The sequence below is a fragment of the Limanda limanda genome, chromosome 20, assembly GCF_963576545.1.
Source record: "Limanda limanda chromosome 20, fLimLim1.1, whole genome shotgun sequence".
Taxonomy (NCBI): Eukaryota; Metazoa; Chordata; class Actinopteri; order Pleuronectiformes; family Pleuronectidae; genus Limanda; species Limanda limanda.
Genome location: NC_083655.1, coordinates 19,489,393 through 19,633,571, shown reverse-complemented (window position 1 = coordinate 19,633,571; position 144,179 = coordinate 19,489,393). Strand labels below are relative to the sequence as shown.

Sequence of the window (144,179 nt, the reverse complement as noted above, 5' to 3'; positions counted from 1 at the left end):
GATTGAACCATCGAACTTCCAATTAGTGGGTGACCTGCTCTACCTCCTGTGCCACAGGCGCCACAAGTAGGAAAAAAGGCTGTAGGTTCTGACTCACACTGTGAAGCATATTTAAATTTTTGCAAAAGAAAGCAATAAATCTGAAGTTCAATATCATCCCATTTACAGGTGGTATTGACAAGACTTTCTAAGGAAAAACACAGAACACACTGCAATTGCAAAAGTTCTCTGTCTTGCAGGGTAATTGTTTAAGTTAATGAAGTTCTGCCTTTATTAAAGGCGGCAGAACCAGCGTGAGGTGTCTGGGGTTGATGGTGGTCCCAGAAGAAAATTAATTAAGTCTATATCCGAGTTAATTAGGTTTAGGCAACAAATGCAATTTGGCTAAAAGTGGGCATTATGTATTCGGTTTCACAATTGGAAGTTTTGGATATTTAAGGCCGTGGTCATATTACTTTGAGTTATGGGTTAAATCACAAAGTGTTAAATGACAAGTCACGAAACATAAGCATTGCTAAGTTATGATTGATGGTATCTACTTGCTTCTTTAATGCTTGTATTTTCCTGCTACCTGTAGACTTTGCCTCATGCTCAGTCTGATGATACATTAAGGCTCATGTTGTCAACAAGCTCTAAATAATGCATTTTAAAGTAGCTTTTTACAGCTGGGAACTGAATGGGCATTGATATAAAAGCACTATTCAAAACAATATGTTTAACTGTGGCTCATCCTGGAGACTGAGTGGATGTGAAATCTAAAACAAATTAACAGATATTTGACGCTGCAATTATCTTTAATTGTGTTCCTGTGGTATCAACCTTCTGTTTTGCCTAATTTCCAACCTGCCGCATGTATCTGGCAATATCAACACAGTCAATCATAGTTAAACACACACCACTCGCACAGACAGAAATGCAACACACTCATCCATTTATTGGATTATTTACAGCTGCCATAGATGAAGTCATGCAGTGTTTTGAAACTGGACTCAAACTTGGCATTATCTGTGGTAAGTGTCGGGCTAAATGGCTTCAAGATACACGCCACAGTCGGGAGACGAAGGACAGAAACATATTACAGCGCTATTCAGCCGGCGCTATTCAGCCTGTCCTCCATTCCGCAGCATGACATCCATTACAATACCAGACAATGAGAATCACCGAACGGCAATGAAAGGTTCTCTCAATGTCAGCCCTCCTATCTGCGAAATGAAGTCAATGATTAAAAGGAATAAAGACGGGGAGCAAAAAGGCAATACCCGTGGTGACAGACAGGCAGCCAGAAAGTAAGAGGGACTTCTTCAAGAAGCCATTTGCGGCGCGGCCACAGAATGACAGCCTCAATTATATCCTAACGGCCTGTGTGTGCGGAGGCAGCTGAGCAAAGCAGGAGAAAAATGAACCCCGCTCACTCTCTTCTAATTAACTATTACAAACAAATTAGAAGATCTCGAGTGGCTCTCACGTGAGTTACTTAAGGCTTCTATTAAAGCAGATTCTCATCAGCGTTCAAATTACGATGGTGACACAGTCCTCGTGTCCACTTGATCGAATCCTCTTTTTTCCACAGAGGCATCATCGGAATCCGCCAACATGCTGATATGTATTCTAACAAATAATAATGACTTTGATTTACTTCAAATTAATTCATTGAGGCAAAATATGTTTTGAATGGTTTATAATTCTGCGTAGGATCACTGTCATGCAAAAGACATAGGATGAGGGTTTCTATGACACTGTGTGTGTGTGTTTGTGTGTGTGTGTGTGTGTGTTTGTGTGTGTGTGTGTGTGTATGTGCGTGTGTGTACGTGTACTCAAGACAACGGCAACTCAAACTGAGCAGATCATGTTTGACTTGGAGCTAAAAAATGTTGCATACCAGCTTTACTACTTACTGCAGTACAGAGAAGAGAAAGGATTTTTCCAGGAGATGATGTGGTCGACACTGAACTGACCGGAGAGCAAAGGTTCCACTTTTGCAAACCCACAACTGTTTCTTAATTGGCAACATGCCTAGCTTGTGGCTATCAAAAGTTTATAATATGGCAATTTTTACAAGCAGCAAAGCCTTTTGAGAACATATTCTCCACTGGCTATTTTTGGCTTGGTAGTGTCTGTCTTAGGCTTTGACGATAAAACTAATTGTCTGACTGTGATTAACGATAGGCTGATTAATATGTTAAAATACTAGACAATCCTTTTTTGTTTCTGATTTATCCAGTTTTAGATGTTTTTGCCGGTGAGCTTACCCATGTTAGCTCAGGAAACCGTTCATATAGATCAAGTCCTAATCAGACTAATTATTAATTCCCCAAAAAATTCCTCAATGAGCAAACACTTTCGATGACAGTGTGGGAAAGAAAAACTCCCTTTTAACACGAACAAACCTCGTGCAGAACCAGATGAATCCCTTGTTGACCCACGATGAGAGTAGGACGTTTCCTTTGTTTTGTTGGTTCTGAGTTTTTGTAGCCAACTATATCAAGACTTACACCGTAGGAAAAAAGTGCCACAGTCCTTACCTGTGCATCAACTATGGGTACGGTTTTAGATGATGTTGAATGATCTGACCATCTCAAGGTATACTGTGGCCTTAAGGTATCATCATCAACGCAAACAAACATCGATGAGCAGAGCCAGCAGGAGACTGGAGTCAAAACATAGAGCTCTGTGAACAAGCTACTGGATATTAGCAACTGGTGATCATCCACATCATCTTGCTTTGATACAATTAATCCAGCATCCTTGAATTCTAATACACCATTGAAATCATTATCATAATAATCAGTTTTTCATGGTTATTTTATTGTGCCAAAGAAATCAGAACTACGCACGGAGTAGTCCACATCTGCCAGGATCAGAAATGAACAGTGCTTAACACAATTCAAGGTGTGAGGGTGATAAGAGCGAAATACAAATTTGCTTTACAATATATTTAATTAAAATTTTGAGTAGAAAACAAAATACGTTAGTTTGTTTATGAATGCCCATGTTGCTCATTATAGAAGAGAATAATCTGGCCAGTGACCCCATGTAATTAGAGTTTAAGACCTAAACTATTTATGTATTTCCACTGTTGAGAAATACTTAACCTGTTCTCTTCAGAAAACTTAATTGGGCATTCTTAATTCTAATACACCATTGACATCATTAGATTTATTATCAACCCCTTTCAAGGTAATTTCATACTGCCAAAGAAATGATTGCTAAGAACATCTGTCAGATTCAGAACTGTAATTAACAGTAGTCAATATATGAGGAAGATGAGAGGGAAATGCACATTTTCTTTTAAAGACATTTAATTAAATTCTTTTGGGAGAAACATTTATTTAATTTATGAGTGTCCATGTTGCCCTAATTCATTAGATAATAATCTGGCCAGTGGTCACACGTTATTCGAGTTTGAAAACCTAAACTATTTACGTATTATCACTGAAGGGAAATAGCTAGCTCGTTCTCTTTCTGTCTTATTATTTTCTTCTCTAGGCTCCTTTCCTCATATCTTGAAAGCACTTTCTTCAGACTATTCTCACCTTTCATTACCATGAGCAAAGTACATCTATCCATACTAAGTGAGGCTGACACAGACAGACGAGGTCAAAACATGTCCGGGTCATTTAGCTAAATTGAGGAAATGTCAAAAACCACTAGTTTCAATGGAAAGTACCTGAAGCTTTCTGCAAATGTTGCTCAGTGTAGCAAGAAAAAAAAAAACTCTCATTAACATAACCATGCATTGTATTGGCATGCATACAGTATTTGAATACAGTCAAACAGTCACGACAACTGTTCTCATTTACATGTCTTTGCAGTGCTGTTGTCAGGCAACCAAACCAGTATGAAACAGTGACTGAACAGTGACACTTCACACCGGTGTTGCAGTGAATCTGGGCACAGCTTTGACTTTGCTGTGGGTAAATAAGAGCATCCTAAGGGGGATTTTCTTTTATTGAACACTTCCACCCTGTCATTGGAAATCTGTTGATTGGATCCTGCAGCGGATCTGACACATCAGGCTGCATTGAAACTGCAGCACAACAACACACTGTAGCTCAAACCGCCAGTTAACAAACATCAGCACCAGCCCAGATGTAATCATTCCAACCGTTTTGTTTTCTTCTTCCTCCAATTAAAATTATGGGATCCGTGCAAAATGCAGGTGCGAACTAAGGAACCATGAAATCCCCTTTTCTACGCTTTTCCGATGTCGTAAAAGCTTCATTCACAGTCTTGTCTCTATTCTTATTAAAGTGCACCGTGGCTCACAGTCAGTCAGGTGCGGGAGGAGAATCTGAAGAATTAATATCTGCCGTGGGCTGAGCTTTTGAGTTTCATTTCATTTTGGGCAATTTTTGTTTCAACTGTGTATCATAATACAATCTCACCTGTATAATAAACTAATTACCCTGCGGACAATATTTAGAACTTCTATTTGTTATCTGTGCTCAGGGCTCAGTTTATGCTGATTTTTCTGTCAATAATATGCTCTCCTATAGCTCATTAAAAAATACATATATAGACTTATATTTCTATACGAGTAACAATCTTTTGTTAATGGATTATAATTATTATTATTATTATCTCAGCCTACAGCAATAAGCTGCACCGACACAGTCAATAACAATTTACTGTGCTTGAATTGGATGCACTTTATGTTGATGAATATTGGCTGAATTGTGGTTTTATCGATATTAAAATGTTCTGAAACACACACACTGTTCAGAAAATGAATGATAAGGCAGTTGCACTACGTTACTTTAGGCCCCCTTTGCAGGTGATCCAGCTGTGCACTATTGTCAGCAAGGGACACACACACACACACACACACACGCACACACATATATTACATTACATAACATTACATATAATTTAGATGACGCTTTTATCCAAAGCAACTTACAGTAAGCGCATTCAACCATAAGGGTACAAACCCAGAACAGCATGGATCATGTACAGCCATGCACATTTTCAAGTAGTGTGCGGACATCCACTGAGAGATATCAGTCAGACAAGCAGCAGAAAGGTCTATCTATCTATCTATCTATCTATCTATCATATATCTATCATATATCTATCTATATGTCTATCTCTTTCATTCTATCGTCTTATATATAGTTGGAACGGTCAATTCAAAATTAATTTGATCAGTTTTCTATTCCAGATAATATTCCAGAATTGCAGATAACACCTGTGTTTTTTTCCCTCCCAAAATGACATGAGTATGCCTTTAATTGAGAAATATCTGGTGAAAATTTGTCACATTGAGTATAAGCTATTGAAAGCTGCAGTCGTGTCAGTGTAATGTATGATTTGGGGTCACTATAGGCAACAACACAGTGCAAAGGTAAGGAACCTGTCTCGGGCTTACACATTCATGTCATTGGTTTGTTTTCTGTATCTGGAATGCACCACAACAACCTTGAATTGAACTGACAGGAGGGCGCCACTCTCATATCCTCCAGTGGCTGGAGTTTGTTTCCTTCACTCAGGCCCCCGTGGCAACATGAGGACGTGCAGGAGATAGCAGGATTAGGCTCGAAGGGTCTTCCATATTGCGTGGCACTTTGATTTACATGCTGCATAAAGAGATGCAATAATGTTCGGTCCAGGCCGACACACACAAACGCACACACACACACACACACACACACACACACACACACACACACACACACACACATTACATGCCTCTCCCTGGTTATATTGTTTAATGAGGCAGGCTTCACATTCTGTCAACACACATTCAACACTCAATACTCTTGGGCTTTCTTTTTTAATCAACACACCCACTCACTTATAGCAGTGCAGCACATTCCCCTAACTGCCTTCTTACTGCCTCATCCGTCTCTCCTGTTGGGTTAAACTCACAGCTTTTATTCACACACTTTGAGGAGACACGGCCGCTGTCGTCGCATTCGTAAGTCATAAACACCCATCCTAATCTCGCCACAATATATCCTCGGCCGATAAGCCAATTTGATTTTCTTGCAAATGCTTCTGGGGTTTCGTAAAACCCCAAAGTATTGAGGCATGCTTAGCATTGATGGGTCCACACAAACCCATTCCCATTCCTTTGGGCATTTTGTGGGACAAAACAATCAAGCAGGGTGAGAAAGTCACACGGTACATTACAGTGACGGATTCCTGAAAGCTCAATAAAGACCCCTACATCAATGCCAGTTTCAATTGATTACTTTTAATGACTGCAAATAAATAATGCAGGACCATTCATGGACACACTCTCTTTCTCTCTTAGATACACACACACACACACACACACACACACACACACACACACACACACCCTCACTGGAAAGCAACAGAAACTTTAGTAAAGTTTAATGCCCTTCAATTCCTTTTCCTTTGTAAAAATGTCTTTGAGCAGAATTGCTTGTTAGCACTTTGCCAACAAACAGATCCCAATGGCACCAATGAGATGATGTCAGAGGACCCTTCATCCTCTTAAGTCAGGGGTACCCGTCAGCATTTGTGAAAGCATGTGGAAGATTTGTGCTCACCTCTGGGTTTTATCCAAATGATTCCAAATGCTACATCTGTTTTAGCCTTGGCTGAGGGCAGGACATCTATTATGTTTAACCAACTTGTTTGTTCTTACTCCTATATCTTAATGTGGGAAAAATGCCACATAAACACAATCACGCCAGGTGGCTGACCCCATGTACTGGTGTACTGCATGGTCTGGTATACCATGACACAATATGCTGCTGATGCTGCAGCTTCTTCCAACTCCCCAGTATTCCTCATATGTGCTAAACCGTTGGTGGTTTGTCGCGTTTGTCATTTGGCTCAGATCTGGTGAGAGGCAAATTAATGGAACGATTTTTTTTCTGAGAATTTGTCGTAAATGTTAGTTAGCTTGTCACGGATATTGATGCTTCCCCAGGAGATGAACTGATTTGTGAAAAATGACAGCTTAATTAGTTTGTTCAGATTTTTACAACAACAACGTGTGACAAGGACTTGTTGTGACCATGTGAATAATGACTGCTGTCTACCACAGGGAAAGGCAGGGCAGGGTGACATTGTTGTGCTACCATAAAACCTTGTTGGGAGGAGATTCACATGACCGGACTGACCAAGCAGGCGCCTGATTTCCTTGGGGCCTTAAATGCCAGGTTAACTGTTTGTTAATTGGTTGGTAGTAATTTGGCCAATATTTGTAACAAATAACATGATAATGGCTTAAAGATTGGTGCTGCTGCACTACCTGATCTTTAAAAAGGGCTGTGTCAAAATCTACTTGAAGAGCTTCATTATTCCTGTTGACGCTGTTTACATTAAGCGTCAATATCTATACTGCTTATCTGCTCACCCCCAGATGACAGTGGGCAAAAAGCAGGTTACATCCTGGACAGGTCGCCAGCATAATACGGGGCCAACCCTTTAAAACTCACATTCACTCCAATTCACCTAACCCCAGTCTGCATGTCTTGACTGTGGGACGAAGCCAGAGTACCCAGGGATACAAGGAGGACAGATCCCATGGGGATTTCAACCATAAATTATCTTGGTGTGAGGTGACACAAGTGCACCACCGGGCCACCTGTTTGACTACATTACCATCCAGCAATAAGGTCATGTAGCACACCACCTAAGGACATTATCTATGGGGGAGCTGCTATCTGCTCATGGCACTGACAAGCAATGAATATATATATATTTAAACAGATGATGGAAATGGTATTTGCTGTTCACAATATGGAAATATGAAGAACTTTACATGGAAAGCAACCTGAACAAGCTTGTCAGTAAGTACAAAAAGCCATCTGTGAGGCTTTGGACATTTAGGTAGATCAATTTGAGGCCTTCTCGCAGAGTTGCGCAGGGAGATAACAGCATGTCTTGTTTCCTTGTTTTTTCTGGCCCAGATACTTCCAGTCAAATCCTCTTCTCTAACCTTTGGGCCACTGAATTCCCGCTGTGCCGTTATGGTTAGATCTTTACCCATTTTATCTGATACACAATGTCATCCTTGCGGCGCCAGGAAGCAGTTGAGGGTACAAACACGTAGAGGGTACAAACACATTGCCGTACACATGCAGTGTTACCAGTGGGGTGCTTTGCATTAAGGCTGGAACCACAGCGGCTCTCTTGCTCAGCATGGATCCTGTCGCTACAATGTATGTATGCATATTTCATGAGCATGTGAAAAAAATCCTAACCTCGCTTAGCTAACTGTGTTTTGTGTCTTTGTCTTTAACTAGGTAGGAAGCACACAATAGGACGAACAGATCTTGAGATTCATCAATCTGAGATTCCACAACAACGTATTTCAATTTGTAAAAAGTTTGTGGCCACACGATAATAACCACATCCCCTATTTTTCTGTGCAGCAGAAGGATCCGTGCCCTGATTAGAGTGCCAGAGGCAGGCTGGTAGTTGGCTCTGTCTTCACCTCCACATAAATAACTGTCACTGCTTGCTGAATTAACAAACACGGACCGAGGGTTAATTTTGCATTGTTGCTCGTCTATCTTTTCTGCCTTCCCTCTCTTTTGCGACTGTGCCTGCTTTGCATTCTGAATTCACTGATTAAGTAAACCTGATTAGTTGAGCTGCCACTGCCAAATTCACTCCTCGGCTCCAAAGAGGATCTTTTCTTCCCCTCCCCTCTCTCCCCCTCTCTCTTCTCATTTTCCATTCCTCTATCTTGTCTTTCAAACAGATGAATGGATGATGGGATTTGACGGGCCCATTTTTACCCACAGAGAGGTTGTTTCCTGTGTCCGAGGTCTACGCTGATGGAGGCTGACTGCCAACTGCCAGCCTTCAGGAAGACCAATTTGCAGTATCACCTGCAAACTGCTGCTCTTTTTCGCCTCAACTTGCACATAACGAGAACCATTTGTGAGGGGACTGCATTTCATTTTGTTCGGGAAACTATCAAAGTCTCAAGTACAGTGTGGTTATTTTTTCCGTGGGTACCCTCAGTGCCCTCTTTCCATGTTGATCTCTGGTTTGAAACCACCACGTTTGCAGTTTCTATATTGATAAATGTACAATTCTACGTAGTGCCAAGCTATTTTTAAATCAAATGCAGTTATTTGTGCATTTAATGATGAAACATTTTTTGCAATATAATCTCCATAGACATTCATGCTTTGTATTGCATAGTGATGATCTATAAAATATTTCATTATGATGGCTTTTTAAGTTACTTGAATTATGTTGTGCATTAAAGTCCATGGGGGCCCACTCAGTATTATTGCATTAATACCAGCGCAACGGTGCACACTACAAATATGATATTTGTAAACAATATCTATTGCTGATTAACTGTGTATGTAATGGCATTATGATGACATTAACAGTTATGAAATATTGAATGCATTAAAATCTGTAAAGGCCCACACAGCCTCATGGCATTTATAATATAGCCGAGCATACGATACAACCAACAACTAAATTTTGAAATGCAGAGTCATTATGCCAACCTGTACTGATTGAATTGCATAAGCATTATGTATTAAAAGCTATTGCTGAAGTGTTTTAACCCTTTGATACACAACATGGGTCAAAAGTGACCCGATGGAGTTTTAATTGTAAATATCTTTGCAATAAATGTATTTCATCATTCAGAATTCCAGGAATTCCTCAATTAACTTGTTTTTGATCATTACACATTCTTATTTGTATTTGTCCTTAGTTGCTTTTTTAATAAAAAACATTTTTGTATCACTTCCCTTCTAAGGCACAACATGGGTCAAAAATGACCCGTATTCATTTCACATATTATTTCATGCATGGCTGTGCTTCTTTGCTATATCTTTTCAAATCTATTTATTTAATCATTTAATATTACAAAGTATTAATTAAAATGTCTTGTTTTTGATTACCACAAATCATTATTTTCATTTTCTCTGTCTTAATTTTTTAACTAAAATGTTTTTTGTATTACTACATCAAGCAAGTGTGAATTTGATAGGAACCTTTGATTTGTAAATGTTTGTAGTTAGGAACATGTTTACTGTGGACAACTTTTCACATTCCACACTTGTCAGAACTACTTGTCAGAACTAAACGGGCTGCTTTTGCACATCTGATTCATGTAAGTCTTATTTTACAATTGTTTTACCTAAGAAAATATTTGATATCTTGTGAAAAGATAACTGCACATAACATTTGAACATTATTTCCCTCTACTGGTGGGAAAGATAAATATGTCCAATATTATTAGCTAGCTGTTAACATCTCTTTTAGCTTGCTAATGTTAGCTTATGTAAGCTAGGTAAATTCTAGCTAACGATAGATAAAGTAGTTTTGACAAGTGTTGCATGTGAAAAGTTGTCCACAGTAAACATGTTCCTAACTACAAACATTTACAAATTAAAGGTTCCTATCAAATTCACACTTGCATACATGGGTCATTTTTGACCCATGTGTGTAAACGTGATGAGGTAATACAAAAACTATTTTAGTTCAAAAATTAAGACAGAGAAAATGAAAATAATGATTTGTGGTAATCAAAAACAAGATATTTTAATGAATACTTTGAAATATTAAATGATTAAATGAATATATTTTAAAAGATATAGCAAAGAAGCACAGCCATGCATGAAATAACGTGAAATGAATACGGGTCATTTTTGACCCATGGAAGGGTAGTGATACAAAAATGTTTTTTATTAAAAAAGTAGAAAAGGACAAATGAAAATAAGAATTTGTGATGATCAAAAACAAGTTAATTGAGGAATTCCTGAAATTCTGAATGATGAAATAAATTTATTGCAAAGATATTTACAATTTAAACTCCATCGGGTCATTTTTGACCCATGTGTGTAAACTTGATTTAAAAATACAAAAACTATTTTAGTTCATAAATTATGAAAGATAAAATGAAAATAATGATTTGTGGTAATCAAAAACAAGATATTTAATGAATACTTTGAATATTGAATGATGAAATAATTCGATTTCCAAAAATATAGCAAAGAAACACTCAGCCGTGCATGAAATAACATTGTAAGTCAATACGGGTCATTTTTGACCCATGTTGTGCCTTAGAGGGGGTTTGCATAGCTTGTGTATCAAAGGGTTAAAGCTTTCATTCCGTCGCGTTGCACTGTAACTCAGTCAATGCATAAGGTTCAGGGTCTTTCCTTTCATGCTCAGTCGCTGACGTGCCTGGACTTTGTGTGCTGGGCAGTGTTGGCCGCTCGAGTCCGTGGAGCGTGGGGACCTCTGTGGAGTCTTGTGGTTCACTTCTGTGGTCCTTCGCCACCTTTTGCGCTGGTCGGAGGCCTGAATCCAGAAAGAACCGGATGTCCCTTTTTTTTCCCTTAGCAGTTGCTTATCTTTTCTTTTTTTTATCGGATGTGTTTGTATGTGTGTTTGTACAATTTGTTTGTATTTATTTCTTTTTTGAGGATTTTTTATTTTATTGATTAGATACAAGAAAGTAAGGTTGGTTAGGTCCAGGAAATGCTTTTTCTAGTTTAATCTTACTGTAATATCCTCTGGGTGGTTTGGTGTAAATGATGGGCCGGCTGATTTATATTGTGATTGGCTGAACTATCAAAAAGAAAGTGATTAAGCTCACACAAAAGTAACTTTCCTCCGAGTTGGAAACTGGGCTGGTATTTGGCACCATCAGCACTCTCCCTCGTTCACACGCTTACGGAGCTCAGTATGTTATTAACCAAACAGATGGACCCCTTTATTGTTTGAATTTCATCTGTGAAAATGATTTATTTAAATATTATTCTGATATTGTCATTATAATACAAACTGTTGCAATGTTCCAGTACAGAAGCCTCACACAATACCAAAGAAGAAAAGAATTATAATTCATCAGGATTTTTCGACAGCTCAACAAACAGACAGAACCGCATTGAAATGAAACACATTAGAAGAAACAAATACATCTAGAGTGGATGAGGAGCGCGGCATATAAAACAGAACAGAAAATGGTTGTGTGATGTTTCTGAAATAACATCCCTGGATGAAGGAGCTGCTGCTTTAGCCATCGTCGTGAACTGTTCTCCTCTTTGGTAACAGAGGCATCGTTGCCCGTAGGCTCCTCTGCCTCCATCGATACCCAAACTTCTCGTTCTTTTTTAACAAAGCATCATTTAGCTTCTCTCTGATCACAATATCAAATCAATCATCACTCCGATATTTCACTCATTGTTATTCAATATGTTGCAGTGACTCACAGAGAAGGAGTCCTCTAGATTAGGATGAAAGCTTTATAAAGGAGATGTTTCTAATATATATAGATATATATTTTTTTTTCTCAAATACATTTTACCCAAGTTCATTTTGAAGAGATGAAGACCCACTTTGGACTTGTTAACACTTCAATATGAGTACATGACACCATTGTTACGAGTACAGAACATCACTGGCCTCTGCCTTTTTAAATTGACTTCTTTAAAAAAAAAAAAAAAAGAATCTTAACATGCTGATTAATTCATTTACAAGTTGTACAGATCTGTTACTTTTTACATGAGGGCTGGACAAATTCAACATGTCCACTCGAACTGTGCACATTCTCTCCAAAGTGCTCAGGCACATTTCCAATAGACTCGACATCCACATCCCGTCCCAGTACCTCAAAATAAGCTCTACCTTTTTTTTTTCTTCTTTTTTTTATCCCTGCAAACTTGAACATTCTGAATCATATTACACAACATGTCTCATTTCAAAATGTAGCAATCTATTTCCAGTCACAGCAGAGTGGCATACATATGAAAGTGATGCAAGATTAACTGTCCAAATAAACCCTGAAGCCATTTGGAGCTCGGGGGATTAGACAGGGTTGCCCGCTATTGCTCACACATCTTGTACTGAGGCTGAAGGCTGCTGATCAGGAGACGTCTGTGGTCTGATCCGAAAGCATGACAAGCTCCGCCAGCCTCTGAACTCCCGATGCTGAATCAACAAGTTTCCCACCACAGTTCTTTGGGAATTACAGTACAACTATACATTTTTGCTTTGTCTGCAAAGCGGAATAAAAGCACAAAGTGAGGCGAGTATTTTGCTTTCTGAGAGCACACAGCACAGTAATTATTGGCAATTACACCTTTATGTTATGTATGAATGTTAGATTATACCATACAACACATGAGGAACTAGATAATCATGCTTCATGTTTGAACACCTTAAACTCAGGTGGAGGTTCCGGGCATCAACTGAGCAAAACAAAAGTGTGTGCTTAGGGGACAACATCGACCAAAATAAAATATTGATCTCATTGCGGGGGGCAACTGCTGCACCGGCAGCTTACACTCATGGTGGATAACATTCACTTACAGCATGATTCTGGAGACATAAATCAACTACTCTATTATTTATAAACATTTCAGTTTGAATCAGAACGTCTGCATTTCTAAAGGATCGTGTACAATTTCCTTTTTCAGCTCAAAAGTTAACAACAAAAGAGGTTCAATCCTGGATGTGACACTGTACCTGGGTGATAATCTGAATATAGGATTTGTTGGAGGAATGTTGTACTGGGAAACCAAACAACACATCTGCCTGGGTTTGAGTCAGATTGTCAAAGCGTTTTGCTTATAAATGCTCTGAGTGGATAAAAATCGCAATCATATATCATCTGGAAAATAAAGGTAAAAAATATATTATTGTGAGATAACTTATTTCTCCCAAACATGGGTCTGTTGTGTGTTGCACTGCATCTCATGTCAACATCCAGCCACTAACAACATCTGCCTGCAAATGTGAGGATATGTGTGTTTGTGTGCCGGCGATATCGTCACGGACCTAGCTACTACTTATGATCAAAAGTGGGTTAATAGGCATCCACCCTCTGTCATAATGAGACATAACAGGGTTGTGCACAGCAACCGCAAGCATGCCTTTTAGAAATGCTGCGGGTCAATTAAAATTAATCATCCAATGGTCACATATCAGGATTTTAAATGACTCGTAAATCGTGACATCCTTTTTATTCCTACTGAGGATGCAATACAAATTTAAATGACAGGGGACAATTTTTGTATTCACATCAAACGTAGCATTCAAAATAAAAATTAGTTCTAAATACTTAAGCGCTTAACTCCAAGGGTAGTTCTAATAACATATGCTCTTCCCTTTTAAGCCTCCTGACCAAAAAGCATGCACTTCTGTCACTAACAAGATGTTGAATTATGCACATTTGATCATCTGGATGGACACAGCTGGAAAAGAAAACAAACAGATATAGGAATTTAACCTCTTTTAACATGTATTGGACGATATTTTGTTTATTTGAAAGGGCCAGAGTGGCTTTTCAAAACGAAGTTCCATGGCCTATCACGTGTGTCAGCTACGTATACAGCACATACAGTTAATTCTAGGTGTTTCAACTAAAACAGATATATTTATCTGGAATCATATTTATTACACAGATATATATTCCCCTTTTTTCTTGTTCACTTTTGAGCAATGAACACATGAGCTGGAACTTTGAAACCATAACAGAGTCATTCTTCCATTGAGAGCTATCCAGTATGATACAGAGTCCGTTTTCACACCAGAGCGCTGCACCTCAGATGGTGTCGGGTCGACATCTGTACAAAAAGGTAATCCAACTGGCTTAAAGGTGACTGGTGTTTACACTGGCTAATAACAATGTGCTGGGTGCAAGAGCAGTGGTGGCCGGGAAATGAGGATTCGACTGTGCTGTCCGCATGGTGGGGGAGGGAAAGTAAAACAGGCAATTTTTTCTTGTTCACTTTGGGAGCAAACAGAGAGAGAGAGAGAGAGAGAGAGAGAGAGAGAGAGAGAGAGAGAGAGAGAGAGAGAGAGAGAGAGAGAGAGAGAGAGAGAGAGAGAGAGAGAGAGAGAGAGAGAGAGAGAGAGAGAGAGAGAGAGAGAGAGAGAGAGAGAGAGAGAGAGAGAGAGAGAGAGAGAGAGAGAGAGAGAGAGAGAGAGAGAGAGAGAGAGAGAGAGAGCGAGCTAGCTCTGGGAGCAAATCATGTCAGTCCTCAAATTATAACAAGGCACCCCTCACCACACCGCACGCCAGGAGGAGGACAGTCAGTCCACAGCTGGATAATATTCTTGTACCTGCAACGAGAAGTAGCAGGGGATTAAAAACACACAATGAATATTACATGATATGCAAACATGCTTGTTAAGGGGGTTGAGGTCGGAAATATGATAATGTACAATAGCGAAAAACAAAGAAATCAGTCAATTGTATTGCTTCTACTACAGTGTTATATTGTAGATCTACAACACATACACCTGCATATTAATAGTGTATTGTTTATAGAAATAATATTTACATGTCAGCCATAAAAAACAAAGAAATCTTTGTTTTCCCAGCTCTTTATTGTTACATTTGCAACATCTGTTGTTAAGACCTTGAGATGCTAATGGCAGTGGCCTCAGGTCAAATCTGCTTTTCCACTGGACAGACCCATTTTAATTCATAAAGTCCCATTTTTATTCTAATTTTAGCTTTGCAAATAACGCTACAAAAAAAAATTCTTTCAGCAGGTACATTTGTGTGATGTATAATTGTGACCGGATTATGTTTTTTATTAACAAACGGATTGAATATGCAAAATGCAAATGATTATAATTACATTAATTAATAGCTCTGGGCATCTTGCCTCCTGAAATATAAATACATATTATATATATATAACATTTATTTGGTAGGCAATTTATATATTTAGTATTTCACAAACATTTCAACAGTAAAATGTTCATTTACTGCAAATATATTTTGTTTGCAATAGTTTTAGGATTATTCATAATTATTTGCAATAATATCTGCTTATGGCTAACTTTTCAAATGTATATATGATTACAAAATAAGAGGCACAGTATCATCCATTGTATCTGACTTGCCTTTGCCTCCCTGTGGTTCAGCTTGTTCTATATTTCACATGTTACGGCATATCAACAGCCTTTGAACTGGTATGGAAAGGATTTATACGGGCAGCTACCTCCGTCTTGGCCCTGACAAAGTGCTATCATCACTGCAGGCTGCTTTGACTGTTTACTGAGCATCCGACATGCCTAACAACTGCAAACTAGTACACAGCCTCCTGAGCCTATATTTGATCCGCCTGCATCTCAGGGACAGTGAACCTGAAATGATGAGAGGTAAGCAACAAATGACAACTGTGCAATCCTATGTAGAAGAGTTGCAATCCGCTCAGGAACTGCCTAGATAGGGACAGAAAGGGCTCGGGAGTGACAGAGTGAAAGAAGGCAGGAGTGAGAAACAAGAGAAGTTGTAAACCTGTGAAAACACAGCGGTACTTGGGTAATAGAAAGTGAAATATTCACTAAATCATATTGACATTTACTGGATCCCTGTGCCAAACCAGAAGATGGTTCTAGGACAGAAATCATCCAGGGGAACACTTTGTTTCTCGTGGCCCAGCTCTGGATTGTCTGCGCTGTGGGGGATATGGGGATATAGGAAGGAATTGTAAAAAGGAGAGAAGGATGGGGAGACACTGAGGGCACTGACCCTTTATTCCATCCCCACCACATCTCATTTAGCTTGAGGTGATCTACAGAACAGGAGGGCCACAGAGGAGCCGCAATCACTCTGGGCCAAACATCCTTCACATAGAGAATCATTAATCAGCCTCCAGCAAAAAAGTCAGAGCCAAGCAGATGTGGAGACAGAGCATCAGAGTGTTAACAGTGAACATCCAGTAATATCAAGCTATTTTTCAATATTCTACTCAGTAGTGGTAAAACCAAAGCCAAAGATGTATCATATCATTTTTAAAATAGAAAACTTAATTATGTCAGGGATGGAGGATGTGTCTCTTTCCTGGATAGAGAAACAATACACCAGCCTGGTTTTCCTGCCCCCCAGGAAAGACTCTAAGCTGTTGCCAAGCAATCATATACCATTTGGAACACCCTGTTCTATTTTGTCATGAAGTCCCATAGTGCATCTCCATGCGGAAAGGTTGCAATGCATAACCACCATCTGTGTTCTGTTTTCAGGAAATCATGTTGATTGTCAATTTTTTCATGTCTAAATTGTTTCTACTTTCTATTTTCAGCAGCAACAATCTATTCCAAACGTCCAAGAGGAAATTTGCAGCATTATTCCCATCGCACTCATGCCTGTTCTTTGGCCGTCTGTCCACAGCATCTCCACTGGTTTAAGTGTCTGTCAACCAAGCCCCATATCAGGCAATCTTCTCCACTGTACCTCACCTCGGGACAATGTTCTACAACCACTGGAGGGACTGCCAATGAATGTGGTACACACATTCAATCCTACTTCTGAATAATATATATAACCAAATAATAATTTTGGTCTATTACCAAAATTAGCAAATACTATCATGCTAAAGCACTGAAGTAAGATGGTGTCCAACAGTGTATCTGTCGACTGCTTAAAGTCAGCATACTAGCATTGTCATTTTAAGCTTAAACCTCAAAGCAAATTAGCATGGCTACAGACTCTTGTTGGCTTAAAGTCAACTTGTTTATATTTTGGCTAAATAGGAATAATTTAAGAAATGCTTGCTGGTTTGGCTATAGCCATAGGTCACTTACTTTCACCTAACGATTGTAGCCAATGGTGGAAATCAAGCATTAAAACTAATATATATCTGGTTTAGATCACATTATCCTTTAATGTCAGAATATGTTATTTTTTTACTAACCCACAATGTACAACCAGTTGATGAAGTAGTACTGGTGTAATAATTACAGTGTAGTTTTACCACCTCCCATGTTTTTTGGAATTTTGCAGCGCTGGCTCACTGTGCTCAGTTATACTGTGTATTGTTGAGACACCTGCTCCTGAGCCATACAGATCGGTGAGCTTAAAAAGTGAAATTCCATCAGTGGTGCATCAACAGCACTGTCCTTACCAGTTATGGTCACAGTCACATTGGTGGAAATGGTACATGAATTATTAATTTTCAAAAATAATGATAGTATACATAAAATCCACAAATCAGTGCATGCTTGTCGAGGTTTGGTTACAACATTTGTTATGCACATTATGTGAGCGCTGACTGCACTTCAGCTATGTTAATTCACTTAATGCATGGATCAGTGCCTTAGTAAATTGCATCAGGGAAGCTTTATCATGAACTGGAAGCAAAAATCTTCCACCAGACGGCATTGCTTCAGAATCATCAAATAATAGGTTTGCTTAACTGCAGTAAATGTTTTCTTTTTGTTGTTAAATGCAATATAACATTTTATTCCAACGAGTTATATCATTCATGCTCATCTATTGAGGGAGCTCAGGGGCACAGTGTGTTCAGGTTGACTGCTATAACACACTGTTAGCCATAGGGTGAAATCCCAGAGCTTGCATGTTCACTGAAAAACATTACCATACCTGCACAGATGGGCTGGTAGAATGGCTCATGTTAAATTGATGCTAGCACATTCACTATTCCCACTCGTAATGTACTGTAAGATTGCTTTGTTTCAAAGGCCACTGTACTGGTTTCATGTGTTAAAACCTACAAAAATTATTCGATATCATAAATTATGTATACTCCCTTCTGTTGTCCAAACACTATTAAATACACACTGAAACACTGGCATTCTGTTTGATGTGTTCCTTCAATTTCTATAGCACATATTCACTCAGTAGTTCATAGTCCAAATATTAACCACAGAACCAAATGTGGATTAATGTAACCCTGTAAATAGTCCCCAGTAAATGCGCTACATTATCCTGTTGGTAAATTATCCTTTATTACTCATCATAATTACCTAATTTACAACCCTTTTGTAAGAAATACTATATATTTGGGACATATTTACTTTAAAAAGATTTATGTCTTCAATGAGAAACAATGGGCGTAAAGCTGTGTGCCAGACAGGGAAAAGTCCTGAAATTATGATAATCTGTACTTTGCATACTGACATTAAGCTAAACTTGATTTGAATTTAAACTTATTTGTATGACTAATTCTATTTTATGCCAAACGATTTCAGTAGTACTGAAAGCCAGCACACATACAGTATGTTGGAATGGAACAAATGGGGACTGCTAAAATACACTTGAGGTGTTCCCTGACATACACTGACGTCTGAGTAATATCCATAAATTATGCTGAGGGGCTGTATGGGAGAACGAACATGTTTTGAGTCAGTTGCTGTGAACATTCTCCAGAGTTTATCCTGCCGGCTCCCTCGTAAAAACACAGGTTATTGTTCGAATGAGCCAATGTGAGAATACAGCAGGAGATAATCTGGAGGATTCGCTGTGAGCGGGTGGGTGTGTTGAGGACGTCTCCGATATGCGACAGATGCAAAACTGAAGAGAAAAAAAAAGAACACAAATTAATCAGGATGAAAAAGAGGAGCCAAGCATGCAGGAGACAGTGAAGCAGATGAAGATGTTAAATTGACATGACACAAACATACGATCTCCACAGTGTAATGTATTTATTTCCTTCCTACTGATGCTGGGCCACACCTCACCTGAATGATGCAGATAGTTTTCTGTTGTTTTGAACATTAACAACCATTAAATCTCCTGCTGCTGTCATCATATGTGAAAGGTAAATTGTGAGGATATCTTTGGGGCTTCATGTCTGAAGACAGCTTTAAAGAGGCAGGCAGGTGAACCAGCTCCACATACACCTGGCCCAATAACAGCAAAGCTAATGGTGTAGTTTGTATTATGGAATTGTAAATAGACATTTCCTGAAACCGTTTTAAATTGACATGACCTTGAGGGAACTTAAGAAAAGAAGAAATCTGTCACTAATCTTTTGAATCAAGCCCAAATATGGCTACTAGTCCTCTGGATTTATAGCAAACACAACTACAGAACATGAGTTTTTATGTATTTTATTCATAGATTATATATCTGCTGTTGTGTTTTTACTGTTTTATATGGTATCTGCATGGAATTTTTTCAGCTTGATGTGAGAAAACATGTAATAGAAAGTGCATGTAGATATAATTGTATCAGGTAAAGAAATGAAAAAAGATATGTGGGCTCACAGCCGAAACACAACTCATCTCCAACCCTTAACCTCAACCAGGACCCCAGGAATAATGTCTGGCCTCATTAGGACTGGGCTTTGAGGTATCCTGGTCCTGACAAGGTCCACTAGTAGTAATACACCTACTTCAGTCACCTTAAGAACAAATTAATATCAAAGGACTAATATTTCAACAGGATGTGGACTACAGGCAGGTGCTGGTGATTCAGATAGAAAGACACATGTTCAATTGTCAAATCTTCAACTATCAACTTTTTCAGTCGGCTTTAAGTGCTGAATGCTTTAGGGTCCTCATTTCTGATCTGCAGCTACATTATAAACCTCTCAGATCTGGGACAGGTCTTTTTCCCTGTCCCCAGAGTTTGCATTAAATATAGAGCAGCAGCATTCAGGTTGTATGCTTCACATGTCTGAACAAACTCCCAGGAAACTGGAAGTCTGCTCCTACTCTCAGCACTCAAGGTTTAAGCATTTTCAGTTGGGTGGTGCCTTTTATTCCATCAAATCTAAGACCATTTCTTCATATCTTCTTCAGCATAATTTCCTGACATATGTCACTTTTTCTATGTCATCTTAACAATAACTGACAAGTTTGTGTAAAATTTTTATTCAATGACATCACCATGTCACCAGAAATAATTTATAATTCTGCTACAGCAGTGATTTTCTCTCTTTGCATTGCCAGTTCACTGTAATAAAGTATAATATAACATAAAATACTTTTGCACCAGCTTCTACCTATTAGCATGCATCGTGTGTGAATGTTTCCATTTGTTCCATCCCTGAAACAGACATCACATAAGCCAGCCACAAACAGGTAGAAGGCAACACAATGTCTAAAGCTATTACTCCCATATATAAATCACAAACATTCTTTTAAAGCAATTTTTGTGTGTGTGTGCTGTTTTTCCCTTGAAAAATAACCTGTACCGGTAGTAAAGATAAATGTACCCTCTGTGCTCCCATGCTATTTTTAGACAACAAAGGGGGAACAATTGTGACTTTTTGTTGTTCACTGCCATGCATTTTAATCGCTGAGCAAAAAGAAAAATAAAGTCCAGCAATTCAGCTCTATTCTTAAAAAAACTACCATTTATGTGGGCAGTGATTGGAGTATTTCACATATCCAAGAGAGTTTGAATGAAGCTCAATTCCTGCAAGACTATTCAGCTACAGAGGTGGAACATGAAGGGGAAGTGAAAGCTTGGTGAAAAAGGTTTTCATTGCAAATTTAAATTGAAGACGTACTTTATGATGTCTCAGGACTTTGAACTGTGCACTGCGCCACTTTTTTCGGTTTGTTTGCCTTTTGTCCACCCAGGCCACAGTGAGACCTATGCAGGCTTTCTTGGTACATGCAGGGATAGAATGAACCCACACAGAATACTCTTCATTTTGTCCTACTTAACCTTACAAAAACGCTCTACAATTTGCCAAAATGTTTTTGGCTCGGTGAAATGGTGATGTGAAATATCGATTCCAGGCCAGCGAGGCAGTCAGGTTCAGTGAGGCTAGGATGTGAATCACCACAGCACCTCCACAGGGAGCTCAAACTGGCTTAGTGCCAGTTCCATCTATTCCTGCTGATCCCTGGCCGGCTGACTGGCTAGCTGACTGTCTCTTTGACTCGCTTCCTCACTTGCCTGGTGGCTCTGCTATAAAACCTGCCGTCTGATTCGCTTTGTTGACTGATATCCTACACCCTCTGTCGGACTGTCTGCCTGCGTGAGCCGTGACTGGAATTTTTTTGCTGACTGGCTGGTTAAATACAAATGGATGTTATTACCTTGCAGCTTGACTGTTCAGCTGTGGGCCCGGCGAAATGTGATCACACAGTTTGGTATTTAAACTCCAAAATTACCACCCACCTCATTTGAAAGGATCACACAAGCAGTTTTGTGTGACATTACTGCACACACTTTCCGAAGCACCTAGCCATAACTGATATGAGGAACATGCAGCTGATTAGGGCTTAAAGTGTGGGCCAACCGTCTGCTGTAATATTACTTCTCATTTCATCTTTTTTCAATTTAAGTTTCTTTCTCAAACAAAAAGCCAGTTTTTAACCTTTCAATAAATCTACAAGTACAAATTCTAGGTAATTGAAATTGTCTAATCAGATTAAAATATTGGAGTCTACTTCTCAGTCCACCATTGTTGTTTGATAGCTTAACATACTAGTAGATTGACAAATAAAGTTTTTTTTGTATTCATCTTAAAAGCTTATAAATGCAGATGGTTTATATAACTTATATTAAACTGCAACTAAACTGACAGTAAATGCAAGAAAAAAAATGTGTTTTTGATAAAATCCCTACCCGAATGAACAAAATACTAACTACACACTATTTCCTAAAAAATACATAAAAATACATATATACAGTAAAATACACAGTCAGGATTGCTAAAACAACATTCTATATACAGCAACAATATAAAAAGTCTAACCTATGCAATTACAAATGTATTGAATGCAATAATCTAGTAACAGTAATAGTGAGGTTTGTTTATAAATAAAAACTACAACTATTGAACATCTAACATAAAGTTAGCTTGCTGCTAACTCCACCATTCATAAACTGGAGTAATCCTAACAATGTGTAACATTTGTTCAGACTACAGTATATTTGTGGGTGGACATATTAGTATTAATCAGATGAGGCCCGTGAATAGATCCCTAAGCAACCCCACATTTTATTGAAATATGTGTGTTTCACCTAATATTGAAACAATAATATATACTGCAATTTTTTTTTAAAGGGCTCTACACATGAACAATTATACAACCGAGTTGTATGTGTCAGTTGGATCTTTTTATCTATCGTGTAATGATTATTAGACTATTAGATGTGTTACTATTGGCAGGTCAGTTATTAGTAACGTGGATTACTTCTGCAAACATTGTTCACTGTTCCAGAGTACTTTCACATGGAGTCATGTAGCCAAACCCTTCATGAGACTTAAGTGTTGCTCAGAACTGGACATTTTACCGAATGTGCACTTGGGTGTTGGGCAGATTTGCATGCATTCACAAGACATTTGTTTGAAAAAGGCTAGAACAATGGACTTATCCACATGAAACTGAAGTGACACATATGAATTGCGTGCAACTGCTCAAGCAACATGAATGCAACCATGAACAACAGTCCTGCTGTTCCCAACCACCTCGTGGAGTGATGACTCACTGGGGTTCTTTCTTTAGACATACACAGTCGAGGCAGTTTAAAAAAATATGTCCTAAAAACAAGGTCACTGATTTTTTTTTGTTTGGATGAATGCTTATGCAATCAAGCTGAGTTCATATTTGTTTTTTCTTTCATGCGGGAACCAGGCTGGCCTCAGGAGTAGGAGGACAAGTCTGGCTTAGGGGACATTTTTCTTTCCTCTTTTTTCTCGTTCAGCTCCGGTCACCTCTGAGCTTTGAGAAAACAACACTGCCAGGAACGATGGAGGCTGAGCTGTGATCTAACAACAGCTGACACACTGGTGGGGAGTAGCTGTGAACAACCACTATGCCTCTGTCGCTGATGCTGATGCTGAAGCTGATGCTGATGCTGCTGCGGCGGCGGCTGCTGCTTTGGGTGCAGCCGCTCCGCCAGCCGCAGCCACGTCCGCCGCCCCCCCCTCCCCCATCCGGAAAGTGCCTCATAGTTTACAGATGCAGCAATGCGGAAAAGGAAAATATCTGCACTCTCCCAGGTTTAATTTCATCTCATTCCATTTACCTATTGTTGCTCATCTGTCTCCAACCTGAGCACAGGAGTAATAGAACTCTGTCGCCCTCAGCTCAACACCTCTCTGCTGCTCATAGAAGGTGGCTAAGGCTGTCTGAGCAGCTACGGAGAGGCATTTATCAGTGTCAGACACACCGCACAGAGGACTCACTGCAACACAGTTGTCAGCATAATTTGGCTGGCTCATAATCTCCGACTCTGCAGCCCCGGGGATTATTCAACTTTTTACCTCTATTCAGTGGCAAGTAATATCTTTCTGTGTTTTGCTTCAGGGTGCAGGGGGCTATCTGAGCCCAGAGCAGGTTCTGACTTTGTGTTTGAACTGTCTGGCCAGAGAGGAAATGACTGGAATTCATAGATGAGAAGGAGCAGTACAATTATAATGTAGTTTGATATGAGAATTATATTGCCAAAAGTTAATGGTTAGCAAATTTACAATGAAACACCTGAGGGTAATCTGTGCGCTGCAAAACAGGGACTGATAATGTATAACTGCTGATGTTTAACTGGACTAATTTCCTCATCAACTATGCTGATGTCCATAAAATGAGAGGAGAATATATAACTGCAGTCTGTAACATGTCCTCCCAGCCATCAATTATACTTTCTTAGTAAGGAGTCTACGTTTATAAATGTGTTTGTTTATTTGACAAAGCTCTTAGTTCAGTTGCTTAGGTCAGTCTAAAAATATTTTTTTCTCAGCGCAAGTTCTTTGTTTTATTTGGTATTAATTGTGGTTTAAGGCTATTCAGAAAGCAATATGGCACTGATGTTTTATTAACAATCACATTTTCTGACAACCATTCTATTGTGTTGGTGCAATAATGACTGCCCTTTCCATGTAATGTCCCAGGAGATGTTTCCAACCTTGCGATCATACTTTCAAATCCCGGGTTTATTTTAAATCCTAGGAGTCATGGACAGACATCTGGTTATTATCATAGTTGTCTTAGCAACAACCTTATTGGGGGTAATGTTTAGACTTTGACATTGGACTCTATGTTATTAAATTATTATCACAAATATTTGCCAAACAAGTACATTTTGATCCATTATTTAACTTGACTGCAGATCAGAAAATGCTCAATATGGGTTGTCTTAAAGAACAGTGAAAACAATTGTCTATATTTCTCTCATACCAAATTAAAAATAATGTTTATGTCTTATCATTAAATGTGAATTTTGTATTAATGGCTTAAAACCAAAATAAAGTTTTAGTAGTAAATATATATGAGAGTCATTTAACAGCAGGAGGAAAAACAATTCTCTCAGGTTAAAATTGCAGCCTGCTGTCAGGGTTAAGTGTGTAGTTAGAAGTGTGGTTTGTTATCTCAATAACCACTTTAAATTAAAGGTCAATGTGATGACTCTGCTGTTCTTCTGTTTAATACTTAATGCACAATTTTTTCATGTAATGAAGTGTCTGAATAAAACATTTTTTAATTTATCATAATTTGCACTGAGGTGACAGCATGTACACATATACTTAGAGGTTGGTATTCAATAATAATTGGGACTGAGGTTTGAACATTATATATTGCACATTCGATCATTGATTAAAACAAGATTACAGTGAGTAGCTAATCCACTGATCCGGATTTTCTTCACATGTGTTGAAGAAAATTACTTGGAACTCTCCTGACCTCAAAATCAAGGAGATGGTTAAAATATCCTCCACAAGCTGTTAGCACATGCACATTTTCCGTTTCTCGCATGGGCAGAGCATGTTTGCACTCGCTGAGACAACTCAGTTGGCATGAGCCCGCACACGTCTTTGAAATTATTCCCTGTACTTCATGAAGGACAAAGGTAACATTAATATTCTCTGCAATCGGCTGAATGCAATTACAGTCCTGATCTTAGAAGGGGCCGACAGTTAAAGATGTGCTGGGGCTTCAATGATACAGATACACTGCAGTGAATCTCATGAATTACATTTGTTCAAGTCCAATAGGAATAATAATAACTTTGAGCCAGTATGTGTGATGTATTTTCTGTGATTTAAGCATCTTTCAAATTCTTTATTTTTTCCCTGTAGAACAATGGTTCCACCCCTGTTTGTTGTAGAGTAAGCAGATGAGGCCTGCCTGCCTGAGGACGTCAGCAGCCACTCCTGGGACATGGATATTTCTGAAATTAGGCTGGTAGCCTAACCATGCAGTGCTTTAAACATTAACAGTAAAGTAGTCAAATTGATTTAGAGAGTCACAGGCTAGATTCTCGTCGTCTTAGTGGAAAGGCTTGAAGCAACACTTTGGGAAAGCTTGAGGCAGAAGCTTGACTCTCTGATCCCAGAATAAAGATTCCAGTCCAGCAAGATGAAATAAAATCAAAGACTTCTTCGGTATCTGTGGTGGCAGTAAAGAAATGACTTTGTTGAATGGCTCTTTTAATGGTTTATATATTAACCACGGATGCATGTGTGAGACTGTGTGTGCTTTCCATAAGAGCTATCACATATAGTCAGACCACGTGGTCAAATTCCCTTTACATCATCTCTTAAACACATTATATTCAAATTAAACCCTTAACTAAATACTCCCTATACTTTTCCTGTCTTGCTTTGAAATATGCAGCCAGTGGACTGTCAAAAAATCCATGAAGTTTTCCATTGTGTGACTCATTCAGGGTGTTGACGTGTGAGGCATGCATGTTCTGGCCAATCACAACCCAGAGGACCGAAAGGTCTGTCAGATTCAACTTTGACATTGTCTGTCATGGTGTTTTAAATTTGCAATCACTCAACTGACATCCTACAGTGACCTGAGAAACTGAAATGTACACCACCACCTTAAAGCCACAGTCTTGGCAGGAAGACCTTAGAATGGCAGAATGTCAATAGTCCGACTTGGCCAAAAAGCAGTTATTAAACAGAGATGTATTCCTGCTACTTGGCTCAAGTTGTGAAGTAAACTTAAGCTACACTTTTCTTCTCAGCAAGGCAGATGGTTGATCAATACCAAATGCCTCATTCATTACTCGGTCAGCTTCTTTGCATTGTGGCTTTCAAATCACATTAAAACGCTTTAACTTCTTTTCTGCACAACACGCGATCTGTCTAAGTAGTTCTGTGAGAACAGAGACTCTTTAGCTGTCCAGCATCACCAGACACCGAAGATGGCCTCCTCTTCACCCGGGATCGATCACAAAAAAGCGTGAAGGTAATTCTGAGCGATGCAGGTGCATTGATCTCAATCAGTTTGCCAGTTACCTTTTTTATATTAGAGGTGGGTTTTCTGAAGTCACCATCTTACACTTTTTCTGGATCTCAACCCAACAACTAGTTTTGCTGAGTACTTGGCAAGTACCTCACAAATGTGTCAAAGAAGTCAGTAGGTATGTGGACCAGACTCTGTGGTGGAAATAAAATATCTGGCTCTACGGGGGTTTATGCTCTAAGGCGCCCTCATTATATAACCCTCCCCTGGGGCTTTACCTGAGCCGGGGTTCTGTTGAGCTGTATTGGAGGATGTGTGAGAGGTGGAGGTGGAGGACACCCGCTGGTCTGGGCTCATGCTGTCCTGCGATGAGCTGGACTTTCTTGGCTTCTTGTCAGTCAGGTGCAGTGGCGAGCTCTTTTTGGGAGGTGTCAGTGGTCGCCGTGGTCTGGCCGTGGCGTTGACCTTCAGCCAGGCTTGGACCTTGTACTCCACAATCTCCCCGTAGTTAGCTCGCGTCACCCGGCACTCGTACAGCCCTTCGTCACTCTTGCTCACTCTGGACATCTGCAGCTTGTGTGAGATGTCATTGCCCTGGACCTTCACTGTCTGTTAGAGTAATTAAAAGAGACCACAGTGTCATAACATTGAACAGCACGATATAATTCCAGAAGGTTCCATGACAAGGCACACTTCTTTATTCTACAAAATGGTCTGGGATTCTCATCCTGTCACATTTGGATACTTACACATTAAAAAGCACAGTGGATTATGTATTGTAACCCAGACAGATATGGTAATGACTATTGGGGTGAAAAATACATTTCCAGAGTACCGTTTCTTGGCTCGCGGCAGAAGGTTCTCATCTGTCTGCAGTTCTCATCTGCAGCTTTCCCCTACATCTTGAGGGGCATGAGGGCTCTGAACTAACATTTTTAAACTGGTGGCATTGGAGCCAAAATCTTTCACTTACTGGCATTCAGCATTCAATCTAAAGGTGTCCCGGGGATACAAAGTGAAAATCCATCCGAGTGCATTATTGTGATTCTACAAAACATCATTATTCTGTAAAAAAAAAAAGTCATTCGAAAAAAGTGTCTGATCCAGATAGTTGCAGGACTGTCTCCTTGGGATCATTTTTGGCAGAGTCAAATGAAAGTACTTCAGACGGACTCCTTTGAGATCAAACTGAATGGACATGATTGTTTCATCAATATAATGACAACATTGAAATACTGTCTGCAATAAAATAATAGAAGCAGAATTTCAAAGTGTAGCTGCCTTGGTGCAAATATAACATCAGTGACAAACTTCTATTGGCTCACGATAAAGAAAATCATATCACCCAGGGTTAACATGTGTGCATTCTATCTATGTATTGCTAGTGCACATTTCAAAATAAAATAAAATACTTTTGACATTTAAACTTAATTATGATGATTCTAAAGGGGCCTGTTTTAGTTATATCCATTATTCTATTAAGTTATTATGATGTTGTAATTATGTTTACTCAATTTAATTGCTGAGATATGAGACAATGATCTGTGCAAAACAAGCATCTAAAAATAGATATGATGTCAAACTGGTCACTTGATGTATGGCTGTATGTAAACTCCAGTTATGTCATCCCAAAGAAGACTGTGTAGTTTGATGGGCGGTAAAGATGAATGCGCCTCTGTGCGCAGCTTTGCATTTAAAGCGGCGGGGAAGAAAAGGGGCGAACCAGTTTCCCGGCCATGAATGCAGGACGAGAACCACTGTGACAGTAATAATACACTGCCACTGATTTCAATGATTAGCTCCTTTCTACTGCTGAAGGTGTGTTATTAGGGGAAATCAGTTGCTGTTGTGTTTGCTTGCAATGAGGCAACTGCCAACTTAGGTCCTGGTTACACGTGTGAAAGGCACTGGGCAACGACCGTAAGGGCTGCAATTAGGGTGGAAAAGGTTTTGAGCTCGTAACACGCTGTTCACAATAAATCTGTATGAGAGAAAAGTTTGTAAATGTAAAATATATGTCAATGTAAAAAACTAAAAAATGTAGATGTGATTGGACAATGACAATGGCATCATTGCCTCATTTCTGCCACTGGTTCTGAAAGGCTTTTTTATGACCCAATTGGGTTTGTATACATTCACAGCACATAAATATTTTTTCCATTATTTTCTACAGAATCATCAAACATAATTCCAGCTAGCACCATGACAATCTGCTCCACATTTCAAGACCTTCCATGGAGATGACAGTGACAGAGCTGTCTCTTCGATTAAACTGGATTCTGCTACAGGATTGGACTGTCGGTGTCCAATCAGATTCAAGTGTTTAATGCACATTGTTCTGCTTTTCATATGTACACAGATGTTGGCAAAACCACTTTGGCAGTGTCTTTGTGTAATCCCCACAGATATCAGTGATATGATTTGATCATGTTACACATACAGATTTATTTAATAGCTTTACCTTTTGGTTGTAGCTGCAATCTTTGAAAATCATTTCTCTCACAATCACTTTGACCCTATGATGAGCCCAGAACAGGATTACACAACGCTTTCCTCTACTTACGCTTATTTTTGTCCCCTCATCATCAGGATCAGGTTCTGGTATCATCTCCATCTGGAACACAGAAACAGAACACAAGAGAAAGAGAGCATTAGCAGAGTGATATTATCCTGCCGAGTGCAGCGGCTCTCAAACAGACACTCTGAGGATACAATCAAAGACGTATTTTGTGCAGGTTCGGAGACGATATCCCTAAAACCAACTACGAGATAACTATGACCACATTGAGAAAAGGCATCATCAATCCAATTAGGGTTATCAATCTTTCATTCGTACACCGGCACGTAGTTTACAGGCTGAGTGACTGCGTTGCTGCTGCTCTGCCTTAAAAAATAAATGCACAAAGATGTCCCTCCTGCTGGGGTTTTTGATTTATTTTTAGATTCTTTAAGTGGTTCTGTGGAGAAATTAAACAGGGCCTCCAAATGCTACGGCAAATTCGGAGGAAACAACTGCTTCAAACCAGCGTGATGTGTTACAAACTAAGAGCTTCCTGAGAGAAATTATGCCTCAAAACCTTCATCAGTTGCCGCAGTAAAAGTAATATTACTCATAAAACTTATGACAAATAATAAAATGTCAGGAGGTCAGGAATAGCTTTTCACAAAAAAAATTTAAAGGAGAGAATACCATTCCTCCTCGGCCCACAAAATGCCCCTTCTTGAGCCCTAGTGGTGTAATTCTAGCACGGTGGCAAGCACTAAGCCTACAGCCTACATTATGGACCGAGCATTGATTTTAGAGGCTATAATTTATTTATCCCACATCGGATGCCAAATGGATGTGTGCCTGGAAAAAAAGTCTGCTGACTACAAAGCTGAAGAAGACCAAGAGTGGGGCTGCAGAAATATGGCTTGAGAGAGGGAGGAGGAGGAGGAGGAGGAGGAGGAGGAGGCGGAGGAGGAGGAGGAGGAGGAGGAGGAGGAGGAGGAGGAGGAGGAGGAGGAGGAGGAGGAGGAGGAGGAGGAGGAGGAGGAGGAGGAGGAGGAAGTTTCTCCAGAGGACATGGACGGCTCCACAGCTGACACAAAAAAAAGGAAGGGCAGGGGAGGAATAAGATGGCTACTTATGAGCATTTGCTGGGGAGAGCATTATTTCAAGCACTGTAATTACCTCGGAGGAACCAAGCGCTTTCCTCTGGAGGATGTTCAACAGACAGGTGATTAATGAGCAGAATTAGGAGCCGTAACTTTCCCTGCCTGCATGTATGCATGACTCCTACATCGTGACTCCACAGATCGACCTGGCATTCTCTATTGTATCAAAGAGACGTCCTTAACGGCGAGGCAGGATTAATTGTCGTCAGACTGTTTCAAGCCATCAAGTTCAGCCTTGCCTTCTATGAACTTCTCAGCGGGGCGTGGGTGTGCAGTCTGCATGCAGTGTGTCACTTGAGGGAAACAGAGGCTCTTCTGCTCATGCACGTGGTGGCTGTTGCACTTCGCTCACAGTGAACATTAACAGCCTCTTGCACATTTCATCATGGAAAATCGCATGGGATTATTAAAATGGTTTTTCATCACGGCAAGACTGTTTTTTATTACTATCCTGCTTCCAGCACATATTGAATAGTGCATTTTTCAACACAAGTTGAATGGTTTTAATTTCTCTCATTATTTTAATTTCTTCACTGATTACTCTAAATGCAGTAGCTCCTTTGATTAGGTAATACAAGTAGGTAGCTTTGCTAGACAATCACGCTGGAATGTGGTACAATACAACAAGAAGGTCAGTTAAGGGGAATAAGAGTGTATTAATACATAAAAGTTTGTGTAAACATGATAGTCAGTTAAAGCAGGTGCACAATGCCTGCTGTGTCTCTACTGCAGAGGGTGACTCCAAGTATCCAACATGACCTGAGCTTCGTGAGGTTTGAGAAAATACTGCAACATGCATGATGTTATTAGGGTTGTCTTGGCTTGTGCTTAGAGAGTAACTTTTTGAAGGCAAGCTACGTAAACGGCAGCAAGGGTATACCTCATATCATGAAGTATGCAACCTCCAATGTGTGGGATTTAAAAGAAATATATATATATTGCATTATCTGTGTTTCATTAGTGTATCATCACTTAAAACTAAGAATTGTTTTTGGTAGCTTAAAATGTGCCCTTTAAAGCTAGCTGCATAGCGATTAGTATCCGCCCTATTGGATTGCCATGTTTCTCCAATAGCCAAGAACAGACCAACCAAACACCAACCAAGCCCTCCCTAGGTGTCCCCCCCACCCCCTAATTGGAAGGGGAGAGTAAGGCGAAGGGGTATTCAGTTGGTTGCCATCTTCAACGATGCCATTAAATCCCTCAACGCAAACTTTTAAGATGAAATAAAAGGTACTGTCACAAAGTGCAAAAGGAACTACAGAAAAATACTTGAATATCAATTGTTAAATAATCAATTCCACTCTTAAAAAGTGGAATAAATAGTGAAAACAAGTTTTATGCTAAGGATGAATGCCATACTCCAAACACATTAGCTGCTATTTCAACAACTCCTGGGTTCTTCATTAACAGCACTTTTGCTAACATTTACCATTTCAAATTCTCCCCTCACAGCACTTATCCTTCTTTAGGTCGTCGAATGTAAACAGTGCGCAAGTAGGTTTTAAAAATGAAACGCAAAACTCCATGAAACTCACCCTCTGATGTTGTAAACACTATGTTCCTACAGTCCATTAGCTCCACCGTCATCGCTCTGGGCAACACACTATTTAGTAAGTGCCTGAAAGCCCAGGGTCTGCTATAGTGTAAAATTAAACACACCACTCCAGAAAACACTAACTATGGATTTCAAGATTCGTCAACAAAACAATCTCTGTATAAGCTGTATGAGCTGTGATATTCCAATAATGTATGGGTTGAGAGACATGCACCTTTGATACAAGCAGCTTCAGTCTAGTAAGAGTTGCTATTTTGTTTATAAGAATCTATTTAATTGTACATTTCTCAGTAATAAGTGAATCGTTTTTTATGTCTAATTTGCACTAATTTTGACTGAAACAAGTAACATTTTGCTTTAGGTGAGAGACAAACTGAGACACCTAAGATTAAATGTGGCCCCAGACTGATTACTGAGTCAATTTATAGACTTATTCAAGGGAGTCGTATTCTGTTGGCTCATAGGAGCTTTTGACGTCCATGTAGCTGAATATGATGCTTTAAACGGATTTCAACTGAATTTACCCCTGTTGAGCTCTGTTACCTTTTTTTTGGGTTTGTTTGTTTTGTTTGAATCTTTCTTACACGTGCAATATGGGTTACACTGAATACATCAAATTGTTTTAGTCTCGGTAAATGTCTCTTGAGTCGGCCTCCCAACACATACCTTACCTTAAAAAGAAAAACAAGATGTATAATTTTTTGTTTTCATGGCAGCATCTCCCCTCTGAGGTCAGAAGACTGCACCTGCCTTGTCCATATACTGAGAATAAACCCACGGCTGGGTTCACCTCTATCTGCGAAACGTTTTACAATATTTTATTCTAACACACTCATTGAATTTATGGGCACTAAAACAAAAAAATAGCTGGTATTTTACGAGTGTGAAGCCATTAGTCACCCAGCACTGTACAAGAGCAATTAACATTATAGTGACATAATGGATGTCCAATATCAATTAGGAATCCAGACATTTATCAACTGATGTAAAAGGCATTTATCTGCTACAAAGAGATAGCTTTGTGTCTTCTAAATAAGAATGGATAAAAATGGGAGCGTGCTAAACCTTTTATAGAGCATAATCACTCCGGTTGAATTTAACAGTTTCAACTCTTCAACGACTTTTTCTTATCTAAATGTGCGCCTGACAAATGTTTCTGTAAGCAAGTTAGGAGCCTGTGACAGCAGTGTGAGCTCCAATGACACTGTAAGACCTACACCTCCATTATTTTCCCATTTATAACCCATTTCTATTAGATGAGTGGTTTCAGAGCCAAAGCCGCGGCCGCACAAAAGTATCTCAATTTCAATCGCTTGATGCTTTATTCCAAATCACGTCCGCCATGACACGTTGCTATTCCTCATGCAAATCTCAAACTGACGTCTTTTAAAATAGGCTCCACAATTATTGTGCATCAAAAAAAGACAGTGTCAGAGATTTGCTGCGACTATGAAGCAACCTCTACTGGCATGGCCAATGAAAACACATTAAAATGAGACAATGTTTCCAATAAAGTTGTCCTGAAGTCGCTGGATTTCACAAACACAAACACAAAGAGGAGGATGAACTGTGGACATGGACTTCATATGACATTTTAAACTCTGTAAACTCAAGCTGTATGGATGGAGGAGATTATTCTGTGCTCACTGCAGTGGGAAGCTTATCGTCAGACAGTTTGCATTACATGATGACAGCTGAGTAGTGGTATTAAAGTACACTTTAAAAAAAGCCTCTAGATTATCCTATTGATATGAAATAAAATGATGGTATTCATGACAAATGCCTACGGGATGCTATTTGATATGTTATATTAAATATATATTTTTGTTTTTGTAGAAAGGATGATGCAGAATTAAACATTTCAAATAACTTCAGAAATGTAATTTGTTGGTAATCAGTGGAGTGTTTATATATATATATATAAGGTCCAGTAAGGAAACACGACTCACACCCAGACGTTTCATTTGATGTTTGACTGACTGTCATTAGGCTGATTAGTTCTAAGTGAAGGCGACTGGGGCCGACCTAAGATTATGCAGTGTTTGTCTTCTACTTTAGAAATATCATGCATACATTATTAAGGGTTTGATGCTGTCTTCGATATGTTAAATAAATGTTTTAGCTACATGTAATGTAATTCAACCTCCATTAACGACTTATCATTGTATTTATGCAACTTGTTATGAAATACATCCATTTCAGTTTCTAAGATTATAAAATGGCAGCGATTCATCACAACTTCTGCATTTGTAATGGAGGTTTGGATGATTTTGCAGATTTTGTTTCTTTTTTTAAACAATTTATGTTTCTTTGACACGTGGTTACTGAAATGCAGCTGTTTCATCATGAGAGCACTTTACCACTGACAATCGTCAAAAACATCTTGCTGGCTATTTCCTATTTCTTTAAGATAAAAAGGCTTCTCTCCCTGCGAGTCCATTTTTCGATTTCCAAGGAGGCCTTCATGGAGAAGACAGTCGGAATGAAGAATAGTTTTGCACAACAGGGATATCATTACTGCAGATTAATCTAGCATGCAACTCGGCTTTCAAAACACTCCACACAAAGAGTGCTAAAAAACTAAATAAATTATCTGTTGCATCTGTCGTCCTTTGAATTTTTTTTAATCCTTCTTCTTGCACCCTTTTCCTTGGGGCAACAAGTGCTGCAGTCGTCTTGCACAGTGCAATTATACCAGATATAACATTATTCATCAGCAATGTCATGAATTTTGCATCCACAATAGATCTCAATAGATCACATGCGAACGCTGTCCCTCTGATGATCAGTGAACACAGAATCATAAGACACAAGAATGATTGCGTATACTCCGTAGCTTGCATTTCAGTGATGCTCACCTTCAGTTTCTGTAGCATTGAAAACGTCACCCAACCATAACAAACTACTCAAACTGCATGAGGCTGTTTTTTTCAGTATACTCTTTTTGTTGATTTCAATAAACAGTGAAAAGGTATTTTTTTGTTGAAGATCAATCAGAGGAATGTCCTATCTAGCTCCAGAGACTCCTGGATACGTGTACATATATCAGAACATCACTATCACTCTTTCCAGTTTTCGTGCTAAGCTATGCTGGCCATAGCCTTTTTCATTTAATTTGTGGTAATGAGAGTTGAGAGTACTCTCTCTCAACTCGCTTTCTCCTTGAAACATGGGCAGGAAAGGAAATCGAGGTTTATGGCACATTGTTTGAAGTGTAATTATGAGTAGGCAAGTATGATTAAATGAATTTAAATAAATCAAACCTATTAAATCTTCCACTTGGTCAAATGAACTTAACATATTCACTTGACACTTGACTTGTGACAAATCAAACATTTTTTAGGGAATTCCCTCCAAATGACAGTTTCATCAAAATAAAACATAAGAATTACCAGCAATGAAATACATTTAGCTTATTTTAGAGAAGGTGTGTGCAGTTTTATGTTATAATGAACTGTACATGAAAATGTATAGGCTAACTAAACAAAGGTACAGACTTTAGAGGGTGGCCTGATCTCTGTCATGGAAACAACATTCATAGAATAATTTCCTATTTAGAAATTTGTCTTCAAACTAAAAGCACAATGTTCATCTTGTTGCTGAACTGCTTTATATTGAGCTAAATTACACGTTGTGAAGTTTGGTCTGAACATTGAGTTGATTTCCTTAACACACCTCTGAAACAGCGGGCATGCAATGTATGAAAAAAAAAACAGCAATTCAGACAATAAAAGCTTCACTTTAGATGAACCAGGTTGGATGAACAACTAAAGGCCAATTTATGCCTCTCCGTTTTTTCTATTACGGACAGATAAGACCGCCCTATCCGTCGTGAAACGCCCTCTCCGAGTGCTTCGGACAGCTTTTCGTACACGTCTGATTTTTCTAACTATCCGTCTTCATGTTGGAGACCCGACGGACCGCTCTTGGCTGTGATTGGTCCGCGAACGACATCATTTCCGTATGATGTCATTTCCGTATTTCCGGACCTCAAACTTCCTGTTTACTTGTAGCAACAAACACGAACACAACTATGATTCTACGATTAATGTGACGTGTGTGTTAAGCCAGCGGAGTTGTCCGGCTGACAGTGGCTCGTTAGAGCACTGAGGGCATGTGTGCACGGTCACATACGGTTATAACGAGCTTTCAAAACGGCGCTAGCAGGCTAGGCTAGCGACCATGCTAACTGCGGTGGTAACAGTGCAAGAACCCGCCGTCACGACTTTAATTCCACTTCTATCATGACACTGTTTCTATAATACCGTCAGGTTAGAAGCAAACACTGGGTAGTGGTTAGTGTCGGGAGTCCCTGCTGACTGTGTGTGGAAGCTGGGGGGGAGCTAGCTCCGGGTAGCTTCTAGCTACATGTAGCCTCAAGCAGATTCAAGCTGTGGAATCAGCAACACAGTTCGGAAACAAGACCGGGGAACCGCTGCGCTAAGAAACGATTACATCAGCATCTTGACCCGCTGGGTGTCACTTTATTTAGTTCTGTTAGTTGCCATGGTTCAGTGTGTGGGAGGCACTGCCTCCCACACACTGAACACACACTGCCACTCCGAGGCAGGCTAACATGTAAACAGAGACACGTGGACTTCTTCTTCCCAAATGGGGTAGGCTTCTCTGAGCTCGTCTTCCGTTGCGCCACCTATGGGTTTGGCGATGATTTTTTTCCGACGGACTGTGTCGGAGAAGTAAAAATCAAAAAGACTCTTTGCCCCCCGCTGAGACCTCTCCGAGAAACGGACACGTAGTAGTATATAAGAGCCTTAACAACTTCTAACTCCACTCTGCACCATATACGGGTTATAAAAAGTTCTGCAGCCAAACAATAAACAGGACGATCTATCTGAGGAGGACTCAAAGAATGATAACAAGGAATAATTCTGAAGTAGCTCTTGAGCATTAACACAGGACAAGCAAACTGCCTATTCCAAAATAGGTTTAGAACGGGCACTGCACTCACATAATGTGAGAACATTTCAACTGCAGCACTGATGGGGTTTGATAACAGAAAATGTCTTTAAGTTCCAAAAGACCATGTCTTTGTGTCGGTCTCTCAAAATCAAAGAGCAAGGCTTTCTTTGTAGAGCGGCCATTTCCACTTATGCACAATAATGATTTCTTCTTTAAAGAGAATTCCAGCATGGAAGAGGCTAAGATAACCGTTTCTCCGCCCTCAGCAGCAGGAAATACACCAGCATCTGGTGCAGCAATATGATAACATGTTCTCCATAAGACAAATGACCCGCAAGTGAATGTTCCCACACTGCAGCTAATTTCATGCCTGTACAGCCACTTTTACTGACACAAATGAGTTCATGGCCTTTCTCTGAGGGAGGCTGATGAGGAATGAAGGACATCATGAGCTGAAGTCAAGGTAGATGAGGTAACCTCTGAGGCATCAAAGCAGAAATTGATGATGTTTAACAATGTAAGATTATCTGTGGGGATTTTTTTTCTTGCTTCAGCTGAAATAATTACATCTGCCAGAGAATGAGAAAGATTCTTTGATTTGAGCAATATCATAAAAAGACAGCTGCCATACATGAGGAGAAACAGTGGTACTTTCTCTCTTAGGGTTGTCTGACAGAGGAGGAGCAGGCTATTAAAAAATTAAACAAGTATTGACATGGATCTTACATCATCTTTAAAAATATACTAGTTCAAACTTGAAAAAGGAGAAACATCATCATCTTAAAAGAGACTGCTTGACTGCCTCGCTGTCTGAAAGCAGAACTGATCAAGACTGTAAAAAGCAATCCCAATAGACCCTGGCCTAGATGTATTTAAACTCACCCAGTGAAAATCAATGCAAATAGTTCTTATTTATATCACTATATTTTGTATTTCTTTTGGGCAAAAGAAGCTGCCCACTGAAGCTTATGATCCTCCGCCAAATAGGCAAATAGTGTCTTATTTAGAGGAAAGTTCATTAGTGTAAAACCCAACAAATATAGTTTACATATAAAAAATGACAAATGCTCATAAATACTATTATTAAGGAGGAGCAGCAACGGTAAATATGCGTCTGAAATTGTTACTCTTACAAGCATTATATTATGCTTTATTATATATTATTATTTTACATTAAATACAATCCTCTAACAGTTGCCAGACTTAAGAATGTGATAACATGTGGACACTGCACCAAACGCCTGAAAACTGAAGGGCTTGAATTTCCCTGGGTTTAATGTACGTCTGCTGCTGGAGACGGCCCTATCAGGAGTTAAACATGGCATGATGTCTCAGTAAAATTGTCGAGGAACCACTTAAGACCGACTGGAAATCCCATCCAGTCGTCTCTTTCTGTTGCCTGTATGTAATGAGAAGGATGGAGAGTTGTTAAGTCGTATTGAAGAACATCTAACTGGACCAAAGTGAGATTTCCAGGAACGTTTACATGCTGTGTAATGTGCTGCAGCTGAGCAGCTAATCGGCTTTCTAGCCTGCAGACTGACGTTGGCTGGGCACTTGTCCTCACTGATTGCTTGTTTGGTCATTTATTCAATAAGACAAGGTGCAGGACAGAATGTGTGGTCCTGTCTGCGAGTTAGCAGCGAAGCTAACGTTGCTGCTGTCTGGCTCGGTGTGGCTGTCGGCTCTGCCTTTGATTCTAGGCTGACGTTACAGCTTTGTTCTAAACAAAACTGGGCTGATGACGTTTCTTACTCGAGACCGATGCAAAATTTAAAAAAAAAACAATGTGGAGCTATACAAGTACAGCACATAGAAGACCGTTTTTGAAGATATGGGTCGATGTTCTTATCATGTAAACAAATTAACGTGATCACCGCACCAGAATGAACGCCCAGTTCACACCGGCTGTGGTTGCACAGCGCAATGAAAGATAATCTTCTCTGTCTATTCTGCTGTGAGCCACTGAGAAAGAAGTGAGACGTCAAATCTCTACAAGAGCAGTGCGGCTTCTGTGGCTGAACCGCAGCCAGTGTGGCAGCTCTAATCTGTTAACATGGGCGCAGAAATTAATAGCAAGTCATTCCGCAGTTGTTCCACGGTGCAACTGCTGCCAGTGTGGCCCGGTCGAATACGTTTTTTCCTGCCTCCCTCACCTGAATCCTCCGTGTTAGTTGCTGTCCTGAACGGGTCTTAATGGAGAAAGTCTGGATACAATTCTCTGGACTTCTTCAGCACTTCTGCTGCTAAATCTGGAAAGCTTTAGGTTTGTTACATTTTCTGCCATAGAGAACCTGAACCTCTCTTACACTCTGTACATTTTGGGGAAATATTCCACATAAAATCCTACAATCTACATATATCCTGGAATCCTGCCCAAGCATCAAGGTCACTAGTTTGTTCACTAAGTTTAAGTTTAGCCCATTCATCATGTAAAATACATATGAAGAAAGCTCCAAAGGGAAAGCAATATAAGAGAAACCACTACATGTGAACAAATTGACAGTGTATTGATTAGCAATGACAGGTCTCCAGCTATGATTGATGTGTTTGGTGTTTGGTGCCATCAAGATCCATTACAGGCCGGACATCTTAATCATATCCGATAATGAGTTGTGAATGCTGTGTGTATTTTGAATCCAATCTCTCCTCCCAGCTGTGGCTCCTCTGTGGCCGAGCAGTCCACCCCCCCTTTAGAACAAAGTAAGGTCGTAGTGGGTGTAAAGTTAGTGTACATAAAGCACAAAGTGCTTCGTAATTACAATGCTCACTGACTCCTGCTAGAAGATGTTTGGGGTCTAAGCTTGGTTGTTAACCCTAATTACATTCCACAGCTGACAGGGGTCCCATTCACATGCAAACACTAATCCCCTTCACAGCCCATTGGTTTATGACAAGAGCTATGTTAATTGCATGTAAAGCCTGCAATTGTGCGTGTAGAAAACATGAAAGTACTTGAATTGTGTACAATTACTCCATTACTTTATCCAGTGAGGGGGAAATGGTCCTTTGACAAGCCAATGTTACAGGAATTAAAGACCAAAAGAGAGCTCTGATTGAAATATGAGTCGGTCTCAATGTAAGGCTGGAGAAAAGAGGTAAAAGATGATTCCATGGGCCAACTCCGAAAAGTACCTAAAGATGAGGGCACATAAGTCCCAGTGTTACGATGGTGTCAAAAACGAAAGGTGTTTTTTCAGGCTCTGTTTTCAGAACCAGCCATGCAGACATTATCAGACATTCACCAGACTTGCTTTGTGTCGAAGCATCAAAACCCTGCAGTGATGGCTCCAACGAATAACAATTAGTCCTGAGAGCTGTTTGGGCGGTTTTAGCTCTCCCATTACCTGTTCACCAATATTGCCGCATTCATTTATCAGAGTGTGAGTTAATAACATGTCATTAAATGAAAAAAGAAAGTCTTAAAAAAGTGTTACAAAGATCATTGTTTTCAATTGATATTTCATAAAGTGATGAACTTTGGAAAAATTATTATTATTTCTTCAGATTAAATTGTAATTATTTCAAACAATTTTAGTTAAAGACTGCCTTGGAACAATAAAAAGTGCACAAGATGGCATCTTTAATTGTAATCTTAGAAAACACACAATAACACCATATTTGTTTCTTTCTGTAGGATTTTCCTACACTTGAGCCTTAGTTACGGCAATTAATGAATGAATTAACTATTTAGGCCGCATTTATATAAAAAATGCGGGAAATTTGCACCACTTGTGGTCAGGTACAATGCAAAATCTGGTTCTATTTGTTTTCAACTCTTTAATCTCCCCACTTGAACTGTTTCAATTTGGTATCAAGTGTTGGATCTGAAGGGTACTTGATGGGCGCATACCTCCGCCAAGGCTCACTGTCCACTGTATCGCCAGATACCATATTGGTATCAGATACATACTGTATATCATGTACACTGCAATGTTCTGCAAACTGCTCATTTTAAAAGGAGAATAAATATCCCTTCTCTGATTTAGCCTAAAGGATTTGTAACCAAACAGTATCTGAATATAGATCATCCCTCGTTAAAATATACTCTTTGATTCACAAATCCAATTGATCTTGATGCACACCAAATGTCCCCTGTAAATGAAGATTAGCATTCCTCACATTTTTTCATAAAGATCTCCGCATTATTTCTTGAGAATTTCACATAAATCTGTAAACCGTGAATGGAGCCTGAACTCCCTGATCCAATTCCCCACCAAAAATAAAAAAAATAAACTCCCTAAAGAAACTCATCCATCAGCAGAAATCTGTTGTGGTGTTGTTTGCGTAATCTTTATTAATAACAAACATTAAAACCCCAAAAAAGTACAGGGGTGAAAACATAACCTCCTTGGCCGAGGTAATAAAAGCAAACGTAAGTAATGCATAAATAATACAATAATGAAGCCCATAGGAGTTGGCAATCATAAATCTGTCATGAGGAGAGAAATAATAAATCAGACAGGAGTGCAAAACAACACTCGCACAGTAAATCCTCCAAACTGAATGACCACATCCTGTTTCTCATTGCCTCCATAAATGATACATAAGATACATATGTTGCCAAATGTGAGGTCGATATCAGCAGCATGCCATCATCCAAAATCTCAGCTGTAGTGGGGCGGTGGCTCAGGCGTTAGCGCGGTCATCCTCTTTCCGGCAGGTCGGTAGTTCGATCCCAGTCTTCCCCATTCTGAATGCCGAAGTGTCCCTGGGTAAGATACTGAATCCCAAATTGACCCTTCTGATAGAGAAAAGTGCTGTACATAGAGTGTGTGTCAATGGGTGACCGTAAAACTGAATTCAGTGGTCCACAAGACTAGAGAAGCGCAAAAATAAATACAGACCATCTAAGTCAAACCCAAAGATATAGACTGTCGGTAATGAAACTAACTTATGTAGTTAAATGTAAAAGAGTGCTCAGATGGTCCCAGCCCATAATTTCTTCCGGCCTCGCCTGATACCGCATGTCTTCAGTGTCATAGGATCTGAGGCAGGGTCTGGTTCAGGTGATAAGTGTGAACACTCACTGGTAAATGTGCCAGACCGTAATTTCACTTCACACAATCAGTCAGGCTTGTTTCCCATCTAAATTGAAAGGTAAAGTTATGTTAAGCAAATAAAGTACTGAACCCTGCACGAGAATATGTGATCAATTATTTTCTTAAACGTACACCCCCAGTCTTATTCAACTAGTGAGAACAATAAATACACCACATCCACTGTAATCAGGCCATTCATGTGGACAGCTCATCTAACCGCAATGGCCTATGTCACTAAGTCAAAATAGAGATTATTGTATAATATAATATATTATAACCCTGAAGCCCAAGCCTTGATTTCTTCCCCACTGACGTAATAGTAACAGTTGGATGATTTATAACAGTGCTTATAACTGTCTCCTGCAAGTTACGTTAGTGACAACCATTTGTGTACAAGGCCCACCCATCAAAATATTCCTGGATATACTGGTGCAGTAAACACATCTCAAGCACCGACTCTGTCAGAAATGCAACAAAAGAGCAGCTGGATATGTATCTGTTTCCAGCACAGACAAAGAAAACGTGGGCTGACTGTTAACCGGTGACTGTTTGCAAATTTCAGTGACTATCATTCATCAGTTGTCAAGGCATTTTACTTTAGGCAAAAAACGTCAATCTGCTCATAGTGAGAGAGAAAAAAAACTCGGAGGATCAACAAAGCCGGTTGACTTCATTCAATTTCACGGCAATCAATGCGATTGCTGTTGAGATATTTCAGTCTGGATCAAAGTGGGGACTGACTGATTGACAGTATCAGCCCTAGGCTAATATGACTAAACATTTTGAAGTTTGCAACATTAATGTTTGGATAATTTGAGGCACTAAAACTTTGTTGAGGTTGGGAGAGATTATTTTGAATGTCAAATGAAATTAACACTGACTGTCCTGGGAAACAATAAGGCTTCAACATCTGAGGCAAGCAGTTTGTTGAGTTATGTACCTGCTTATCCTTAAGTATTAGAAATGAAGATGTAATACTGTTTTTGACTGAGAATAGAGGCATTTTCTATTTATTAGTTCACTAGTTACAGCAAAACAGCAAAATGTTGAATTTAACTTTACATAGCTTAACTAGGGAATTCAAGTGGTCTTTCTTAACCCTGAATTAAGATCACATCTTCATATTCAGCATCTCAGCTTCTTCTAAATGTCAACAATTGTAGGTTGGCACATTGCAGAAGTTCAACCAGTAACCCAAGTTTGGAAACACACAGTAAATGCCTGTGAAAAAGCACGATGAACAAGCATGGAAATGAGTCTGCACCTTTGACGAGTCCTAATTGATTTGGCAGTTTAATTTTTGTCCGCGCCGGATAATCCAATTCCAGGGAGACAAAAAGGTGAAATGGCATGGCTGGAGATGAGGGGACCGCGGCAAAGGCTGCCTCAGAAGAATGCTGAATGAAATGAGAGGCGCTGAGTGAAATGTCAATTCAAGTTGACGGCTAGCAGGATGACGAAGTACCGACTGCCCGCCACGCGAATGCCTAATGAGAGCCGAGAGGTGACATTTGAGTATGCCTGGTTGTGACATCTTTAGTCGAGTTTTTTAAGCTCAACTAGGCTATTCAGTGTGCTGTCAGCTTCAACTGACGACTGAAAAAACCTGAACTGAAACCACTCAAAGATGACATCAGCCGGTGTTCTGTCCAACATTACCCGGACTGTGCATCGCTCACTGCACTTTAGGAGACACCATTAGGGACGTTTAGATTTTTCACTCTCCGTGGACGGGCTTTTCCATCAGTGACAACACAGAGAATAGAATCTAATTTGGACAAAAGGCAGAAACTACAGCCGCTCAATTAATGGAAGGGCCTTTTCTTTCCCAATCCCTTCGTGATTTAGGCAGGGCACACTTACATCAGCGTTTAGCCCATTACAGCTTAAAGTTAAGCCTTTGAACTTGCAAATGAACTGCGCTCTTTCTTTGGCAAATCCATCCTTTTCTCTAGATATATTCAAATATGTCAGGATGTGTGGTGGCATAAAAAGACAGTATTTTTGATCTACTTACTGATGATCTTAGCACAATATGGTTGAAACATATTGAGGTGTACAGAATAGATCCCCAAAGAGTTTAAAAAGTAACTAAATAAAAAGATTTCAAGCATACCCCACAAGAGTTTGGGGGAACAAGAGTGTACGTTCAAAGCACTACGCATGGATGTCGTCTGCTTACAGTAGTGATGAGAGCCTGATAAAAAAAATTGCCACAGGGGGAGTGCAATAACGGGAGCACCACATGAAAAAGGTCTTTGAAATAACTGGATCGCAGTTACAAATGCAGCAACACAAGCGAGTCGAATCCAGTTGAATGATAATTAGTTTATTTTGTCACCAGAGAGGAAGCATTAGAAGAGGATTGGTAGCCACAGAATATGGAATATGGTTAATATTCTTTAAAGCCACATGAAGAAGATAATTTTCCATGGATGTAGGCATGCTAGGTTTGAAATGGCTATCAAGAGGTCAAGAGCACTAATTTCACTAAAAGAATACATGAAGATGGACAGTGGAGGGATGGAGTTTGAAGAACTAAAATCAACGGCAATTATCCTTCCCATATGTGATTTCAGTTTACACAGGTTTCTGTTAAGAAAAAAAAGCCTTCACCTCACCATGTGTGAAACAACTGAACATATGTGGTTCTGGATTTGCCTGTTTGTCGTCATGTAGCCAGAAGAATGAGAGCGGGAGCACAACTGTCTCTAATAGTGCCCCTGTGTTCTACCCATCCATTCATTATCTTCACCGCTTGTCCTTTAAGGGTTGCTCGCAGCACTGGAGCCTTGACACTTTATATTCACACAAAAAAGGGATATGTTTTGCTATCATTAACCAAAAATAGGAGGTTAAAAAAGAGTATGACTACAGTTACATTCAATTAACCAGACAGGTTGATAGCACAGCTTTGTGTCAGATTGAGACTACATGCAATTCAGTTCAAATTCGAAACATTTGTGTCTCTTTAACTTAGGCAAGTAGCTGGGTACTGTCGCATTAGCACAATCCCTGATATACGTACGCTGGGGAAAAGAGAGGATGAATGCCTGTTGTCTTTTTATCAGAGGATTTTTGTCTCCAAGCCTTTCACCACACACTTTCATGGCGTATCCCCTTACATCTTAACTTCAGCCACAAGATGCATTTTCCACCGCTAAAAGTGGTAAGTATTTAACTATTGATCACTTTAAACTGCTCCGCAATGCACACAGCTATCTCATGTTTACCAACCAGACTGATGAGTGCTGCTTCATAGCAAGAGAATACCAAGGGGAAAAGGGTAGGCAGAGCATCTATCATTTCCCCAAAAAAATTGAAAATATCCACCTCTGAGGTAGGATCATACGTAGAGGTATTTTTATTTATTTTGTTACTGTTCTGCTCATGAATTGTGTTCTTCTCAGGCACCAGGACATCTTTAGCTATGGTTATCTTTATTGCCTTTGCAGCGGATTCACATAAGGTAACAGAGCATGGATGGTTATCCACTGAAATATGCACGGTATTTTAATCAAATTTATTATAATTTCTCAATAGATCACTGTCCTCCTGGAGAAAGTGGTTTTATTTAATTCTCAGACAGTTGGATGGCAACCAGAGTTTTTTTTTTCGAGGTTTTTAATCTTCGAGAGGTTTTCAAAAGTCCACTCGACCCTAAACCTGAGTATGTCCTGGGGTCTCTTTTTCGTTCAGGTGGATTTTATGTTACACGGCTCCTTTTCAAATTTGGTTTAAAACTTTTTACCTAATTTCCAAGTCTTTGAAGACAAATACTTAGACTCTCAGGGGTTTCAAAGGCCCAATATTCAATGCGTTTAATTGCCTGATACATATTACTCAATAGATTATTGTTTAATCAAATTACATAAAACAGGAGGTCTTTATAGGATCTAAGGTCTTGGAGCCCTAAGATAATTAGGTTATATAGCTTTTATACATAGCTTTCCATCCATGCTTCATCTTATGTTTCAGCATCTTATTCCTTATGCAGAATGATTTAAAGTGGCTTTGACTCAATGGCACTGATGTCTATGTTCTTTTCCTTGAAACTGGTTTGCTTTATTTGTTCCTAACTCCATTCCAAGTCAGCTTATTTGGCTCAAATTGTGGAACCTTGAGAGTTTTTTTGTGCATATTCTTGATCAAAATTGTGGTCGAGTTACCGTTTGAGCTTCTACCAATCTACAATATAAACATTTCAATTGCAGCATTTCCAGTTAATAATTTATGATGGAAACCAACTAGTTTTGTGTTGGACTAATTAGTGAACTGGGAAGCTGCAGACTTTTCAATTCCCTGTACCATCAACAACCAAGTACGTGTTGGGGATGTTAAATAAAACATGATTCAGCAACTGCGTGGCATATTTCTGGATCCAAATGTATTCAGACTAAGAATCTTTTCCAAATTGAATATCTGATGCAAATACGGAGCAGTGAGTAATGAACCAGTCGCGCCTGGAAATGGTTTATGTGTGAATAACAAAGACAGCTGTCAATCATTCCGTGTTTGACAGCTTATTGAAGGCATTCTCATGAAGATATTTCCACAGCATCATTGGACTACACAGAGAAGCAACATGGCTATGCTTTTTCAGACTAGTATTGGATGATATGGTAAGTAGTATCCAATATTTGATGGCGTAAATTACACTTGTTTTGTGTAATTTTAAAAGACACCACATGAACAGTGATTGCTTACTGTTGTAAAAGAGGTGCACAGTATACTGTTCCAAAGCAAAGTGTGAATTTTGATGTGAGCTAATGTGTTGTGGTAAGAGACACAATATGAACTGTCACATAAAAAAAAAGATACACAAAATCAAACCGAGACGAAAAAACTAAAACGAGTAATGAGTAATCTATTCTTTAAAATTACAAAATGCTCCATGGTGTAGCGATGCTTTATGTCTTGAAATACCGAGGATATCCGACCCTTATAAGTTTTGACATTTAACCCTGACATGACCTCCTGTCAGGGCCGTCAGCCCCCAACTGAGTTTTGATCAGTCAATCAGAAGATGTGAAGCGACAGAGAGCAGAAGGCCCTGTCTCTCAGATTTGTGTTTCCTTGGCAAACATAGCGAATTGTAAAAAAATAAAAATAAAAACATCAGTGTGCTGTATGTCTGTGACCATGAGGTGGGGAAATAGGAATGTTGTGTTCTAATTCTGTCTGTTTGAAATTCTATGACATCTGCATCAGTCACTTTGGGGTCTTGTGGCCATTAGGGCATTTTGTCACATCTATGTTGAATAATTGCCGTGCAATAGTTATTAGTTATGCAGGGTATAACAACATGTAATATATTATCTTATTTGAAGGGAAATTAATTGGCACATCGGTCAAATGTTCTTATATTGGGACACTATATTCAATCAGAGGTTTAATTATGATTCAAAATGGGGCAAATTGTATCACAAGATTTAGGCGTCAGATTAATGTCTCAACGAGGTTTGAGTTATGGGTAAAGAGATGTTGTGTCTGAGGTGTAGGAAAACAGTTCTGGGAAGAAATAATAATTCCAGAGGTGCTTGAAATCAGTGTTATTTAACAATTGCTTTGGGGGTTTGGAGTCGAACCTTTTCACTCTTTTCTCCTGTGAGCCACAGCCAGGGAAGGTGTGCGTGCTGCATTATTGAGAGGCTGTGCTCCAGCACTGCTTTGATTCCATAAGCAATAGACCTCTTTAAGGAGATAAAAAAGTTTGCCAGAGAGAGGCTGAGAGAGACAGAGAGGGAGAGAGAGAAAGAGAGAGAGAGCGAGTGTGTGTCTCCTCTGAATACTTTGCCATGAATCCATATCAGCTTTGAAGTTCAGATGCCTGACTTCAGAAGGTAATAAAATAATTATCACAAAATTTCCAAAAGTTAAAAGGGAGAAGTGGAGGCAAGGAAGGGGAGAAATTGCACTTAGATGTCACATTCCTTTAAAGAGACTGTGAAAAAGCTAAAATGGGGCTTGATTTCTCATGCAAGAATCAGCTCCCTGGAAAAAGTACAGCAGTCTTGTTTTCCATCATTAAAACATTTTTTGTAAAAACGGCTTCAAACATCAGAGCACGCACTCATATGTTGCTGCTATTAAAGCTTTCAGTCGGGCCCAATCGGCATTAATATCTGTGGCTAGTGATCCAATCACAAGTTGACAGCTTTAGGTTCAGGTGTATCCCAGACACACAGACGACAAGTTTGAGATCTGTTCACTTAAACCACATTCGTATGTCAGATTCCCCTTTTTCCAACTGGTCCAAAACAAACAAGAAAGTGTAAATAAAGCCCAATTTCTAGCTGGATATGGTGAATCATTGAGCAGTGTCAGGTTCGGTTTATGCTGGTGTTGATCTATCACTAAGATGTCCTCTACATCTGCAGAGCTACCACTTTTCTGCAAAGCATCACATACTTTGATGTTCTGTACTGAGTCAGTTTTTTCCTCTTTAACCCGACACTGCTCAACATTTCTCTGGAATCCACTCCATTTTCACGCTAATTATTTTGGAATTCCTCTGTGTTCTTGTGCACCTTCTCTAGTAACTGTGATTATTTCTCCTTAGCCAAAATATCCATGAGGTATCTCACTTTGTCCTGAGTCCACGTTTGTCCCCTGCCAGTTGACATTTTGGTCGCAAAAGGTGTGGTCACTCACCGGTCATCAAAACAGGAAGAAAAAAACAATGGTATGACAGATATACTGGTACACCTCCTGTCATTGGTTAAAAGGGTGTTGACACCCTCAAGAGTTCAGTTGACATCAGTCGGACGCCATTTCTTCAAGGCGGACCGGAGTGCGGTTGTTTGGTCCGCACCCGATTTTGAATCCAGTGTTCACACCATCCAAAGGAACCGCAACACGGCGTAAACGCTCCATGGTTCGATTCAACCAGACTAAACTAGTCTGGTTAAAACTTCCACGAGCTGTACTCTGCACTTTGATCTGCTCAGCCGCTCCTGGTTCCTCTGTCTCCCTGTTGACACACTCACACATTGACGAAGGACACGTCTGTAAACACAGACTGGCCACAGACAACATGATTTGGTCCTCGTGAGCAGAAACAACGTACGTGTCTATTTGCATATAGAGCGGGGAAGTGAGATCCAATCACAAGTGGACACTTGAGACACACGAGGAGACGCATTCAATCAGGTGTGAAGTGACGCACTTGGAGCCGTCCTTTTGTGATCCAATCAGCCCAAGACGCATGTTAATGCCAGGTGGGCACTGAGGCATGTAGCGTGGGCCTCGCTTTGGCTGCACAGTCACAGACCCACAAATCCTGCACGTCATCCTAACAGATCGTCATTTTATCCGTAAAGTTTAATTGCGTGTCGCTCTCGGATAACGGATAGTGTTTCAATCTGAGAAGCAACCTCGGACAACTCCTTCAACTCGGCAGGCATTAGTGTCTTAATCAATTTTATGAGGTAAACAATCACAGCAGCCAGACGTCAGAGGTGTTTGTGTGTGTGTGTGTGGGAGGGGGGGCAGATGGCAAGACATAAATTGTGGGAAAAAAATTTACTTTACTGCAGATGTTTGCAATTATGACAGTGAATGTTTGAATTTAATGATGTGATGTGGAGCGTATTGATTAATTCTAGTGTTACACTGGGGAAGTCATGGTGGGTTTCTTGGAATTTGAAAGAAATACATTTTCACCGGTGAATCGGCTCGCCTGTAGAGAAACACGTCTCAACAACTGGTGATGAGTCTGCTGGGGAAGCTGTTGTGATATCTTTATGGTTCCCAGAGGAAGTCCGAATAACTCTAGTGATTCCCTTGACCTGTTTTGTGGCAGAGCGATTAGGGGAAGATTTTCCTCTTGACAACACTTTGGTCTTTGACATGGTTGCTCCAAGGTCTGTGGATGTTCATGGCCCCCAAGTGATCAGTCTTACTTTTTCAATGACATGCTAAATGCAGACACTCCCATGAGCCTGTAGGATCGTGAGAGGCAGACATGAGCCTGCAACTTTGAGTTCATAACACATCTAGGACAGTTTTATGACATTAAATGTTCGTATATATTTATTTGTTTTGTGTTTATTTTCTGTGCAGTCGATCTGATGCTAACATTTAGAATGTGTTGTTAGGTAGAACATGTTTTTTGTAGTGTAAAATGTGGTTGCAGGCCATTCAAATTAAACAATCTAATGTTGTGCTGCAGGACGTCATTTGGAGGTTTTTTCAGCACCCCCAACCCATGGGAATATATCGTTGCAATTAATTTGCCTTGAAATTTATTATCTTCCTGGTGTGTGTTGATTTGGTTTTGTCTATTTTTTTGGCCTTTGCCCCAACTGAAAGCTGTGCATAATGCCAAACACCTTTTTAAATAAACACAAACATTGTTAAAATTCAGCAACCTGTCAGGAAAAAAACATCCTGTTAGTTATTTATTTTTATCCCATGTGACCTTCCCTTTTCTTTTTTGAAAAAGCTAAATAACCAAAGGAGAACAAACAGCAACCAAAGTGATTTGACAAATGTGTTCTACGAATTGGATTTTCTTTTTTGTTAAAGACGACAAAAGCTGTGCTGAACTGCAGTGTGGTCTTTGTTGCTGTTGTTCTGCTTCCCATCGTCCTTGGAACCGACGCAGTGATGCTGTCAGCAGCCATCAGATGCTCTGCCCTTATCTCAACAAAACTGAACCTTAATCTCCCAGCTGCCCCTCACAAGGAAACTGTCTTATTCACTTCAACTGAATAAAAAACCTTCGCTGCAGCTTTGTAACGCCCAGCTCGTCTCTCTTGTTCAGGTCAGTAAATGTTCTTGTAACATTTGTAGTCAGATTTTTTTTCCCGGAAATTTCTGAATGAACTTTGAATGTGATGCTGTGCAGTGCCCCCTTCTTTTTACGTCACTGACTGTCTTCCTAGGAGAAGTCTATTGCTGAGTCTGAAAGTCATAGACACAAATAGAACTCATCAATTTCAACGTCTTTGGTCACTTGATGAAATAAACTGAAAAAAGAGTGTTTGATGGAGCCTGATGGTGACAAAGCGATGAGATGCTTTCGTTGTGCTGGGATATGAAGATACAACAACTTTCCTGTTTATATAAACCATTTTATTGGACTATTGAAGCATATACATACATGATCATGCATTTGATGGCAAGCTCTCCGGTGGTGTTTAAAGGCAGCGTCAGTTCGTTGCTCATGTGTTGAACAATTGTAGGAATTGTTGAAAATATTGAGATAATATGATATTTTGTGAGAGCTATTCGATGTATTTTTGTGCTCATGAGCACATGTACCACAAAGGTTTAATTAAACACGACCTAAGGTAAACATATTGAGTGGTTTTAATAAGATTTTTATCAGGGTGAATTTATCAATGCTCTTCATACTGTGCAACCTCTTATTCCTTTTTTAAGAATTAATTATTAAAATTTAAAAGAAAAATTGCAGTGACTACAAAGTGCCTTTTGTCATCACTGAGAAACAGGTCCACCATGCACATTAACCCGTTAACCTTTATGACCATAACATGATATTTGAATAGCAGCTGGAGACCCCCTCCATCATTATATACAGAATAAAACAGAGGAAACAGGGACAGAAGTGTTGGAAAAGTGTGTGTCACTTTAATACTGAATGCATCACAATGTAGTCAAGTAGCCCCCTATTCTAGAGGATGTTAAGATAAAATCAAATCATATGCATGCATTAAGCAAAAGTAGCCTGAAAAACTCTGGTATTCAGGCTGTAGTCAATCGGCGTCACTGACTGCGTGCATGGACCGGGCGAGTGAGTGAGAGAGAGAGTAACCAGTCCTCAGATTGGGACTCATGTCATTGCATTCCCAGTTTAAACCCCGCTGCACTCTGGGTGATTGATACCTCCATCTTCAAGCAGATGTCAGTGATTCCCTTTGATTGACAGTTTGAAATGACTTTCTTTACTCACGCAGAGTGCTTTCTCTGTCTGCTTCCACCTGAGGATATTGAATCCCTCCCTCCCCCTACACACACACACACAGACACACACACACACACACACACACACACACACACACACACACACACACAAACACGTATTGTAAATACTTTTTATTTTTCTGTCCTGAGAATTGTGCTGGTCTTCACACTGCCACTGGCCTGATAGAGCCCTGTCAATAGAATGCTGCAGTTTAAGTGTATTTAATTATTATACACCAGCCGTTATTCATTCACAGCAACAGTGGTTTTGCATAATCAAGGTCTAGTGAACATTAGGGTTTTATCTCATTTGACTGAGTTGAATTGTTCCTCCAATTTTCTCTTCAAAGACACAAAGAGCGATGTCATTGGGGTTTGTGTAATTCACAGTCACATTCCCCACCGCCGTGGCACCATGGCAGCAAACATGTCAGTGCTGCGGCATCTCATCTGGGCTTATGTAAGTGGAGACCACAGATAATACTTAAATAAAGCATCACTGGGAGTGTAATTTCAGGCCCTGAATGCAAAAGTGGCGCCGCTTCATCAACTTGAGCACGCTGTGGAAAATTGCCTTAATGTTAATCCAACTGTTGTAGAAGCTTGTGACAACTGCTCTCCCCCTCCACACCAACAGCAATCCTCTCCTTTCGGCTCCCTCCCTCTGTTTTCTGCCCCCGTCTGAAAGTAATTCAAATGGAAACCCACAGGAAGAGTGGAGATTTAAGTGGCCATTTAAAATTAGGTGTGAGGAGTTGGAGTGGAATGAATGCAGAGTCTCCGGTGATGAGGCCGTGTCACAGGACGAGGGGCGTTTTCAATGAGCCCATCCACCCAAAATAGAAAAACAGCACATAACTGGAAAACTGAGATCTATGACCTTGAGCCGATGAGTCAATGGTCAATTACTTTAAATTAAATTTATTAAAAACCGTCTCGATATTAACATTCAATTAAATGACTGTGCTAGGTTAAAGCACTGCTAGGAAATCTACCCCACTGGGAAATAATAGCCAGCCCTGCAGCTTTATGCAACATGTAGCCAATTTAAGCTCTCTGTTTGGGGTCTCTGGGCCGTAAAGACTAATTTTCCAAATACAGCCTCCATCAGAAACAGGGGGAGGTAGATCCACTCTCCACAGTCTCATCAGCCTCAAGCATTGGTTAGATGTTTTAGCAACACTGACAAATCAGCTGTACGCTCCCTACACAACACCAAACCGTTTAGAGACACTAAGCCACATAGCTGGAGACTCACTCGTCAGTATAGTCAATCACTTCGCTCCTGAAAACCCAAATAATGCCCTCAGATGTCGGTGGACACCAAAACAGAGCAAAAAAACGGTTACACCAAATCGAAATAAGGTTGTGTTCTCAACATGATTGCTAATATTGTGTTTACCATCTGAGGTGTTGTTGAATCCATGTTATTTTTACCCCCGAAGTGGCCAAAGATATCATTGAATGCATGTTTTTTTATTATAATGAAAAACTGGTAATTTTAAATACACAAAGATAATTTCAATAAATAAAACAAATACTACATGGAAATTACTTTTATGGGTCAATTGATGTTATTTCCAGAGCTCTTAGTTCTGCCAACCAACAGGTAGAGTTATTCGTGCTGTAACAAACCAGAACCTTCATCCGAACAACCGAGCTGAACGCGCCCCAGTAATTTACCTCATTTCAATTTTTTGTCACGTGGTCAGAATCTTCCCCTCTGCTCCACCCATGTGTGACTTTCAAAAGATTTATGCCATCCCCCCCCCCTTTTTCTGACATATTTCTGAATCCCTCTGATCAGTGGAGATACACTCATGTGTATCTGTGGGTCTACGTAGAGTGAATACTCGTGCAAACCCAACATATGCAGTCAATCTAAAATTGGATGATCAAGCCGTAATCAAGTGAGTGTGTTTTCCTTCAGCTGTCTCTTCAATGGCAGCTGTGCTTTGCTTTGTGGGATAACAGCTTCCGTCAACACCAGAATCACCTGCTCCATCCTCAACACTCCAAATCTGGTTAGAACTGATTTGTGTTGCAAATTCGGGACAAAGTTCCATTTTGTAGCAATCTCTTCTTAAGTGCAGCACTTAGCTCTTTGTCTTCCCAGCGTTCCCACTCCAACAGGCACTGTCACTGTAAACAATGAGCAGCACCCAATACGAGGCTCAATTTAGAAAGCTACATTAACCTTAGTTAAGTACAGTCAACAATTAGCCTCTAACAGTGCAGAGCGATTGTGAGCTCCAGAATATTCACTGCAGCGTGTTGACAACAGTGCTATACTGTTTAGTGATCAATTACACAGTATCACATCTTTAAAAATTAAATACGTGATATATTCTCTATATACTATAATATTATGTTATCGCTTTTCCATCTTTTGAGATCTTATTTTATTATTTTGAGTACCTTATAACTAAATGAAAACTATATCAAAGCTATATGGTGGCCTGTCTGACCTGCATTATTTGGGTTCATGGCTAAGAGCTGCTGACCTGAAACCACAAGAGCTAACTTAAATATAGCCACTCTACACTAATTAACTGATCAACAAGAGCCCACTTAGGAACAAGTCAGTCATGCGGCCTAACATTGGCCTCAGGCAAACAACAGTAATAGCTGATTAAATCAACATTATTATGCTTACATAATTTCCGTTCAAAGAAAGAAAGGAAATGAAAAAGGTATTGTGAGAAAAAACAAACAAGTCGGTGAAACAAAGGAATAGACAAATTGAAATTGCTCATTGCTGTTTGCAAAAACAGAACAGTAAATAATAAAATTACAATTCAGATTATTGTCAACGCAGAGAATACAAGGAAAGGAGTGGTACTTCAATCAAATAATAAAAGAACAATCAGATAGCGTGTTGTTGTGAAATATAGCTCATTTGGTTTTACTATAAAAGCAGTAAGATAACCTATTTGTACTATCAGTGGATTGCTATAAAAAAAACAGAGTAGTTGATACTGGGATCCTAGAACTTGCACATTTACAGACCATTACATAAACTGAATTATTAGTTGTGGATTTTAAATACGTGTGAGAGGTGCATTTGGATATAACCTGAATATTCAACAAATCGGGTGCAGTTGGATGAAGACACTATGAAGACATAAAACATTAATATTAATCTAGAACAACTTTCATCTATATTTTTAGCCCTGAAAAGCAACACAACTGAGGAGAGCAAGAGGGCCAAGTGGCTTCAGAACATCAGGCACCTCTTTGCACCAAAACAAGCTGTAAGCTGCCACACCAGCTTCAGATTTTAAAGAGTCAAAGTAGAGAAGAAAACTAAGCATCAATCAAGCTAAAGAGCCTTTATTTCAGGGGGTTATGGGGACCAAACTATGTTCAAGTAAATTGAATATTGGACTTCAATTCATCAGATCGACAGAAAGACACCATTGGGATGTTGATGTAAGTCTGGGTATTAAGTGGGATATGTGAGGGGGTTATTGCTTCTATAACAGGACTGTTTATGTTTTTGAGCACAGTGTTCATTACAAAATGGTACTACAATAGAGAACAGACTCCTGTCCAACTGGTACACTTCTGAACGTGAAATTATCTCTGGTGCTGAGTACTGGCATCGGGCAAACATGCTAGAAGGGGAGGGAGGAATAACCTCTCACGAGATCGGCGTCATAAAATCCATCAAGACGTTTGAATCAACAGCTGCTTTCTACGCTGTCACATGGAGCTGATAAAGTGAGACATGGCCGCAGTGCAGCATCAGAATAAACAGTCTGACATTTCGGAAAATACACATTGATTACCAGCTTACCCAGAGTCAGATGAGAAGATCAATATAATTTTCATCTCAACCACTACACTGATGTAAGCCTCGGAACAGGGGAAACACTTTGCATGGCTGCACCACAAGGGTAAAGAATATGCCTTCATAGGACTCCAGAGTTGTCCTTTTACACCTTGTATTTTATCGACCTTGGGAAATGTAATGGATGTAAAATCGATACAGTTGTAATTTAGAGTGCTGTTGGACACTGGAGCTATCGGCAACATTTATGTCATATTTTGCAGACCTCTAAATGTACTCTAAGTATTTTGAGTTTCCCCCGAATTGGATGTTGTGCACCTTTCAGGCTACAGGATGGCAAAACACAATAATATGTGGATAGGCAATTGAGATTATGCTTCACCATCCTCCCAAACTATAATGAAACATAATATTTCCCTTTTTACTTTCTTCAAGTCGACTAAATTATCATATCCTTTTTTCAGACTAACCTCTTTATTGCTGGAACTGCTCCTGTTTGGCAATGTGTCTGACGTCAGATGGTAGTGATGTTGATACTACTCACAGCTGGCTTGGGTTAGTTGATCTCGAATGGAGCACAAGTCTTTGCAAGTTTTAACCCGCTCACAGCAGCAGGTTGTCTCAATCAGAGGGTTACTAAGTGTGTCTCCACAGGACTGAAAGATCCTGAGGACTTTCTTGCAAGGTTAGTCAGTTTTTTTGGTTTCTAATTTAATGAATCTATGATTGACTTTCACACAAACTGACCCTTTGGAAAAATGTCACTTTGTCCACTGTCAGCAGCTCCACAGCAGAAAAGTTCCTTTACAAAGTCTCCTTTTAAATCAGGTTTCGGCCTCTTAATCATTAGCTCCCTCAAAAAAGAAACGTCACCTGAATAGGATTGTCTCTGTCAGAACATGGTCTTGTGAAAGCTGCTTGTGGGGGTGTAAAACTAAACCAGTTTAGCTGCATGTAGTGTCAAGACTAACCTTTTATCATCACTCAGAGTGTATCTGCACAAACTAGGCAAACTGGCTTATCTCTAAAAAAAGAAATATATATTGTATTTTCAATTTCTCTTGAAAAGCATGAAATCCTGCATCTATACTTTCCTTTTCCCAACATAAGACATTAGACATGTTGAAGATGATGTGTAACAAGTGAGTGCATGTGGCATTCAACCTGATGTTATCCAAAATTTGGCCAGAATCTAAGATGACGTTTGTTGCTCTTTGTATGAAACAATTTCCCTGGGGCGATTCCAGAGACTTGAGATCTTACAGACACTGTCAAATGTGATCGAGGAGGATCGATGTCATCAGCTTGCTGCACATGCAGTTTTGAAAGAAAAAAAGTCTAAAATATAATTGAAGTCATGGCTGAGAAGGTGGAATAACCTATTGCAGAGCGAGCTGAAGGTGAGTTGGAAATGTATTTTAGTTTTTTGTCACAGCTATACAAGTAGATGCAACATCTGGTTGGTGACGCTTCCCAGTCAGCTCGCTCTCAATTGTCAGAGCCGATGCTAAACATGTTTGACGTTTACGATTCAGGATCGGGGAGACGCCGACACAATCAGTAGCATTAAGATGTAAAATTGTTAACACGCTGCAACCGGCCTTCAATCGGAAACGCCCCTGCGATAGTTGTAAGGCAAAATCGTGCACCAGTCCTTAGTGTTTGAATAACAACACAATACCTGTTTCACTCTACTATAGACCTTAACTTTCAGGTGTATCATGATCACAACACTTAATAAGCCAGCAGCTTTGTCAACTTCCCAACTCTACTTTGCTTAATCATTTATTTCATGGACTGTGATATTGTCTGGCAGCATCTGAAACATCCCTCCCTCACGCATGTCTTAGTTTGGAACAAGGGGAGCTGCATACGACAATGTTTGTAACATGCATGCCCAGTTTACACTGCTTGGCAAAACCACCACCGCTCTTTCAAAGTTGTTGTTTGTCTTTTTTCATTCTTCGCTCAACTGCTTCCTCCACTTTCCATGTGTGCTGCCAAGTCAGACGCGATGAATACCTCAAAAGTGTGCATGTTATTTCTGCTTCTCACCTCCTGGCTTTTGAAGTGGCCATTTGGAACAGCTATAACAAGTATAACTTTTAGACTGCTTTTTTTTAAATGGACCCATGGATCCTTGGCAAACAGGGTCATTGTGGAGCTGAATGAGAAAATAAAGTTGAAATGAAAGGGAAAGGAAAAAGTCTCCTGGTCAAATAGGAAGGCCCCTGAGTTCATGCACCAGCCGCATTTGATCCCCGACATATGACTGAAGATAAATTTTAATCCCATTCCTTTAAAATTGCTGCAGAATAAGAAGCGGGTTGAGGGGAGGGGAGTGCTAGGATGCAGGAAATCATTAGTTTGGCTCAATAGAATATCCATGCTCCATGGAAACGCAGCGCGTCTCTTCTGAGTTATGCCCCTAATCAATCGGCGTAATTGTTTGGAGGCGGCCCCAATCGATGAAAGGATTATTGGCACTGACAACACATGAGTACATATCAGTGTGTGATCAGTGTCATAACTGTTCTACTGCAACAATACATAACATTTAATATCCTAGGACTGCAATCCAGCCGGCGGAGGCCTAAAGCAATTAAAGGCGGAATCAATGCCCTGAGTCAAAACACTGTGACAGCTCTATTATCCCTGGATATAGGATGCCTGGTGGAGTCCCATTTCTCTGCCCTCTCTCTCTTCCTGTCTGATGCACACACACACAGAGGCGCGCATCCTCCCTCATCTGTCTTTAACTATCTGCAGTGGAATAGATACTGCGCAGCACCGTACTATCGCACACATAATGCGCCAACCTTTCACGTTTTCAGCCATTTTCCTTCTATTTCCACCCCTCCTCCCTAAGAACATTCTTACCGTCTTTCAACCTGAAATGATCCGTTCTGCTACTTTTCTTACTTTTTTCCTTTTTTACCTGCCTGCTCTGTCTCCCTGTCTGTCAGCATCAGTCTTTTGCCGTCAAACTCCACCGCGTCAATGTCAGCCGCACATCATCACTGACAGTGCTTTTATCTAATCCTATTCTTTAATGTGCTCGGGCTCAGTTCTCAAGGTAACCTCGGTGAAAATGACTTTTGCTTACATTTTGTTCATTTTGACACATAATTCTTTGCTTCATCGACCACTGCAGCCGCTGTGAGCTTACAATGATCTCAAATAAATCTTTCCACATTACGTTCTCACATATTCTTTTCAAGGCTAACACTTTGGGCCCTGACACACCGTGCCAGCCAACCAAATAAGTATGGTAGCAACAATTAGGAACATTGAGGTCATGTCCTTGGGCAAATTCTCTGGGAATTTGTGGGGTTACGCCACCTAGAGGAGGTGATGTTGAACGTTTACATTTTTAAGCTTTAATTCCAGACCCAGAACTACTTTTAGACACAATTTTCTTCGACCATCATTTTGTATGTATAACTCAGTGGTAGAGCACATGGTTTGCCCTTTCCTGAGTTGCATCCCCGGCATCTCCAGGAAACCACTGGCTCACTGGTCATAAGAATGTATTATCTGAAATAATTTATTCTGATCTGTTGAACATATCAACTGTCAGTCTTTCAAAGGCTACCTCTGCTAATTCAACATGATGGGTTGTCTAAAAGACCACTGGAAAGGACAGACTGTAGTGAGCAATGTGTCCGATGCAAGTCTTAAAACGTTGTCTCTAGCTATGGGTATTTCTCATGATTGCAAATCCTTCCAAATCCCTCTGTAAGTTTGTATTCATCAGAATGAAAGGAAAATCCTCTAACTTAACCCCCGAGAAAAAGATATACATAAATTTACGTTTCTCCATGAAAGACCAGCGCTTTCAAATATGTACGTAGGTCAAAATGAACAACTGTATTTGCTGCAGAATTTCGGTCTTACAGAAAAACATATGCACTCGTCCCGTTTACCTGCGCTGCTTGGTCCCAACAGTCCATCAGCGTCATGGTTGTTAGTGAGCTTAATGCCAGCAGACAGACACGGCTGACTGATGAGGAAGCTGCTGCAGGAAGTCACACTGCATGCAGGGCCCCGACATGTTTTTGTCACTTCACTGACAGTAGGGTTGCTTTGATGGAGTGGTGCAGGTCCTGCAGCCTGCCAGCTTCATCACACATGAGCATTATTACCACACAAGCATCTGTGATGAACATGATGCTTTATTTATCCCGAGGATAAAAAAAATGAAGTCAGTGACATCAGTAACATCCCTTACATATGATTGGCCAGGATGTTAAACATCACAATGAGTTGAAGAGACTGTACAGCGTTAGTGTTTTTAAATTATTTTTTCAAAGCAGCTTTTATTCAAATTATTATTATTGAAAAATATTCATGCAGCAAATCTGAAAACTGTGCTGCTCCTATTTGAAATAATTCTAATAATAATAACAATACATTATTGATCATATGAAATTCAATTAATGCAAAATACTTAGAAATGTTGTTTTCTGGTCATTGTACTGGCTGAGCAAACAAGGCCACACTTTAAAAAGTCATTCAGGGCTTCAGTATATATCACAATAATAAAAAAGTATATTATCTTAATAAAATCTCTGAAAATCACAAAACTGATTATTTGAGTTGGACATATCAAAATAAATGCTTAAAAATCCAACAGTTAATTTTGCATCATATTTACATCTATTATTTAAGTTTATTTAAGAAAATAAATTAGTATTTGACAAACAGATTATAATTTTAAGATATCAATAATATTTTAAGTAAATACCAGTCAGAATATTTGAGTATGGAGCAATCATACCAATCGGTTTCAAGAACTTTAATTATTACTCACTCTAATTCAATAGTCTTCATCTCTAACAACAACTTAAGAAATTGAGTAGTTTTTTAAGCAGGACGTCATGCCACCATTTGCGCGCAAAAACAGTGGAATTCTGGGATATCTACCCTGCTTATTGCATGAAGCAAGCAACAGAACAGTCTGGAGACGCCCGGTGAAAATCACTTGGAGGACTCCACTCGCCGGTAAGTAGAGCACTAGCAAAATTTAATTAAATAGCGCCCTGTCTTCCCGCACATAAACTTTATTGTTTGTTTTTCTATATAATGTCAGCACCATGCTGTTGTACACAGTGGCGGCTGGTGACATTTTTTTTCTGGGGGGCGCACTTGGGCGGCGCGGTTTAAATAGCCCACCGCAATGAGAAAAAAAAAACTCCGGGGTGCTCCGGGGACCTCCCCGGGGACGTCCCGGAGGAGGACGTCCCGGAGGAGCACGTCCTCCGGGACCGGTCCGGGACCGTCCTCCGCTCCTCCGGGACGTCCCGGGGGACGTGCTCCGGAGGTGCTCCGGGACCGTCCCGGAGGAGCACGTCCTCCGGACCTCCGGGGACGTCCCCGGGGACGGTCCCGGACCGGTCCCGGAGCACCTCCGGAGCACGTCCTCCGGGACGTCCCGGAGGAGCACGGCGTCGCTTCTGCGTCCGGTGTGTTCCCGGCGTAACAATGGTTTTGCTAGCGACGCTTTTTCTTGAGTCGCCTTCAGTGTGCACGGCCCCCTACACGATCAGGAAAGCCTCGTGCTACCGGTGGTTCAGTCGTTTCAGTGATAGTTACAACGGTTTGGCCGTAAATCGACTTTCTCTGTCGGGAGGTTTCTGCCATTAATTAATGCATCATTTTGATAGATCTGTCTGATAAAACATTTTATGTACATGAATGGAAATGGTATTAAATCAGTCTTTTTGCTCCGTATTGTAACTCTGTTTTTTATCATCCTTTTTAAGGTGTGGCTCATCAGATGGCAATGCAAACTCTGCACATTTGAAGATTCTTCAAGAGGGGAGCTTCTCAAGCATTATCGCGTCAAGCACGGTACTTTTGGTCGTGGCTATTCTGTACCCTGTCTTCATTTAAGCTGTCCTTGCTCCTTCAAGACATGGGGTGGCCTGCGTACACACTTGTCTAGATCCCACAATTCACAGGAAACTGAAGAGTGTGAAGTTGTGCAATCTTTCAGATGTCAAATTTGCAACTCATGTTATCCTAGTACAAAAGTCTATTTTCAGCATATTAATTCCCACTTGAAAAGACATGAAACCATAGAATGTGCTTTTAACGGATGTGATTTCAAGACAAACATATATGGGACTTATGCAACACACAGAAGTAGAAAACACAACTCCCATTCATTGAAAGACTTTAAGACTGATGTGATCGCAGAGCATCCTGTTGCTACTGAGAACGAAATTGACTTTCCAGTGTTGGAATCATATTGTCATGTGGATAGTGATACCACCTTAGAGTTGGGTTGTGAAAGGGACACTAAAGGTGAAATTGTGAAAAATGTCGGTTCTCTCTTGTTAAAATTGGAAGGCATCTATAATGTCTCTGGCAAATGTGTTGATGACTCAGTGGAACAGCTTCAGTTTATCTGCTAATCATCCACTCAGTACATTCCAAAGTTAGTGAGTGATATTTTTACAAAGAATAACTGTGCTGTTGATGAAGCTATTGTTAGTGAATTGGTAGACAAACTCTGTCACTCCAATCCTTTTACTGCAGCCCTGGGTCCTGATGGTCCCGTTTCTTCTAAATTTAAGAGGGTAAAGTATTATAAGGACAACTTCAGTGTAATTGAACCAGTAGAGTATATTTTGGATCCAGAGGAGAATTGCAGCTTTCAATATGTGCCTGTTCTTCAATCCTTACTGCAATTGGTGAAAAATGAAGACATTGTAAACAGGTTATTGACTAAACAGACTACTTCAGACGACTCACAGTTTGCATCCTTCCGTGATGGTAAATATTTCAAGCTAAATGAATTTCATGCTAATGAGGAGTTCAGTATTTACCTTATACTGTATGCAGATGATTTTGAAATCTGCAATCCCCTTGGAACTTCACGGAAAAAACGTCACAGCAGTTTACTGGGCACTAGCCAATACACCACCTGAACTGAGATCACAGTTAACATCAATTAATTTAGCTCTCCTTTGTTAAGCAAATCATATAAAAAAATTTGGCTATGAAACTGCTCTTGAGCCTCTTTTGAAGGATCTCACAACATTGGAGAGGGAAGGAGTTTTTTTGCCTCAGGTTGGCAAAAATATCAGAGGTACTGTTTTTTGCGTTTCAGCAGACAATCTTGGTGCGCATTCTTTAAGTGGACTTGTAGAAAACTTTTCTGGACATTATATCTGTAGGTTTTGTATTGGCGACCGTTCTGACTATCAGCAAAAAGAAGTACATTCAGGAGCTTTTCCATTAAGAACAAAAGAGAACTATGATTTACATGTTCAGTCTGTAAAGATAAATCCTGCTCTGGTACACTGTTGTGGTGTGAAGAAAAGTTGTCCCATCACAGAGAAATTAAGTCATTTCCATTTTGTAACCGGGTACCCACCAGACCTTCTTCATGACCTTTTTGAAGGTATAATTCCTTTGGAACTGGCACTGTGTCTTAATGTGTGCATCCACAAGAAGTACTTCACCTTGACAGAACTTAACAAGTCCATCACTCAATTTCCATATAAATTTACTGATAAAACGGATCACCCCGGACCTATCCCAGTGAATTTTGCCTCTCGTAAAAGTATTGGTGGGAACGCCAGTGAAAACTGGACATTGTTAAGATTATTATCATTTATTATTGGTGCAACTGTACCACTGAATGATCCAGCATGGCACGTTCTTATGATTTTAAAAGATATAACTGAGCTTGTAGTAGCCCCCATTCATACTGAGGAAAGTATTTGCTACCTAGACACGCTGATATCTGAACATCGTCACAGGCTGTTGGAAGTTTTCCCAGATCAAAAATTGATTCCAAAGCACCATTTTTTGGAGCATTATCCTGATTTGATAAGAGGGTATGGTCCTTTGGTTAGCCTCTGGACTATGCGATTTGAGGCAAAACATAGCTTCTTTAAGCAAGTTATTAGACACACAAAGAGCTTCAGAAATGTATTGATGTCACTTGCCTCAAAGCATCAAATGATGATGGCATACATTTCACAAGGAAATGCTTTGAAATGCAGTGTGTGTCACAAAAATATCATCTCTTCCATTAGACATACTTGATACAGGAATACAGCAGTCTTTCAAGGCAGTTTATCCAACACAAACCTCTTTGAATTTGACCAATGTGGCCATACTCCATGGAACTAAATATGCTGCTGGGATGGTTTTGCCTTATGGGTCAACTGGTGGTATACCTGATTTTGTTATGATTTCACAGATTGTTATTGTCGATGGCAGTGTCAGTTTCATTGTGAAAATGCTTAACAGCTGGTATGATGAACATTTTAGGGCATTTATGTTAGACCACTCTGGGAAAATGACCCTGGTACAGCAGAGTGAACTTGGGGACACATATCCCTTGACAGCATATTTTGTGGAAGGAAAACTCATGGTGACATTGAAACGTCACATTATTTGCCAGTGTTAGGTGATGAGTCTGACTCTTTAATGTCTAACACCTTGCTTCCTTCCTCCAGAGTAATTTCTTTCTCTTTCTGTCCAGATGGATTTGGTTGAATTGAAAGTTGTTATAGAACACCGGAGTGAGAAGCTTACACTGTCCTCAGGAATACCCAGCACTGTAGAACAGTTACATGAGACAGTAAAAGAGACATTTGGACTCATTGAGGATTTTACCCTGCATTACCTGGATGAGGACTTTGGTGATTACTTCACTCTGCATTCTACCAACCAGATTAAACACAAGGGGACAATCAAAGTGGTGATTATTCCATCTGTAGTTCTTACATTGACTGCTTTGACTGCAAACCAGACAGATATAATGAATGACAGTTCAAGCTCTGCTACTGATGCAACGACAGATTCCCAGACAGATGCCTCATCAGTGTCTTCACAAGACACTATTTTCCTATCCCCACGTAGAAGCCCTCAGACGACAACATGGCCAAATCAAATCATCATTCCACTTTTCTCTGTGGCAACAGAGACAGTACTGATGAATGCCAATGAAGAGTTTGTCAAAGTTCGTACTGTGCTGAACAATACTCGGATCCGATCTGAAATCATGGAAAAATTAGCTGACTACATGTACAGCTACACACCCTACCCCACAGGCCTTCAGATAGGTGAGGTGGCAGAGGCTTTAGTCAGAAAGCATCCATGCCTGACAGAGCTAGGCAGTCGTAATGGCTGGCTTGGATGGATGTACAGTCTTAAATATAAGATGGGAAATTACAGGTCGAAGCTCTGAAGCCTTGGATTTCCTGAGGTTGTCTGCAACTCACTTAAGAACAAGCACCCGGATGACAGGTCTGCTGCAAAGAATATAAAGAAAGCACGGAAAGGAGAAGTGGTGTTTCTCCCACACTATCCTGCAGGAGACAGTAAGGAACAACAAGAGCTGGACCGAAACCAACTAATCACTGAATCAAAGAAGAGAGAGAGCACAGTCATCAAGGACTTGATGTGCAGAACTTTTGCACATAGGAGACATGAGGTTGTCACCCTACAGATGAGCATCAGTGACATCAAGGACAGATGGCCCGCCTTGTTTGATGTCTCGCAAGTGAGTAATTGGAATTGTTGTTACAGAGTAACAGTTACACACTCATTAGTTAGGCCTGTGTCATCTAATGCAATCAAATACAACAGCTCTGCCACATATACATTTTCAGTTTTTGTTGACATTGTCAGAAAGGTGATTATTATGCTTTGTTTATCATTGAGGTTGTAGTGGGTGGTGCTGGAGTGCAATACATTGAAAAGTGTTCCTAATATTTTGTCCCCCTCAACGTATGTTAATGGTTGGAGAAAAGTATAAGGACACCGCTCAATATAATGCACTCCAATAAACCATTTTCCACAATGTCCTCAATGATAAACAAAGTATAATAATCACCTTTCTGACAATCTCAACAAAAACTGAAAATGTATGTGTGGCAGAGCTGTTGTATTTGATTGCATTAGATTGCACAGGTGTACCTAATCAAGTGGTTGCTGACTGTACATCCTATTAAAAATAATAAGGGAACAGTCTTGCATCCTATTCATCTCAGTATGGACTTAGGTTTTTGCTGAATGACAACAGATGAGTCACCAGTTCTTTTTTTTCTTTTCTCATCTCTCTCTTTCAGGTTAGTGCAGAGTTTCAGAGGATCACCACACTGAATCTTGAGCCAAAATTCATGGCAATGTTGGACTTCTATACACCTAAACTGCTGTCCTTGTTTCAAACGAAGAAAGGTGCTGCAGGAGAGAGACATCGGGCACAAATGAGTGTTCTACTTAAGGTATTAAACCTGTCTCATTCACGTTTTCTCTCCTTTAAGCTTATTACCATCAATAATTACATATTAATTTCCTAATCAGATAACTTATCTTTATCCCCACCGACTCTCCCTCATGCCTCCTCCTATCCTCCAGCCTTCCTTAACAGTTCTTGCTTTTTCTTCCTTAGTTTTCTGTCCCTCAATCTCTCACATCCTCTGCACACCATTTTACATGTTTTGGTTTATTCTTACATCACTACACTCCAACTCCAGTTAAATTTTTCTAACGTAAATTCTATTGAAAGGTTTGACTCAAGTTTCTCCAAGAAATGAAAGCTCTGCTTGAATGTGTAGTTTTGCATTGTATTAGATTTTGAGACTTTCTGTTCTGCAGAGTGGAATCCCCATTCAACAGACCCGGGATGTTGTCATCCGATGTCTCATCAATCACTTGGGAGAAGATGCCAGTGCCTTGTTCAAGGACTTTGAGGTTAGTATAATACTGTATTATTTTCATGATTTTTAACAACGTAATCATGGGTGACCATAGAGTTCCTGCAGTACGTTTGTTTTTTCCTTACCGCACACAAAGAAGAAGCTGCTTTCCACATAGTGTAAACCAGCTGTGGACATCAGATACTGTACGAGTCAATTTTATTTGGAGAGAGAAATTAATTATATGGAAGCATTAATAAGTTATTTTGTCTGTCTGTGAGATCAAAAACAAATTTGGGACCACCACAGTAGTATTGTTTAGTTTGTCCACTTTCTGTCCTGCTATGCTCTTATGTTGGTAGGTGGTATTTGTCTTGTGACATGCAGGTTGAGAGTGAGTTCTAAACTAAAGTTATCTTTACAATGTCTGCAGGATGCTGCTGATGGATCTGCCAGTGTTCAAGAGGAGTTGGCAGAAGAGGTCATGAAGATTTACCTGCTGCGGAAACAAGATGGGTCATTGGATGTCGGGATTGTCATTCAGGGCAACACTGTCCTCAGCAGTCTTGGAGATGTTAGCAGGGCCTGCTGCTATCTTTTGGGACTGACGTACGCGTTAGATCTGCAATACGCCAAGAACCTCAAACATAGTTTTGAGGTATTCCAGAAAGTACTGCTGGAGCTGGATTCTGGAAACCTTTCCAACAAGGTTCAGAGACTAAAGAATTACCTCTGTATGTAGTGACTGGCTACTGTTCAGCAAGATGCTCTCTTAGTTAGGGAATTTTTCATTGGCAAGTCTAAAGTTTAGCTGATGTACTGTTGTCTTAATGTTTACATAAGACTTAAGGTTTCCATTCATAGTGAAATTGCATGTTGGACTGTTCTTGTTTTCTGATGTGGAACTTTAATGTGAAATATCACTGTTTTTGGTGCATTTCAGGAGGATGCAAAATGTTGTCCTTAGTGCATTTTAGACATGCAAAATGTCATTGTTCTGTTCAGACCCAACCAGACCAGTCACACCCCCTGAGGGACTCATTATGGCTCCTGGTCACCGCCTGGTAGAGAGTTTAGTTAAAGCAACAAAAAGAAAACAGAGATAAATATGGAGGATGTAGCTATTTGTGTTTACTCAGACCCAGGAAGTGAAACATAAAGACAAGAAAGACTAGTATAAGTATATTCATGTTAAGATGCTTTAAAAAGAGATTGGATTGGTTTGGCAATGCACTTTGACTGTTGGAACTTGCAACTTAATTAGCTGAATGTAATTATAGTTATTGTATAACATGGTAGACATTTATTCATTCTTGGTGCATTCAGCCTGATGCTCACATGGACACTGTCACATGCTCACTGGCGAGAATAAACCATGTTAAAAGGAACTAGATAATATACCATGAGTTGTAATGCCAGTTGAGATTTCCAGGTTGAGACCCCTTATTAAGAGTTCAACTGTTTTTACATGTCATTTGCAAAGATAAGCTGTTGGATTTAAACTTGATTAGATTAGATTCAATTGAGGGGGTCTCAACCTGGAATTCTCAACTGGCATTACAACTCATGGTATATTATCTAGTTTCTTTTAACATGGTTTATTCTCGCCAGTGAGCATGTGACAGTGTCCATGTGAGCATCAGGCTGAATGCACCAAGAATTAATAAATGTCTACCATGTTATACAATAACTATAATTACATTCAGCTAATTGAGTTTGGATTTAAACTTGATGATTTATAATTGTCAAAACAGACAAATAAATGTTTACTTAAAAATGTTGATATGTGTAGAATTGCTTTATGTTTATTATTTTGTTTCATATATTGACTTGAAGTACTCATAGATTAAAGAGTAAATACTTAAAAATAAGTTAATGTAACATATTTATTCTGATATTTGATAGTCCAGTATGAATTACATTATGTTAAAAAAATTAAGTATATGTAGCAGATTTGTTTTGTTAAATAATAATCAAATTTTCAGTTGCATCTACCTAACATTTTAATTATATATACTCATTGTTTTGAGTGGTTTGAACTTAGGTTTACTATTGCATAGACTTAAAATGTTAATTATATCTACTCATTGTTTTGAGTGGTTTGAACTTAGGTTTACTATTGCATAGACTTAAAATTTTAATTATATCAACTCAATTTTTTTATTTCATGGTACTCAATGTAATTGTTCAGATCTGCTTATATTTTTTAATTACATTTACTTAATCCATAAGGTAAATCTAAATGATTTCACAGCTTTCAAATTTACTCAATATTTTAAGTGTAAAAATGTTACACAGATTAAATTGAGTAGAGCATAGTTACAGTTTTTAGAGTGCAGTGGGCTTCAAGGGGCCTGAAGGCTTCACGTGCATTTAGCAAGTACATATTTTGTAATCTCTTTTTTGATTCAAATTTGTTTGAGGGGCGTCATGGCAACCCCTGGATTGTATTTTGAGGCCCATTGTGTAAGGCCTTGCATTCATACATATAAAGTATAGATTATGCCTACATGATGCATCTCATTAATAAATCTGTGCCATTTCGAGTTGACACAAACAAATTAGTACTAACGAATCATAAATCACAGCAGACTTAGCTGCCATCTGTGTTTGTGTTAGAGTAGAAATTAAAAATGGAAATAAAATTTTAGCTTTCAACAGTGATGAATTATAGTTTGAAAAAGTATTTTGGCCCCATAGTTTTTTTTCTCTCTTTAAAACTAGACATTGTGATAAACAGAGACAATTAAGTGTCTGTTTGTTGTGAGATATTGAAATATGCCATTAAATGAGACATTTATAAATGATTTATAGACAAATAGTTATCATGATGTTTTCACAAATATATTAGATAGAAAATGATGTGCATATCAGAAAGGCTTTTTTCCATTCCGTTTTGTTTAGCACACTATATATGTTTGGAAAATCTGCCCCATCAGCCACTTGGTTCAGTGATGACACAATATTTTGTCTTCATGGACACGTGTCCCTGATTCATTCTGAAATAGAAAAGAGTGATTTCAGCTGATTGCAGAAATTGTCGCTGTCCGTTCAGTTTAGGAGATTTGGATGCTGTTCTTATCTGCTCAGAACATATTTCCCCTTCACATCAGAGTAATGTAGTTGTCTTCTGTTACGTCCCACAGTGAACACACTGTGAAAGAAAGTGGACGCCCAATAGAGGCTGACAGCTCATTTTTTCTGATCTGACTCCCCCAGTGGTTTAATCCAGCGCTGTTGCTGTTAATGATTGGCAATGACTTCAATTTGTTCTTCATTCTTTCAAAACACATGTCAGAAGGTTCAATTGATTTGACAGATTTGTAGTAGGAGGAGCACATGATTCTCTTAGTCTCTGCTTCTTCCCACAAAATTGACTCAGCTAGTTTTGAGGCTCCACCGTATCTCTTACTTTTCCAGTCAAAGCCAGAGATAATTCTGCGGAGTCAGTTCATGCCAAGTCTCTGTCTATACCTCCATTCACTGTGGTCCAGCAGGCAGCGCCATTTTATTTTAGGTGCTTAGTATCTTTTTAGGCCTTTGCTCAAAAATAGGAATGGAGTTATAAATGGTTTAGGTGATTCCCTCTGCTAAATAAAGGAAATATAGTCTATACTTAAAATCTGACAGTTGGCATGTAATTATCTATATCTCAGTGAAGAAATGGTTTGTGAACCTCAAGCCATTAGAGAAATTATTCATAATTGCAGATACAAGTTCATTACATTAGATTTGAGCTCCTCGGGGAAACCAATATGCAGCACGAGTCCTAAACTGAAACAACTCATCCCCAGCTCTTCCTCTGGTAATAACCTGCTGCCATTAAACAAAAACAATACTTTCCAGCCCATGCTCTGTTTAGCAAAGACGTCCTCCCCTCCCATTTCCCTTACCTCAAGAAAAATAACAATCTTTGTTGTTGTATGCATAAAGTTCCTTCTTTAATTAGCCCCTAACTCTCAAATCATTCTAACTGTGAGATTTGCACTGAAATTTTATGTTTTATTCATCAAAGAGATCCAGAAGGATCATATGCATGAGGATGTAGTGTAGAACATAGAGGACTATAGTGTGTTGTTTTAGTTGTTTTTTCTGTTCCTGTGGTGTTAATTTTATTCACAGTAACATGACATATTTAATATGAGAATAGAAGGTATAGAGTATGGACATGGATTCATAGGTGAAGGTCAATACAATGAAGATAAAGGTAAATGAATGAAGGTTAATACTCCACTGTGTACTCTATACTATACAATACTAAGAGATGCAGTATGATCATATGATGTCTTGCAGGGCCAATGCTAAAAGCAGAACTGTATACAATAGACTGAATTATTATCACTTACTAATTGCATGGCAAGAAACTATAGGGCTGCACTACACTGATTAATGAAACGCAGCTACTTCCTAAAATGAGGTTGCGTTGTGTTAGTTGTGTTATCTGATAGTCATTAATCCCAAACAGTATGAGGGCGCATTGTGTGAAGAAAACATATAAATTATGTGTTTCGATGACCTGGAGCCAAGCAAAGCATTTTTCTGAATGCATATATACAAAATATCAATAAAATATGAAGGTTTTACCAAGTCTCTGCTTTTCTTTCATTATCCCAGTTTGAAACCTACATGTATCGAGCTGTTTTTAATGGTTGACTATAATGCTTTCATCTTTGTGTATTTGCTTATGGGTGAGGGCTTATTTTTACCTATTTGCCATTTAAAATGTTTGTAGTTTTTTCCTATATGCCTCTTTTTTCTACCTATTAAATTGATGTGTTATGTTTGCATGCATGTGAGCATTTGGAATTTGATTTTTTTTTTTTACATATAATCCAGTTCCATTGTTTTGAAATGTTTTGCATCGTGGATCTTTGATTGATCAGCTGTCTCCCTCTTCCCTGCCTGTCCTGACACATCGCTTTGTTTCTTGATCTGATAACACCACCAACTGCTGATCAGTGGAGAAGTGTGAGGCTGTCAGAGGGAATGTGTGTCTCGCATGCTCATAAGTATGCATGCACATCTTCTCCTACGTGCATGAGATACAAACAATTAGGGCGTCCAGTCATTAAAGCTCTACTCTACAGCACTACTTGTGGTCAAACCAACCTCCCATCCTGATGAAAGAAATAGGCAGTGTAGTTTCAAGGTTCAAATGTATTATTTCAAAACTGACAGCCACTGATTTCCATCTATTTATATTTGAAATTAAATAATCATTCAACTTACTTTTGGAACTTACTTGAGCTGTGAAATTTATCACATGGACATCAAGTATGCATATTTTGTTCAGTGTTTCATTTTTATAGTATAAGCACATATTCATTAAAAAAAGCCTTCATGCATTACCATAAACTGTTAATAACTGATTTAATGATCACTCTGTTAGATTACATAACTCACATAATGTCAACTAATTGATCTTCACACTGTTCATTTACTTCAATAACTATTTTAAGCAGAAAGAACACACTGAGAAACAAAAGCCTCCTTTTTACGAGCTTGCTGAGTTCATATCATAAAAATAGGGCCCAATAAAAATAGAAGCAGATAGCCGCAGATAATTATCATAACAAGAATAAATAAATCAACTGAGCATGTATTAAAAACATCAATGTATTAATTAAGATAATCACAGCTAAGATTAATCGTGCCCGTAATGGGTTCTTTGAAATAACTTGGGGACCCCAGCCTATCAAGCTTCTCGATCTATTGGAAGAGATTCCATGAAAGTGAAGTGTGAGCAGACTTCACCAACTCACTGTGACAGGAATGGAAACTACTGGATCGCCGGGAAGGAAAGACAAAATACCCTCAGGTGTCTCAAGGCCCCTCTGCACTGTGGTGTTCATCCTGAGATGGAGGCTATCACAGGGATATAATTGACCTGCCACAGTCTGCATCAAAGTTGATATCCTATACATTTACACCGTATTATATCCATCTCACTATTTGCACATCAAAACACGGCAGCACAGGTTACCATAATAATACGGCTAGAAGTGCACATTACAGTGCTGCAGTATTTCCCATATTTTACACATAAGTGTATGTGATTCTATTTTTGCCGAGACAAAGGAGAAGAGTCAGTCCTGTGTTTTATCTTTGACACAAGATGAAACCCACTAAAATGTACTCTCTCTATTTAACCATCTGAATCAGATTCTGAAGCTGCACCTCTGTCTCTGAATTTTAAAATAATCTAGATAAGAAGCATCACAACCAATCTATAGAAGGACTGATTTTATCAGAACTGTAAATGATTTCTATTATTCACACACTACATTTTACCAACAGTGCTGGTTTCGTATCTTTTAAAAAAATCGTGTGGTTACATCTGTGGCCAGAATGAACCACATGCTATAGATCCAGTGCAGTGAATGCAGCTTCCACAGCAGGCTCGTCTAGAACGCGTTCTTTCTCGGAGTCTTTCAACTGAGGCTATGCACTGTTTTATTTATTGAGTGCCATATTCCATATAGTACCATTTTCAAAATTCAGATAAAAACAAAACAATGGAGAAACAATTTCAAGTTGGCAGGATTTTAGTAATTTTAGAAATGTATTCACCTTGGGTATTGGTTAAAGAAGTTGCCCGGGAAATAACTACCCAAAGTAACAATCAGAGATAGAAAATGTAATAAATTGAAACTTATATGAAAAAAAAGGCTATATTTTCAAATGAAACTGTCTTTGATTTACACTTTCATATTGTTAAAGGTCTATCTAAACTGTTTAACTTTCTTATCGTGGATAATGTATCACTGTAGCTGCTTTCAGAAATCCACGGAACTCTCGGAGATTCATTGCAGGATTCACCATGAAAGACGAAAAAAACTAAAAGAAAACGAATACTTCCGGATAGTGTCACATACACAGAAGACACACAGGAAGATGTCAAGAGAGTTTGAGAGACACCGGTGTCGATGTGCTGTAAATAAAAACTTGTGATCTCCCCTGTGGAATTAGGACGTTACTTCCTCCCTCTGCCTGCTGCTCCACCTCTCGCCTGACTCCTGCGGAGGATTTGTTGCCGCTGTGAACACGTCTGAGCAAAAAACCTCCCGCTGTGTTTGCATGCGTGATAGGCAAACTGCAGAGAAAGTCCAGACCCGACTCTCCGGATTTCCTCTGCAGATCATGTCCAAAAACAGCTTAAGAGAGAGATACTTACCCCTACATGCTGTCAATCAGACTCTGATATCCTCCAGACTCTGTGGACACTATGTACGATCAACCAGAATTGAAAGTAAACAAAACTACATCATCAGATAGCACGGCGCGGAGTGACATAGTAAAGGGAGGGGTGACGTTTCCAACAGTGGAATCATATTCCAACATGAAAGGCATCATCTGTAGGCATTTGGAGAAGCCTTTGTTCCATTTGAATAGTATTTCTCCGAGTCTGACAGCTGCTGTTGTGACACTGAATGGATTCGGTTTCCTTTTGGTGACAGTGCAACAGAGGGGTCAGGAAGAACAGTGACAGCAAAGGGTTCGCTGATTGAATTATCTGCAGCTGCTGTTAGGAGAAAAGACTGATGTGAGGTCGACAGCCCGTCGTGTCTGGACGCGGACCGGCTGCGAGGCGAGTCTGTCATCAAAGGCAATGAAGAGACTTTTCTGTTTGTGACTACACTCCAGACTCTGTTCGGGAAGGAATAAATATAATCCCACGCTCCATGTGTCCAAGGAAGAAGAAGCAGTCCCCAGCACAGCAGTTTGGGGCCGAGCAGAAGAAGAAGACGCAGGAGATGGCGGTAATGCACCTTGATGTTGGTTGCCAGCCGCAGATAAACCGCACAAAGAAGAAGATGTGGGCCCAATCAAGTAGACTAGATTGAGGAGGCTGACAAGACCAGTGATAAACCCCTCGTAAAAGTGAAGCATTGATGGTTTTGAATGAATACATGCATCACACCAGGCGGCAGCAGCAGCACGTCCCGCTTTTTCGACGTGATCCTCGCCGCGATATCCGCAATAAAAGATATAACATAAAGCTTGTGCAGACTCGTCTCCATGGAGAAAATAGGCGCCGCATATAAGCTGATTTCCATGGTGTTAAAGCCACAGCAGACCTTAACACCTCGGTCATTACGAATGTATTATAATCTGCCTTTACTATCAAACAGCAAAGATAAACCATCTCCCTAATCCATGTTTAATTTCCGGTCCCACTGTGAGGTATATAAGCCCTTTTTCTGCCATCACTGGTCATTATCTGCAGCTGATTACAGCACCAAAAGGAATATTGTGTGGAGTATGAGGAGGTTGCTGGTAAATACGTTTGCTGCAGTGAATAGAGTCGTGTGTGTGATTAATGCACATTCCACTTTTATTTTTCTGTGGCCTTTTACCAATTCTGCACCCGTGGCTTTGAGTGGAGCTGGGAACAGGTTCTTGAAAATGCAGGTTCAATAAAGATATTTCTTTTTAAAGTCCAAAGTTGGTTGATTTTGGCAGTCATTGATTCATTTCCAGTTGTACTCATGAAAGCATTTCACATTCTAAACTTGTGTGTGGTGGATTACTTCTAGGAAAACAAAAATTGGGGATGGATTCACAATCATTCAGAGTCTGGTGATATTTAAGACAAATTACAGTTTTTGCTTTGTCAGTATTTGTCCTTCCTCAAGATTTTAGGGGGGGGGTTGTGTTTGTTAAATGTCTGAAGTTAAAAAGTAAACTCCGCAGTTAAGGGAGCTCATCATTAGTCCATGTGACATCAAGATGGTGTGGAAGTATAGTTCGCATACTGCAACTCTAGACTGGCACAACTCAAAACAAAGGATCAAGCAAGATCAGAGGCTGACATGTGCTGCCAGCGTTTGACCGGTTATAACAGTATAAGAGTGGGCCAGCGAGAGGAGGGTCTTGAAGAGACAGAAGCTGAAACCAAGCATTTCAGACAGAGGCTGAATAGAGGAGCTGCAGCAACAGACAGCACAAGGGAAGAGATGTTTTCTGACCATGAGAGCATGTTTAACCTTTTCAGCAAATAAACCAAATCAAAATAACGCACCTAAATATGAGCATATTGTTTACACTTTAACTCAAATGACCATAAGTTATGGTAAAGGTGTCTGTCATAGCATCTGTCTCTAAAACTGCTCCCACCTCTGTTTGAAGTCACATCTTGACTATTTCAGTTGAAGGCTTCTATACCTTACTGTTCACTACCCTAAAACATAGAGGACTCAAATGGCAAGGGATTTTTTTTCTTCTGTTGCTTCTTATTTTTAAGATTTTTTACATTTGGTTGCTTGTTGCACTAATTTGTGTCACTTTAAGGGGATTGTTAATTAATGTACTACCAACACCCCTAATACATAAAGGCCTGTGATATGTTGGCAAGTTATGTAACATTGCGGTCGTATCTTCTTTTTGCTCGGAAATGTATTTTAATTGCTGAAGGCTTTCTGCCAGAGAGGCTTTAGGGAGCCAGATGAGATGATATGAAGAACGACCAAGTCTGCATACAAAGCAGTTTGTGGTGGACGAACAGGTCAAGCTCGGGAAAAGACTGGAATTTAAACCCTGTTTTATTCAAGGCTTAGTTAACTTTCCAGATTTTGACTTATTTAAAATCTTTCAGCCAGAGAGCCTTGAAGACAAACTTATTTTGGATAGTCCACCACCCTACCAGGATTTGTCAGGGTACGCCTGATGGGCGGTCAACAGGCAATTCTGCTCCTCTGCTCTTTTATAATCACACTTAGAGCTGATCCGCGTAATGACCTCATGAATTTATAACACTGAGCTTTTTATGTGTTCCTGGATAAGCTGGCGTCGCTTCTATGCTACAATGAAGTTAAAAGGACCATCGCCTTGAGTGATGATCTGCAGGGAGGGGCTTATCTCTTGCCTGTGTGTGAGTGTGTGTGTGTGTACCCTCCTCTCACTGTTTAGAAAGTCTGATTTACTTACTTATTAATCAAATCTCCATGATGGTTCCAGCTCCGTTTAACCCTTGGTTGCAATCCACACACAGAAGGGAAATAATGCGATGAAGGGAGAAAGAGAGAGAGATAGAGGGAGGGCTACACGCTTATTTTTTATTAATAAAAAAAAAGAACTTAAATATAAATAGGTAACTAAGGCAGTTAGTAAAATGGGATTTGAAAACATTTGTGATTGAGCCATTTATCCACCACAGCCTGCTTTGGATATAGGACCATGCAAAATAGCATTGCCAGATGGGAAAAGTTGCGGCATCGTACCAGAGGCTTAAAATTATTATATTTTCTGGGAAATTATTGTTAGTGACCAAAGTCGGGATGGGACACTCAATACCAATGTTTCAAAGCTGTTTTGAGATTCCGAAGCGATGTAGTGTACGGAACCAATCCTTTACAAGGCAAGGCTCTTATTTTGAAACATGAGACAGGAATAATAATATTGGATCACCCTTGTTAACTGGAAGGAACCTCTAGCAAACCTCTAACCAGCGTGGTTAGAGGTTTTTCATCTCTGCCTCGACCGGTTGGGGTGAGCAGGGGAAATGGGAAAGAGAGGAGATGTGGGACAAAGAGGGGAGTTCGTCATCACAAGCACGATAGGCTAAAAAAGACGTCACGTGAGAAGAGATGCGTAAACACAGACGTAAGGGTCCATATTCGTATTCAGCATCACAACACGCAGAACTTGCTGGAAAAACTTCCAGGTAGACGAAATGCGTTAACACATGCATACTCCTTATTTTACTTTCCACAAAATTATCAAATCATCCTGGATTGTGCATTATTGACTGTACAGAGAGCTTAATTATCGAACAGGTAATTATCGTACATTTGGCAACACTGATGCCATTCAATAGTTTATCAGGCAGAAAGCCTTTGCCAATTTAAATACAAGTCCAGACAATAGACAGACATGACAGTGGTGTTCAATAATTTGCCGAAACACTATGTATGTTCCTTGAGTTTAGAGTTCATTGAAAGTCTCTCTGAAAGAATCACAGAGAAGAAATCATGAACGCTTTAGTCCCAACTAAACAAGGATGAATTTGTGAATGACACGTAAAACAAACAGACAGATTAAGAGTTATGCAAACCCAAGCCTGAGCCTATATACTGTACATTTGTATATGTATACAGCCATATTATATACAGTCGTAACTAGGCACTAAAGGGAAAGAAGCACGCCCAGCTTGCTTCAGTTAAACATCGAATCCCTGCTTTGTGAGTCGACCGTGTTCAGGTGATACAGTCTGGTCAACATACAGAGCTGCAGATACACAGGGGACAGTAAACGAGGATTTGCTTTGCATTCACGTATAAATCTCTTCTCAGAGATTTCCCCTGAGGTGTCCTGTGTCCTTATTGCATCATGCCTCCCATATGTTTTTTCCATCTGCCCATCCCTTCATCCCTGCCTCCATCATCTCATTCTTTCCACAGCCGACGAATGGACCCGACACAGTTGAAGCTGCCCTGGATCCAACAATAGAGCGATTTAAAGTTCCACATCATCGTTTTGCTGGCACTTTAGAAATGAGAATGCAGAGGAGGAAAGTGATATGGCATTCAGAAATAGAAAATAATAAAGCAGCATTATCAGCGGCGAGAGCACTGGCTGGTATTGTTCTCATTTTGTGTGGTTGTGTGTATGTGTCTGTGTGTGTGTTTGCGTGCAGTTTTTGGAAGGAGTTTATATTTCTGTCTGTCTGTGTAGATTTGGTCAACACATTAGCGTCACAACTACAAGATACACAATTTAGGTGTGTAGTTTAGATTAAAATTAAGTTTTAAAAATGATCGCAATCCCATCCAGAACTACTGAATAGTCATGTGATACTGCAATGATGACAACTGAGTAATCATGTAATAATGTTGCAATGCAGTAATGTGATATTGACTACTGGGTACTTATGTAATGTATACATGTCTACGTTGTAATAATGTAATAATAGTAATAAAGAATGAGTACTCGTGTAATAGTGTAGTAATAGAATGACTACTCATGTAATAATGTTGCAAAGTCTATTGAGTACTCGTGTACTTCAGATGCGAATGCGTGCACCTGCTTTTCTAAATGAATTTTATTCATGTAACCTTTATAAAAAACTAAGAGCCACATGTAAACCAAAACACAGACATTGCAGGGAAAACCACATCAGAGGCCAGGCACAGTAAAACTCTTCTTCTTGACCTTCAGATTTCCCAACGCATTATGTTTGTATTGCATGACAGCCCACTGAGCCATTTCAGCTCTTTGATTTTCACAAAAAGAAGAAAAAACAGAGAGACAATCAGATTTATCAACATGGAGAGACGTATAGCTTTTCTTTTGCTGCCATCATGAGCAGACAAATGCCTGCTAACTGCCAAACCCTCGGCATCAGCCCTAATTCACTGTTGGCTTTGCCTTATAGTCAACATTCACCGAAAACCCCTGACCCTTGCTGTTTTAGGTATGGTAATTTTTCAGCATCAGCCCAATAATAGCCTTTTATTCACTGTATATTTCCACCATCAGATGTATCTTACTATCCAGCACTGTATGTATTCAAATCCCCCCCTCAAAATCGTATTCCCTCCACTAAGGATGTTACTGTATCATTTCACCGCTGACCATTTATGTGTTGGTTTTTTTGTCTGTAAGCAGGATAATGGTGGAAGGATGCAGTATTGGTCCGGGTATAACCCACACAATCTGATGCAGGCCCGGATCAGGGGTCTGTGATCCAGGAGTTTTTTTTTCTTCAACACTATGAGATAAGGCATTTAAAAAAAAGAGATTTCTAAGTGAACAATTCAGGGGTCTAAAATCAAAAATCCAGATCTCGTGATTGTTACTGTGCTTTCATAAGGCTCCCGTTGCCATTCAAATCCCTCTGTGCAATAGAGTTCCACTATATTGTCCCCAAACTCTTCAAAACACAACGTTACTGCGAACATTATTACTCACACACTGTCATGACTGAATCCCAGATACACTGCCCTGATTCCAGAAATAACTCACAACATCACAAATATGCATTAACCCACTACTTAAAATAAACCCCACAAAAACTGTTGTTCCTTCCCATTAGACAAGCACTGACTTAAATCCATAGTGACTAGCTACTTTGAAATGCTATATTTATATGTACAGTATCTTTTAAGGTCCAGTATAATCCATTTTGCATGCAAATTTTTCCTTTTGGAAATTTTGATCCTCACCCACAAATTGATAGAACAGTTATTGAGAAAATGAAAGGGCTGATGGAAAGACAGACGGACGGAAACTCACAATAAAATACAGAAAGACAGACTTTAGGAGCACATGAGCTATTGAGATGTATATCAGCAGCACCCCCACTCTCTGGCTGAAGGACACATAAGCCATTGGGCTACTGGGCAACTGCACGTTCTTATTATTTAATGTACAAACATGGAGGACAGCGTTCAGGGTCACATTCACCAAAGTGTTCACATCAGTTTACAGACAATAGAGCGGTAATTAGCCACCTGGTTGTCGACATTAAAAAACTCTTAACATCTGTCAAATGTCAGTGGCTGTCAGTCAGTTTGATCAAGTTTTTGCCGAACCTCATCACCCTTTTTTCGTTAGTGCCACTGATAATAAAAAATAATAATAAAAACTGTTTGCCCTTGGTTTGTTTACATTGTGATGGCATGCCCTTGTCAGCTGTCAATCAAACCGGTACACCAGTGTGCCTACTCAGAGGCTCAGAGGCAACAGGAGCATTTCTGCTTAATCTCCCATCTCGGATCTTTCATTCTTTCCTTTGGAAAGGCAGATAAAAACATCACAAGGCCGAATAACACTGGAACATTTTGAGAATAAAATTGATATAGAGTGAGAGAAGGATGTGGTTTTCAATTGGATGTTACTTCATACTGAATCGATGGGCTTGATGCTGAAACACTTAACTTTCTGGTTTTGACCTTTTCAAGCAATGCTTGTTATAATTTTACATCATCAAACTGTTTATTTATCACAAATTTAGTTCTCTGATGTTGTGGGAGAATTGCTTCAGAATGACTGGCTGGTCAGGAGGTGAAACTTGAATTAGGAGCCATCGCCAAGATAAGACTGGAGGGAACAAAGGCCGTTCTATACTATGTTCATTTGCTTTTGCATTTAGGTGTTTTGAAACTGTGAAAAAGTGACACTGAGGCAGATAAACAGGAGGCCGGTGCACCGGGAGCACAGTGCGGTAATGCAGCAGCTCTTTTCAAAGGTTTCCTTCTTTACATGGCTGATGACTGCAGTGCAGGCTGACTGAGCGGGCCCACAGTCCACTAGTTGGAAATAAAAGCAGAGCGCCCTTACAAACTCACACACGTGCACAACAAACCGCCGGCTTCCTGCGGAGAACGCGTGTTTGGAGCGAAACCATTTGGAAGTCATTACAATCATCGGGGACGTGTGTGTGCATAGCAGGGAGCGACGGAGCTGATGTGAGCAGTTCCCGGTAGCGCGCCTGGTGCATCATATCAACTCCCGGTGCATTTATGAGAGTGAGAATGTTGGCGGAGGCTGCCCAAGCTGCAGTCAAGCAATGATGGAAGGGCGGGGAGGCAGACAGTAAGGTCAGCCGGGGAGCAGGGCAGCCAATGGATTTTATGCTTCCATGCTGTTACACGAACTGGATTTATAAACTCACTTGTTAAGAGAGGTAAAGCTCGCTGTGGCTTGAGTACATTTTGGTCAAAGTGCACTGGTGGATGTTTTATGTAATGGTCGTTTGTATTCTGACCACAGGCCGTGGATGATCTGTTTCCGCTCGCGGGCTTGGCCAAGGGAAAACTTGCATCATGTCTGCTTAGCTTATATATTTTTTTGTTTGAAAATGTCTGACTTCTCCAGACACATCCCACTAGCTTTTAACATATCCCAGGTCAGGTAAGTCCACGTTTGAAACCAGCAGCCATCCTCGCCACTCACACACTCCAGGCGGTGTTTGAGGAATGAAATGCAGTATGAATTTTTAAACAGCACACATCTGCTTGGAGTCTACAGCTTCCTCTCTGATTTTGTTGTGCCTTTTGCTTGATACAGCTTTGGAAATTCATAGTGTCAAGGTGTAGCCTCTCTAATATTCCACATATGCAAAGATTATTTTCTGCTCTCACATCAAGCATTAAATTGATCATAAACATTTATTTGTGTTTATTTATTCTCTTCTTAAGCAGGAATATAGAGAAAATATATACAACTGATCAGAACTCTTTCCCTCACACACACTACTCAGCTTTTCTTTACCCCCTTTATATCCAGACATAATCCCACACCAAATATAATTACCACCGGACAGGGATGTAAAGATTTACTCAATAAATGGATCTTATGGCAAACAACAGTGGCAGGATTAGCTGGATGAGAAACAGAGATCAATCCCAGGGAAATATTGAATCCACCTCTTCAGAATAAGAGGGATTTAGTGTGTTTAACCAAAAGGGGAATTCTCTAATGTGTTTTTAAATTGAAATTCATGGAAATGAGGCTAGTTGTCCACCAAGTGTGACATGCCTCTCGGTTATCCCCATTACCCAGGAGGCTGCTGGGTAATTCCGTCTTGGCTTTGTGGATCTATGATGGGAGGTCAAAGCAGAAATTCACAGCCTCAGGATATATACTTATGTACTGTTGGTGTATATATTACCTGCACTAGAGAAATAGCACATTATGCTTTCACCCCTGACATGTATGTGTGATGTGACAATAGAAACTACACATGGGATTGATATGTGATGTTAGATCAGACAGATGCCTTTGATGTGGATCTATAGTGCCATGTCCAGTATTAGGTGATTTAAGGGTTTTTGGTCATAAATACATGAGCATTACCATTGGAATGTCATTTAATAGATAGTGACAATAAGGAGATACATGAGAACCAATAAGATGGATAGATCTGTGCTTTCTTGCCAGTTATAGATTTAAATTGATATTGATTTTGCATCTCAGAAAGAACCTTTTCTTATTGCATGAATAAAATATATATATGAAACTAGGCACTTAATCTATTTAAGACTTCAGTGTTCTGCTACGCTCACCTTTCTTATTGAAGTGGTGCATTGAACTGTTATTGCAGACTTTGAATTCCTTGTTATTTTGGATCCTGCATTTCTTTTTTCTCCCAATGTTATTATCGAAAACTAATGATGCACCCCTGGTAACAAAATCTAGAAATTACTATAAACCATTAGCACACCAACCAAGGGGATTTCCGATGTTTGAAACATTTCTCTACCTCTGCTGTGCTGAACTCTGTGTTTTGTGCTCCTGAGAAGTAACGAGATCAGAGCCTGGAGACGGACATCGGTTTCAGTGTGGCTATCAATTAGTAGTTTTAGGATTCATTGAAAATGAGGTTGCAAAAGTGCATATTTTACTGCTGTGCCCTGCATACTTAGTTTCTATGATGCATTTCCCCATGTTGTTGTTACAAGATAAGATAAAGGAAACCGGTTTGACACTTTTCTCTGACATTTCGCAGACATTCTCTCTCATCTTTATTTTCTCACTCATACTAGATGTTTGCCTTTTTAGTTTGCTGAAATAATTTAATTAAAACAATTTGAGCTGTTATGAAAAGGGGAGAAATCAATCATATTTGATTTGCTTCAGCCAATGCTGGGCCTGGAGAGAAACCATTAAATAGAGTGTGGATTAAAACACATAATATATAAAAGTCGAATTAAATTGCAACACAGGACATGTTTCTTCAATGTTTGTTGAACTTTCAGGGAATATTACACAGGCCTTGATTTCAAAAAGTCATATTCAGTCAACTAACAGTCACAATGTGTTAAATTTGGTGTGAATTAAGCACTAAATAGTACTGTATTAATTTTCACTGTAAAGGACTATTTTAATGACAAATACATGATTCAAGTTTCCAAAAAGAGATGAAAAAAGTCTACCCCACTTAAATACACATACTGTATTGTACCTGCAAAGTGGGTTCACCAGTAATGTCTCCCATAAACTATGTCTTAATTAAACTTCAGTAATTTGGAACAGTAAGTATGTTATTTTTATCCAAATAACAATGTTGAAATATTTAGAAAATCAGCCAAACATTCCCTGGCAGCATTTAATTAGCTTTCTTCAACAATATCCACTCAATGCATGTATTTATTGTTATGTATAGGCACTCAGATCACACGGTCAATGACAGATACGGATTGTGCTCTTGTTTAAACATTGGAAAGTCGAGAAAGCTTTGAGGCAGCAGACAGGATGTGTTTACTGTCAATATTCAGCCAAAATCATGATCTTGGATCAAAGTCTCTGTTGCCTGGGCGTCAGCACACACACACACACACACACACACACACACACACACACACACACACACACACACACACACACGCACACGCACACGCACACGCACACGCGCACACGCACACGCACACGCACACGCACACACACACACGCACACACACACACAGTCAAAACCGGTTTGTGACGAAGGAAGTGGAGAAGAGCTGTCCACTATTGTGCCGATAACTGAACTCGAATCCCCGTCTTCCAGGGAGATACCAGAAACAGATCGAAGAGATTTAAAACAAGTGGGCTGTGTCGTAGCTCTGCAGAGACGTGGGCTCTGCCCGATCAGCATGACACACTGCACCTCTCACTCTAGTCCTCATGCAGCTCATTACTGTCATCTCAGACAGTTGATTTCAAAAAATGGACCCCGCTGTTAAAAATGGTATATAATGGCTTTGCTGTGACACATCAGCCCTTTTAAACGACAGAAGTGCTACGAGCCTTCCAACCAAGCTATTCCCCTGCTCATGACAAAAATTCTCCCTCAAATCCATGAAATAATAATGCGCAAGATAATACTGTTTCAGAGCTATTCATCCAGTGTGTATTAGAATGAAAAATAATCCACAACCAGGGACTTGTCAGGACATGCAAGCAAAATCAGACAACGGCACAAAATCATTTGCAACCATGGCCCAATGCTGGTTCAGTTCGCATCCAGAACGCCATCCAGACTGATGACCCAGCAGCACCGCGGCAATCTGCTCATTGTCTGAAACGGTAAATGTTTAGCTCACACTCCTCCGCTCTGCGCAATCTTTACTCTCCGTCTTGAATCAACAACATCACAAGTGTAGCAAATCACGTCAGCGACACGACACCTCTCTGTCATGGAGGTGTCCGTGTTTTTGTTTTTTGCCGTCTGCCAGTGTTTGTGCATAATTATGAACTGGCAGCGTGTCATTTCACAATCTGAGAGGACAAATCGTTGTGAAAGCCGAAGCCAAACAGCAGCTTTCTCTGGTGACACGTTTGGTTACTTTGCTTCTCTCTAAAGTACGTCCGGTGCGTTTCATGAAACGGGCTCAAGCATTCTTGCTTGAACAGCGTGGACACTATTTTCCCACAATAAAACATAAACAGTTTGTGGACACAGCACAAATTGGACAAACTATTTTCCGACAAGAACAAACAATTAGGGACAGTCAGGACCATGCCAATGATTTTGCAGGTTTTATCTCCAAATCACATTAATTGCAGATTAAAAGACTGATATTTGTGATATTGCAAACAAATCCCATGTGTAAGTATCAAGTATTATTGGAGCTTCATTGTCAAACACATCAGTGCGACACACTGTTGCGCTGGCTGATGTGTTCCTTCAACTCACACACATATGCACTGGAGTCCCATCTTGATTTGAAACCAATGGGCTGAGAGCCGCAGGTGGGGAAGGAAATCAGAACGTATTGAGAGACAGGATGTGTTGGCTTTGGTCTTTTCGTAGGATTTGTCAAGAAATGTACAAAAGACCACCCTCATCCTTTAAAATGAAGCAATGTCTGGTTCATATGTCTAGGGGTTAAGATCTCGTTGCTGTTTTATTAGAATTATTTCAGTAACTCACCGGAGGGAGGCAGAGATTCGAAGGCTGTCTGCAAAGTATTTATTTTTAATTTTGCTGTCTTACTCTGGCAGTACTTCTCATCCGGCTGTCGTCTTTCTATTTATCTTGATTCCCCTGAGCATCTTTTCAAACGACTGCTGTCGGAAATCTGCTGGCTGACACTTGGACATGTTTTTTTAAAGATCAAACATCATTCTTGTTCATGTAGGAAATAATTAATTATATATAAGGTGCTATATACATTCAACAATGGTTATGTGAACACGTGTATGGCCAAATGTGGATTGTATGTATTTTATGTATGTTTGCTTTTCATGTGACGCTGTAAAAACTAAAATCCCTCTTGGTTCAAAAAACACTGAAACTATAAGACTATAATATCTCTAGGAGGGAATGTTACATTAATATGCAAGAGATGAGGTTTCTTTAACGATTTGTGATATCTGTATTAATAAATATCTTCATTTATTGAAGTCATACTAAATATTTTATTAAATGAACCCCTCTACAATAACCTTAACTCTCAGGCTGGTCACAAAAAATGGCAGAGAGTTATTTAAAGATCTCAGCAGCTCAGTGTGGAATGGTAACAGTTAATTCACAAATTCAAATTTGTTGGAATAAAGACGTAAAACACTGTTTCAACCCTGGTTGACTGAGTTAATCAGTCTGCTGCTGCACTTGACTGGTTGCACTCTACTCTTTTATTGAGATAATAGTTGTGAAGACTTTAAAGTAGTGAAGATGTTAAAGGAATTAATTAATGTGTGAATTGTCAAATATCTTATTCAAAGACATTTTAGTTTCATTTGAATTGACTGTATTCGTGAGAAAGATCATTGTAAGTTGTTTGTATGTTCTCACATGCTTGACCAATGAGGCTGATTCTGAAAGAGACCACGAAAGGAGACAATGCTTCAAATACGGATGCTCCTGCGAAGAAGCTGCAGATTCTTAAACATGGATACTTCACATCCATCTTCAACCTGACGGCAAAGAGGATCTTATACATATAAACTCACTTTCAAGGTGGGAACCCAAGATTATTGCCAGCAGCTCAGTATCAGTGAAATATGGCCACACTTATTCCTTCTGTTCCTAAGTTACGGTGGATAATAAATATCGATTAAATTATTGAATAAAAGACCAGAAAGGTTATTATTTGCAAAACAATGTAACAGCGAAGATGACCTTTGACCTGTTGGAAATAAGATTTCGTTATATTTTAATCCCATCAGACAATTGTATCAAATATTTGCTAATTCATTGTGACCTTGTCCTGTGACCACAACCCTCAGTTCATAACTGAGTTTAAAATGCAACCTGTTCCTGACATACCACGGGCAAAAACTGTATCCCTAGAGATACTGGTGAGTTGTGAACTGTGTTTATAAAGCAGGCGCACAGACACTTTCCACAGACATAATGGATGAGTGCAATGATTTATAGGATAAAGTTAGACTTTCAATCCAATATTTTTTTCTTTATCTGTTTGATATATATTGCTATATTTCCACTTCTCTGTGTATGTTTACCATCAGTATTAATCTTGTCTATGTGGCATTATGGATGGGAATAGATGTCACAAGTGAGGGTTTTGTTATGTTTTGAGATCTACTTTAAAAACTATTCAAAAAATATGTTTGAATAAGATGGATTCGGGCTAAAAATACATAGCAGACTCACAGTAGAATACTTGTAAAGTTGAGAACTGATCCCGGGTCGTTGAGAGTTTAAGATGAACTAACCGCCCACCCATCTACCCCGAGTCTCACTCTCCTTCCTCGGCACTATTTCAATGGGAAACTGCAGTCGGTTTCCTCGACATTCCTCTTTTCATGTCTTCCTCTCAAGGACCCCCACAACTGTCACTTCTCACACATGCAAGCTCATATTTGCATACACGTTTGCTTTCTAAGACATCATCATCATTTCCTCTGAATTTTCAGGAGACCAGCTGGTTCCCAAGCAGCATCTCTCACACAGTCTTCACTCTGTTCCCATTCAAACTGCAGCACTGCAGGACACACATACACACACACACACACACTCACACTCGCACACACACACACACACACACACACACACACACACACACACACACACACACACACACAGACACACACACACACACACACAAAAAACACACACAGAGAGCAGCTTTCATTTCAAAGAGCCTTGCATGATAAGAAATGCGAGCAACAATGCGATGTCTGCATCAATAGGCCACTTCAGCATAACATCCAAAAGTCACGTGGGATCAAACCAACATCAAAGCCTGTCCGATGCCACAGTGAGAGCTGAGCAACAATGGAACAATAATTAAAGCCACATGGATATCCAGTCACCCCTCCATCTCAGACCCACACCCACACACACACACACACACATATCTCTTTGTCGCAGGAATAGAAGGCGCACCATTTGATGCCTGTCACGACAACACACCAAACCCTTTCAAATCTTGAAATGCAGCTACCTGCCACACAATATGTAAGCTAGTCATTTCCATTCATTTGAATGCAGTAAACACTTTCATCCACTAAGCAGCAGATCATTTAGGGGCGAGTGCTGTCATAACCAGCACTAATGCAACAGAAAAATAACAAAATACCAAAGTACTTCCAGTACACTGTTTAATGAGGCAATGTACAAGAATATGCTTTGGCTGTATTGATTCAGCCATGTTTTATCCATTCATGAATAATCAGGCTCATTTACCTCATTTATCGTGTAATTAATATCCAGAACGAGCTAATCTTTTCTTTTTCTTTTTTCACCATAGTCTTTGATTAATGTACTTAGTCTTTCTTTTCCCTTCACTGCTGCTTGTTAAGTGTGTGGGGGAATTATTTTTAACTGTTTGAGGGAACCAAGGGACATCGAATCTGGTACTTAAAAAGTGAGGTTGCACAAATTAAATTGCGGGATGTTTGATTAAAAATTTAACTATCAACGGTAATTTCAAAAAAGAAAATAAAATATCTCCGTGGAGATTAACATGTATCTGCTTAACAATTGTTTCGAGGGTAGTAAAGAGGTTTAAATCGCGCATGAAGTTTCTGATCTCCTCAATGCAGCAGCTGTAGATATTTGAAGGTTACCACGTTTGGGTTTTTTTCACTACTAGAAAGTGGGTAAATAAAAAGTTGTAGCACTTGTTCTTGACATTTACATCAGAGCTTCTACACGAGCAAGACGCTGGTGACATAAGGTGCTTGTGCGTAATAGCGCTGAAACATTTTGGATGCCCTTTTTCCCCTCATGAGTGGGTGTGCTTTATAACATGACTGGCACAGCTCTTGATGGAGAAAGGAGAACAAGAAATAAAGAAGGTCCCCTGTACCTCTTCAGTATTGACGACCTCCTCGCTGTCAGTGGGCTCCGGCGTTTTCACGAACCACCACTGGATCTCCAAATACACAGACGTAGTTCCGCTCTGGAACGCGCACGCCATTTCTATGTTTTGTCCCTCTTTAACCGTCATGTTGGAGGGCAGATCCGTGAAGCGACCTGCAGATGAGAGAGGGGAGAGAGGTGGGAGGGGGTGCATTGGGGGTTGGGGGATTATCGCTTTAATGATCGGCTCGTGGCTGCAGTCAGTCATGACCGTAGCGGGCAGCGCTGTCACAGCACAGCCGTGTTATTTGAACCAAGCGCTTTGAATGAGGTACATTCTTCTTTTAATTGAAGGAGATGACGGGGTCTCCCGGCTGGATGCCACAGATACTGACTGACGCGTCTTTATCTGGAATTTACATAACGCGGAGTCGCACCACATTTTCCTTTTCGTTTTTGCATCATTCTGTGGCTGAAATCCAGCTTCATCAAAAGCTCTATAAACTTCCCTGTATGCCAGAGCTGATACATTAAAGCCCAAAGTGAAAAACACAATAAATACCAATGGAGTTTGGTCTGAGAGAGGCTAAAAGGGGAATACAGGAGAGTGGAGACGACGGTGGCACAGGGGAATAAGAAGCGTGAGGACGTCCATGCATGCAAACTTTCACACCAACCACCGTTTACATGTTATATAGAGAAGAATAGACTATAGCTGGGTTTAATTGTGATTTATAAGTGCAGTTTGAAGGAGGAGGAAGAGGAGCACACACGCAGTTTGAAAGTAACCTGCGATGAAGCACTGGCTCCGGACTGTCGCTTTCAGGACCACGGACAGCCGCAGTCAGCAGCGGTAGCAGCTGTCCGTGGTGCTGAAACCACCGCTTTCCTACAAACTCGCTATTCTATTAAACTCCTTTCTTGTAATGGCCGCAACCGGTTTTCCAGCAATGGAACAAACAGCTGCTGGTTTTCATGCACACGAAGCCAAACCACTTGATTTCAAAGAATCACCAGTTGCATTTTCTCGTCGTCGTCACCGTCCTCGCTTTTCATCGTGAGCCCGCTTTTCCCTCACCGCGCTTATAACAATCCATCTTACTTAAAACATTTCCCCTCCAAGCGTTCCGCTCCTGTGCTTTTCCACAAAGGCTTCGCACTTTTAACACTTTCTCCGACCGAGTAGCCTCCGCCGTGCAGGGGCATGAACACGAACACACTGATGTAGACTGAAGAGAAATAACAATATGTATATGAACGTGTATATGCGATTCTTACCTTCGAAGGAGAATCCAAATTGCACACAAAAACCGGCTAGGAAAACAAATCCAACAGTATCATGAGAGGTCCACATCATTCCAATGTAGAGGGAAGGATTTTTTACATCAGCCGAAGGATGGAAAATACGAATCTTTCCACTGCAAAATCAAAAATAAGCCAACACACCAGCAAAAGTCAAACAGTCGCTGAGCGGATTTGTTTAAACGGAGATTGCCGAAGGTGTAACATGCTGCAAAAGCACAGCTCGTCGTTGCTGAAGTTGTTTCTTTATTCTTGTATTTCCCCTCTGCTCCTCTGTGTCTCTCTGCAGGAGAGGATGTCGACTGCTCGGCTGCACTGAGGTCTGTGGAATAGCCGGGCTGCGGTGTAGACACGTCAGTCTAGTGGATCACTGTGGAATCCGCACGCTCCGCACACCTCTGCAAATCCAGTCCTCCGCCGGCCCACCGCTGTCACCTTGACCGCTTGATTCAAAAATGCGCCGCGCGTTTCTGCGGCACAGAGAGAAGAAGAAGACAAAAAAAATCACAGCATCTTAATGAGGGGGTTGGTTTGAGGTGGAGTTTGCTCTTTGTGTTTTTATATTTATTGCTATTTTTCTGCGTGCTGCCCTATTGTTTTTAAAAGATAAGATGCGTTGAATGGTCACTTAACAGCAGATAAACAGGCAGAATAGACCGCACCCCCAGTCGAAGCCATAAAAGTCTATCACGTAAGGAAGTGTGGCGTATTTAGAGAGTTATGCAGTCAGTCCCACAGCCAGAGGCTATAAAACAATACTTTGGCATTAGGGGGGGAGAGGGAGGGAGAGGGAAGGGGGTGGACCAGCGACTCAGCAAGTGCAGGGCGAGCAAGGCACGTCCAGAGTCATTAAGATAGAAGAGACCCTGCTGGACGATTATTGGTCTCCTGGGCAGACTGGGAACACTCTGCCCTTTGTTACAATGGGCACAAATCGTGCCACTCCTAATATTTGCTCTTAATTGATTCAGAGACCAATCAGGGATCATCCTTCTGAGACTGAGCACTATACTCCTCCATCAACTCAAGTGTGTATGTGGGCAGAGGTGTTAAAGAGACTGGTCTAAAGTCAGCTGGATAATCACTGGTCCCAGCTGTCATCTGGTTCACAGCACATCCACATCTGCTCTAGTGTGGGTTTGATGTATAAATACAACGATTTCCTTGGTCTTTTGTTTAACACAGACAGATAACTTTACCCCCCCAAAAAATATGTTCAAGGTAATTTGAGGTGGTATGATTACACACATTGTTTACTCCAGTAGATGTGTCATATCCAGCCCTGGTGTTCAGGTCATGTTTTTATCATTTCTGTTATTGAGTATTTGTCTTCCTGTTTTATTTTGTATAATTGTCTCATTTCAGATCTTCACTTCCTTCCACCCCTGTGTTTGATAACCTGCTTTGCTCTCATGTGTTTCATCTGTGTCTCATTATCTAACGCCCATCAAAGTATTCAGTCTAAGTGTTTCTTCTGTCTGTTGCTTTCCCTCGTGAGAGTTGGTGTACGACCCGCTTCTCCTTGTTGTTTGATCTGTTTTTGCCTGATGTCTTGTGTGATTGACCCGCTGTGTACTGAACTCAGGTATTTGACCTAATTCCTGCGTCACAAGTTGTGCATTTCAGTCATTTGTTTCTTGTAGGTAGATATTAAGTTCACACACTTGTTGTGTTCAAAACAACTCAAGTAAAGGTAAAAGTACTCAGTCAACGTCTTTACTTTAGTGAAAGTGTAAAGGTACAGGTTTTGAAATGTACTTCAAGAACAATATATATATATATATTTATTCTGGCTGTGTCTGTGAAAAGCAAACTGAGACTAATGTCACATTAATATAATTCAATGACGATTTAACTCGAACCACTCTCACTCTCAATAGAATAAAAAAACAAACTAAAAAGTTAAAGCAAGAAAGGATTTGTGAGCATGAAAAACTGTCCACGAGCAAATATGTCCAATGTATTGAATGAAATATTCTTGATTTAAATGAGGCCAGGATTAAAAATGTGTTGCTCACTTTTGTCGTATAGGTTATGAACGTTATCAGTAATGTTGCCCAATTATTTTCCTTCTTCCATGTTGTAACAGAGATATGCACTGCGCCTCTTCTCTGCACTTGAGATTCCCTCTGTTGTCGGTTTTGTCTTGATACGTCCTTTACACTGTGTCACGTATGCACTGATAGATACAGAACAAGAAATCGTCCTTTCTCTGTAATTGTCCATTTAGGTTGAAAGCCGTCTTTATGTTGAAAAGGCAGCGCTCAATCATGCAAAATCAAAAAAGACAATTCCCCTCAAAAGCATAGAAGAAAAATAGTAAGGAGCGTGTTTTGAAAATGCAAGGAGTAGAAAGTTCAGAAGTTAAAATGTAAAGTAAAATCCAAAAAGTTGTCATCTAAACAAATACTCAAGTAAATTACAGATACCTGAAAAATCTACTTAGGTACTGCATCAAAGTATTTGTACTTCAGCAGAACAAGAGTCCTTTGTCTTGTATTATATTTGATACTTCTTTTATTATTATCTACAAGAAATTTCAAGCTTATAATCTTTGACTTCGTTGTTTATCAGCAATTGTTCTTGAGTATTTTTGGGACATTTCCTGCTTTTATTTTGACAGCATGGATCTAAGAGTGGTGACAGGAAATTAGCGTTAAATGATGAGGCATGAAATGGTTAAAAGTTTTCCAGCTGGATTCGAAAAATGTACAACTCTTTAGTCACTGTGGACTCACTGAATCATTACAGCAGCCAGTAACCCAGAAAATGTATTACAAATGAGCATGTTGCTATTATTTAAATATATACTTGAATAATGTGAGCCTATCGTTTAATTCTTAAATGAGGAGGGAGAACAAAATGACAGTTTTTAAAATGTACTCTCAGACAGATGAAGAGAAAGAGAGATGAAGAAGTTTTCTGTAATCCCCAAACTCATATCAATCAACGGTTGATTTGTGCAAATTGATCATATTGCACAGAGACCTCTCCAAATCTGTGAAAAGGCAAAAGTGGAAATAAAGAAATACTTCATGTGAAACAAAACAGTTTTAAATTCAAATTTAAGTTTGGATGTTGGACCACAGTACTATTACTATCACTTAAGCTTATTAACAAACAAGCATTCAGCGCAAATTCACAGTAGCTCTTGTATGAGGAGGATACTGAACAGCCGTTAATAGTTGACCTAAAATATCTATTTGTATTTTAAATGACTGTAATTGGTTAAATTAGACATATAATCAGAATGATGCTGACGTGCTCTGTTTTCATAGGAGATGCAGCAAGAGGAGAAATGTACAAAACACTGTCATCAAGGTCACCTTGAAAGAACACACATGTGTCTGAGATGCACTGCACTGTATGTCTCTGGATGTAGTTTGTACTTTGTTCTTGTCACATGATGATATTACTTTGCATCCCTGCACTGATTTATTTGTCCATTCTTGTTTGATTAAGGAGATGAACTCAGTGTTGGATGATGAGCAAAAGAAAAAAAGAGTTATACCAGACGAGCAGTGTTGGTCAAGTTACTTCTAAAAAGTAATTAGTTACAGTTACAAATTACTTCTCCCAAAAAGTAATTGAGTTAGTAACTCAGTTACCACATTGTTAGAGTAATTAGTTACTCAGCAAAGTAACTGTGGCGTTATTTTTCATGTTTTATAACGCTGTTACGTTCTGTAACATCTTTAACGTCAAAGATGTTTATATTAACTGATTGAAGAATAAAAACACTATATACAGTATTTTAGAACATTTGGTATTTATTTGAACTCAATAGATTGCAGCCTGCCATATGATGCATAGAATTAAAACATATAAAAATAAATATTGAAAATAAAATTCAAGTGCAAATGTAAACTTGGGTAAAAAGAAACAAAGGAAAATCTGGCCATTAAGTAGTGTGAGAAGTAGTGCCGGTACTTCCAGTTATTGAACGCTACTTTTGAATTTCCCTGGCTCGTCGCCATTGTCGCTGTCTTGAGCTGTAGTCAGAGCGTGCAGTGAGACAGCTCTCTCCACGCAGCTGGGGTGTAATATTGTAACGGATCGAGAGACCCCCCCCCCCCCACACCAGAGTGTTGTTTGACAGCCGTCGCCGGATGATGACGTAGAGAGCGACGTCAAGCCTATTTATTGGTGGAGAAGGAGTCGCAAGGGACAGGAGAAAGCGGAAGTGCGGGGGAAGCCGGCAAACAGCGTGACCACTATAGCGGAGGAAGTGAAAGAGAGGCAGTGGAAACCCTCAAAACTAAGGAGCGGACCTCTGAGAGAGACTGAGTAAGCCCTGGCCGGTCGGGGACTGCGGAGTCGCTGCCGGTTGAGATCGCCGACTGACCGCTTCATTCAACCAAATTGTAGTAACGCGCCACTTTACATTATCAATAACGATAACGGCGTTGTAACGATGACAAAAGTAATTAATTAGATTACTCCGTTACTGAAAAAGAACTCCGTTAGTAACACCGTTATACTTAAACGCCGTTACTCCCAACACTGCAGACGAGGCACATAATGTGGTTTGTGTTCCTGTGTCTTCTCACTGCTTCAATCCTTGTGCGCCTCCTTTTCAAACTACAAAAGACAAACAGCTTTATCAGCACGATGCGTGGCTGCTTTGTTGTGAGCAAAGGCAGAGGGCGCCACACATTACAGTCCAGCCACCAAACTCTGGGCTGGTTTGGGGGGAAATGTGTGTGGGTACTCACTGACCCTCTTTTTTCTTTTGGCAGAAGTCATACGATACTGAGAGCATCTGAAATATCACAACTTGAACAAAAAAAACACATATTTATAAATGTAATATTAGTAGGTTTGTGAGTATTTCAGGCATTGTGTCCCTTCTCTGTAAAGCACAGCAGAAACCACTTGTATTGGATGTCTTTACAGACTGTCGACAGTTTATTAAGTCAAATGTATTTAGTGATGTTGGCCATATAAAAGCAATTTAAAATCAAGATAGACGCCTAAAATTTACAAGAAAAATGTATGTTGATTTTTAAACTTCTTTGTCCTCAGTGCAAAGCAAATGAGTATTTAATTAACATAGTTCAAACTAATTCCGACGGACCAAACCCTGCAAATGTTACTCCAAGGACGGTTGCCTGCAGCTGATACTGCAGCCACAAAATACAAAATATTTGGTATAACAATGCTATGGTTAAGGTTTGGTTAGGTTTAGGCACAGTGTTGTAGTTTAGGGAAATAACATAGTTTAGTGTTAAAATACGAAAAATCAATCATCGATACATTTAGTTTGTATTACCCAGTCACAATTTGTCCCCTAGGGATCAACTAGTGCGACATCCTCTGTGTTTAACTCTCAGGAAGAGTGAGGAAAACTACAAAATTAGCTTTCAACAGGAAAAAAGAAAAAAGAAACATGTGAGATACTCAGGATCAACAGAAGTGCATTAGATACTCTGTGTAACAGAGCATGTCAACAAAACAATATTTACAACATTCATGTGAAGAGGCCATGTCTACCATACATGGAGAGGTCAATGGAAGTTCAAAGTAATAACACAAAACAAAACATGTTTAACGGGAGCAGTAATGATAATTATAATGACATTTGGTATTCATATATAAATTGGTATTGCCCATAATGGTAGTAGACCTATATGTGATGAGGTTTATTGTATATCTAAGCAATCTAGTTCATGGATTAGTCATAATCTATGATCATCTGCCACCATGATCCATGATCCACGATCCTGGATCTACGATAAAGCACAAGGACTCCAGGGAGGACGTCGAGTCAGTAACATGTACTGATGAGGCAAGAGAAGCTTCATGTATCATGTGTCCACCGGCAATCTGGACCTATAGCAGCATTGCTTTTGCAGACCTGGTCCAGGACAGACCTCAACCAGATAAATAGGGGTTAGGGTGAGGAGGGGAGCTGTGTGATACTGTCTACAATAATAAACACATGGGTAAACTGATGGAAGGGTTGGGGTTTGAAGGAACCAGTGGTGCCAGGAAATTTACAGTGTTTTACATGTTAATATTTGATGCTTAGATGACCCTCCCTCCCACCGCGGCCTCCTCCGTCCTCCCTGCACAGATTTGTCACGCTACACTAATGTCACCTGACTTCTCCCTCTGCTCCCATCATGGTTCCTACAGGCACTGGAGGGCTGCGGAAACAGTGGACGTTGTTGTTTCTCTCGAAAGAAGGTTTCCAAAGGTTATGTCCTGTTGTTCTTTTGAAGGGGAATCTACATTTGCTGGGGGGGATCTGTGGTTAAGATTTCATTCTTTACAGTAAAAACTAAAGTAAAAACATAAAGGATTGTATGGATATAAAACAGGATGTTTCCAGTATTTTACTGTACAATACCATGATTAACTCTGCAGTATATTTAACTATGATAATGAAAACTATTATATTTAAAAGTAGCAAAATCAGGAATAATTACAATTTATTTTTTATTCTTTTTTAATGATCCTGTCTGCTTACAAACGGCTTTAATTGCCCTGACCTTCATGGTGCAAACTCAAACTTGCAGACAACATTAACTGACCAATTATCTGAATAAGTAAAGCATTTAATTTCAGCGCCTTGTGGGGAAAAGAGGTGATTCAGACAATTGACCCGAGTATCTCTCTAATCCTGGCCTCTGCCTTGTATTTTTTTTCCACCTCCTAATGGGGTTTGAGAGAGAGCATTCATATCTACAGTGTCGTGTCATTTGTGTTGCTATGTTGATATTTTCAGTTGTTGCAGACACTGATCATTAGAGGAGGAAGAAAAAAAAAAAAACACCCTTCACAACAGAGCAGTGTCACCTCCTCTGCAGCAGACCTCCTTCACCAAATACCATCTGCCCTGTCAGTACAATAGCCATTAGGCAGTGAAACCACAGTTTAGCTGGTTCCCTGCCAGCATGCATTTTGTCAGCCTGATCACACTCCACGAGCCTTGCTGAGTGCAACAGAGTGCATCAAAAAATAATTAAACACTTTTTCCAGGGTGATGATGCAAGCAGTAATTAATTGCCTTTGCATTCAGTAATGTTCATTAATGTGACTGCCACAATAATAATGCTTTCTACCAAACGGTCTCATCTCTTGCTATCTTGCTTCCCAAGGTTTCACGGCCATTATATCTGCTTGTGGAGAACAACTAGCATGTCAATAAGGCACCGAACCCCAAAGTAGCCAATGTAGCAGTACACAGCGACCAAACTGAAGTAAACCGGGAGCATTATATATGATTAAAAACATAAAAAAGTAGTTCATTTAAGTTCACCTAAACTGCTTATTTTGTGCTTTGCTTCTTTAATCTTCTTTTACACCCCCAAGGTGGATACTTCTTGAGTTTGTCTTATCATCATCAACCTCCCAGCAAAATGTCACATCCCTCCTGGAGCAGCTTGATGGCAGAATAATGCAGCTTTGGTGTTTGAGCAGTGTGAGAGGTCTGCAGGACGAGCCTGCCGTGTCGGTTTACATTTGATGCAGAATGGCATTCATGAGTGAACCACTCGAGCTGAGCTTGTTTGTGTGAAAGATGACAAACTCCACTGAACTTGAAATGGGAAATTGTATCGAAAGGTTCCTTTGGGTGCAGGTCAAAGGTCAAGGTCAGTTACGAGGGACCTGATTTCTGCTCATGGCTTTATATAGTTCATTTTTTGTGTAACCATAAAGATGTCTGGTCAGTTACCACCCATCAATCGAACAAACACAGAACTTTATCATATTTGTGGAACAATAATGCTTTATGTTACACCATGAAAACCTATAAGCACTCCTGTCCTTTGCAGATGCATGCATTTTAGGATTGTGATTAAGTGCATTGACTGGCTGCATCACCGAGCATGGTATCATTGAAGGCACATTAGTTGAAGTATCCAAGCACTGATTGAAAAGTGAAAATGGGTGAATACAAGCACATATTTCCCACATTGCAGTGTGTTTCCAGGTGTTGGGGAACACTGATGTATAAAGCCTGTGCAGCTCCAGAGGCAGCTGTGTGATGTTCAGCTGGGCAGCTGGGCAGGCCTCTTTGGTCTAAATCAAACCAGCGAACACCACAAAGTGAATTAAGTTTCTTCTACTGCTGAAAACTACAATAAAATGATTCAGTGACACCATTCATTCAAGGAGATCTAGCAATTATATAAACCTGAAATATTCTGTCAGTGAAATGAATGTGTTTACATCACAGAGGTAAGTTAGGGCTGTTGCTGCGGTGCCAGGGGCCGACACTAAACAAGGAGGCCCTTAGAGATGGATAGCTTCATTTAAAGCTGATCCAGCTGTATGACCACATTCATCCTGTCACAATATATATTACAAATGGCGGTCCTTATTGGAGGGAGGTTGGAGTGAGATCATCTAATAATCACAGACCGTTCTTGAAGGGTTTGACACTTTGACTTTGGCATAGCCTGACGATAGTAAACAGCCTGAATGTTGGATTCAGTTTAGTTAAAGTCTGTGCCACACTATGCTGCCCTAGATTGACACCTTCATGTATTGTAGTAAGATCGCGAGGTACATGTAGTAGAGAACTACACCAGGCTACCGAAAAAGTAATCTTTAAAAACAAATGCTTCATTTTTCTTTTTTTCCTATTTAAAAAATACTCTGAAACTGCAAAATATACACTTGTTCTTATTTTCTGCTCAACCAAACAACCTGCAACCATATACTAGTGCTGCCATCTTTCATTTGTGATATCATTTTGAGCCACAGCCTCAAGGAGGAGGTGCTGTATCAAGTCAGTTGAAGCTGTCAGTCATGTTCTCCCCCATTTTTATTGCATTTTAAAAACAAATCTATCAGAAAAATGAACAGTTGGACATTTATCAATGTGATAAGAACTATCTAAAATCACAGGAAAATATTGACCAAAAAACTTTTTAGTTTGGTCCATGTCCCATCTGCTAATATGGAGGAGGCATGATGTACTGTATGACCTATACAGCAGCCAGCCACCAGGGGGTAACCCAGATGCTTGGGGAGCTGTCATGTCGTTCATCTTTGTATACATTCTATGCTTACAGCAAACAGTTCCACATTGACACATGCAAAGGGCGGTAATAACATTGATTTGTAAGTTTCAGTCTAATACTATCTTCTTTTTGCTCTGTTTGGGTCTCCACTAACTCCTGAGGAAAACATATATATTTTGCAACACCTGCCGGATGTTGCTGCTGAAGAAAAATCACTGAGACCGAACCACAACATTAAAACTTTGGCTGTAAAACCCAAAAAAGATTGCAGAGATGAGTCATTGAATTATCTTTGTGTTTACGACTATAAGAAGCACTTTTCATACTAAACACTTTCATTTCACCCTCTGTTTGTAATTTTGGTCACAGAGTCCGGTGATGATGTCTTTCTGAAGTCTGACACTCAAATTTGTTGTAAATTAAATTAAAATTGCAAAACCTTGTGTCCAAGCAACATGTGACCTGTCATTTCATAAAGGAGGCCGAAACGGACATCGTTTCCTTCAAGTGCATCCCCTTGTCAGCATCCAGCTGCAACAGCTCATACCACTTGAATAAACAGCACGATAGCAAAGTGTGGGGACCTTGACAACAGGATGTCTTGCATGCAGGATATCAGCTGACATCTGGGGCACAGCAGTCACAGATACATGATCATGTGGGTCACCAGCATTACCAAGAGGATATGGCCTGTGTGCCCTGTGCAATGTGTTTCACAAGTTTTGTTATCTTGAACCATCGTGTCCATCACTTTGATATTGTAGGTTTTGGTAAAGGTCTCTCGCAGAACTGCTTAAATTACTATGAACTACTTACTATTTTCTGCCACAGCAACGTTTCAAAGAATTAGAAAGGAGGTTGGGAACCTTATTCCTATCAAGGGCCATTTAAACTTTTATAACATCCTTCAACGGCCATGCTAAAATATTTAACACATATTACACTAACTTCCCTAATGCGATGGCTAAAACTGCCACTCTTTTGTCAGGTGATGACCGAGATGATGATGAGGACGATACTGATAATACTGGCTGGTTTTTGCAAACACAACTTCCTGTAACTAATCCGTTTGGTGATGCCACGCGGGGGCTTACAAAGGCAGCACGTCACCAATGACTCAACATGCACAAACGTCTAGTTGGTTGATACATGTAGCTCAAGGAAAATGATGCAATGGGAAGGAAGAGGAAAGGAAGAACTGTTGCAGCACCAAACTTCATTAGACAAGCCAGTGTGCTGAGAGAGTTCTTCTCTCTGAACCTGGATATCCTACTGCCAACCTGGGGAAGTTTCAAACACACTCAATAGCGGTACTGCAGGGCTTGTTGCTGTAGTTAAGGAACACCACTCGACCATGTTTGAAATGCATGCCACTTGTGCCAATGGTAACAGGGAAGCTGGCCCTGGAGAGTCTTTTACAATTCACTAGGCTCACCTTCTCCTCTCCTGTTAGCTTTTAGAAACCTGTGGTCGACTCCAGCATAATGGCTCCAACACCTCTCTATATAAACAGTAAATACTGAAATGTTGAAATCACTGTGATGGAAATTCATCTTGAGATTTGAAATAATGAAATTTTCAGACTGGAGTTGCCTTGGAGTCCTTATAATAGTAAGCTCCGCAGAGTTTACACAACAAGCACGGGTGCTAAAAGAGGAATTGGCCGCAAGTTCACCAAAGCCAGAACTACAAAGAGGCGTTACGTAATACAAAATATGAAAAAAAAGAAGACATGAAAGACATGAGATCATCATCTGTGTCTTATCTGCTGTGTCCGTCCGTCTGCGATACCAATTGGAAGAAAAACATCACCAAATAAAGGTTCCATCCTGTCAGGTACACAGTATCACAGCAGTGAGACACCTAGTCAGGGGATTTCCACTACCTTAGACACTGGTCAGTGGAATTTTCCTCCACATCACTAAATATCATGTGTTATTGGGAACAAGCTGCTCAGAATAAATAACACGTGGTATTAGATACCTTCAAAATAGATTACTAAATGGCCTGGACAACAGGTTGTGTAGAGAGCCTGAAGAGAAGGGTTAAAACAGATCAACAAGTATCCAACGGTTTTCATCAAGTCCATAACAGGATCTGTTTAAAAACTTCAGTGGATAAAGTTGTGAGATCCCATTATTCTTCAGGTGTGTGCCTACCAGTGAGAGGCAGACAACAGATTGAGATGGTAGATTAAAATGGTGGCTTTACTAGGCCAAAAGCAAAAGCCTTTGACACTTGAGAATACGTTGCTTGCTATCACTTACATCCAGCAAATCATGAAAAACATATTTACACTCTTCCAACCTCAGATCGCTCAGAGACCCAAACAATATTAGATCCAGGAAAAACATTAGAAAAACAATTCTGACAATTTGACACTATGTACCTTGACAGAGTGAGTTTGATTGAATGAAAGGATCTTACAGGCCTTGGTCGATAAAGACCAGAGGTGTGCATTTAAAGATAAATATTTTCATAGATGTGCTCCAAAGTCTTTGTTTTCCTCTGTATTGTAATATGACTGCTGCTTCTTTGTATATATATATATATATATATATATAACAATAACTGAATACCTGGCCGTCCGTAAGGTGATTCTTTGTTTCCCTTTGTCTTTTTTGTCTGCTAAATGCTTTTCTACCTTGACATATACAGTTATTTGACAAATATCATACCAGATATTTACAAATGAAGGGAGAAAATACAGCTGTATGCACAGAGGGCTAATGTGTGACTTGTCTTTTATAATTGAAATTGACTTGCGTTAACATAAATCTCAAGCCACAATAGAACATTGAGTCATCTGTCATAAGTCTGCACATTAATGACGCACAAGGACTCTTTGAGTGAATGCAGAGTTGTTGGAGGGTAATTGGTCACTATTTGTGTCACACCGCTGACCTTTGACAAATGGCATATTTGTGTGACCGCATCAGTATATTGTGAAAAGCCCTGTCCTCAAGTCCTTGATCTTATCAAGAGTGATTGAGGCAAACACTATCAGTGAGTGAGAGGGAAGCAGTAAGCCTTTCTCTGGCTATAATGCAAAGCCAGTCACACATCAACGAAAACATCTCATCAAACATTTATGCTATCAGCTCCGCAGCAAATCCATTTGAATCAGCCGAGCCCCAGGTATAATTACAACCCATGATGATAAATAATCTCTTCAGCAAAGTTACTGGGACACATTCAGGCGTTAGGCTTCTTCCAGCCAATGCATGTGATGAAGTAATTAATAGCAGCATGAAAATCACGATACAAATTTTTACTTAATGCTAATTACCTGACTCACCGTGGTGGATTTCAGCGAGCTCCCTATGTTTTTGTCAATTAATGCTATAAACCCAACGTCTCAGCTCTGTGTGCGATTAATGAAATAATATGGGGCCATATTTAGCAGGAGATGTGACGGATGTAATGAAATTTGATGTAGTTTTAAGCTGACAGAAGAGATTAGATATATGTGTTTGAAAGATGAAGTTAAGTAAAACAAAATGGCTTTGAATATTGGTGGGATACTGATATAACAATTATATATATAAACAAGACTTCATGTTCCTTTTCACCCGGAACTCTGGGTATGCTCCTCAATTTATTATTATGCTCCAAGTGCTTTACAGTAAAGTGCATCTTTGTGCAGCACTTTCTCTATCATACATCACTCATCCATCAGGGGCAAATTGAGGTTCAGTATCTCGGCCAAGGACACTTCTGCATGCAGAGTGGAGGAATATGGGGATTGAACAGTCAACCTTCTGGTTAGTGGACAACCCACTCACTGTTGAATAGACATCGAGATTTGAGAGCATGTAGTGTTAACAACAGTGGTGATGTGCTGTAAACAAACAGGAGATGTCCTGTGTCCTGCATGCCCTAAGGTGCCGTGTCAACCTCCTGCTGTGTTGTTCATACGTGATGGCAAAGTCTGCATACTATCCGAACCCTTCTGCCAGGACATTATCTAAAATGAATGTCTGAGAACAACTTGTGTGTTGTCTGCGCCTGACAGAACTCATCAGTCCAAAACTGTTGATCACAGCTTTTAAAGATTTAGGAGCTCATAACCCGCCAATAAATGCAGCAATTAGAGTAAGGCACCTCCTCTAAAGGGTTTATATGTTGCACTAATTACTTTATTAAGGATTAATAAATAATTGTGACAGGTCTCTTTTCGCTGGTGATTGTCATTTACAAGGGGGTGGTAAATTCTTCTGTTCCCAATGGTAGTTAGTCATCTGTAAATGGTCTAAAATAATGAAAGACTTAATACTGCTAAAACAAATGAAGAAAACATTAGAGTGTCTGCAGATTCAGTGGAGCATGCATATATTTGAAATACTCACAAATTCTTAGAGTCAGTGTGAGCGATGCAAAAATGATAAAAATGCTTTTTGATAAAAAAAAATTGAAATATCATGTCATATAAGATTAATCAAAAGGCACTGACGGAGTGTGGGCCTGATGTGTTGAAATGCAATAATGTCTGTAACCTACAAGCACACAATAATTCATCATAATAAAAAGATGTGAAATGATTGAAAAATAAACTGTTTTCTATTGCACTCTATCTCCACTTGTATTAAGAAGCCTCCAGAGCAACTTCCGGGATGTGGTCTTCTGAGAGGCATGAACTGCATTGCCATAAATATGAAATAGTTTTTCTCCACTCAATCAATCAATTTAATCAAACAGATTTATTTGTGTAGGGATTAACAAGCTACCCCCTTAACCCTCAGCAAGAGTGAGGAAAAACGTAGGAACCTCAGAGAGCTGCACGTGAGGGAACCCTCTCACAGGACGGACAGAAGTGCAAGAGATGCAGCAGAGCACATCATCACACAATATTTGCAACACTGATAAGAAAAGACCATTAAATCGAGAGGTGTATCGATGTATAAAATATTTATGCAAAAGAAAAAAGTCTTACAGAGAGGAAAGGAGCAGAAATAACAATTGTACAGACAGTGATTTGGTCAATAATGCTTGTATATGCTAGTAGGTATATTGTGTATTTGAGCATTTCCTCAGTTAGTGTGTTGTTTTCTTGTAACTTGATCTGACTGCAGAAATCGGAAAATGTGCTCATGCCCCAGTAAAGAGCTAACACAGTTCTCTTATCGTAACTCACCTCTAATGTTTGCCTCCACCCGGCCTGCAGACTATCAGGGAAGAGAACCAAATCCTTGTGACAGACAAACACGAGGCTGGACCTCTGTGAGTCCAAAAGGTGACAGGCAGTCCTCCTGCATCATTAACCCAGTTTGTTGTGAGGACCTGCTGCCATTGTGAGGTTGTGTTTTTGGCAAGCTGTGTTATCTGTGGTGATGGGAAGACTGATTGCATCTGCACAAGGGGGAGGAAATTTCCACAGCCCATCTATCTCAGCTGCAGATAAACAGATGGAGGACTGTCGGCAGTACACACCGCGCACAGCGCCTTCCCTGTTGTCCATTAAAGCCGAGCATTCACTGGCTCGGGCAAAAAGAAGCACTCCAGGAAAGATTGTTTTTAATGTATCAGAGGCTGTTATCATTTTTTAGAAAGCACGGGTACCATCAGTATGTGACCAGATGTCATAGATTCAAATTTTTCTGAAAATAAGATCGTGTTTTCGTGATGGTCACAGGCAGAAACTCTTCTCCACCTGACCTGGTGATTGATCCTGTACCCTGTCTGTATGTATTTATTGTGTGTGCAGTGCCCATTCTGAACCTCCCAGTTTGGAATGGGCTGGTTGCAGCTTTCTCTCTGAAACTGTAAAAGTAACCTATGATCTGTTTTTTTGATTGACGTAACTGGTATTACTATTTAATATTTGGCATTTCGACTATGTCAAGGTCTGTTAACAAATCAACAAGATCTTCAGGCCCAAGTGGAAAGCTTTTCCATATAGAAGTTTTGTTATTCAGCTCAAGGTGAAGCATCAAATCAGCCAAACAAATGTTGTGCTTTTACTTTGTAGACAAATCGCTAAAAATAAATTGAATCCATGAATTGTGTTGACATGATTGAGATCAGCACCTGCGTCAGTCAGATATGCTCAAAGAAAGGTACGTTAACTGAGGATCGACAATAAGTCCTGGTCCCAGTGTCTGCAGGGGACAGTTTGTTTGTTCAAATTGTATTTATATTCAATCATAAATACCACATGTCCAAATCACACCAACACTTAAACAATACAAATGCCAACACATGGACAAAAATATATGTGGAATTAGTATGTAGATGATATACCTATTTGCCACCATTAACGGTTGAGTCTAAGCCCGACTCAGAAACACTGTTGATTTAGCATCAAGTGGAGGTGCGAATGTGGTGTTGTATAACCATGAATTAGTCACTTACAGGCAACGTTTCTCTAACAAGAGCATGTAACAGTCCAGCTCAGTATGCCAGAGAATGATATGTCCATAATAGACAATTTCCCAACACATTATATATGTGTCCCACAACAATGAGCAGTGCCAATGTAGGCCATAGTTTGTCCTTTATGCAGAGAGGTGGAAAGTAAAGGTCAGAGTGGGGGATGTGAACGTAGATGAGACTTTAACACAGAACACACGCCTGTGATTCAAACTGGAGGAGTGAGATTTGAAAGAAGTGAGGATTTAGGAGACCAGATGAACAATGCTTTTCTGCTTCATGGAGGGAATGTAGGAACCATTGTTGTTGGAGCTTAGAACTTACTAGGAACAGAAAGACCATAGTTCATATGGTACAATCCAGTATTAAAGGTAGGGTGTGTAAATTGTTTCTTAAACACTTTTCATATTTGTTGATATTCTCTTTACGTCCTGATTGAAGTTGAACTGATTGGTGGGTGTACCTGTCTCCTACTAAACCACCACCCTTCCTACACACACGATGCCTGTGCTCTCACTGCACATGAGCAGAGTCTTCAGCTGGAGAGATACACCGCTGAAGCAGAGATGTCAGCCAGAGGACAGCGAGCGAGTAACGGAAAAGTCGGCTTCAAGCAGTCGTCAGTTAGTGCACGTTCATATGTTCCAGGGCAAAGCTTTGATGAAAGAGCCCGCTCTTTCTAACTTTTCCAGGATTACCAACCCTAGCTTTAATATCAACTTTCTGTTTTTGTAATTTGTTAAACTTTTGGAAGAACTCTTGGGTAGCATGACCAGTCTGAGTGTGGAAAATATGCATAATTTCCGGGGTTATTCATATTTTAAGAATATTAAAGTACAGGTCACTCTATTATAATATTAGATAAGGCAACATATGCTGCTATACTGTTGTGACCTTGTTGAATGTTTGTTTAATTGTGTGATTATGCAAAAAGTTCTGAGCCACATTGCAGCAAACTTGGTGGAGGGGTTTGGCATGTGGGCCAGAAAACAAGGCATTAAACTTTTGGTCGATACAGAATTCTCAGAAGATAATATATGAACCAGACATATTTATGGTCTGTACAGTTTGGTGCACATTATCAGACCACTTTCCTTTTGTTTTGTGTTTTATTGTTTGGCCTTGGCGGAGCTATGGCTCTTCTGAGTGCCATCCACTTTAGTGCTTGCTTCCAATTCACCAGAACAAATAGGAGCAGAAACACAGGCTGCTTATTTATGAAGTGCAACTGCTTTACTTAACCTATTTATCCTTACACACTGTTCAATGAAACTTTAAGCCACTGTTGTTTAAAGATCAAACGCGATAAACGGTGTCGGATCTGTTGATTTCATCAAGTTGATGGTTTTGATCTAATCGCAAAATCTGACTTCATAAAAGCATGCATTGTCACAAAATGTATTTGGAACAGTCTGAGCATCCACTTACATTCTTTTATTGTAAGATCATTAAACCAATAATATGCAGGATAATTTCAAAGCAAATGCAGTCCAGCTGTCATCATGTGGAGTAAAGAGCACATAATCATTTAATCACTCACTGGAACATTTACAATTTAAACTGCAATTACCACCTCACAGTTGTATGTCGCCAGATTGCAAGAACTATGGTCACAATCTCCCTTTCTGTGCCTGAGTTCTGGTGTTATTGATGATGTCACAATGTAAGGCTGTCACGATTTAGACAGACAGACAGATAGATAGATGTACTTTATTTATGCTAATTTAGGAAGTTATTCTATCACAGCAGCATTTCAAGAGCATTTCACAGAGAGCAAAGATTTACACAGTATTGCCGTATACAAAACATTGACACAGTATTGGTAATTTATTAATTTTTATATTACAATTATCACCAATATTTGGATTTTGAAACAGCTCTTGTACAGTGAAGTTGACCTTTCAACCTTTCATCTTGGATATGAAATGTCATCAATTCGTAATTTTATCGAATCAGATTTTTGACTTGAAGGAAAATAAATTAACAAACAAACAAAAACAACAATATCCTGGATCAAGAATACAGATGTTTTCACTTGAAAAATCTTAATTAAAGCAGCCTACTGTGGATAATATTGTTGATTTATTATTCATTTTTGCCATGTAAAGTAAATGCTTTGCACTGAATACACGCTTAACAGTGGTACAGCGATATGGCCCTCAATATATGTATAAACTGTTGTGTTATAATGTTTAAAATAAATCCACCATTGTCTTTTGAAGAATGAAATGAAAGTGTATAACATACCAACACATATTGACACACCAAAGCACGGTATCTGGATCGGCCATCCTGAGTCTACCCTGCAAGACTGGGGCCTTGCTATCTGATCCGATGCTGGCAAAACAAGAGGGACGACACGCTGGCAAGATGTCACGATAATAAGCACACAGCACTGTATTACAAACAACTGGAACTGGATGTTCAACATCCTATTCTGATGGTTGCACATGTGCTGTATGTGTGTGCTCTGTGTGGGCATGCTGAGCTGATTCATCTCACCAGGCAGTGACTCACCTTACACAGAACAGGACATGACTGAACACAGCAATTACAGGGTATATTCCAATCTGGCATCTACAAGTTTCTTCATGCTATAGCTACCATCAAGAAAGACGTTTATCCCATTTTAGGGTTTTGTACAAAAGAAAAAAGGAAAAAAACAATTGTCAAATTCAGCAACACAATTGCTAACTCAAGCTAAACCACTTAGTATTTTGGAAGGATCCAGCTTCAACCGGTAAGTCAATCTGCCACTAAATCACCAACAACGAAATCTCTGCTACTGCTATTTAAAATGTGAGGACATCAATAAGCCATCTCCAGCAGTATCGAGTTAGTCGGCTGAATTGATCATTGTTATCCTGGCGACCATGTGCCACTGGCCCTCTAAGGCTGATCTATGGAACAAGTCATTTTCAGGTAAGACATGCCTGAGGTGTCAATTCCTCACACTGTGACAGAAGGACTCGGCACTAAGTGCTTATGTTTATGGTGGATGGATGATCCCAGGTCCAACCTTCCATGTGCGACAGAAATGACCCAAAGCATTGAACGCGTCTCCTAAAGCCACAAACACATACTTTACTAATACTTATGCCCATCTGAATCCCCTCATGAAGGATGAAAGGTGTTTTACTCCAGGGGGGGATCTCCTCACATTAATCAGCATAGACAGTTTGGATGATTACCTGAAAAATAACAATCTCCTAAAAACACAGTAGGAATTAGATCTGAACAGCTTGGTGACACTGTAGAGAACACCGCTTAAAATTAAATAAAAGATAAATAGCACCAAAGGCTTTGTGATCAATGCTAAGCAAGGTAGAAATGTTTTTTAGAACTCTCACTGATTGATATGAACTCTAATCCATTTAGTTTCAGAGAAACACACACAGCGGCGGAACATTTAAGTCTACTCAGCCTTATTGGGAGAGTTTAGAAGTCCAATTACAAGTAAGACCTTATATTGGTCCCATTGCTGAGGCCATCAGACACAATCATAAGGATTCTTGGGACTAAAATCCCCTACAGCAACCTTTGTGTCAAAATAACCAGGAGAAATTTCATGACAATCAGATCGGTAGTTGCCGGCATATGAAATCACACATAGAAGATAAAGTTTCTGTAAATGTATTTTTCAAAGCAAGGGTAAGTAACCCTGGAAACGCTACTCTTTGAAATGATGCAACCGATACATCCCTTACCCTCCCATTGGCTACGCCCCCAAAACACATGCTGACTGACAACTGCTAACTCCCTAATTTCTGTCTGTTGTCTCTTCTTCAATGGTGTATGCTTTTCCAGCAAACATGGGCAGGGTAAGTGCAGGCAGGCAGGTCGGTTAGTGACAGACAGGTAAGACAGCCAATTGTTTCCTTCGGTCCTATTTATTGATGGCTATCGAGACATGAAGAGTGTGGAAGAATTTTTGATCATCCTCACAAATTCAATCTGTTCACCATTTGGAGAATAGAGCCGGTCTCGTTCCACACATACTCCCTTTCTCTCCAAACAATATGTAGGTTCTACGTTGAGGAACTTTCTTACCCAATTCAGATGCCCCAGACAGAGAGGCACCAACACCAACTCTTTTCTAATTTGCATAGTAAGGACACAACCTGATTTAGGAATGCATACTTTATGCTTAACTATCGATAGGATGCAAACACCTACATGTAGCATAGAGAGTGACAGCAAATCTAGCCTTTTATGGATGTGCTGCTGGAATGGGTCATGTAAAGCGAGATAGATAGGAGATGAATCGGGATGCTGTGGAAGACATTTTTAGACTTTTGGGGGTTTGAAAATTGCTCATGTTACTCTATTAACATTGCTGTTGTTTCATCCCGGGTCTTTGATGCACATCAAGCTTGCAATAAACCCTTCTGCGTAAGACATCAGCTGCTGCCTGAGTTCTCCTTTCACCAGCTTCCAGAAAACTTCCATCACAAAGAGGATAAAAAAGCATTTCAGGAATAAATGATCAACTCTACCTTTAAGAGTGTCAATGTTGAAGTGCTGATTGTGATATTAACTCCAGTATGGTGTTACTAATTATATCTATGAAATGTTGCCAGGTTTGTGTGTTTGCTTCATGAAAAGTGAACTATCATGATAAGGACACCTGACCAGATGATCTGGAAGCTGTACTTCATATTGTCAGCAGTTGTAATAGAGTCTGAATTATGATGGCTGCATTAAATGTTGTAGTATGAAGACCATCTCTTCGCTGAGTGAAACTTCAACTATACCTATTTTTCCCTTTTAGTGTTAGCCCATTGGTGATGGTTGCTCAAACATGTGTTTCTATTTACTTTTTATCCATATGGAGGGATCAATTTAAAGTCTACAACCTTTATGAGGGTTAACAACAGATACCTTCCATGGGGGATACGAGGTGGGTAAAGTGTGAACAATGGTGGTGAAGCACAGGCAGCCGATGGTAGATAGAATCTTCCGGTCGATACACCTGGTTCATCCTGAGGGACAAGGTGGGGATGAGTGGGCGGTGTGCTGTGCTTCCCAGGTCTGGAAGACATGAGAGAAAAGTAGTGATATTTAAATAACAGCTTGTGTGGTTCCTCACGCCAGATTGGACACAGCCTGGAGGTCTGTCTTGAGGTGGGGTCCCAACCTTCACCTGATTGGAGCAGCAACTTGTCCAGCTCTCCAATCAGGATCGTCAATCAAGATTGCACTGCTTAGAGAGCGGATAGGTGCATCACTCTGGGTGGCTGATCTTTGCAGGTCTCCTGCAAGTTTCGTAAGAGAACCATAAATTGTGTTGTGCTTATTTTGTTGATTGGAGCTTATAGATTGTAAAAACCTCTGAGAAACAACTTGGGGACTGGAACAGGTTTAGTGTTAGCTATACTGATGCAGCACTAACATAGTGTAGATGAAGGTTGTGTCCAAAAGCACTCACTAGTCACTATAAAGTCAACTATATTGTGAGTGTGAAGTTTTTAGTGCTGTCCAAAGTGAGAGAGGGCAGCAGGAACACCCCGACCATTTGTACAGATGTAAATATGAGCAGAGCAGATCATCACAGCACAAATAGCAGAAAAACACTTTATTTCTACATTTAAAAATGACCATTCAACATGTTTCTAACCTAAAATACATCTAGCGTGTGTTCTATTTATTTCTTGGTTTTATGGTATATGTTGGTTTGTAATTATATAGTGCTTCTCTAGTCACTCAAAGTGCTTTACAGTCCAGGTTTTTTTCCATTCACACATGTATTCATGCAGTGCATGTATGGGCGACAATTTTCCTATGAGCACAGCCGTCAATTTAATTTTAGCAGTTTGAGGTTCAGTATTTTGACCCCTAAGACCCTTCAAATGGAGAAGACTGGGATCGAATAGCCTCTCTACTCCCAGAGCCAAAGCTGCTGTTCTAGACAGCATCCACCCACACTTTTCCCCTTGTTTAGTTAAGTTTAATTCTCATTTGCACTTAACTATTTCACGTCCTTTGATAAATACCTTTATTTTACCATCAACATCTGGTTTTACTTTGCTTCCCACTCATGAGCCGTGAAGTAAAAGTCTTTGACGTGGAAAGGGGGAAGTGATAGATTAGATTAAGGAAATTATTAGGGATTCCGAAGAGAGACATGAAAAACTGTGAGAGAAGTGCACACAAATTACTGTGCATATCGAAAGTCGAGAAAAAGTAAAAAAGTTAAAATTCAACATACATTCTTTGAGTCTTGTGAATCTGTGTTAAAGCCCTTTGTATACGAGCGTTCGGTTGTTTCTTACAAATTTATAATTTTACTCACATTCAATTACAGTTTTTTAGCATCAATTGTGCTATTTCGTCAAGTTAACTTGCAATCTGCTTTGTGATATATTACTTTTTTCTCTTTTTCTCCCAGTGCAAGGTTCCCAAACACAAAGCAGCAAACTGAGACATCTTCTCAAACTGCTGCTGGGGAACGTCATGGGAGTTCAGAGTACTTCACATCGTCCCTGTCCTTGATCAGTTTGTAGGAGAGCTCTGAATACACATGCTGTCAAGTTGACATGCTGTCAACACCCGCCCAACCCTCACCATCCACATTCCTTTATCCAGGTACAAGGTTTAAACTGAGAAATGGCTTTGATATAATTAACTGGCATTTTTTCAAATTTGCTCTCTAGTTTAATTTAGTTACAGATTTGAATGTTGTTGCTAAGCTTTGTATCTTGAGTCTTACCCTACCCTCTAACCCTTATCCTTGTATCTTTTCAAATTAAGCATCTAATCATTCTATCTCCCTTTAATTCAGAGCATAATGAGAACATTGAACTGGATTTTATACATGAAAGGTGCAGTGCAAGCACATTTTACCCTCGACAAATGAATTTGAATGATGTAATTTAGCTTTGTATGAAAACTAGTATGTTAGTTTGAGAAAAAGAACTTAAATCCCAAAAGAAAAGGGATCATTTAAAGTTGACATTTCATTAAATGGGTAGGGGTGGATGAATGGAGACTAAAGCCTTGGCTTGAGCCGCCTGTCTAACTGCATACCTTGGTTTGAGTTCAGTCTGTTTTTGTCATAATCCTCAGTCCTGACTTAACCAGATCTGAATAGAGCTGTACACTTCTTGAGGCTCGCAAATATCACCACCTAATTCCAACAGAATAATTCTGTCGTATTTTAATTGGGCCAAAATAATTACGTTCCAGTTTAATGCTGCTGTAACATTTGCAGATCCAGGCCCATTAAACCCTGCACTACTTCATTACTGCAAGGTGAAACCTTGAACAATTAATGGCGTTAGCCTGTGGTGAGGTGCAACTATAAAGCATTTTTTCCCCCACTTAATGTAATCATAAAATGTGTCAAAATCTGTTTTGTGCTTTATTAGCCTGTGAAGAGGGATTTCTGAGTACATCCAATTAAGCTGGGACACACCAGCAAATGTCATTGAGCGCTTTGCAAGACCACAGCTTCATAGAAATGCTTCAATGAGTCTTTGCCACCTTTCATGACAAAGCAGTGATGGATGGCACGAGTTGTGAGCAATGAGGCCGTTGAAGTAGCAGGTGTGTGTGTGTGTGTGTGTTTGTGTGTGTGTGTGTGTTTCACTGTGACGATCCCTAATGAGAAGTAAATGAAGCACTCGTAATGTCACATGAAAGGTGTTGCATGATTTCAACGTGCACACAAAACATTATTACATGAGATTTTCTCACGAGGAAGAGGTTTAGTTTCCCACTTTTTATCTTTATAAAAAAAATTATGTCCTTCTACTTTAAACTAGATCATCTCATTTCTGTTTTGCATGTTACAACTGTGGGGGTGAACAGTGGCTTTAACGGGTTTTCATTTGAGTCCCCTTGCCAATAAATCCTAAAATCGGAGGTCCTGTGGGAAGTCTTTTGATAACCACCGTAACCTGTGTGTTACGTGGAACTCTACTTCTGCACTGCAAAAGAGGTACATGCCCTCACAAAATTAAAACTCAACATTTGAATACATTTGAACCACATTATCACTTCAAATTTGGTCTTAGTCAGTCAAATATAAAAAAATAAACTTTCCGTGAACATTTTGTGTTCATTCACTAGAAGTTCTGCAGAAAAACAAGAGGAATATTTATGTGCCCGAAATCCCATGTCTTTTTTTCTGCTCGGGCACTTTTCTCCTCTAAATCTGGTCAATAGGGCCACTTGCCATTTTCCATGCTCTCTTGATTTTGTTCCTCAAGGATGCGTCAGGTGTTAGTGATGGTCTTTTATCTAGGTCTAATGTGTTTCTCACTATAATATGTTTTGTGAAGGCCAAATATGTAATACATAAAAAATGTTTCCTTCCTGTCTCCAAATGTCTGACTCATTAGCCGTTTTAGATGCATAATTTACATTGGTACTGGACATTTTAAAAGCCATACAGCATTCATGTTGACTGGATGTTTCCTACCTTCCAGTTTTTTTTTTTTAGATATGCTTCAGTACACCTTGTTTCAGCCATCTTCCTTTCACATCATAACAACTGGGAACTCATTCAAAAGAATCAGCCACTGACCTGTGATCCTTTCAGGTTCAATAGATACACAATAAGCAAACATACAATGTCTAAATGACTTTTAGATCTTTAATGATGGCAGTTTATCTTTCTAAAGATGTGAAATTGTTCAGAAGGGTCGTCGCCTGTAGCTGTGGGTCAACCACTCTGGCTGTTGTAGGTCTTCAGATCGATTGTGTATTCCATCTCACTCGCTTCTTTGCTCTTTAAGATAAGATAATAGTCTGACCATGGGGAAATTTGCTTTGATGCAGCTAGAGAGGGGATACTTAAAATACAGATAAATAATTATGAGTTACTTTTACAGTAAAAAAGTACTTCAATACAAAAATTAGCATAAATATACTGTATATGTACACAATCTAAACATAATAACACCTAAAAAACGTTGATATTACACAAATAGTTAAATAAAATGAGACCTGAGTAAATTTGTGGTACAGTCCCAAAGTTTGGTTACATGGGGAAACATGAATAACAAAGGTGGGTTTGTAGGAAAATTGTTTCTGAAAGAATTTTATTAGGAATAAATAAAGTTGTCTTACAAAAAGCAAAAAAGCTGGTGTCTGAGTCAGGACTTCAAGAAAAACCAACAATCATTTCAATCAGACCAAATGAAAGTCTGAAGGAGACTTAGGCGGAGGTGGATCATGCACGTCACTGAATGACGGCTGGCTGCGTAAAGAGAGGAGAAGAGAAGGGATTTCAAGTTTGACAGCAGCCACATGATTTGCTGGTAGAGACTGTTGCAGATTCTGAATGGCCATTTAGAAACACCCATGATCAGGTCAGATTGTTACGCATAGAGAGAGTGAGAGAATTGAGATTGATTGAATGGGGACTCAGATTGAATCGACACTGAGCTTCATTCGTCACACAGTGTGTGTTCATGATGAGGGTGCTGATTGGAGAGGGTTGGGTGCATCAGTTACAAGTGTAGCCTGCACTTAGCTTTTCCAGGATAACCAACCCCAGCTTTATCCCTATAATTCTGTAATGGGTTTTTGTGAATAGGCACTCTCTATAACTGCTTAAAACACATACTTAAACACAGGCATGTTCCAGTCAGGTTTTCTGGCTCATTGAATCATTTACCTTAAATGTTACGATTGGATAGCAAGAGAACAGAGAGCCAAGGTAATGTATTAATCATTGTCAGACTCAACCCTGATGTCTGAGTCACGTCGTTACACCAATGTGGCCAATTATTTTTAACATTCACACTAATTTCCATCTCACATGCAGCTCAATTCTACCGTAAAAGTAGGACAATGCTGAGACAGGCTGAGGTGGACAGAAAACATTTGAGAGGAAGATCAAAATTAGTTAGGGTCCAAAGACTATACAACATGACTACACAATGGGTTTTCATTAAACCTTATGAAGTTGATACAACAAAGGTGTTTGCAAACAGATGTGTATTTACACATCCAGCTAACATGGAGCAACATTATCAAATGTTTGCTGTTATAGCCCTGGATTTGAAAATAGGGTTAGGGAGGGAGGCGAGTGAAGTTGATGGAGGGAAAGCAGAAACTATGAGCCAAAAGATGCAAAAATGCTGAGTGCAGAGAGTGCATACCACCGCCAAGGCAGTCCCCTTATGAAACTAATTCAATTTCTCTTGATCAAAATTTTGAACTGTGTATTCACCAAATTTCATACTCATCAGTCCTGAAACATGCCTTATTTGTTTTTCTTTTTTTACCAAGATCCATGGATTATTCTCTGAAAAATCAACTAAAATGTTGAAAATCTCTAAAGAAAGTGACACAAGATTCCTGGTTCAGATCTGCATCAATAGTGGGATAGAGCAAATTGGTCCTCCCTCATTCCTCCACAGAATTGCATGTAAATTGGTTGTGTAGGTTACTCAACAGTTTACTGGTTACTAACTAATACTAATACTTCTAACTGATATAGAAAAGCAGAGATAATCATAATCTTCTTGGTGATGTCAGTGATTATTTTATATCAGTCAAAAGGTTGCAAGTTCAATTAATTCAGACGTTGAGTTTGAGGCTTCTCATTCACTGTGTGATGAGTCAGCAAAGACTGAGCCAATAATCTTATCATGTACAGTAGACTTTTAACTTTTTCAGCGAGGAGTGGGAGAGATCTTGTATTAATAGATAAAAACGTCACAACTTGTAGAACCAATGCTGTGTTGCAACGTTCTGCATCACCGCTGTTCATAGTGGCCTGATTGCCCGCCAGCCGACCACCCCTGCCCACGTTCTCTCCCACTCTCCCAGATCGCTCCCATCTCTCCCACTGCTGGACACTTTATAGTCAGCCGTAAACAATAAGCAGAGAGCTTGTCATTGTGCCCACCAATGCAGCAGCCGCCATCTCCGGGGGTCATCTAATTAATGCAGGGGATTATTGCTGGGTCCCTGGGCCGAGGCTGGGCCCCGCTGTCTCTGAATAGGGTCATTATGGGAGGTAATGAACAGGGTGAGCAATGAGTTTTGGGCTGACTTGGCAAGGGGCTGCGTAAATGTCAAAGCCACAATGTAATCATCTCTTTGTTTGAAGCACCGGGGATGCACTTTATTTGTTTGTGTGTAGCTAGTAGTGTGGAAACTGGACCGATGGGTCATGAATGGTTTCATCTGCAGAGGTGAGGCAGGATAGGTTGCTGGTAAAATTCCTCCTCTTTGACGATGCTAAAGGGTTACTGTTAACAGTGTGACTGCTGTGGGTCAAAGTCTGTCTTGGTATTTCTCATAATATCTTCAACACACGTTTAAAAGCATTTTCATAATTTTAGTATGGGAACTTAAAAAAAGCCAACAGTCATTTTAACATTGTAAATGCAGAAATTATTTGTATTTGTATTTCTTAATTAATTGTGAAGACAGATTCCCGGTTTTAGGAACAGGATTTAAAATATCTGCTGGGAAATATGGGAAAAAACTGAAGGAACATGTCTGTGGCCTTTATGGAGAGGTGGAGCAGAACTGCAGAGTCCAGCAGGTATTGTTTCAACTAAAGAATGTGTATAAATACCACCCATGTGTAGCAGTATAGGCTATATAAGATGCCTGTCCAATGTCAAAGGTATTTTGAATGTTGCTTTCCACCTATACAAAAAAAGTAAAAATTAATATTGAACATAGTAAATAACCACCCCAAATGTGTTAACAAGTTCAGGGGCTCTTGTACTACTGGAGTCCATCGTCTATAATCGCAACAGGGTCTTCAAATGTTGGTCGTCTGTCTGTGTTAAAAATTATATGTACAATATTTGGGAGTCACACCACCACACTTAACTCTATACTCAGGCCTGGTCGGTTTGCCTCCATCAAGCAAAAATGGGATATTTGCTAGTGGGAAGCAAGTGAGGGATCATGTTCTTGTCATATCACTGATGACTCCTGCTAGTTGGTCAGGGACCTTTGCACATGTATTTTGCCCTACTTGATACTTCTTGCGGGTAGGTGAAATGAAGCAGATGGTGTCTCATTGTGTATTGAAGGCAGCACATGTCTGTCTACGGTCTCTAAAAGGAGAGAGAGAGAGACATCAGTACAGACCTTAAAGCAGGGTAATGGGGAAGAATGGAAAAATGCTATAATGAAAGCATTTTTCTTTTTTAAAAGACATATTTTGCACTGCTTCTTAACTATAGCTGCTTTCAGCCTTGCACTGAACTGTGTGTGAGGACGCAGATGTCAGTTGCTGTGGAGTTTCTCCTGCCCATGTAAGAATACAGCAGGAGATCATCCAAATAATAATAATAATAATGGCTTTCATTTATATAATGCCTTTCAGGAGACCCAAGGACACGTAACATATGTCTGTGAATACAAAACAGAAGAGAAAAGAAAAAAGTAATAGAACAAAACAAAATAGAAATACAGCAGGAGCATTAACTGAGGACAAAGGCCTGAGTGAAGACGGGGTGCTTGATGATTTTTTTTTAAGATGTCGAGGGTGTGCGTATTTCGGACCAGGAGTGAGTTTCAGATTCACAACTACCGAGTGGGAGCATTGCTCTTGCTCCTGAAACGGCATGAGCACCAACTGCAAAGAAAGTACAAAAATAATACAAATATTTCAAGATGAAAAATGTGTCATACTCGCAAAAGAAACAGAAGAAAATGTACTTTGAAACAACGAGATACCAGAGGTTTTGTTGGTACTGGCCATTGTCGGTGTCCATGTGCAGGAAACAAAAAACATGATCTCCACAGTGGACTTAATACATCATGTCCTGCCTGCATGCTACCTCCCCCCCCTCGCCTCAATGCTCTGGAGATTTGTCTGTTGTTGTTGAACACGTCTGTTGTGTTCTTCACATGTGAAAAACAAACCCCAGGCTCCACTGTGTGGACATTCTCCAGAGTTTGTCTGGAAGCAGCTTCAGAGTGTTTGAACCCCCTATCACACCACACCTCCTTTATGTTGTGCCTGGCCAGGTGTTAGGATGTGTGCACATCCAAATAGCATCACATTTGCATCTGCATCACATTAATCCCCTGACTGTCTGGAAGTTTGCAACCAAATCCTCATTTGTAAGATTCATTGCCTCAGGAATATGAAGCCCCATGCGAGACACTTGATTCTTGGAGGGAGTTCAGGGAGGCAGTGTTGTGTGGCCAGAAGGATGATGGCAGTATTTTCCCCTCCATCTTTTGGTTGGTTGCCAGTGTTAAAATTATTAACACTTGTGCACTGGGTTGAGCAACGGGCTGTGTGAGCTGATGATATCCAGGCACTCAAACTTAAATACACCTTTAGCAGTGTTTTGAAGTCAATTCACACACACGTCTCCCCAAAAACACATGACCCGTATTATTGTACATTAGAGTTGGAATCATCGTCAGAATAATTATTTGTAATGAATCATTTCCGACAAGACGCAACTGTGCAACCAGATGTGAGGTTCATTCAAAAACAAGTGCAGTAAATCTGACCTCTGCATGCTGTATTATCAACACATGGTATGTCACCATATGAGTGTTGTAAAAAATGTCTAATTATGTGACAACTGCATTAAGACATGTCATGAAACAGTGGATAGCATGACGCTATGAATCAGCTGTTAATCACATGGTTTAGAGGCCACATGGCTGCGATGACATGAGATATGTTGTTGAACACATCTGCGTCTTCCTCCGTTATTGTGAGTGTGTGTGGTTGGCAGCAGCCATGTGACTCCTCAGAGCGATATGACTGGTGTTTTGGGGCGCTGCCCAAGGCGCTCCATGGTCTCAGCAAAAAACCGCAGTGCACAAAATTAGCGTCAGACAGAGAAAAACAAAGCAGCGGCAGGATAGATGTATACATTTCCTGCTCAGTGCAGTCAAGCTTAACTTAAGCACACCCCCGTACAGAGTCATCCATTTTTAACTCCCGTTGTCATTCTTCAGTAAGAAATGGTAGTGCATTTGCCTCACTTTGAGTCCCCCAATCAAAACGTGCGACTCAAAGTGAGTGAATGGATGAGAGTTGTTCTTTTTTCCCTCTCCTCCGCCATATTTTCAACAACCCTGCAATGTTTCCGGACAAGCTAGGAGCTGAAATGCATCCAGCACGTCCTGCTTGTGCCCTGAGGTCCGCGGATCATGGGCAGAACATCTTTTTTCCCTCGTGACCTGTAAAACTCACAGAATCCTCTCTCTGTTACAAATGATGCTAAAAGATATATATGATCAGCTTTTATTGACGCAGACTTTATAGAACTACATAAATTTAATTATTATAGTGCTGCTTTGAGAAATAACAGAAACTTCTCTGGATCCTGTGAATTTGAGCTGAGGAGTCTTTAGCGTGCCTGGAGTCATTAATTGCTTCCTCCATCAAAAACACACTCAATATTCAGCACTATAAAGAGAATAGCCATTTGCTGTCTTGACATTGTGATGTCACTGAGAGGAGGAATGTTCCCTGCCTTGCTTTTCAAATCTGTCAACACCTACAGATATCCTTTATTGTACCGATTGAGATTTATTTCTGTATTTGCTTGTATGTTGTCTAATTGCGTGTTTTGTAATGATGGAAAGAGGACAGAGGACTTTTCCACTGCACACCTTTCACAAGTAAGTAATGAATCACATGAATATCACCTTAACAGAACAACTCTGAAAGCCCTCTGAAATGTTATCAGTTGCTGACACCATAATTCGTTAATTAATCAGCTCTAAAATAGAAGCTTTTATTGTGAGTATTTGCATGCCTGTCACACCTGATCCTTTTCCTTCGCTCTACACTTTTGGTAAACAGCGTCCATGTTTTTTTTCAGCATTCCAACTTCAAAGCCCATGCCCACAACGAAGATGGAACAATGACTTCAAAATTGGACTTCCCATGGAACAAATGGTCGCACAGGGTTACAGGAAATCCATTCAGTTTTTGTCCATATCTCGAACTGTGTTTTAATTCATAGCTGAAAAATTGTGTCCTTCGTGGAAGAAAATGTGAGAGCAACTTGACCCTGCTCTTACGACAGTTTAATTTTGCCTACTTGTAATTTAATACTTGAGGAACTGAAAGCCATTGTGTTGATGCAGTGTTAGGCGCTCAGCTCCCTATTTGAGAACGCACAGTAATAGTGCAGCTGATGCGTCCTGCTGTTGATGGGGAGCTGTTGTACTGTACAGTGGTGTGTGTGTGTGTGTGTGTGGTCCATTGTGTCAGAAATCTCCTCTCTCCCAGCCTGCTGGGACGGAGTGGATCTCATAAAATGCAGATTGCCAGATTGGCGATGACTGTCTTACTGGTGAGATGAGATGGCACATTATGTAAATGCGCTCCCCTATTTCATTCGCTGGTGTGTCACACAGGACAGACGTGAGTAATGTTAACAACATCTGCAGATTCCAGACACTGGACAGCCGACAAGACGGAGTGACACATTCAAGATTTCATATTTACCAGAGAGAAATGAGTTTCCTTCTCCTGCATCACTGGACTTTGATGGTATTGTGTGTGTGCCATCTTGGTATTACTTGTGTTGTGGGGACCTAAAACCTGCTCACACACACTTGTCTTCCTTATGGGGACAACAAGCAAGTGGCTGAAATGAAAAGAATGACATTGTAAGGTGTAGGTTTAAGATTAGTTTAAGGTGAGTGGAGGGATGGGGGTTAGGTCATCTTTATGATTAGAGCAAGACTGACAAATGTAAGTTAATTCGTCACAGTTCAGGTAGTTCACTCATTCCACTCACAAATAGAATATTGTCTGCACAGTATAATGAGTGGCATAGTGCATGGAGTTTGACAGGTACTGTTGTCCTAGATGAAATACGGAAAAGACAGGTACAACATTCAATAACTGCCAGCAGCTTTGCTCACTTCATCTTAAAACCTTTTTCCATTTTCACGACATTGACTTTCTCGTGTGTTCTTACCGTGTCATGTGACACGGAAATTATGCCGACCCTGTGTGTTTGGAGTCCAAGTGTGGCGAATCATAAAACAGTGAAATATTCACAGTGGGCCATGCCAGTTGTTGATCCAGTAATGAGGTTGATAAAAAAAAACAATAACCTGATGAATACACAACGGATTATAGAAGTACGCTGCAGGAGGCTAATTAAACCACAAGAACTTCCGCTTGGATGTATGCACCATGGGACCCTTGAACTCAGAAGTGTGATGATGTTGGGCGTCACAGATATTTGAGGATTTCACAACAGATGTGATGCAAGCAAATGTGTGTGAAAGACAGGTAGTGTAGCGGTGTGTGTGTATATGTGTGTTAGCTCAAATTCTTAATATTTGTTTGGAGTGTATTGCTAATAAAACCAGTGTATCTACCAACTGCTCTTGTGTTTTGCTCAGAGTTCTTCCTAAGGCTTGAACTATTTGCTAATGTAATTTTTCTAAAAGAGAGAAAGGGAAGAATATCATAATGTATATAATATTTCAGACAATACATTCTGCAATATACCTGGGAAGTGACTCAGTGATAAAATGTTCCCCCAAAAAGGATATATATATATATGTGTGTATATATATATCAGAATCAGGTTTTATTGCTGAGCAGGTTTACACATACAAAGTAGCAAACTTCAATGGTTGTTTACACTTTCCTGTTACTGTTTCACTAACATACAAACATCATACAACCAGCAACTTCTGAGAGAACTTCACTGTCAGTGTAGCCAAGTCAAGACACTAGAGTTGAGGAGGATGAACATCTGTCAACATCTGTTGTTTAGACTTTTGTCTTTCAATCATCCCGCTGTGACACGTACCCAAGCCCTTCAAACACAACATCATTTCACAGATATTTCAAACCACTACAAATGCTTCTTATACCACTTTTCAGCTTTAAAGCTGAATTTCCACAACACTACATGACTGCAAGGTACACACAGTGGGAAACCTGTTTTTCCTTGATGTGGTGCCTCGCTTACAAGTCTAACACAAAGGTTTCCACGAGAGATGCCTGTACTCACTATAGGAAACCTTATAATTACATAGTTCCAGTAAAAATGTGGCAGGTTTTTAAAAGGTGAAAGCAAAGGTCACAGAAAAAGCTCTTGCTTCGCAGTGCCCTCAAGATATTTAGACCGGGAGGTTTTATTTACAGATAAACGTATATGTGAGTGAATAAAACTTGACAGATGTGCAGTCCGGGTTCAATGTCTCACAAGCATTTTGACAAGGTCTAAACATACAACAGGTTATAAGAGATTGTCTCATGCGTTATTGGCACCAAATGGACATTTGAGGATTCAACGTGAAAATCATGGCTCTGTCTGATGTCATCCATCACCAAATTTACAGTACTAGTGCATTGCCCATTCTAAACATACCATTTTGAGGAGCTGTTCACCGTCCAATTCAAAAGCGTGAGTCCTTACTGGAGAATCAGTTGTTGTTTGCCTATGTTGTGAACAAACAAACAAATCAAATAACCAGGCAAACAAAAAACAGACAGTGGTGAAAATATAACCTCTTTGTCTTAAGTCAAAATCCATTATATATCCCAGTATGACATGAAGTTGATCTGCAGCACTGGCATGATCTACTCCATTAAAGCCTACACTGCTGCAGAAAATGAAAATAAAGTGTTGCTTCAGGGCATTTTACATGTGTATGTGAGTGCATGTACACTAGTGTATATGCATACATGTGTTTTACTCATCATATTTACAGATTTTACACATCACAATGTAGCTTCTAGTTTGTAGCTATTTAGAAGTGCATTTGTGGGCCCTACAGCCTCCATAGATATAACAGAACTGACAACTGACAACATTTCTACTTTCGACAGACATACCATACAAGGCTGGAAAAGTAGGCCCTGAGGAAAGTGCTACAAGAAAGCTTCGAAAACAGCAGCTGAACATGACCACGATAAATATGTTGTGTTCAGCTGTTGGGTCAGAGAAAAAAACAAACACAGTTTTGACTGCCACAACTGCTTGAGCCTGCTTGTGGATTCCTTTGATGCAAATCTGTACTGCAGGCCAGAGGAATTGATGTACTAACAGATATCAAAAGTGACAATGTATATGTTAAACAGCTCCAATATTTCCCAGACAATATTGTTGCTGTCAACACGGCCCTATTTACACCTGCTGTTGGAATCCACCTGTATCTGCTTATCTTGCATGTTGATACACAGCACAAGTGCAACGTTACTCCTGGCAGAGGCTGAATCTGCCACAATCAGTGGAGTCAATATATTTCAAGCCAGTGGCTGTCTGTATGTTGAATTCTGAAATACATGGTAGAGGAATATCATGATACTTCTGTTCAGATACTCTTCATTTATATAATTGCATATATACATAAACATTATATTGTAAACAGTATTGTTGGTGATGTGAAGCATATAATAAAATTACATCTGATATTGTTGTTTATATTGAGAACACTATAAACCTACCAGATACACATGACTCAGTTAAACAAGTCATGAAGAAAACTGTTGAGGTTGAGGCAAGAAGGAAGTTTATCATCCTCAGAATCCTCCCTCTTGGAAATGACTGATGTGCAAGCAGGGTAACAGGGGATTTCTCCGACTCTCATATTTAGTGGCCATATACTTTTGACTGCACTTGATATTACACATTTTCAGCTGTTACACCTCAAAGATCGACATTTCCTCTTTTCACTCTTTTTTGATCTCAACCATCTCAACCATTTGCTTGTCTAAAGTTAAACTGTTCATCAGTGAGTCTTTTTATAACTTTGTTTTGTTATTTCATGGTGGGCAGGTGGAATTACTCTTCAGTTGTAATTTTAGCAGTATGAGTGACCCTCTCTACTTTCATTTTAATTGTTTATTAGAGCACATGGTGACATTCCTAAAAGACATATTACTTCAGTGACTTCACCTGTGTGGACAGAAACACAGAAACATTTTCTCTGCGGGTTCAATATCGGCATCGGAATAAATGCCACTGTAAGTCATTTCACTTTGAGTGTAAAAAGAGTCGGTGCAGCTAGAGACAAAAGCGAGGTAGAGATTATCTCCATGGGTTGAAGTGACAACTGGGAACATATTGACTGTGGCTTAAAAGTGCATCTCTCCAGGAAGAAACATGCTCTTGAAGGGTTGATGTGTTTTGCACAGGCAGACACGTTTTCACCACAGGAGGAAGAGCCACCTTGAGGGAAGGAGCTTAATGCAAATGATCTAAATCTTTGTCAGTGTTTTCACAGACAGATGTTGTCTGGGGAAAGCTTCCTTTTCATGACAATGTTTGTTTCATTCTATTTCTGTACACATGCTAAGCCTTTTGTTGAACAAACAACCCAAGCTTTGGATTGTTCACCACAGATTTGTCAGTGTTGAAACAGTGAAGAGATATTGGTCCCTCAATGCCAGACTCCCCTGATGCTTTTTAAGAAACAGTTTTTTCTACAATTTGCCAATCACCTGACCTTCAACAGAAGAACCAGCCACTTACCTATTCCAAGATGAGGAGTTTTGCCGTTGATTTTCAACCATTTCTGATTTCATGTTCCCCTGCCTTTAATCTGCTAATCCTTTTTAAACCTGCCTTACTGCTTTTACAATCGTGGCTTACGGAAACTTCCATGACACCACAGGAGCAGTGTGGGGTCTTTTTTTATGTTTTTGTTCTTTTATATTTGAAGAAGTGGTTTTGGGAGTGAACTTCACCTTTTATATGTTGGTGCATTTCCTAAATATGTCACTAGATGGTGAATAGGAGGGATCCAAAACCATGCAGAGCTAGGGGCTGCAGAAGAAATCCTGCCGTCACGCTGTGCTAAAGCTAAACTTCTCTGCCTCTTGGTTTCAACGTTCAGGTGGGATACTAATCCTCAAAACGACATGCATGTTTATCAGTATAAGAATGAAAGATGTTGTGCATATTTGGTGATAACATGCAGTATTTAGAGTCAAGTGATTTTGGTTGTAAGACGACAAAATAAGAGCTTTTAAGCTTTTCACTGCCATGCTAGGCTAGCTGACCTGTTACTAATGGCTTAATTAACTGTCCAATATATGCTGGAGAGACACATGAAGGGGTGTGCTTAGGTTTATAGTCACGTAGACATACATTAAATGCATTTCATTTCATTTCTGCATTTCAGGTTTTGTCGAGCTATTTTTGCATTTGTTTGTTACTGATAGGGAGTTACATAATATGTAATTTGTAATTGTTCATGTTTAAGAAGAACAAATCTTCCAGTCAAGCTCTTTGTTTCTATGTTCAACTATTCCAGGCTGCATGGCAGGTTTATCAGCAGCCCAGGTACCCCAAGGCCTCAGGCCAGCAACACACAGAACTTCCCCACTGACCTATCCTTTATAATGGCTGCAGTACTTGCAAGCTAAACCTACCCCGGCTATGTTTCTGTAATCCGGTTCCACTTACTGCGGATTCACACCGGACGCTGAAGCGCCGGGCAGCGCAAATTATATCACATACTTTTGCTGTTATCAGCCTACAGTTAAAAACAGCATTTAATCATTTTTTCAAGCATATACTTACTTGTTGCTCCAACATTAACTGCAACAGCATCCAGCGTCTTTTTTGGTGTTGTCTTTATACAACATGTGCTGAGGATCATACAACTCACTGTACCTCTACACTTCAATTATTAATTCAATGTCATCCTTCTTCAAGAACTTCTCCGCTGTTTGCTCCGTTCAATGTCGGGTGTCGAGGGTAAATTACGTATTCTCCACTCAAGCCAAAGTATGGGATGCATATTTGATCATTTATATCATATCAAATATGTCATCAATATAATTTAAAAAAATGAGGAGAGTACTCACCACCCAACAGTAGTACTCACCACCCAACAGTATAGTGTCATTTTTGTGACGGTTGACTGTGCGACTCTCAAAGAGCAGGAGGAAGGGGCTGTCACGAGGTAAATTTGTAAAGTATCTATCACCCATTACAAAAACATATTTAATTCCATAGGGTAAACCTAATGAAAGGGAAGGATAAAAGTATAAAACTATGTCAGACTATTTCGCTGCTAACACACCCAGTTCATCAATATCAGTATTGCAGACAGTCTGTGTTAAGGCCAGCGCATGCTTCTGCAACGGCGTCTGCGGCTTTTCACGCAGTTGTGACGCAGGACTTGTTGTCATTCATGGTTTTCCAAGCGTTGCGCGTGTTGCCATGCAATTCCCTGCCAGAACACTAGGCAAAGTAATGTATTTTGTCGAGGTCGGCTCTTCTTCGCATGTGAAACGAAGAAGAGCGGTTTATTTACATCGCCACGGCAGCTCCTCAGAGCCTTTTTCTGGTGCACAAATCCGCTGGTCAGTGACGGGTTATACTAGTGGTCATAGTTTCGGATCTCTTCTGCCAAGTGCTCTTCTATTTGGTCCATATTCGTTCTTCTAAATCTTCCGTGGTTTCCGCTGGTATTATCGGGCATGAACCGGAAATGTGACTCCGGAAATGATGTAGTTAGCAGACCAATCACAGCCTTGCCGGCTACGTGACGCTTGCGGAGCTTTGCCGTCTAGTTAGAAAAATTGGGCAATGCACGTAAGCACGTAATAAGAGATACGTAAGTACTTAAGGGGCCCGGAAGGGCTCTTACGCTTCCGGGCCCGTGAAAAACGCAGAAGCATGCGCCGGCCTTTACTGTGAGCACATTGCTCCTACGTGTCAGGTTGGTTATATACGGCTCCAGCAGCTGACAGAGGTTTATTATTCCCTCTGATGAGAATCTATAGCTTCCATAAAGATTCTCATCAGAGTAGGCAGAATGATTCTGTCTTTCTCTGAAGACCCTTATCCTCCTCAGAGACCCTCTAACAATCTGAGCATTGAACTCCACAGGATCCCCTAAGAATGGGGATGTCATGTTTCAAAGGAATTGACTGTCAGTGGGCAGGGCTTTTATATGCGTTGATTTCTTATCTCCCACAAAACCTGCTGCGTCGCATGTTAGCCATTCAGCATTAGTTACCCTGGTAATCTACCCCTATAAAGAGTGAATGAGATTCGTAGGACTGAAAAGCTGAAATAACCCTGATGGCCACCAATCCTGCTTCGTTTGTACAGGCCCCTGGGTTAAGAGCAGTGCAGTTCAGTGCAAGCTGAGTCGAAGGCAGATCCCTGATGTGTTGTGGGTGTTGTGATCATTACTTCAGCCAATAATTTCATATAATTTTACTGACCAACAGTTGTCATTAATGTAAGAAAGCTATGCTGTATGCGATTTCTGCTTTTAATGTTGATTGGTTTTAATCTAATATAGCTGCTTCCTAGTGTCACGTAAACCCAGGAGGACTTTGACTTCAGGGCCATCTCTAGAGACCCACACCAGGTAGACGTCAACAATCCTCATGCATCAGAGCAGAAACTGGCTACCGGCTGCTCCCGGCACAAAGATAGAGCCAGGGACTCAGTAACACTCTTGGCTGTATGCTTAAATCCTACTAAAGATGTTGCAACCACAAGAGGAGGAGAAATGCAGTATGTGTGAGGATTTGGCCTCTATATCCTCTTTGACTCTTTGATCATGCAAGTCTCTTGGGGATGAAAAACCTATAGGAGGATGAGCCAGCACAAGCACGCGAGCACGCAACATCATAGCGGTTGATGTTTAATGAGCCTCCCAGACAGCCTTTACTGATCCCTCTGGACATTAGTGTAAGACCGCCCCGTAGCACCAGAGGCTCTCGGCATCATAAAAATTTGACAAGCATGAGACAGACTTGATGTCAGTTTAAGTCTTGTCAGCTTGCATCAACATCTTCAGGTGACTAAAAAGCCTCCCGCAAATGAAGTGGTCAGTTCTCATTTTAGTGCGATGGAACATACAGCAACATATTATCAGTTTTTCAAGCTTTTCAGACATGCTTCGTGTCCTCTGCAGCTGCAGTCCGAAATGCATAGAGACAAGCTCTGAGATGTACTAGTGAGCCAAATTTAAAATCACTCTGATTCACCTGAGGGGAGATCTGCAATTACAGGTCATAGGGGGGCTGCTTCATCGGTGAAGCACAACCGACATGTTTACTGCCGCCGTGTTTGCAGAAAGGCTGGGTGGCATTTATTGGTTTTCTTCAGTGGCATCATGCGGAGAAAAATCCAGGCCAGACACAATTAGATCAGAGAAACTGTTTTGTTGTGAAACTGGGAAAGGTGAAGCAGCAAAAGGGAAATTTAGTGGATCATATACTCCATGTAATTTCATTTTTTATGACAGTTGAAGAAGCCAACAGAAACACTTGTGTGAACAGTGTGACCACACTCAAGGCTGAGAAGGTTTTCATGAAAGGAAAGAAAAGACGTGTCTTCAAAATGTTCTTTACATGAATTTCCTGACATTATTCTTGGTGAAGGACAGTTTGAATGTTTTTTGAGTAGATCATAAAAATGCTCCTGTGTGTTTTTCCTTAGAATTCTGCATATGTATTTGGACTTATATTTAGTGCAGAGCCGAGTTTAGCAGCCTCTCCACAGCAGGCAGCATGTTTGTGGACGTGGTCAGCCGTGTTTATAGCAAACCTGGCTCCCCAGCGGGTTGTACTGGGTTTAAGGAAATGCTATTAATGTTTGATCTTTTCATCTTGGTGAACCTTGTTGCCTAAGCACTGTTCGGGTCCTAAATGGCGCTGGGATATACAGAGATGCTGCTTTCATCTCTGTTTTCTGACTTCTGTTCCTCCAGCATTCATACCTGTCTATCACTACAACATGAATTCAACTTTAGCAGCTTTTCACCCCTGCTTTGGACTGGGGGAGTATTTGCACCGAGTGCAAAGAGTTTTGATGCTAGGAAACCATTAAATTATTTTTGTTAGCTTGACAGTACCTATAAAAGAGCAGTTTACTTTGACATTCTTATGAGTGACATTTTTGATTTTACTCTGGATTTCAGGAGAAGGGAGAACAAGATAAATAATCAAGGTTCAGTATATTTAATATGCAGTGTAGTATGCCAACAAATGGTTTACTAGAGGAAAACCTATATTATCTTACTCAGCTGAAATGCTCAATTTATTGTCTGGTACTACTTAATCAAGCTAATTACATAATCAATGGGGGAGGGCAATACCACAAAATTTAGGTTTGATCCAGTACGATTGGGTGAGTTATACTTTGGCCAGAATCATCAATACTGAAAGTGACGCTTTAATTTTTAAATTGAGCTAATGTACAATCATTTAGGTCAGAGTCTTGTAAAATGATTTGAGGTGGATACATTATGCACAAGCTCCTCTTTTATGCAACATCATACTTATATTTCACTACATTTCAGGGATAAGCACCTTCTACAATTTTAGGTGAGGTAGAGCGTGTCGTTTTCAAACAAGAGGGTTGGCGGTTGAATCACAGTATTCTCCCTTCCACATGCTGCAGTCTCCTTGAGCAGATTGCATTGGTTTCTAATAACTGTCTGAAAAGTCTTAGTACATTCGGCCTTGAGCAAGAAAGGTAAGATATGACCAATATCCGCTTCCACTATGATGCACTGAGAAGGTATGATATTAAGCAGTCATCCAGAGGTTGGAGAGGAGGAAATGTGCAGAACACAACATCACAGTTACTTCTCTGCTATTGCTATGAACCTCTTTATCGACTGGAAGTTTTAAGCACTTTTGTTTAATCTACTGAGACTTAACTTTGACAAAAAGGAAAGATTGTTGATGCAGATTGTACATCTAAATCTCATACTGTTCTTTGGAAGCTCAAAAGACTGACTGAATAAGGCCATTCTAGAAATAAATCAATACATCTATCATTATCAATTTATATATGGTCTTTGCAAAAACACACTTTATTTCAAGTGCTATAACAGTGGTCACACAACAAAAAACACCTCTGATAAAGAAGGGTTCAATAAAGACAAGTGTACTGGTCTTAAAAAAATTGGGATGAGGGGTCATTATCTGACTGTCAAATGAGAAAAACCTTTTATCTTGAAGAATACATGAACAACAAGATATATAGGCTAGGTCACAGCTGGTGAGGCAAAGGACATTGTGGACGTTGCACAGGAAGTACCATCAGACTCTCTTGAGTTCTTTCATAAAAAAAAAACTGTAGAACAGGTTCTTTTTTTAGAAAAGGAAGAACGGAGTGAATCACACTTTGGCCACACAATGAGACAAGTGCAGCAGCCAGCAGCTGACCTCAGCCACTATCTTGAAAGAACATTCTAGACAAGCAGATAAAACCTGTGCAAAGTAGAATGGTGAAAGGGAACAGGAAGAAAGACACCTTTTGAAGGGATACAAAGAGATAGAGGAAGTGTGCAGAAAGGTGATGGAGAGCAGAGGGGGCAAGATGGTGTTGCAGGATAGGATGGTGCATTTGGGGGTAGGGTGAAGGTTGGGGTGGGAGCCAATTGGGAATGGCTTGAAAGGAAATGTCCTTGGAGGTGGAGTCCTTACATTGAAGTAGGACAGACAGAACAGCTGCACACACCTTTCTAAACTAAGCAAGGGAAGAACTAGTTGTCTTTGAAGGGTAATTTGAGGGTAGTTTTGAATGATAGATTTGAATTTATCATAGCATGTTCAAAACCAGGATGTCCATTACTGCTGAAAGAGCCGCTGAAGCCAAGAAAACCGTAGGAATTGCAGAATAAGTTAAAAAAAACATGTTTTTCATATCCTTTTTTAGTTTTTCCTCTGGTCTGATTCAGTTGATGAAATATAAACTTGCCATGTCTTGCCAAAATGTATCACTAAAAACCATGTTAACGTTCACTCTGCAAAAAAAAAAGGAATGTAGAAAAAGGTTATTTGTTCTGGACTGGGGCATATCTGTGACAAAAACATCATTATGCAATTTAAGACAGAACAACAGCAGTAACAGCATTTGTTCATAACCCTGGTAATTATTTTGGCCATAAACCAGGCCAAAGTATAGCACCAGAATTCCAAATGCTCTTCAAGGAAATGTCTTGAAAACGTAATTCTGCATGACACCTTGCAAAGAAGAGACGCTGCCCTCTGACGACTCAGGAGTTTATGGATGGTAAATGGTAATGGCTTTGTATTTATATAGCGCTTTTCTAGTCTGATGATGACCACTCAAAGCTCTTTACAGTACAGTTTCACATTCACCCATTCACACACACATTCATACAGTGCATCTCCTTGCAGCACTTTGTTATTCTTTGGGGGGCCATTCAGGGTTCAGCATCTTGCCCAAGGACACTTCGGCATGCAGATGGGTCAGACTGGGGATCTTCAGGTTGGAGGACGACCAGTCTACCCCTCAGCCACAGCCGCCTATGGTGAGCAAGTACAATGACATGTGTACAATACAGAGTACAGTCACAGTACAATGAATGTGTTAGAAGTGTGATACTTTGTTTGAATCCAGCTGACATATCGTGCATCACACAGAGTCTATTTGTTTTTCTTCATCTTGTACAGGAGGATCTGGAATCCCCCACACGTTAGTATCATCTGGATGGACAGCGAGGACTAGAAGATGCACATTAATGCACGAATGGAATCCTTTACCAAGTTCAGAGGACCATGCCTGTAGGGCTCTGAGTTGCTGTCTGACTTTAGACACTAGATGCTTCATCACAGGAAGTTGTTGCAACAATAAATGTAATTGTTTAACCACCCTACATCAAAACACCTCAGTACAATTTATGATACAGTACATGATGCTCATGTTTGTTCACTTTCATTGCTTCATAATTGAGGCTGGGACAACAGACTCTTACCAACATCATCAGAAACATTAGGGGGAATAGATGTCCTAATCATCCTGGGTGACCTGGCCTTTCCATTAATCCCCTGGTTTATAAAACTGTGTCCTGATTACAGACATGTATCAGCAACACATCTTGATGGAACCAGTGGCTGAGTCAGGCACTGATGATTGAAGAGAGAAGCTTTAGATGCCTTAAAGAGCGATGGAAGTGCCTCCTTAAACAAAATTACCCTGGTCAGCCACATAATCTCTGCCTACTTTAACTTGTGTGAAACGATATTTGATTCAATGAGCAAACAGAGAAAAAGCCGTTCAAGTTGATTCAGTGGTGAAACTATAAGTAAGCGTGAGAAAAGAGAGGTGGTGTTTGCTTTTCTAGAATATAGCTCGGTAATGTAGCCATTGCCCAAAGAAATGGTGCCACCCAAATTTAATGACAATGATATTAAACAATGCTTCAATCTTTCTATCAAAATTGATCTGTTGTGATGACTGAATCCAGCTAGACTGTATGTAACCATCTATGACATGACTGCTCTCCGAGAGTGGAACCAAAGCGTCTTGATCACCCCTGGTGGCTGGCTGCAATATGGCTTATAAATTCCACCATCTCCATTTTAGTGGATGGGACATGGAAAAAAATTAAAGTCCATGTTCGCATCCCACACGTTTTTCTTCAAGATAAATCTCTCATTTCGATCAAGGTTGTATAACTTTCTCTTAAAGTTCACATACACTGCATAGTTATTAAATGTTGCTATGGTTTGCATATTCTGCCTCACCATTGATCACACTTTTAGGCTGAAGATCCAACACTGTTCAGTGTCATGTAGTGTAAGATCCAACAAGCCATGCTGCCATGTGAGCGGTAGTTACCTTCAAACTTGACAGGGCATAGTTGTGTTATTTTTTCCTTAGGCCATCGTAGGAGATATAGTTGCTGTGGGACAGGTGAGCCAGATTCCAATGTAGCTGCATGAATCTAGTGCAGTGATTGTGGTTGATGTGGTTGATCAGGACAAAAAGTAGTGCCCACTAGGTGCACCAACATCTAATGATTTACTGGTAGCTAGGCTCACATAGACTGCTGTGGCTTCAACAGGCTGCCAGGCCTGCTCTTTGATGATTCTCAGCATCAGCTTCATACATTCCCTTTAGCTGCCTTCTCTACTGAGTCACATATGATTGTAACCCACTCAGCTCAGCTTGTTTTGGCTGCTAACACAGCTTGTTCTTGCTTCTTCTCTTGTGAGCACTGTCTCTTATTCTTCTTCATATTGCATTAGTTCATCGTTGTAAGATTGTATGCACGTAAATCTGATAACTGCAACGTTTATACACCACCAAACTTATGTAATGGCAGTATTCATGATTATATTAATTGACTATTAGAAATTCCAACCTGAAGTACAAATTAAAATTCAGGGCAATGATAAGAAAGCACCTGCATGAGTTTCCAGAAAAGATGTGAAAAGATATAGCCTTTTTAAATCTGCATCTATAAGCTCCTTGATTATCTGCAGTTGCCATAGCAACCTTGTGTGGTCTATATACTGGTCCATGATAAAAATGCATAAACACTTAATGTTATATTTGCATAATTATAATGGTTGACATTAAGCTTAGTACATCAAATATGCACCTACGCCATCTAACTCAAGATCTTGAATGTTTATGTACTGTTGCGTTTAATCCGAACACACAGTTACCTGTACAAGCATCTCCCCTTCAGCAAGTGACTGAACATCCTGAACACCTTAAGTGTTTGTCGGAGCTGACACAAGCAATCACTGAAGGCAGCTCACCTAGTCCAAGTTAGACCTTTGTTTCTTCTCTGCCTACTACAATTACACAAGTTTGTGTACTCTGCTGCATCCCAGAATGCAAAGCACACTTAGCTAAAGGTGCCGTTTAACCAGAACTTACAGAGTACATGTGTTAGTATACCATCACAGCACAAATTAACTGAACCAGAGTTGATTTGGGGCCAAACCTAGATGGGATTGTTTTGGTAGTATGAACATGGGAGAGAAGGCAAATTGACTTACTTAATTTAGAGCAGTCAAAGTTTATTTAGATTTCGTTAAGAGATGATGATGCCTGTAAAGACATAGAGGTAATATTTAGATAACGTAGTTGCCTGGTGTCTTCCAGTCAGGTTTGCCATTGTTCTACTACACTTCACTTACCCCTAGTTTTGAGGTGATCTTTGTGGCAGCTTCCCCATTGAAAGGCATTGTACATTTATCAGGAGGGTTCAACTGCTGCAGCGAAGGAAAGCCACAAATGTCCTGGAAAGCATTAAGTATTGACACTGCGGATAAATGCACGGCAACCTCTGCAGAGAGCCTGCAGTCTTCCTGGAACACAGTGCTCGTGCTGGCTGCAGGTCAGGGTTAATTCAAGCTAGTTATCCTCAAAATAAAAAGGACACAGTCAATATATGATAGACAGAGAGATGATGTGAAATTGAAAATGTAACAAACATATTCCAAGTATGTAACAAGACACCCTTTTAGTTCTTAGAAATATTAAGGGTACTGTCATTAAAATACTCAGGATAAAATAAGTAGTTAAGCAAGTCAAAGGAATTGAGATTCATTTCACAATTTACATACGCAATTTTATAATTTTAAGAAAAGTAGCTTTGTCTGAAGGTAGGTGATCCAGTTCCCATGGTTCACATTGGTTTCTTGAGTCAACTATCAGAAGTGAGAGGAAATATGATTGAACATCCACTGAACCAAGATCAGTTTTACGATACGCAACCATGTCCGGTCCCGATGGCTCCCATCAGGCTCATGTCCACAGATGCTCAGCTGAGGGTCAACCTGCATTCCTGAGTTTCCAGTGATGTGCTGCCCCAGCTCAGATAACTGTGCATCTTCCTTTTCTTTACCCTTCAGCCTCTCTTCTTTGTTTGACAATATTTATTTAGACTTTTTGATGTGACTTTCTCTTAGTACTGCTTTCGCTGAATGTGTAACTGAATTCCATGTATCGTTGTGTGTTATTTTATGTTCACTGCGGACATAACAACAACAACTTTTTTGAGTCCGGTGTGCCCCAATCTTTGTTCCTCATCATTCATGGCTTCTTTAATGTTCTTTTTAGTATCTGTGATTTCTTTGTGTGTGCACATTGCACTGAAGTCTCATGGCTTTTCATGGCCTCTATGGGGCATTTACCTATGCTAGAAATTATATTCAATGTCTTTCAACTTACTTTCACATGGCATTTATCAATATAAGAGCACAGATGCAAACAATTCTGCAGTTTAAGAACACGTCATGAATCTGAGTTTTCTTTAAAAATTTAATTCTAAGAAAATACTGGTGAATGAGGCTCAGTGTTAGGATTCTGCTACCGATGTTTGTACTTTGGTTTTGTATATTTGGTGGTTTGGACCTTTTTTTGTAAGTATAGAATTTGGCCTTGTTATCTTCATTGCATTGCACACTTGGTTATTAACAGTTCTACTTTAAAGCTTCTTTCTTTGTGTGTGTCACTTACTTTACTCCCTGTTTTCTTCTAGTTTCCTGCCACTGTGAATGAACACCTCAGTTCATTCATCACTGCCTCCTTAGTAGTCTCTGCATTCCCCTCTCACCTTGATCAGATGGTTTGTTAACGTTCCCTGGATTTCTCTGGGTTTGCTGATTTGTTTGTTTTGCTTTCTGTGGTTTTTATGAGTTTGGAAATTTTTTTGCTTGCCTGCCTGCCATCAGCCTGCTTGATTTCAATTCACACCATGCCTACTTTGCCTTTTGGCCTGCTTTGCTGGATTTACCTCAAACCTTCATCCTGCTGTGGCTCAGGATAATCAGAGGGTTGTTGGATCATTCCCATTCCGAGGGTGAGCAGTGTGTGAGTGATATACGATCAAGTGTTACACATAGATGCGTGTTGACCTTGTGAGCGGTCGGGACTCATAGTGATGAGGCAGGGACCAGAGATTAGACAGACCCAAGATGTGGGCATTTATTCACAGCCATGCCAACAGTTCAGGTCGGACAGCATCATGAAAATACTCAGCTGCATCCACAGGCGTAGCTGCCAACAGTGACCAACCAAACTGGAACAGAGGGCAGTCATATATACTCCTCACCTTTGGGTGCTACCAGAAGCAGGGGTGCTCAAAGTGATCTATTGACACTCCTACATGAACATAAAAAACATAAAGCAAACCTGACAAAACAAATACTTACATTGCAAATACTAACCAACAAACCCTTACATATTTCACCCCCTTTACCTTTACTGCATGTTCCTACCCTCCCAGAACAATAAAACAGTGCTTGTGTCCCCGGGGAACTCAGACCCAGGAACCTGGAGACAAGAGAGCACAGGTGAGTTTAAAATACATAGCAGTGTTTGTTATGCCGTTACTCTTAAAATTGACATGCATGTAGTATGTAGCATATCTTGCTGATAAGCGAGCCACATAATTGATGGTCTGCACCAATCCCACCACCCGGTGTCTGGAACAGGTACATTACATAGCCCATTAGATCATTCTAAAACATCACAATAAATGTTTTAAATGCGTTCATTGCTTGTCCTCATACATTTTGTGTAAATATTTCATTATGTGTGCAGATATCCTTTGCCATTCTGGAATGAACACAGAAACGTAGCATAGGCTGAGAGGATCTCCGTTACAAAGCACTGTTTGTATGTATTTATGTGTGTTTGTATGAATGCATGTGTATGTTTATGGGTGAATGGCAAAACTGTCCTGTGAAGCACTTCATCAAGATTAGAAAAGCGCAAATTAGATTGACATTTAAAGTTATTGCTAATTGCTTAATCTTGCATGTTTGCTCATTTTACCAGCACTTGTCTGCTAGCTTTAAATCCTCTCTCTGGAAATCCACTGAGTATTCACAGCACAATTTCCTGAAACATTTAATGCATTCATGCAAGAGGGACCCATGTGTCCATAACAACACACAGCAGAGTGCAAACTACATCAATAGTGTGACCTTTGAACACCATTAGCATAATATGATGCATGGACAGTACCTATAGCTGTGTATAGTGAAGGGTTACAGCAGCCAGGTATTCTCCATCAGCTCGGGTGGGAGAGGGTCCATCAGGCAGGTCGGCTGTGATGAGCCTGCTGCTGTGGTCCCACACAGGTCAGATAATTAATTTCCTTTCCTAAAACAACAACAAAAAAACAATTGTCAACAGGTTTACTGTCTATGTACTGTTGAATAAACTTGGAACCACATTGTCGAAAACCTTGACCTTTGTATGAGTTTATATTGTTTTACTGTGTTTTTCAGCAATCATGCACTATTGTATGGCTGCGTGGGAAGGCACTGAATACATGCTCATGAACAGAGAAAGACAGAAACACATTTACATTTGTGCACCAAGATTATTGAGTACTTTCAGGTCACTCCTATGGTGACTACCTTCCTTCCACAGCATCTTCTCTCATTGACATCAAAGACACAGGCACTAAGACAATCTGAGGCCAGACTCAACAAAAACACACAGTATGCCAGTCCTGTAGCCTGCATAAAAAAAAGCCTTATTGTGACTGTGGTAACTTTCACACTGTTTGCATTTTTCAGAGAAATGTTTTGGATCTTGCAAAAGAGCAAACCGGTGAAGCGGTTGCAGACAATACTTCCACCCCTTCCAGATAGTCAACTCTGATACTCCAGAGCGGGAGAAGGTGGAAACTCGTCCTCATCACTTGCTGCTGAACCTGTAAACAGGGTCGGCAGTGACCTGGCTCCTTATCCAGTTTTTTTTCTTGCTGGGTGTTTTTGTTAAATTGACCGGATTATCTTTGCTCGCAGTAGACGTAACTTAATGTCGGACCAATCGCATTGGATTTAAAAAAACGTAAAGCAATACCTATTGGATGTAAATAAAAGTGGGAGTGTCTGGGGCGCAGAGAGCTGCGTTGCCCCACACCTGGAAGTATATGTCTTTAGACAGAAATGAACCAAATACAATTTCAAAGCAGCTTGTATTGAATGTTCATAGGCGCTCAATGTCTACCAGGGACATAGCAAATTACGTTTAACATTTGTATACGGGCTTTTTTGTCGCAGAATGTATGAGGGGGCGGGACCCTGTATTAACCATGCACCAGTGCTCAAACCACTCATGACCTCAGTGCTACGTCCCAGGGGTCCATTTATCGGGTGTTACCAGCCTTTGGGCAGAGTAGCCAGCCAATCCTCATAATGTATATTTTTTATACTATATAATAACCTATGCTCGATATATATTCTGGATATGTCTACTGTCAAGACCAACCTGCATATTTGAGTTACCAATATAAATGTTGTTGCTGATCGGTGTTAAGTATTGAGCAGATGTCAATCTGCTTTAGAACTCGTTAGGCCATCTGATGGGAGTTGACTGCTTTACTACAGGAGAGTGAATCTACTCTCCCTCAATTATTCATCTTAATGATGTACAAGCATTACGCTGATGTTCATGCATGCTTCATTTATACATAGTCAGAAAGTCTGCTGGAGGCTGCTCTGCTAATGCAGATGTCCAATATAGAGAATGTTTTATTTCTCAGTTCTTGCAGACTGCCTTGGTTTGGTACTTAAGCATTTTCACTGTTGCCCAGTTGCCATGACAGGGCGACACAACGCAGTCCATGAGCTGATTGTCAAAAACGTTCAGATTTTCACTGAAAAGGTTCATATCATGCTTTTGTCCTGAATCTGCAGATTTTATATACTGACACCTAATAAGATGGAGCAAATTGAATCACTGTTATGAACTGAAGCACTTTTTTCCACAAATGACATTTGCAATTGATTATATTTTTATAACCTGATAAATGACGGAAGAATCTTTCAAAGCCCTCACACAGTTCTTGTAAACAAAACTTCATCAAATTATTAGTTGCATTTTCATTTACCCTTTTTATCAATATCATTATCAATAAGAATAATACAGAGGTACCATATTGTTTAGCCGACATTATGTTATATACTGTATACTGACTGCTGATTATTGTGATTTATTGCTTTATTATCTTTCTCTCTGCCAGTCAAATTATCTGTGGCTGCAACAACCTATCTTTTTCATTCTCTCATTTTATGGTTGTACAGCTCCCGCTCTCTCTCTCTCTCTCTCTGTACGTGAGAGAGGGAGTTTGACGAGATGCATATTCATCCATGCATTGTAGATCCTGGCAGGCGCAGGGAGAAAAAGAAGATGGAGAGACAGAATTGGGCCAGTGAGTGGCAGAGCTCCCTGCAGCCTCATTCGGAGTGCTGGATGTCTGAGGAGCTACTGGAAGCCCCTGGGCAAATACTGACATCAATGGATCGGCTTCCTCATGTCTGGGAAGACAGCCCTATGTAAATATTACATCCATTCCCACACACGTGCTCACAAATATGACTGCATTCACACTGTGATACAGAGTAAAGCTATTAACTGCTGTGACATGAACTATCACCCTCAGGTACAAATCAGTAAAGGCATATGAGCAGTGTCTGACGAAGATTTAATAGAGAAGTTCCTGTATGATACTCCCTGGGTCCTATTACCTGCACCAAGGGAGTCTTTACGAGGCTGCTTGTTGTCTTGTGTGTAAACAGGATATAGTGGAGGAATGTAGCCTGGGCCTCGGAAGGAAGAAATAATCCATAACAGTTTGGCATGGATGCAAATTAAGTGTCAGATCCAGGAATTACGTTTAATTGTCTATAACTATGTTTTATGAGAAATAAATCATTTAGGTTGGGTCATAACACTTTTTCTTTTTCTTTTATATGCTTACTGGAATAAACTATACTCTACCTATTATCAAGTGCACAAGCTTAGTCTGTCTCTCTATTAGTTGTTATTTCCACTGATCATCACAAAGTCTCCCCATGTTGTTCTGAACCACAGCGATGGCATAGGATTGTTAAATCATCCAGACCGACAGAAAAACCCCTGGGAATAAAATAGTCTTTTTGTACTTAAACTGCAGCTCTTTCGTTTGGTCAGCTTCCCTTCAATTGTTAAAAGATCTATTTTAAAACCCAAAGTGACACATGAAAAGCTCTGAATAGCAACAGAATTTGAACAATAGATAAAAATATCTATTTCTCTTTGTAATTATTAGTTCATTATACTTTTTTTGGTCAACATCCTGTATGACTCAGTTTTTCCAGTGATCTGATTGGTCATATGGTGGCATGTTGCCTCACGGATCTATTCCAGTTAAAAGTGAGCCAACTATTGCGATAATGAAAAATGAAAGTTTCATTAACTTTTAATTGTAATCATTCATCATAATTTAAAGGTGCTATATGCAAGCCAGTTTCCTACCAGGATGGGGATGGTGGTGATGGTTACTTGCCAAGAGCTTCACCAAGTATTGCATTTACAAGACAAGAATTTACAATGCCTCCTCCGAGCAGCGTTTCTTCTTTCCCTCACCAGAGGCTACAGTGACTCTTTATCAGAAAGTGGCAAGACGGACCGACTGGGCCAGGGCTCGTTAGCATGCTAATTTCAGAAGAAGAATGGAAATAATTCGGTTGGATCCATAACAATAGCAAACATTGGCATTGTTTTCACCCCTCTAGAGACAGACCTTGGTGAGCAAAGGAACGAAGTAGCCTATGATGCTCAACTCACATTGTTTCTGATGATGTGTAAGTAAATGCTAATGTTGGCTTTGTAGCAATTGACAAACCTTACAAAAACCTTTGAAGAACCATTTCCTGACAAACTATGACTCACTACATTACACTGTAACAGTCAGCATTGCAGTTGCGACTGCTTACCTTGTGTTTCCTGACTCAGTGGACTTTGATAGAATCTAAACATGTTCCAATATCTTATTCTTATCTTAACTGATAGATGTGGTTCCTGCCAGGGTCACACATTGCCATCTGCTATTTTAGATTGGTTGTAGATCTCAAGGGAACGGAGCTCACTTAATACGAGGCCGCTATAGGGCACATGCCACGGAAGAGTATGAGCTTGAGAGGGGCTACAGCTCCACATGAATGTGAAGCGCAACTTTTTGTTAAGAGTGTGATGAAAAAATAAATGTCAAGATCATCCCTGAAGTAGTTGCCTTTAGTTTCTCTACGTGCCTGTTGGGTAACTTGAACGGATGAAACAAATGCCAAACTCGGTGTTATCATGAGAATAGCACTGCAGAGAACGAGAACCTGACAACAGGAAGATGGTCATGTTCACCAGAGGTTTAGTAGGCCTGCATCTTTTCTTTTTCTTGTCAACTGCAACCGAGGGCTTCACATTAAGTGGTAGCTCTTAGTAGCCAGAAGTGCAGGTGTTTTTCTACACAGGACTGCTTCCTTCGGTACCAGGGCTGTGGACACCCAGGGGTGGGCAAGCTAGAGCAGCCTGTGATTTGTATGGATGTTTGTTTCAGGGAGTGATGAGGTGTTGGTGAACATTTCAATCCTTTGGATCCAAAGGGACAAAGCCAAACACGACTATTTAAATGTGGAATTCCTGTTTTAAATGTGAATTTACATTGTTTAGGGTTTATGGTGAGACCACTTTTTTGATGGGTTGGGGGTTTGGTCATCAGGGAGATTCACCTCACCTAGTCTGGCTGCAGTATATAAGATGGTGGCATTCAGCCAGTCGCCCCCTCCCCATGGCCTCACAGTTTGTTCAGATATCATAGTGTTAGACAGCAGACCTGAACAGTCAACAAGCAACCACTTGTGTCACTGGGTAATATGAGTGCAGCTGTGTTTACCCTGTACAATGTGTATGACAATTTATGCTTGAGCGTATTTTGTAAAACGGATAGATAAGACCGCCCTATCCGTCGTGAAACGCCCTCTCCGAGTGCTTCGGACAGCTTTTCGCACACGTCTGATTTTTCTAACTTCTCCGTGTTGTGTCGGAGAGCCCGCTGACAGCTCTTGGCTGTGATTGGTCCGCGAGCGACATCATTTCCGTATGTCGTCATTTCCGTACGACGTCATTTCTGTTCAACGTCATTTCCGGACCTGTAACTTCCTGATTCACAATAAACACATACGCAACTAAGATTCTACGATTAATGTGACGTGTGTGTTAAGCCAGGGGAGTTGTCCGGCTGACGGTGGCTCGTTCGAGCACTGACGACATGTGTGCACGGTCACAGACGGTTAGAACGAGCTTTCAAAACAGCGCTAGCAGGCTAGGCTAGCGGGCTAGCAACCATGCTAACTGCGGTGGTAACAGTGCATAACCCCGCCGTCACGACTTTAATTCCACTTCTATCATGACACTGTTTCTATAATACCGCCAGGTTAGAAGCAAACACTGGGTAGTAGTTAGTGTCGGGAGTCCCTGCTGACTGTGTGTGGAAGCTGAGGTTGAAGCTAGCTGGGAGGGGAGCTAGCCTGAAGCAGATTCAAGCTGTGGAATCAGCAACACAGTTCGGAAACAAGACCGGGGAACCGCTGCGCTAAGAAACGATAACATCAGCATCTTGACCAGCTGGGTGTCACTTTATTTAGTTCTGTTAGTTGCCATGGTTCAGTGTGTGGGAGGCAGGCTGACAGAGAAATATAAACACAAGTGGACTTCTTCTTCCGATAATTGGGGTAGGCTTCTCTGAGCTCGTCTTCCGTTGCGCCACCTATGGGTTTGGCGGTGAATTTTATTCGACGTACTGTGTCGGAGAAGTAAAAATCAAAAAGACTCTTCGCCCCTCGCTGAGACCTCTCCGAGAAACGGACACGTAGTAGTATATAAGAGCCTTTATTCTGCTTCTGTATCTACTCTCTTAGGTTTCAAAAGCATGTGTTTGGCCGCATTCAGTCAGACTGCTTCAAAAAAACAAACAGGCCTCCTATTTATTTAAATAAGGCCAGTGCCACGGTGCAGTGGGGATACCAACACAGAGCGTCTTCCAGCAAAAAAAGGTCAACAAAAGATTTTAAAAAATATGCTGCTGTGAACAATTCTTTTAAATCCTGATTTCCAGGACTGTTGTTCATTTAGCACCTGCATCTATAAAAACATAGTGACTAATTTCAGCCTGATCTCTCATAATGGATGTATAATTTGAAGAGAGTTCAGATTATGTTGTTGTTATTAGGGCTTACAATATATCAGTGACCCAGTGGGGAAGGTACAGAATACCATTATGTGGGTTAAGACATTTCTTAACAACTTCACAAATTGAACTCTGTATTACCAAAGTCCATAACAATTAAATACTAAGACACATATACAATTGTTGTGTACTGCTCCTTAGAAACTATACTTTCCGCATGCATCTAATATTTTCCAAAAGCACTCAATGTCTGTGGCATGTAGCCTACCCATACTGCACCATTGCTCTTTCTCTATCTGTGGCTGGTTTGTTCAGTCACACATGGCCACATATCTAATTTCACATTACAAGTAACAGCACAGAAAATTCAATTTGTTTTTGTTTCCCTGCCATTTAGTGCAATTTCCATAAAATGAGAGTGGCTGACATCCAAAATCAATGCCTGTTTCCAAACCCCCAAGACTAATGGGGTAGATAGCAAAAACCACAAGTTAATTGCTCAGGAATGTCCTTGAAAATTGTGTGTCAGCCTCTCTCTCTCTCTCTCTCTCTCTCTCTCTCTCTCTCTCTCTCTCTCTCTCTCTCTCTCTCTCTCTCTCTCTCTCTATGAATGGGTGTGTCCTTAACCCTCTCTCTGTTTTTCACTGTCCTCTTGACTGCTTGTTGAGGAATAATTTCATGCAGGCTTTGTAATGACATGGATTTGGAATTGTTGCTGTCATGCTTAATATTTTACAGAACCCGCATTGCAATTTGTAAGACTTTTCTCCCACAAATAAAAAAGTACTCAATGTCTGTAAACAAAAGGAAACCTGAATTCCCCTCTTTCTTTCTCAAGGTTGTGACCAGATAACACTACAGATTGACCAAATGTGTTGTCGTCGATTTGGCCTCTTGGAATTATTTGCCTATTGTTACTCGATTTGGTTGTGTTTGTATTTTCATAGCAAGGACTGAGACAGATGGGAATAGATGGAAAACAATGAGAGAGAATGTTGGGCATCACATACAACACTGACAAAGCCTGTAGAATACCACCAGTTTACTAGAGTTCTCTAAAGAATTAAATGAGTCAGTGTGACTGATTTTAGGAAGAACTTGCCAAAAAGCACTTTATCCTTTGGTGGCTTGTATGCTAAAGCATGCTTGATATTGAGCTAAAATGAACAACATAGATTAAAATCTTCAGTGTACAGTATTTAGGGCATATTGTTTGGGAGTGTTGTGGTTGCAATCAACAATAGAGTCTTTTCTGTTACAAACTGTGCTGTCTGTGCTGTGAGACGGCCTAAATTTAGACTGCTTAT

General features: G+C 40.0%; 1 protein-coding gene across 1 annotated transcript; it reads right to left on the bottom strand.

Moving 5' to 3' along the window:
* Positions 1-23,666: 23,666 nt before the first annotated feature.
* vstm2a (V-set and transmembrane domain containing 2A) lies at positions 23,667-89,939 on the bottom strand. The gene is made up of 5 exons (XM_061093610.1): positions 89,861-89,939; positions 88,590-88,756; positions 29,387-29,437; positions 27,102-27,432; positions 23,667-23,767 (listed from the first exon to the last, which is right to left on the bottom strand). Exons 1-5 carry the CDS (start codon positions 89,937-89,939, stop codon positions 23,667-23,669), a joined length of 729 nt encoding a protein of 242 aa, XP_060949593.1.
* Positions 89,940-144,179: the final 54,240 nt, after the last annotated feature.

Bases quoted from the DNA above. Each gene is read 5' to 3' on its own strand.
- vstm2a (XM_061093610.1), bottom strand. From the start codon at position 89,939: ATGATGTGGACCTCTCATGATACTGTTGGATTTGTTTTCCTAGCCGGT. The intron at 88,757-89,860 runs GTAAGAATCGCA...TCTCATCTGCAG, and splicing joins ATTTGGATTCTCCTTCGAAG to GTCGCTTCACGGATCTGCCC. The intron at 29,438-88,589 runs GTACAGGGGACC...TCTGTGTTCCAG, and splicing joins AGGTCGTCAATACTGAAGAG to ATGGAGATGATACCAGAACC.